Source organism: Candoia aspera, chromosome 5 (assembly GCF_035149785.1).
Source record: "Candoia aspera isolate rCanAsp1 chromosome 5, rCanAsp1.hap2, whole genome shotgun sequence".
NCBI lineage: Eukaryota > Metazoa > Chordata > Lepidosauria > Squamata > Boidae > Candoia > Candoia aspera.
This window is the reverse complement of record NC_086157.1, coordinates 92,381,132-92,483,481: the sequence shown is the minus strand read 5'-3', so window position 1 is coordinate 92,483,481 and position 102,350 is coordinate 92,381,132. Positions and strand designations below refer to the sequence as shown.

The following is a 102,350-nucleotide window of genomic DNA, read 5'->3' as shown; positions in this document are numbered from 1 at the left end:
CAAGCCTGTGAGGTGAGTTGGGTTGAGAGTGTACCGGCCCAAGGTCACCCAGCCAGCTTTCATGCCTAGGGCGGGACTAGAACTCTCAAGTCTCCTGGTTTCTAGCCCATTGCGTTAACTACTAGACCAAACTGGCTCTCAGTATGCATTTCTTCTAATATATCCCTGATTAGTCATTTTCCCAAATTAGTTTTGCAAGTAATTTTCCTCCCAGGACAAAAGTGCATTTTGTGTAAATAGTTTCCTAACATACTTGTTTCTGATGACTATGCCACAGAATTCAAATACATTTAATTTGCATATTAGTTTAGAAATCATTGTTTTACATTATTAATACAAAATACCTAAGTAAACGTCTCCATTATTATGTTCAAGTATTTGTTCCTGTTTAATTTCAACGAGAGAGACAGGCCATCTGATTACACAGGAAGACTATTGTGCTTTTTATTCCATTTAATGATTGTTACCTCTATCATACAAATCTATTACAATAGGGTACTCTATTTTCCTTCAAGCAATTTAAGACATCTTTTCACATGTCTTTACAGAACGCCATAGTAGATATGTAAGATACTGCTCAATCTTTAAGTTAACTTCAGTTGTATCCAACATCCTGAAAATGTATCGCTACAAAAAGATGGCAGAAAGATCATATTGTTTGTAAGATTTAATCTATGTAAAAATCCCTCTAAGTTTTCCACCTTTTTCTAGTTACAGTATCAGCTTTACTGTCTCTTTAATGCTCATCAAGAGGAATACAATTAAATTAGAATTTAAGTTTTATTAATTAGGCAGTACAGTGATAAATTACAAATATATCTTAGCATTACAAACATCTTTAGTCCATTATCCATTGCCAGGTCAGAATCCTAAAGTCAAATCCATGTCATGAAACAAAGTGCATAGTGCTAAATGCAACCTCAGCACACAAACTGTACAGATCAAACAATGTATTTGAAGCTGTAGGTGTTGTCACAGGACAATCTTTTGCCTTTACAGCGGCCACATAGCTCTTGCCGGTGGGGTCTCTTAAGGTCAATGTGCCTTTTTTTCTGGGGGCAGGAGCAACGAGACTTCGAACAGATCTTAGGATAACAAACTTTAATTAGTAGAATTAAAACAAGTGTATTAAAGTATAATCACAAGAAAAATAATCTCATAGAAACTTTAGAATATTGTTCATCTTTCACATTTCATTTATCTAAGGTACAAGCTAATCCTATTTTACCAATGTGCCATAGATTCCAAATGACACTAAACAAGCAAAGGTAGACTTGCATAAGGATAAGCACACTACACCCATATTAGACCAGGATTAAGGAAAGCTTTAAAAATGGCCAGACCCTACATTTTTCATAGTGTAGTAATAACCGTCTTCTGATGTTCTCTAACTGATCCCTGGGGTTGGTTGTATTAGGAACAAGGAAATGAAACATTTGAATTACCCATACTTACTGGTGAACAGTTAAGACTTGATCTAACACTCCATCAGAGGAAGTGCATTCATTAATTCTTCCCACATATCTATTAAGTCCAAAAGTATCATTTGCAAAAAGTCATTACATAAATACAAATGATATGATTTATCATAAATGTAAGTGCCTTATAGTTCAGATACAGCAAACTTCTGATTCCAACAGGCTGTCTGACCTGAAATTTTGTCTGTTGCATCCAAAGTCTGCTAAATGAAAGCCTTAAACTGAGGGTTTAGTGTGCTTTCCCATGAGAAGCTGCAAAGATCCACATTTATTGCAACTGTTTGTCGAGAGAAAGACAACTTATTGAAGTCAATTTGTCTTGGGGAATTGGGTTGCATATTAGCAGAATATTATTCAAATGGTTCCTTAATTTATGGTGAATTTCAAGCCAGCTTTAAAAGCAAACCAAAGGAAACAGAAGTTCTCCATTTTCTATATTCCTTCAATGTGTTAATATAAGTTGCTGAATGTCAAGTCTTACTTACATGGCACTGAATTGCTTCCACTTTATAGGGATTAAAGCTCTTCTGGCACTTGCGACAAAGCTGCTTAAAGTATACCTAAAAATGAAAGGGGTTACATTTGAGAGAAAAAGCCTCACATCAGAGGATCTTTAAAATCTATCACTGATTCATCATAAAGTTATACACTGCAGCCCAACTGAACCAAAACTCAGTGTGCCAAACAGACATTAAAAGTTCTAATCTATTTAGCTCATTTTAGGATTTCCCATTCATGAAACATGGCCTGATGTAACCCAAAACAAAAAATGTTTCATTCAATGTATCAAAATATAATTTGTGTTAAGAGACAGTGAACAAGAAAACCATGAACACCCTACTGCCTTCCACCATTTGCGGCTGATCACCACTCTAGTTAACAGGCAACGATTGTATTACAAAAACATCACCTCCAGTGCTGCTCTCAGTCAAAACTGACGCTAAAAGATTTTGCAAGTTTGAGAAGCACTTACACTCACTGATGTACAGTCCAGACATTCAATCCTTTTCTGAAATTTACAGTTTACTCCATAGAAGCAGTTTTTCTAATGTCCTTCTAAACGTACCTTATTGGTTCCAGAAATGCACCATACATAGGCACTTTCCCATCTGGTCTTGCAGTCATTGCAATGGAAATAGCCATATTTCTGTTCTAAGAACTGCAATGGAAAGTTGTTCATGAATAGTAGAGCAAAAGTTAAATTTGCTTTTCAGGATTATTCTTAAATCATACTAATTTACTTTAATCCATTAACATTAAAGACAACTGCTTTTTTCCTGCAGTCAGTTCAATTAAGCCTGCCCACCACTATGTCTACTTCGTGGCAGAGCTGTGCTAGTTTATGGTCACCAAAATCAGGAATTGGTAACTTCTAAAAAAAGATTAAAAGGCATACTTTTGAGCATATTAAATTACCTAGATCTATTTCTGAACAGATACAAGGTTCCACTCCAAGGTTTTTAGTCCAAACAGACAAAAAAAAAGGGGGGGCAAGCTTTAAAGTAGATCAAATGAATGAATCCAATGAAGTTTCACTTGTACCACTATGATATCTGTTTCTATCAAACTATGCTGGCCAATCTGCAAGGTCCTTTTCATGTTTACTACTGAATTATTTAAGACTACATACCTTGGATTAATATTTATAGAAGTTTAAGTGGGGTATGAAGAAGACCCTTAGCAACTCTTGAATTATTGGTGGCTAGAGTTCAATTTGTAATTTCCAAGAGCCTCCTCTGAAACTAGTGCCAAGGTTCCCACATCTTATTAACCATGGTTTACATAATCACAACTGAATAAACAAGTATTCACATAACATGGTAAGCCAAATCCAAGTAAAGCATATGATGTATACCACATGGACCAGGCCTTAGAATAACTAAGGTGAAACCAATTCTAATATTCATATTAAAAGAACTGATTCAGAACAAGTAAAAGTATGCAACTATCTTAGGCAGGAAACATTTAAGACCTGAACTATGAGTTCAGATAAAGTTTCTCCTTTTTACACCTATGTTATGGGTCACTCTTGGAGATCATAGCTAGTATTCCAGAAACAGGTAAGACCTCCGGAGGAAAGTTGGTGGTAACCTGGATCTTAGAAAGGGTTGCTAACATTTAGCTGAGGCTGGAAGCTGTTAGAAATAAGCTTCATAACAATGCCATTCACCATATATTTACCTTGTTCTACAAGCATGTATGCAAGAAAAAGGTATGTTTTCCAAGTTCTAAGACAGTTCATTTTTTACCGTTTTATGCTACTCCCACAACCAAAAATATCCATTACATTTTGCCACCTACAAGAAACCTTTTACACCTATTTCTCATCCAGCTGCCAAGTTATCACACATATCAATCACCACCCCACAGAAAAAGTTTACTAGCAGAATTCTTAGTACTAAACTCAAAAAAGTGAAGCCAGAAGAACATGGGTATAAAACAGGGTCTATATTTAACTAGACTCTGCAGCATCTTAATCGCAACAGCTTTTGTAAATACAAATACTACTAAATTCCACGCCTCTGTGGTCGTGGGAGGAGGGAGACAAACAAACACACGCTATATTCTAGCTATGTTCACATGTCCATCATACTCGTGACCGGTTAATTTAAATGCTAGGCCTTGCACAGCGTACTACTGCAGTGTTTCTCAACCTCAGCGACTTTAAGATATGTGGACTTGAACTCCCAGAATTCAACTCCAGTACTGGCTGGGGAATCCTGGGAGTTGAAGTCCACACATCTTAAAGGCGCTGAAGCTGAAAAAACACTGCAGTAGGCAGGTTTGGTCGCGAAGCGTCCCGCTAACAGCAAGTTCTTCCGCGGTGTTTCGAAAAAACGCCCTTCCCGTTTCTGCCTTTCACCGAGCCCCGCTGCCAGAGGCTGGAAAAATTCCCAACCAAGCGTAGCGTCGGCGGAAAACCACCGCGCAGCTCACCTGGAAGGTGGTTCTTTTGCCCTCTTCAGCGGCGCAGCCCCCGCCTTCTCCAGCCTCGCCTCCTTTTCCGACCTGCTGCTGGGCAAAGCCTGCGGCAGCGTCCTCCGGCAGCCCATTCTCAGGCGCAGCCTTCTCTTCGGGGCCGCGGTCCCCCTTCTCTAGGGTCACCCTCTTCGCCTCGGGCTCCTCAGTGAGCTGTGGCGAGTCCGACCCTTCGGCAGGCTCCTTCGGCTCCACCGCCGCTTCGGGCAAGGTGAAAAGGCGGCGACCGAGCACTGGCGAGTAGACGCCCGGGAGCGGCCGCTCCCGGCTGAGCCGGCCCGAGGGGCTTTGAGGTCGGACGGCTTGCAGCGGCCGGGATCCAAGCGAGCACTGCACAGCCGCGTCCACCCGCGGGTTCACCTGAATGCCCACTTCTTTGGTGTTGGCTTTGCGGAGCCGCGGGGTGAGGCCCGGGCTGACGTGCGAGAGCAGCGCCTTCAGCTGCGCCCGCTTGTACGTGTCTAAATAATCCGGCGAAGACGCCGGGGGAGCCGAGGAAGGGGCAGACAGCACCCCTCTGTAGGGATTGGAAATGCCGCCGGTCTTGCTTTGTTTCCAGTTCGGCTGCTTCTGCTTGGACGGTAGCCTCGTAGCTACGTTGTGGCTGGGGGTAAAGGTGCCCCCATAGCTTTGATAAACGCTGTAGGGCGGATAGACGAAACGCTCCATGCCCGGCGGGGGAGCCTGATTTTAAAGGGCCTCGCCGCCTGCCCTGGCTTTTATCCCCCCCGGGTGTAATTAGCGCTCATTACTAGTGGCGAAGAGCAATAAACGCTCTCCGTTAATTAACGGAACACTTGTACTGACTACGTCGCTCCTAAAATACGCTTGAAATTTACGCGCCGGAGTTGCAGGGAGTTAACAGGTCTTGGACCCGCAAGAGTGATGTGCATTAGCGACACAAAGCGCTTCCACTAGACGTTTGTAAGCTACGAACCGTTCATGCTGGAGCAGAAGCGTTCAAAAAGAACCGGGCAGGTTTTGGATTGAGTTGGTTGTAACCGGAAAGATGAAACTATGATTTAGCAGATCCTTTGAAACTAAAGGATGTCACTTTACCGAAAATTAACCCTTACCTAAATATTGGGAAGTGGAAGCATTTACTCCAAGGCAGAACATTGATGTCAACTGTTAACTGGATTTTGGAGGTGTAATCCAATAAACAGCTGGTTGATTTCACTCTTTTACATCTGATATTTGTCCAGTTGCCATATAAAGTCCTATTCTTTACAAACCTACAAAAGGTAGAGCATCAGTTCTATTGCTGAAAATGTGATTTTATGGGATGTGCAAATGCAGCCAATATAGTTAATTTATTATGTAATACGCTCTTTGAATTCAGGCGACTGAGTCAATCCAGTCAATCCACTGTTTGCTGAGTATAACCGGTCCCACATATGTCAGAAAACAACCTGGCCAGATTGTTCACTAACCTCTGGATGGTTCTGTTATTGTTCTAAGCAGGTGGGCATATTTTAAATAATACTGGATTGTTGCTTTTTTCATATGTATTTTTGAAGAATTTCTCTGGAATATATGTATGTTCTTGAAGCCTTCATGGAAATAAAATTATGCTTGAGTGGCACTTTGCTTAGCAGTATGTTAACTTTCCATTTAACTGTTTAAATTAAAACAAGCTTTAAAAACTTAAAATGATGGGGCATAGAGCGTGGAGGCCATCATGTTGAAGATTTAGGTCCCAACTCATGGTTTTACTGAAGAAATCACAATTAACTGTGTTAATACAGCATACTAAAACAAAATAAACCACTTAACGGCCACTGTTCACACAACACACAGTCATAATGTGATGTTTGGTTCTAGCTTAACCATTGCAATTTGTTAACAAGGTTTATGGTGCAGAATCTTAGTTTTAATATGCTGTGTGAGTAACAATTTTCTCAGTTTACACAGTATGTACAATCAAACCATGTTTGGCTTAGCATGATGTCTGTGAATCCGATTTCTGTCATATGAACATAAAGGAAAATATGTGTTTCTTTGTATCTTCATGTGCGTACTCATCCAGGTTCAAGTCCATCCTCAGCTACAGAAGCTTACCACTGACTTTGGACTAGTCATTCACAGTCCAACCAACTTCAGAGGGTTGCTGTGGAGAGAAACTGGAGAAGGGAGTACTACGTACAGTATGTCTCCTTGAACTGGAGGAAAGACGGATGTAAATCTAGCAAATCAGTTAAACCTAGAAAATATAAACTTTTTTTCATAAGAGATGGGGAATTCTGGGAATTGAAGTCCACATCTTAAAGTTCCAGAGGCTGAGAAACACTGATGTATGGTAACTAAAAGGAGTGAGTGCATTTCAGTGCACAATTTTCAGCTTTATGGAGAGGAGGAGAGGAGCTTAACTTCTCTTGAGAGAAAAATGAAACCATCATGTGTGCCTGTCCCTGAACTATCAGAATTCTCTGGTTTGAGGCATACTTCCAGTATTGCTTCTGCCTTGGAATGGAAAAACAAACAAAAATTATATTGCATTAAATTGCCCTTAGGCGTAATATACAGTTTACATTGAAATTTAGGAATCTTAGAGGTTTTTGCATTTTCGTACTGCCATCTTGCGGGTCGCCCAGACTTTCGCAGCCTCGATCTGATATTCCAGATAAGCATTCTTAAGAAAACGCAGCGTTATAGGCGTGCTTAAACTCATCTGCTAAAATGGGCCAGTCCTTAAAAAAAACCACAAGTTCCATGATCCTTTGAGCGCGGCAGGACTAAACCATTACAGTCTACCCACTGGTGGTTCTTTAAGTTTCGGGTGTTCATACAGTTTCCAGTAGGAAGCGGAGGCGAGAGCTGGACTCCGCCGTTCCCAGCAGGAGATCGTCTGATTCCGCTCGTGGGGCGAGGATTGCTCCCTAGGAAAGGCCTCCGGATTACGAGAGTGGATAAACTGTGACTGCCCCCTTCTGGAACTGCGCATGCGTTGGCGGGTTTTGGCGCCTTCGTTTGTCTTTCGGAGGAAGTTGTTGCTGAGGCGACTTGGGCGTTTCGCATCTTTTCCGCTTGGTTGCGAGGGACCTTCCTTCATCCGTTGATTTCTGCCCTGAGCTACTTTTCCGCGGGGCTGCTTTTCCGAAGGTTCCTCTTAGCGGGGTCCCTTGCTCAGAAACTTGCTGTTCCATGAAGAGAGGCGCCGAGGTGAAACATGCGAGGGAGGACAGGTCGGGTTTTCTTCCAGGGCTTGGGATAGAGAGACCCTGTAAAGCTTGGCTCTTTCTCCATACGCAGAGGTGGTGCGGTCTGAGGGAAAGGGACGCTGACGGTGGATTCTGTTGGATAAATCCTGTTTGGTCGTGGCGAGATCTTAACTAGGATGATGATGATGAAGATTTTGGTGCGGTTCAGTCAGTTTTTGACTCCTGGCGACTGCCTGGGCTAGTCCCTGCAGTTTTCTTGGCAAGATTTTTCAATAGTTTGCCATTTCCTTCCTCCTAGGGCTAAGAGAAGAGAGTGACTGGCCCAAGGTCACCCAGATGGCTTTGTGCCCAAGGCAGGACTAGAACTCATGGATGGTCTCCCACCTGATGCTTTAACCACTACACCAAACTGGCTTTAGGATGATTATGATTATATTTTTATCCCCCTTTTTTATATATCATTCAAGGTGGCAGACATACTTAATACTCTTGCCTACTACTCACATGTTACATTAAATTAGTATGTGAAGCCCTCTATGGGCTGGGTTTGCACAATTTAGGCTAAAATGCATTTGTGGCTGCATGTTATGCCAGCCGGTCAATGTAGTGAAGTTAGGGTTCAGTGTGTTGTGCAACCAGATGATTTCATCAAACTAGGGCTGAGTTAATCCTGGAAAACTTGTGTAATCATGGCAAGCCTAACTGGATGCTTGCTTATTTGTAGATATTATGTAAATAGAAGAGCTAATTTCTAGGCAAGTATATTAGGATAGCAGCCTAACAGAATGATAGGACTGAAATGGGCCAAATAGTCAATCAAGTCTAATTTCCTGCTTTATGTAGAAACCTGCATTAAAGCAGCAAAGACAGAGGCAAAGGCTGTTGAGTAGGTGCAAACTTGGCCTGCTGAATACAGGCCCCAGTTTTGTACAGGCTTATGTCCTTAGAACCTAGTTAGCATGTCTGGAGGTGGGAGAGGGAGAAAGAATCTGTCTTTTAGCTTCATTCTCCATAATAGTTTTGTACTGGGAATGACAAAATACAGTATTGGGCCATTGATGCTGATTTCAGAAAAGCAAATGAAGCTTACAGAGATACAGGGTTTTGGTAATCTTAGTTGGAATACAAGTGTCAGCAAATAAATATATATCAAAAAGCCTACATGAAACATTTTTCCAACTCCTAGCTTTTTCACCAATTGCCTTTGTTTCTCCCTCCCCCCTTGTAAGTTTCAGTGGCTATGAAGATAGCACAGATCCTTTCTTCAAAATTTAATTTGATATTGGACGTGATAATTTTAATGTCCTTTTCTCTATTTTTCTTTTAGCTATATCATACCCAATGCCAAGATTTCCAGTTCGAAGTCACAGCCAAGTTGTTTTTCATTGTTATTTTTAGAGTTTTGTCTCAATCTGCTGGGATTTATATTTATAGTACTGCTTAAAAGTTTGTGAATCCTTTTGAATTTTCAATATTTCTGCATAAATATGACTTAAAATGTGAGGAAAATGATCTGAAGTTGTATATTTGTATTTATTATCCAGCTTTTATTATTTTCATAAATAACTCAAGGCGGCGAACATACCTAATACTCCTTGCTCCTCCTATCTTCCCCATAACAGCAACCCTGTGAGGTGAGTTGGGCTGAGAGAGAGTGAATGGCCCAAGGTCACCCAGCCGGCTTTCATGCCTGAGGCAGGACTAGAACTCACAGACTGCTGGTTTCTAGCCCATTTCCTTAACCAGTAGATCAAACTGGCTAAAAGTATGTGAACTTTGCTTTCAGTAACTGGCGTGCCTCCCTTAGGCAGGAATAACTGCAAGCAAATGTTTCCAGTAACTGTTGATCAGTTCTGCACGTTAGCTTGGAGGAAGTTAGCCCATTCCTCCTTAGAAAACAACATCAGGGATGTTAGTGGGCTTCCTCACAAACTGCCTGCTTCAGGTCCTTCCATAACATTTCTATAGGATTAAGGTCAGGATTTTGATTTGGCCATTCCAAAACATTAACTTTCTTCTGCTTTAACCACTCTTTGGTTGTGTAAGTTGTGCGTTTGGGTTGCTGTCTTGCTGCATGACCCACTTTCTCTTGAGCTTCAGTTCACCTACAGATACCCTGACATTTTCCTGTAGAATTTGCTAGTACAATTCAGAATTCATAGTTCCATCAATGATGGCAAGTTGTATTGGTTGAGAGGCAGTAAAGCAGACCCAAACCATGATACTGCCACCACCATGTTTCACAGATTCTTTCTTATTCTGGAATGCAGTGTTTGCCTTTTGCCCAACATAACACTTTCTATTCAAGCCAAAAAGTTCTCTTTTGGTCCTATCTGTCGACAGAACATTTCTCCAGTAGCCTTCTGGGTTATCCATGTGGTCTTTCGCAAACTATAGATAGGCAGCAATGTTCTCTTTGGAGAGTAGTGGCTTTCTCCTTGCAACCCTGCCATGCACACCATTGTTGTTCAGTGTTCTCCTGATGGTAGTCTCATGAACCCTGATATTCCCCAATGCAGGAGAGGCCTTTGGTTCCTTAGATGTTACCCTGAGGTTCTTTGAGACCTCCCAGAGTATTACACACCATGCTCTTGGTGTGATCTTGGTTGGTTGAAAGGTAACAGTGGGGTTAAATTGCCTCCATTTGTACACAATCTGCTGGACTGATAGAATCCAAACTATATGGAAATAGTTCTATAACCCTTTCCAGCCTGGTGAGCATCAATAACTTTTTCAGAGGTCCTGAGAAATCTCCTTTGTTCAAGCCATGACACACTTCCACATACCTTTGTTGTTTATAAATATATATATATATCAGACTTTACTAGCAAATACCCAGAATTCTGTTCTTTAAATAAGGCAGGACCTCCCACACTCACACCTGATTATCATTCCATTGTTTGAAACACACTCTAATTTCCCCTTCAAATGAACTAATAATCTTAGAGGTTCACATACTTTTGCCACACACCAATATATAGCTTTGGATAATTTTCCTCAATAAATGAACAAGTATAATGTTTTTGACTCATTTGTTTAATTGGTTTCTCTCTATCTAGTTTTAAGAACTGTGTGGAGAACCAATCACATTATAGGTCATATTTATGTAGAAATACTGAACGTTCAAAAGGATTCACAAACTTTTAAGCAACACTGTATGTTAAATCTTGGCAATTTGTTACTAGTTTAATGAATATGAGGAAGTCCTTTTGGATCTCTATACTCATTACATTTGTCAGTCTGGTGGTACCTTTTCTGACAAACACATTTTATTAAAAGCTTTTCTGAGCACTTTATCAAATGTACAGAATTGCTAAACTGGAATAGGATTTAGATTGGCATGAGGTGAGAGGGGGAATGGGATGGAAGATAGGTTGGTTATCCAGATGCAGATCACATGTAGGACAGATAGAAGTATCATTAACAATTGTAATGTGTTAAAAACTCATTATGTTCGTTGAGACCTTTTATGATAGCCTGGTAACTTTTGATGTATGCAAATTCAGCAATCTCTTTCTCAATTGTGCTATTAAAGTTTTTGTTTTTCTAAAATGGCCACTTTGAGATCTGAGAGGTTGAACTGCTCTGATAATACTCTATTTTGAGTCCTGATGTCAAACTTGTGTCCTTTAATTCTTTTACAAAAAGTTTGCTCCATTTGACCTCACAGAATCCAGAGGAGCATTGCTAGTAGATAATAGCATATATTACATTAGAGGAAGAACATGTGAAGGCTCTTCTGACTTGTTTAGGTACTTGTTGGGGCCATTGACGGTGCTGTTGATGTAGATGCAGGAGCTGGTTTCCTTGTTAACATCATTGTCTAGTTTTTTTGTTGCTTGTGAGAATCTACTTCAGGTTGATTGACAAGTATGGTCCTGCCACTCAGTGTCTCAAAAATTGCAGTATTATGGTCCAGTGTGGGATGTAGCATATTCCTGTAATAACATTCCTTTCAGGCAGTTTGTTTCTATAAAACACATTTGCAGTTGCAGGATATTTTTTCCTATCTTTTTGGATTCATTGTGGCAACACTTATAGCTAGAAGTTACATCCTTAAAAACATGTTACAATTCTGCAAAGGAACAACAAGTCATATATACATACCATTTTGAGACAACGTAACAATTTAAATTGGAAGTGTGGTCTAATCTCCCTTAAAAATCACCTACTATAGTCATTACACAACAAAAACTGCCAGAAATTTTCATAGATTGATTACATTTTGTCTTGAATCTCTTGCTGTCCTAACTACCAGGAAACACACTGAGACAATGACTTGGTCTCTAATATTTATTACTAGTACTTAACAAGAATCCTAACAAACTGAGGAAGCGTGGGAAAAACCCAGCCATATAAACCCCAAAGGTTAAGGCGGTCCCGATCTGTGTCTCTTTGAATGGCTGAACAGTTCCTCAGTGCTACGCATGCGCTTGACAGTCTGGGTGGGAGCCCCCTGCTCTTCATCCTTACTCATGACACTTGCCTATCAACTAAGGGAATCAGTTTCAGAAAGTAAAAAATCCTGTAGTCTAGTTTCAGTCTTTTGATTCTAGTTAAGAGACTGTTAGATCTGTGTTTGAACCAACCCTCATAATTTGTCAAAACAAATTCACCTGGTATTTTCAGACTTAATTTTCTAGCTTAATGAACTATGATTTAAGAAGGGATGTTCTTAAACATCAAAATACTCATTGCACAAACTGTTCTGTATACATAACAGTTGGTTTTGAGTTGGTCTATACCCAGACTGAACTATGCATGTTTCATGTGTTTTGCTTCATGTGCAGAAAAAAAATGGAGCTTTTTTTTCACACATAAACCAAAGAACTGTTCAAGTTGAATAAATTTTGAAGGAGGGGGCTAGGAGGACACCAAGAAAAAACCAAGGACAGCAGCAGCTAAAAAGAAAGGAGCTGGAGGGGGGCAATTAGATTTGCTATAAGGAGGGAAACCAAGGGGCGATCAAGTGGGTTATATTCACTAGAATATCCATGGCAGTGGCTGAAGAGAAAAGAAAATGGGAAGGGAAAGCACTGGGAGATGTGGACTGGTGGGATATGCCATGCTGGGAGGTACTGAAGGGGAAGAGGGGATAATGCCCATTAACCTTGCCCTATACTTTTCATCTGGATTTTGTTTTGTCTAAAACAGGAAGCACCCAAAGCATACTGGGTTTCGGTTCTGGCTGATCTGATATGCACCTGCTCCTTTCCACCTTCCTTTAAATTCTTGTTTGGTCTTTGTATAAAAGCATGGTTATTAAATAAATGCTACAAACTTGCCAAGAACAGTGTAATTTTAAGAAAATTGTGAAATGAATCAAGACAAGAAAGGCAGGAAAAGGAGCAATAGGGTTATTATAAAGTTATTATACAGCTTTATATTATAAACTGGTTGGTTCATTCATGGTGTTAGTGCTGTGGACATAAATATTTGCATTTCTTGGGAGGGTATATGATGTCTGAACAGTCTAGAAGAAAAAGAAATAGAATTTCTATCAAATATGATAAATTAATGTAATTATGAGAACACTGAACATTATTTTGCAGACTTTCTTAATTGTACCAGCAGTGCGATGGATAAAAAAAATGTTGATACATCTGCGAAGAAACCATCTTTGTTTGAAATATTCAAAGCACAATTCAGTGAATCAGGTACTATTTCAAATTATAACATAGATATCTAAGAAGTCTATGTTGGACTGAATATTTTCAATTTTTCAATGTTCCTTTTCTAAAGTTATCTGGGCCTAAGCCTATTTTATTCCTATAGCACAAATGCATTTGATATCAGATTTTGTGGGAACTGCAGTTTAAGAAACAGTTAAGCCAAAATACTCTATGAAGCTTTTTCCTTGGAATGTAAGACTTAACTTTGTAAACAGTACACTGCAGGTCCATTTTCTACAGCAGATACAATGTATCATACAGTGGGTATTCCTTCCTACTTGCTCTGGAGTCAAGATTGAAATTATTGCTACTTCTGAGAGGGGATACCTGTTTCCCCAGTTTCAGAATGACAAGTCAGAAAAAGAGCTTAAAGAAAACTTAGGAAGATTGGTATACCATAAAGATGAAACTGTGCACAATTAACTGCAGGTATTGCCAGGGTTCCCATGTTTTATCACCTTTTTCTGATATTGCCTAGGTTGGCTGTGAGGTTTATCCCTCCTTCATGAAAGAGACAACTTTCTCTTTACAATGAAAAAGCACAGGAGCCAGACTCTTCATGCCTTGTGTGTGTGTGTGGGGGGTATAAAATTTTAATTTGAAAGTATTCACTGGAATTCCTATCTTATTTTAATCTTCTCAATAACATATTGTTAATCCCAAGACTTGTTCTTGGAATTAACCTCTTCCAGTCCAGGCTGCTACCAGAAGCCTGACATTCTCTTTTCTCTTCTGTGGGCTGTGCTAGCCAGAGAGTCCTTACACATGGCACTCCTGCCTTTTTCTTCCCTCTTGGGGCTGGTGGTCAAAGGGGCGGGCTTGTCCCAGAGAGGATACAGTCCAGTTGTGTATCCCATTATTCTCCCCAAAGGCCCCTAGCATGAAGTGGGGCCTTTGAGAGTGGGGGGAGGCTATATCTGTTAAAGATATTGGAGCAGGCCTAGAGCTACGGGCTGCAGTTCCCTCTGTGAAGGGTAGTATGTGGGATTGGACATCTAGCACCATCAATTCTCATTCACTTTGGTGCCTAGGCCATCAGATTCTGGAATTCCAGTGCCTGGAAGCTGCAAGTACTGTGTGGCTGGCAGCTCAGCAACATAGATTGGTCAAGGTCATTTGTGAGGATCACAGTAGGGAGAACAGATTGCATTGCTTGGTCCCAGCCATTGGGAAAGTCCTCCAAATGTCAATGGACAGCAAATTACTCTTCGAGAGTTTGCTGGCCATTGTTAGGCTGCTGGGTTGCTGCCTAAACCTGAAAATGATTCTTTCCAAGTAGGATTCTCACAGAGGTCTCATTAGCAAGATTACTGAGAAGAAAAGGATAGGATTACAAAAACCCCAGCAATTGAACTGTTTCCCAATTGGAAACAGCATATCCTTGTGTACATTAGCCTGGAGACTTTGATTCTCTTTCTAACAGCCTTCCAACGATCAGGCATGGAGGTGAATCTTTTTGCTGATAAAGACAAGCTTGCAGTTAATTGTTTACATAAGAGTCACTGGAGTCTTTATGTAGCTGAGAACTATGGAAAAAGAACTACAGGAAGAATTTCAGAACAGTTTAAGCCCTCTCTCTAAAGTAAATGGGAGGAGATATAGGATGCCCTGCCTTTTAGAAAAGCATTCTATGCATAGAAAGTAGTATTTGATGATAGTCCATATTTATCTGAGAATGCAGTATTATACAATAATATTTTTAAAAGATTAACCTACATCAGTTATAGGTATAGAAGAAAATATTTCTTCTAAAGCATTTTCCAATGAAAATAATGTATAGTAGGTTTAGTTGAAGCTATTGTTATCTGTAGTAATAATGACTTATCATGAAATCATTATAACTTATAACATGATATCCTAAATAATGTATTGACTATTTTTCTTAGACCTAGGACCTATAAGTCTCAATTGGTTTGAAGAACTCAGTTCAGAAGCTCCACCTTATGATGTGAAAAAAACAGAAGACCCCTTACATAAAACTAGGGATCAAAATACTTTTAAAACCCCAAAGGGGAAAATGTCTATAAATAACCCATCAGTATCAACTCCCATGATTTTTAAAGACCGGAATGAAAATTTAAAGATGTTTACTTCTCCTATAGAAGAATTGGCTCAGTTCAATGAAGAAACAGGTACGGTAGGAAGTGATACATAGGCTAACCAGAATTATAAACATTTTTGGATGTATAGCTTTTATAAAATGAATGTAGTATGAAAATAAAATGTTACAATGTAGATACCTCTTCTGTGGAGATTGTACTTTTCTGGCTACATAAATTAGAGCAATGACTAATTTTGGGGGTCAACTCAAGGACTGTGGTTTGTATAGAACGGACTTCCAGTAAATTATAAATATATTTGCTGGGATGCCCATTCTCTCTGCAGTGTTGGTGATTGTAAATAATAGCTTTTTTCCCATTGTCATAAAAGAATGATACAATGGAATAGAAGACAATTTCAGCCAGTTCTGGGTATAAACTGAAAGTGTGTAGACCAGATTTCATCTTGGCTATGTATTATCTGGTATGTATTAGACAACTTACTGTATTTCAACTTTTTGTGTACAACTTGAAGTCAAAATTCATTGATCCAGGAACAGAATGTTCTAGAGTACTCTTGAGCATTCTGTTTCCTCCCAAACCATTCTATTTCTAGAGTGATTCAACAGTTTCCAGAAGAAAATCCTTTGAACTGGAAAGGGTTTGAGGTGTTTCAGTGGTGGTCTGGCCATAAAATACATGTTTTATCCAGAATACCACATCTGGAACATTGGTTCAAAAGATTCACTTCTGGAAATTGCAGAACTGTCCTAGGAATGGCATAGCCAGGAGGAAATGGAATTTTCTGGAATTCATTCCTGAATCAGTAATTGTTCCATATCCCTAATTAGTATTTACATTTCATAATTATATTTCTGAGGCATTTTAGCATATTGGAATGCTTTGTTAAAATATTTAACATCAGTATCTTTAGAATATTCTTGGTGCTTCATACATTTTATTAATCATTAATATTCACTCTTCAAAATACAGATTTGCAAAATCTATGTAAATTGTGTTATATAGTTTTAATGTCTTACATTCTCTGAATATCATCCTTTATGTTGCCAAAATGGTAACACCCGCTGATAAGAAGGAATCGACAGCAAATTCAGGGTAACCAAGACAATGTGCAGCTAATGATTGGTATTGACTGGGGAGACTCATGTTTAAATCCCATTTCCACTGTGAAATTCACTAACTGATTCAATTACTATTCCTCAACTGAACCTATCCCATAAGAGTGGGTTTTGGAGGGTAAATAAACAGAGTAGAGATCCTAGTGTGTGCCATTTTGAGCTCTTGTAGGAAAAACAGAATCTAGATAGAGAGCTCTGTCATTAAATTTGTTGTAATCATCACTATCAAATCTTTAATTGCTTAGCAAGTTTTGTAACTTCAGTACCTTTCCTCATAAGCATTTGTCCATAAGTTTTAGTTAACCAAATGGTTTTTGTTATTTTCTGGTATATTTGTTGTAGTCTTTGACCATAAAATTAAATAAATAAAATCACTATGATGTACATATATATTAGTGGCAATGTCTCATTTCTATAAACAGTTTTAATTCTCAGAGTGCCATTATTTACATGGCTAAAATCCCAAAAGCCCTTAAGGGAAAAGGGAAGGGGATAACCCTTCATTGTTGGCTGAATATGCCCTGTACCCACAATAAGCTGATTAACTATTAAGAGGAGGAAAGTGAATATAAGCAAAGAGGGCAATGGAATTGTGGGGCTGGAAATGGTTTGCTAAGTAACAAACTCAATTCCTATAGCCCTCAAGATTTAATTAAGACAACTGTAGAAAGAAATATTGAACTATATCTAGTACTGAAAATGTTTTATTGTTTACGTTTCTTTGTTACAGGTAAAACTTTCAGTGAAATGTCTAGACTGAGAACACAAGTGGATCAATCAAATGAAGGAATGACTCCTCCTAGTTCCTGTGTCTTTGCAAGGTGCAGCTCCTTGATCTATATACAGATGCAGATGCAGATCTAGATCTTTGTCCACAATAGCACAAAAAAACAATTCCATTGGTACAGCTAAATTTGCCTTCTGAATCAAGCTATCATCACAATCAGGATATAAAATTGAGATGTTTCAGTCTTTACTAGTTGAGTACCATCCTAGCAGAAATTGCTACAAAACTGATGCCAAGATTTGCAACAATTGTGACTGTACAGAAGCTTATATGCTTTAAAAGTTGTAGCTTACTTAGAACTAGAAAATACAGTATTTTAATATGAAAAGTATATTTTCATTTACAAGTCTATTGCTTTACTGAAATCTTTTCTGGTGTAATATAGTCTCTTCACATGGCTTTTTTTCTGCCTTTGAATCAGTCTTGATTCCTGGCAAATGCCTGGACATGTACATGAAGATTTCTTGGCATCATTTTTGGAAGTGATTTACCACTGCTGCCTTCTTAGGGTTGAGAGAGAGTGACTGGCCCAAAGTCACTCAGCTGACTTTGCATCTCAGGCAGGACTAGAACTCTCAGTCTCCTGGTTTCTAGCCTGGTGTCTTTAACCACTACAGCAAACTGGCTCACCTCTACACCAGATTGGCTCTCCATGGCAATAAGTATCTCAAAATCTAGCTGTTTAATTATTTTGCATGGGTACATTTTCTGGAGATGTAAGAAATAATTAGCCAAACAAATTAAGGCACAATATATAAAAAAAATGATGTAACTACCGTATATCTAGTTAACATCTATGCCATTCATTATTTTTCTATGTACCTTTTTGCTGTTGTGAAATATCCTTGCTCTCGCCACCACTTCCATTTTGTTTTTCTTTTATGAGAATCTCATCAACTCCATCCAACCACAATTTTCTGCATTTTCCTCTTTTTCACTCAACAAAATGGACAGAAACACATTCTTATATTCTGCTATTTAGTTTCATTCCAAATCATTTTACTTTTGTTTTTAGTAGTATTCGCTCTGCTGGAGGATCTTGTTTAGTTCCTTTTCACCTATATCCAAAAAAAATTGTTGCCAGCAAAATTGTTCTGCATTTTTTCTGCTTATTTTAATTTTAACTATACCTTGCTGCAACTACCTTTTTCTCTTTATACAATATCTTTCCTAATTTTTTGTAGCATTCGTCTTCCTATATGCATTGGTTCTCATCTATAGCCTTTCACTTCATCATTCTACCAAGCATCTTTTTTTGTACTCTCCCTTAGTATACTCCATACATTTCTGAAGCACTTGTAGCATAATTCTTTTCATTCTGTTCCAAGCAGCTTCCATATCTTCTTTTCTCATGTCCACTTTCCATTCATTCTGTTGGAAGATTAATTTATCTTATGATACTAGTACAAAAGCCCATGCTTTGTTTTTCTGTAGTTGTTCAGTTTTCTCTCTGGTTTTGTTTACATCTTCCCTTTTCTTGTATGCCTGCATAAGATCCTCCTTGACAGTTCCAAATTGTGGTGTATCCCACATTCAGAACCTGTCATCTTTCTTGTATCCTTTATTAATTATCTTGATCTTTTATCATATAAGAACAAATCAGTTAAACATTTTGATTCAGCCTTTTTCCATTTGTGTGTGTGTTTGAATACATACACACGTACTTAAACCATACGTTTAAAACAGAACATTTTCCAAGCAGATATTCAAAGATACACATATTATTATTATTTTCATTAATTCTTGGATCTCTGAAAGGTCTGGTCACTTTTTCTTTATCCTTTCATTTTGTTCCCATCTATATTTCATTTATGTTACCGAACAGAGTTTTTTCCTCCTGTAGATCACATTCACTCAGAATGTTCCACAATTGTTCCCAAAACTCATCCCTGCTCATTTCTTTATCACAATTTGTTGAACAGTAACAGCTATCACTGTCTATGAATTTCTACTTTCATACACACCAACAACAATCTAGATGATATAAATTCATACCTTGTGACATACATTTTAGCTTTTTCATTCATAGTTAAATTTACATCTTCATTTCCCTACATGTATTTAACTTCACTCTACAAGATCAGCCTACCTTCATCATTCGGATCATCTCATTCATTCTTCCCTTTTCTCTTATTTTTCAACATATGAACAATTTATACTATACAGATGCCATATTATTTTTTTCTTGCATATGCTATGGCTGTCAACTGATGGGCCTGTGGATCTGAACAACTGAGGCTTTTAGCTAACACTTTTGGTAGAATGGGAAAGAAATAGACAAGGTAACCAATCTTAATCACAGCCATGCCACATGCACCATTACCTTTTAAGGACAGTATCAATCATTTTGGACACATTTTGACCAAAATACCCCAGTGCAATCAAAGCCTAGTTTTACCCCAAGTATTGTTGTTCTAGTCTAGGTGCTCCAGAGACTACTGTGCCAGGCAGTGTATTGTTGCCCATATCCCACCAACTAAGAAGTATTGTTGCCCATATCCCACCAACTAAGAAGGGGACGCGGTGGCGCTGCGGGTTAAACCGCTGAGCTGTCGATCGGAAGGTCGGCGGTTCGAAACCGCGCGGCGGGGTGAGCTCCCGTTGTTAATCCCAGCTCCTGCTCACCTAGCAGTTCGAAAACATGCAAATGTGAGTAGATCAATAGGTACCGCTTCGGCGGGAAGGTAACGGCGTTCCGAGTCGTCATGCTGGCCACATGACCCGGAAGTGTCTATGACAACGCCGGCTCCAAGGCTTAGAAACGGAGATGAGCACCGCCCCCTAGAGTCGGATTCGACTGGACTTTACGTCAAGGGAAACCTTTACCTTTACCTAAGAAGTATATATGGTGCAATGCCATACCTCTGGAACATTCAGGATAAGTAAATTTTCCTAAGGATAAATTCTGATAGGTGAATATATTTCTGAAGAGAGGTGAGAAAATAATTACCTTCAATTTGATGACATAAAATGTTATATTATTATATAATAGTTATTGTTGCCTTTTAGAGAAATTAAAGTGGCTAATCAAAGGACTGTGTACTTGGTTTCATTAGTACTATAGCATCAGGAGCTCCCAGATTATCCATTTTTACTTTAAGAAGGTATACCTTGTTTAGATCAGCTGGGTGTATGGACATCATTCATTATATTTTATGAAATTATAGTAATTGAAATTATTTTTAAGGATGCTTTTGATTTAAATAACTATTTTTCTTTATATTTCAGTCCAGTTGTTTTACAAGAAACAAAAACTAAATATGGTAAATATTAATGCCTTTTTATTGCATTGAAAGATGTATTAGTAAATATATGCTCGTTCTAAGAACTGATAGATATCTTCTTTCATATTTTCAGTACTAAGTGAAAGTTTACTACAAACACCCAAGGTTTTTGAGGTAATTTTATTCTAAGATATTTTAATTATAAGAATATCATCATATGTGTCTGTGTGTGTGTGTGTGTGTGTATAAACAATTGTTCACTATATTTTAGTTTCAGACACAAAAATGCATTTCTGAGAGCTTGGGAGCAGAAGCAGATCCTGATATGTCTTGGTCAAGTTCATTAGCAACACCCCCTACACTTTCTCCAACAGTCATAATAGGTAATGAAAGTGACATGGTTATCACTAAAATATGTGAGGATAAATAACAGTAAATACAGAGAATAGCTACAAGGGAAAGGCCTTTTGCAGTTGTAGCTAATATAATTTATAGACTGTTATTAAAATTATTGTTCTTTATTGTTGAAATCAGTTGATAATTTTTAGCCATATACTTGTTTAATTTTCTATATGGTTAAAGAAGTATAGATAGAATCAATGTGATATACCGATTACTGTGATGGACAAGGAGTGGGAAAATCCAGGTTTTAGCCAATCATCAGCCACTTAAGCTGACTGGATAACTTTGGGCTAGTTACTGTCTCTCAGTCCCACCTATCTCACAGAGCTATTGTTGTGGGGAAGAAATAGGAGAAATCACCTCGAGTTCCTGAATTAAAGGCTGGGTATAAATAAATGTGAAATCAAGTGTATTTTTAAAAATTTGGTTATAAGTTGAACAATTACAGGTCTATTAGAAAGGTAGCTAAAAGGGATAAATATGGTTGGATCCATATTTACTCATACTTAATTCATTGCAATCAAGGGCTTTGTTCAAGCTTAATATAAGTGCCCCTGGTTTTAATGGAATATTTCATTGTTGAGTTCATTTTATTAAATACATACAGTATGTTCTGTATTTTGGAATAAAATCTTCACAAAGCCTCACGAAATACAAGTTTGACACAAAACATTGACTTCCACTAATGAATCTCAAGTTAACTACAAATAATATATATTCTTATTTGAATTGCAGACAGAGGAAATGATTCAGTTCCTGGAACAAAGAACCATAATGAAAGAATTGATACTGTAAGTAAAGATTGTACGTTTTTTGGTATTAGAATTTTCAGCTAATATGTAAGTTGTATAAATTAATTTTGATTGCTTTGGTTTTTAGATCACATACGGTCTTTTTTCTAAATATGGGAAAAGTCTTAGGAGCAATAAAATTAATAGGCAATCTTCATCAGGAATTGAAACTGAATATGCAGTAATGGACAGCAAAATCCACAGTGAGCATTTGTTCTTTATTAGCAGTTTATTACTCTTGTTTGCTACTTGTTCTTTGTTTAAGATTTTTATTTATTAAACAAATATTACAATATTTGTTTAGGATACCGTATTTATTTGTTTGTTTATTTTTGTTTAGTAAATAAGTAAACAATTATTTATAATATTTTGGGTAGTGTCAGCCTTACTAGATAGACCAAACCGGAAAATTTATTGTAGATTACATTATCAGAAGTCTGAAAGTACTTCTCTCCCCTGCAGCCCCTTTACAGCCCCAAAAAACTAAGGAGGGTCTCTTCTGAGCTTCTTGCCCCACCCATATTCCTGCTACTGGCTAAGCTGCCTTTTATCTTGGCTGTGTCTCCTTGCCCTGTCTCCCAAGGTCATCCCCACATACCATTACAGATAGTTTCATATGGACATTAGATTTCCATGTACAAATAGTTACATTAATATTTACTAAGCTTTTACCTAGATTTTATGATTGCCTTGTCATATAACTTTTTGTTACCAAGTTTCTTTGTAGGTTATTGTTTCTGATGCTGTTGCTTTGCAATTATTTACAGATCTTGAAAGTTTTTTAAATGAGCCTTTTGGTAAGAATGCACTTCCTGGTGAGCTAGGTGGATACCAAAAGCCATCAAATGCACCAAAGGATGAAGATAATCATGATGGAACAGACAATAATTTTTCTCAATGTGTTCCCAGCAGTGAAGTTTTTCTTAAAAAAGTAAACTCAGTTGAGAACAAAAAAGCTGTTTTTTATGAAGAGAATCATGATGAATTTGATGGAGAATATGAAATGATTAAGGCTTCTAATGAAAGTAGTGTAGCAAAATGTGAAAGAAAGTTAAAATCTTCTAAGTGTAACTTGAATACAAATGTTCCAGAAATACAGAATGCAGTGAACAGAAAGGCGGATATGCCATCATCTTTGCTTTGTCCGTGGTCTCAGTTGGACTTGTCTGGTCTTGAAATAACGCAGCTTGAAAAAGAATCCTTGAAGGGTATTAGTTCATCTTTTACCTTAGAGGTCAAAAAAACTTCTCAGGGTAGGACATCATCTGTTGAAAAAGAATGTGCTAAAATATTAAAATCATGTATGTTAAACCCATCAAGTCCAATACAAGGTAATAAGATAAGTTCTCCTGAAAACTCACCATTGTTGATCAAGAATGATGCAATATTGTTGAAACATGCAGATGGTGAGCAGTCTTCTTTTGTAAATTTTCCAGAAAGTAATTATTTCTTAATGAAGAGCAGAACTTTAACAGAATTCTCAGAAGTCCAAAATAGTTGCTCTGATTTCTCAAGGAATTTTAAAACTCCTTCAGACCATCCTCTGGGTAATATTTCAAGTCAAACTTCTATTGATGGCAGACAACTCACAAGGTCAAGCTTGAAAAATACTAGTTCACTTTCCAGTTTGAGAAGGCGACCCAAAAAATTCATTTATGCTCTAAACAATTCTCTAGTTTGGGAGGAAGAAGGAACCACACAAAGAGATGGATCCCTTACTTCTTTTATGCCAATGTTAGAGTCTGGTGTCTCTGAATTTTCTGAAATCCCAGTCAAGAAAGAAGGTACAATATTTATATTCCTTTGTGCATCGACTTCTAAAACTTAAGCCTTAAAAGTTCCATATGTGTGCCAGGTCATTGCTGTGATTTCTGTTCACTGCATTGGAAAAAGTCTACTGGAAATATACTGGTTATATGTTTATTACATGTTGCTGAAGTCATTTTCTTTGATAGCCACATAAAATTTTCACACAAGTAATAAATATGAATATTATAAGCAAATGAGGAAGTAGAGTAAGGTAGATAAAGTAGGAAGATATGGTTAATACTGTAACAAAGAAAAGGTACTGTAATTTCAGATATTGACCACAAGGAGGCCTGTTTTGTTCTATTTGGTACTTATCAGGTATACACAGCCCCAGACCTTACTGTAGGTTCATGAAACGTGAAGAGTCCCCTGTGCAAGCACCGAGTCATGTCTGACCCTTTGGGGGGGATGCTGCTTCCGTGACATTTTCTTGGCAAACTATATCAGGATGGTTTGCCACTGCCTTCCCCAGTCATCACCTTCCCCAGCAACCTGGGTACTCATTTTACCGACCTCGGAAGGGTGGAAGGATGAGTCAACCTGAGCCGGCTACCCGAGAATCCAGCTTCCACTGGGATCGTACTCAGGTTGTGGGGAGAGTTTCAGTTGCAATACTGCTGCCTACCACTCTGCACCACACAAGGCTGTACTGTAGGTTCATAGTAATTGATAATTGACAAGTTTCAAATAGAATGAAACTGGTCATGTACTGCCTCCTGGTGGCCAATATAAGTAAAAATAACACTGTAAAAATAGAGGAATTCTCGCCCCTTACCCTTACCCCAGGATGGAGGAAGTCCTCCTAAGAGCTTATGAAAAGGAATGTGGACTGTATACAGTACACCATTCCAAAAATAGACTGTAATTTCAAATGTTACTAGAAATAAGTAGTAGTTTTTGCTAAGAACATGTGATTCCAATTCTTTATCATATGTTGAAAAGATATGTATATTATTTTAAAAATCAACTCTATTAGTATGTTCTGTTGAAATGGTTTTTCAGGGAAATCAAAGTAAAAAATGTGCACCTTGTTTAAATAGGCATGCATGAAAAAAGTTTAAAATCTTGAGGAAAACTTTCTTTGGTAAGGAAATATTACATGAGCACTGGGCTTTTTAAAAATTTCAGAGGCAAGCTTGTTCTGTTTAATTCTGTAAGAATTCAAATGCATAAAAATGCTTCAGTATCTGATGGTTTACAGATATATAATAAAAACCTATAATTCAGATATAAAGCAAAAGTTGTGGCTTTTCGGCTGACATCCTGAAAAAATGGTTTTAGAATGATAGAGAGTTTACTAAAGAAGGTTAGGATATGTTTATATTGATGTCATTCTAACTCACATCCCTGTTGTGATTCAATTTCTTACAGGGCAAATTGAAAATGCTAATAATCATACTATAAAAGAAAAAAAGCAAGTAGATCCTGAAAAATACTGTGCATCTGCTAACATGTTATATGAAACTCCATGTAGTGAAAAGTCAAATATTGAACATAATGTAACTGATAATTCAGCAGTACCTCTAGAAAATGATATGAAGAGAGAGGCCATAATGTTGCCTAGTAATATTGCTGCTAATTATGAAACAGAGTTAACTGAAAATGGAATCCATGAAATTTGTCATAGCAATACTTTGGATAGAGACAATGGTAAAAAATGTACCCATTTCACAAAACATAGTTCATCACAAGAAGCATTTCTTGAAGAATGTACAGTGCCAATGCAAGCATCAGAAACAGAAAATAAACAAGTAACCTTGGAATTAGCTGCACAATGTTTGGACAGTGATATTCACTCAACAAAAGCATCAAAATCTAAAATTATGGTATTGGAGAAAGGAATAGATACAAAACAGCCTCCATTATTAAGTTTAAAAGAAGATGCACGTGGTAATAAGCAGAGTTGTTTAGGGTATGTTTGTCACAGAAAAACCCAGAACTTCAACCATTTTAGAACTGGATCTGATAAACCGATAGTGCTATCTGCTGACAAAATCAGAAGAGGCAAATTACTGTTCAAAGTTGTAGAAGATCAACTCCCTGAAGACTTTCAGAATGAAGGAAAGGGTGCTATTTCAAGTCAAAATAAACAGGAAAATATTGAGATTTTTTCAGTTGGACAAAATGAAATAAACAAACATGAATGTAACTTTTTACAGGTTTCTGATTCTCTAGTAAACTTTATTCATTCAGATGATACCAAAATTGGTTTTCCTGAATACTGCAATAAGTCTCTTCAAAACGTGTTTAAAAGTCAGCAACCTGAAGAAAAACAAAATTTAACAGCAAGCCAAGTAGCTGAAATTACTGAACTTTCTAATATATTGGAAGAAACAGACAGTCAATTTGAATTTACTCAGTTTAGAAAACACAAGACTATGGTGTACAATAACACTTCTGAGTCTAAATGCTTTGATAAAATATATTTAAATTCTAAGGTTTGGAAAGATACAGGATTTGTGGACAACTTTGAGAAAAAGCATCCAGGTAATAATCGATCTTCCTATAAGCATATAGATACTGTGGAATGTAAGGTTGACAGACAAAGCAATGAGGAGATTATATTGCTGAAATCAAACAGAAAAGAAAATTTTGTCCCAGTTATTTCAGATCCCTTACACCCTGATCTGGGGAATCATAGTTCAGCTAAGAACAAAGATGAGGTTACGAGCAAAGGTGCAGAATTAGGCAGCAGTATGAATGGAATGGGTGACATATTAAACTCTTACAAAATAAGTGATGGTTCAAACAAATGCAGTAGTTGGCATATGCCTATGAAAGAAATAGATATTGACTGGCCTCAGAAAGCCATAAAAGGAAATGCTGGATATATAATGCAAGGTAGCACAAAAGATACAGTGGCTTTTGTGAAAGAAGATACAGAAGAGAAGACAAAAGATGTAGACTGCCATAAAGATAGTGTTGTCCAGATTACTAGCACCACAGAAGTTAACTTGAAAATTATTCAAAAATATTCTGTACACATATCAGAAAATGAATTGTCATCCACTAAAAATCAAAATGTTTTAGCTGTACATCATTTTGTAAATTGTGGAAAAACTCAGTGTAACAATGATTGCCCAGAAACTTTGTCTGATCTAACATGTTTAGCTGAAGTTGCTAAAACTGAAAAAAATACTACTTTGAATGATGCAGGTGGAAAAGAAAGCTTTATTTCAGAACAAGAGGAAAAAATAAATCCAGAGAATATTTATTTTCTACAGAGCATTCACACTGGTGCTGATGGGAACATATTTGCAGAAAAAAGTAAGAAACTTAATTTGTTGATAGGCTCCGATATACAGGAAGAGGTAAACAGTATGTCATACTGTAGAGGGAAGAAAGGTGCTAGACATAAAGAAGCTACCACTTCTGTGAAAAAGAGTACAGAATTAAATCAAACTGAAATCTTTCTTGGATGTAACCTTGAGAATATCACTGAAAACAGGGACAAGCAAACTAGTGGTTTTCATACAGCTAGTGGTAAGCAAATTACATTTACTGACAAATCTTTACTTAAAGCAAGGCAACTTCTTTCAGAAGAAGCTCTCTTTTTTGGAAATATGAACAATATGAGTAATCTTATAAAACCTAGTGTTAAAGATTCTGTTAAAAATTTTAATTTTGGAAAAGGAGCTGAAAAATGTAGAGAAGCCAGACATTCTAATGATAATTTTGAAGATTCTTTGGATGTGCTGTCAAACACAGTTGAACATGGTGAAAATATTTTCTCCAAAAGTATTTTTGGGGAAACATGTAAAAATGAAAATTGGATGACGTCAAAATGTGACTTACATTTACTGGATACAAGCACCTTACAGAAATATTCAGCTAATGAAGAGAAAGCCTCAACTTCAAAACCATTGAAAGCTAGACCAATTACATTCAGTTTCAAAACAGCAGGTGGTAAAACTGTTAAAGTTTCTCAGGAAGCATTTAAAAATGTTCAACAATTTCTTCATAATAACTGCAGTAATTTGGAATCTCACCCTGAAACAAATAAAGGTAATAGTTTAGGAAGTTCTTCTGATGCTTTTGGCCGTACAGACTATATTACTTCTAGTTACTTGAATGTAGAGAAGATTCCGGTGGGGTATTCAGGTGTATCCCAGTTTCCTATAACCAAAGAATTATGTAAAACTGCCCAAACGTTACCATGTGCTGTACCTATGTTAGTGGACACTGTTTCTGAATCAAATTGTGAAACTTCAGATGAATGTTTTGAAACAGTAAAGTGTTCTAATACCTGGTTTTCCACCAAATGGAACTGCAGATCAGATGCTTCTACCAATAAATGTATGTTTTTTAGCACAGCAAGTGGTAAGCCTGTTCAGTTATCTGAAGAATCACTGAAGAAAGCAAGACTACTTTTTTCTGAAATTGAAACTGATTCATCAGGTCAGAAGAATTTTGTCTCAGATTACAGTTACCCCTGTAATGAAATACGTTCAGTGAAGAACATAAATGCATCTGAGTCAGGTTTTAATGCGGAAAATAATTTCAACGTATCTGGGGAAACCTGTAAGAATGAAAATTGGATGACACCAAAATGTGGCTTGCATTTATTGGATATTAGCCCCTTAGAGAAATCCTCAACTAATGAAGAAAACATCTCAACTTCAAAACATTTGAAAGCTAGACCAGCTGCATTCAGTTTCAAAACAGCAGGTGGTAAAACTGTTAAAGTTTCTCAGGAAGCAATAAAAAATGCCCAGCAGTTTCTTCATAAAAACTACAGGAACTTAGAATCTCAGTCTGAAACAAATAGAGGTAATACCATTGGAAGTTCTGATGCTTTTGATAGTAGTGACTGTATTAGTTCTAGCTACCTGAATGTAGAGAAGGTTCCAACAGAATATTCAGGTGTATCCCAGTTTCCTGTAACCAAAGAATTCTGTGAAAGCGCCCAAATATTACCATGTGCTGTACCCAAATCAATGAAAACTCTGTCTGAATTAAATTGTAAAATTTCAGATGGCTTTTTTGAAATGCACATGTGTTCTGATACCCGGACTTCCAACAAAGAGAACTGCAAATCAGACTTTTCTACGGACAACTGTGGGTTTTTTAAGACAGCAAGCGGTAAGCCTGTTCAGTTAGCTAAAGAATCACTAAAGAAAGCAAGCCTACTTTTTTCTGAAATTGAATCTGATTTGTCAGGTTATCAGAGTTTTGTCCCGGATTGCAGTTACAATTATAACACAGTAAATTCTGTCAGGAAAAAAGTATCTCCCAGAGAAAACAGACTACTCATTTCCCAAAAGGGAAAAAATCCAAAAATAGGAGTATATTCAAGCATTCCTTGTGATTTTAACACAGCATGTGGAAAGCAACTACAGATTTCTCAGAAGGCTCTCCAAAATGTTATGGGACTTTTAGAAGAATTTGATGATATCAGTGCAAATGATTTCTTTGTTGATGAAAGTTTAAAGCAAGTTCATAACTCTCCAATAAAAACTCCTGTTACAAAAATTAAACAGGATCATGAAGCTAATTCATCATCTAAACCAGAGGAGAAATGTAAAACCAGAAAGAATTTGAATGAAAACAAGACTTCTAAAACACTGAATATTGAAATACCTATGTGCATCGGTTATACTGAGAAATACAAGCGACCAGCAGAATTCATAAGAAGCTTTTCATGTTCAAAAGAAGTAATTGAACCTTTGAAGATGACCCAAACCAGAATCAATACTAAATATGCAACAGAAGGAAATCTGGACTTTCTTTGTCCTGTTTATTCCCAAACTCCAGACAATTACTCAGAAGTAGAAGCCTCAGAAAGTGCAAAAGCTTTCATGGAAGATGATGATTTCACAGATTCAGAAGTACAAAAATGTATTCAAAAATCCACCCTGAGTTCTGCGAAAGCTAATAATTATCTATTATGTACAAGAAGTGGGAAAAGACATATGGAAAAAGAAAATACATTTGGTAGGTACTTAGGTTTTTGCTTTCTTCAACCTTAGAACTCGTTTACTTGATACTGTACACGGTCAATAACTCAGTTTAATGTTCTACAAAATACTTTAGGGAGGAAAAAACTTACCTCAAAAAACACATTATCTCAGGTTTATGTTGCCAAAGTGTTGGCGTTGGAATTGGCATGGGTTTTAGTAAAGATTGATGGAAGAATAGAGCACTTAAGCTGCTCTTGTAAATATTCTTATAAATATTCTACAGCTATTATCCCATTAGCAGGGTTCACCTTGAGAGGAAGAATATACAGAAAAGAATTGACAATTGTGGCATTCTCTCCTCCAGTTGTCCCCTACAGATAGCTCTAAACCCTATTTGTTTAGTCATTCTATATTTTTCTTGAAGATATAATGAGAAATGTTAATGGTGAAGAATTGTGGAAGTATAATGTGAAATTCCCACATTTCTCCATGATTCAGGTTCTGGTGACTACATCTATGCCATTTTTAGCAATAGTATGGAAATTGTTTACCACTATTGCTTCCTGGTTTTTTGACTTTCCAGACTGACCTATAGCCCTGGAATTTCTGGTGTCAAATACCAGGATTGTAGGGCAGGCTGGAAAATTGAAAAACATTCTTAAAAAAGACAGTAGCGAATCACTGTGTACTGGTCTAAGACCGTAATAAATTAAAGATAAATCACTGGTATATGCCTGTGAAAAATCTTGCCTGCTTGTATCAATGTAGTCATCAGAAGATGAGCTCAATTAGAGGTCGGGTTTACCTGTAAATATTTTATTACAAATACTTTGAAAAGTAGTGTTGAATGTATCTTTTTGGTATAGGAATACATAAGTTATCAATCCAAAATATTAGTAAAATAAGCCTAATGCTTTCAAAAGAAAGTACTGCTTACCTACATAAATTGCATTCTTATTTTAGAAGAGTTGGAGCTTGAAACTGAGCACCATCTTACTCAAGCTTTTTAAACCTAGTTACATAGATATTGGGTAGAAATGTGTGTTTATTGAATATGCATTTTTAAAATGTTCTATGACATATCTTTTTCAGGAGAACCTCCTATTAAAAGAAAGCTGCTGCCCGAATTTGATCAATCAGAAAAATCCAGTAGATCATTGTTCAAATCTTCAAGAAGCTCTCCATATGGTAATTTTTGTTTTTCAGTCTATATGAGTCATCTCAAAGGTGCATACATTTTGTCTTCACTGGCACTCCATTTCTTTCCTTTACTTGCCTCTTGGTTTGTAGTGCCTGCCTGTTTTTCTTGTGTTTTGGGTGATATGCCAGGGACCACAATGTAAAAAGGGAAGGGAATGATCCAGGGCTATTGTCACTTGCTCGTTCCAAGTGGTGACTAAAGCCTTAGTTGAACTGTCCATCAGAACCTTAAGAAACGCCAAACACACTCTGAAAACCAACTGAGTCCATCAGACATCTGGGGTAGACTAATCAGAGGTCCCACCTTCTTTCTGGGGGGAACAGTACCAGAAAGCTCCAGGCCAACCAGAGAGTGATCTTACTATAGCAGGTGACAGATGTTCAATGCCCCAAGATTTTTTTTTTTAAATTTTTTTTTTAAGATCCAGTGTGTGACCTCTAGAGTGAATTGAGCCCAGGGTTATGGTTGTCATGGTGGCTGTGAAATTCCAAGCCAGAGTTTGCAGTGAGCAATAACAGGTTGAAGTCTCCCAGTTCCAAGTCTGGGAAAATGTTGCCAGCTTGGCCACAAGCCTGGTAGGGAAACTGCTATGCTGTAAGGAAGTCACTACAATTGCAGCAATCCCAACTATTCCCCAAAGCCCAACTTCACAAACAGAATCTCACATCTGGTTAACAGTGGGGAACTGCTTCTAAAGGCTGTTAAAATCTCCCACATAACAGTAGCCACCCACCTCTCCACCCCCTCCCCAAGGCTTGGGGTTGAAGCTGATGCTTGATAATTAGATGTTCCTTAATCTACAGAAACAGGGACACCAATTCAATTTCTGTAGTAACAGTATAATATGGCAGCACTATTACTGCCTTATAACCACACTGATCACTCCATTTTGTACCAGTTGAAGTTTCTGAATGGTTTTCAAAGGCAATCCCATTGAAGGTCCCCTCTTTGAGAAAGTGTGGCATAATTTGCACTTCCTAGGTTCACCCACCTTACACCCCGATGTATGAGCTGCATTGTCTCCCAGTTTCTTTCAGGTGCAGTTCAAGGTGGTGGTTATTACAGTCATGCTAGATCGGATAGAGTAGGCATGCTCCAGGTCCCTTCCCTAAAATATTGCATCAAGTTGAACTTAGGAAGTGTCCCTTTTTCTGTGGCTGCCCCTACTTGTGGAACACCCTCCCCTCATCAGTCTGGCAGGCCCCCACCCTTTTAGTCTTCTGGAAGACCATCAAGCCCTGACTTTTTACCCAGACGCTGGGTAAGAGTAGTGGGAGCCTATGGCTGGTTGTTGGGCCATCCTGGGAGGATTGAGGTGCCAGCTTTTTATTCCTCACATTTATATAGCCACCCATCTCACAGAACATGACTCTGTGTGGCATACAGTAAAAGTAAACCATCAAACAAACATTAAAACACTCCATAATTTAAAAAAATCCACCAATTATTATTTTAAAAAGATTAGAAGAGAGCATCTTCAATGTTAAAAACAATATAGCCACCTCAGCAAATTACCATGTCCCTGAGATCCCCAAACCTGTTAGTTTCAGTTTTTGTAGTTTTATTGTTGTGAGCTGCCCAGAGTTGTGCTCTAAGATGGGCGGCCATACAAATCTAATAAATAAATAAATGGGCATGACAGCAAGCATTATTTCTGGGAGTTTGTCACCTTTGAAATAGCTTGTTCCCCAGAGGAAGGATGGGTTCCACTTTCAGAGCCTTACAGAAGCTTGTAAAAACTTGGCTATTCCAGAAAGTCTTTGGTGATTTATCAGTGTGTAGCTATTGTACAAATGTTGTGGGGTTTGACTTGTGTGTTATGATCATTATTATTCTGTAGTTGTTTTAACTTTACTACCTGATGACTTCACAGAGCTTTGGCAGATGAAAATTTTTCATGTATAGACAAGAGAGGAGGCATTTTCTTCTCCCTGGTGATCAACTATAGAAGGACTGTCCTTTGCATTTAAAAACAAGTTATATTCCAGAATTCTGAGAAAAGCCATATTCCCATAGCAGTAGGTACAATCTTTAATATAGGTATACAAACAGTATTTCAGATCAGTTTTAAAATTATGCCAGGGAGGGGCAGAATGGCAAAACCACCACGGTCCAAGTTCTGCTTGCTTTCACATGTCTGAAAGTGGGGCAGGTGGTTTTTTTGTTTCTTTCAATTATGTTAATCATCAAGTAATGTATCTTAGGGACTCCAAGGATCTTCCTGTTGCTTGCAGAAGAACAGCCCATAATTGTTTTCCATCTACCCTGTTCTACTCTTATCAGTAGGAGTTTTCATTCAACTAACAGCTTCTCTCAAAAAGTGGCAGCTGATGCAAAGTGATTCTACATCCTAATACCTTTCCAGTTATTTGCAACAGGCATAGGTGATTATTTAGGTGTACAGTTTGATAAATATTATTCAAATTAGTACAAACTTAGAAAACTTAACTAATTCTCCCAAAAATGTTCATGGGACTTTTTTTTTAAACTGAGAAGTAAAACTGATATTTTCTTATCATAAACATAGAAATCTATATTCTTTTAAATATCATTTGATTCATAGAACTTGTTTTTATTTAGGTACAATGAATGACAGAAAAACATTCAACAAGATCTCTTTAAAACCAGCAATCTGTGGCTCATTTAGGTAAGAGTAGACTGTAGTTTCAATTTAGGTGACTTTAATTTTTCCGTAACACAAGTTCTTTACACTTTGTCCATAACTTTGTCCAAAGGTCCAAGGCAGCCAAGTAAAATAGATGGTGGTTGTGAGTTTTGGGAGAAAGCTGACTAGACTGAATTTTCTGGATCATAATAGTAAAACCAGTGTATTAAGAAAAAGTGATTCAAGGAGGCATAGTTTGATTTATTGGATTCTATTCAAATTATATTACTGGTAATTTGTAAGGCATCAAAAGCATATAATGAAGCCAGATAAAAATATAAATAAGGTAGCCAAATATTTTTGGTTTTCATTTCATGTTAAAAATTGCATTAGATGTTTGTAACATTCTGGAAACTGGAAACTACTAGATTGTTATTAATTATTATTATAATTAAACTACTAGTAAAATGTGAATGTGTGTGCAATATCAATAATAATTCCATTAGCTTTATACGTATGTATTTCCTAGTCAAAGAAAAACAACATAAAAAATAATTCTTCTTAGTCTTTTCATTCAGATTCTTATGAAAATGTTTTTTCTTCAGTTCTACAAATGAACGACAAGAAATACTAAATCCAAATCTTAGTATTCCAGACCAAGTTATGAAAGGATCTAAATCTGGTGGTTCTTCAGAGCAGTCTTCAGTTAGATCATTGGCTCAGTTTGGAAAGATCTTAACTGAGGAAAACAAGAAAACAAAAAATTATCATTCAGCAAAAAAAACTACCAAGATCTTTGTGCCACCTTTCAAAATAAAATCAAGACCTTCAGAAGGTGATATAAGCAATGTCAAAGAACATCCCTCATTCAGTCGCAAAAGTATCAACAGAATGGAAGAATATAATGCAACAGAAATTGACAAAAGCATCATTGAATTAGAAAAAGATAATTGTGCACAAATATCAGCTTTGGATTCAGAAGGTAGTAAAATAGATCAAGGTACATTGGATACCTCATTCCTGTTTTTATTTTGGCATGTTTTGTAATGTTTATTATGATCATAACAATTTCTATAAAAACTCCTTTATCAGCAATACAGTTCCACATACTCTATATTGCAGGCCTTTAAAAATGAGATATGAGGCCCTGTTTTCATATACAATTAATGTAAGTTCAGTAGAACACCTCTACATGTGATCTGCACTAACTGAAATTCAGGGTTACTATCTTATGCAAGTTTGGAATTTCTGTTTGAAGTTAAAATAACTTTATGATTTGATTAATATTTTTGACAGACATAACAAAAATGATAACATATCTTCAGTATGCCAGAAATCTACGACAAATGAGAATTACAAAGAAACAAGATCAAATAATTCATCCACAGCCAGGCCGCCTGCACCTTGTAAAAATGTCTTCTGGTCCTTGCAGAACACCTTTAAAAATTGCAGTCAAAGAGAAATTGCCTGACTTTTATTCCAGTGAACAGGTAACTGCACGGTATGACTTAAGAGGCTTATTATGAAAAACTATCTTGCCTGTGCATGTACAACCTCTTCGGAATCTAAGAACCATTAATCATTAGATAATTTGTTAATTAACTGCCATATGTGGTAGATATCGATTGATTTCTGATGACTCTGGGCATATTTCTCATTCTTTATAAGCAAAGATACTAATTTTTGTGATGGTAAATTAAAGTTGAAATAGGTCAGATTTAGTGACAATATAAAAATACATTGTAATACAGATTTCTATCCATTTTTATAGTTTATTTTCCATCCCACCTTTATTATTTTTATCAATAACTCAAGGTGGCGAACATACCTAATACTCCTTTCCCCTCCTATTTTCCCCACAACAACAACCCTGTGAGGTGAGTTGGGCTGAGAGAGAGTGACTGGCCCAAAGTCACCCATCTGGCATTGTGCCTAAGGCGGGACTAGAACTCTCTGTCTCCTGGTTTCTAGCCTGTTGCCTTAACCACTAGACCACACTGGCTCTCTATAGTTCATCTATAAATGCTCCTCACAGAAGCTAAATTAGTGGATGATTTGCCTTGTGCTTGAATTGTAATTGCAATTACAATTGTAGTTAAGCAGTAATGTATAACAAGTTTATTTCTCATACTTAAAGCCTTTACAGGACTAGAGATACTTCAGAATTATATACCAGGGTCCAACAATATAATTAGTTATTGTTCTGTGCTCATTTTTAACTTACTTTTTTTGGTGCATTATGGTATCTTTGGCAACATCCTTATACATAGAATATTATACTTTTCCATTATTTTTCTCCCTTAATCTACGATTAGCATCTTTCTATTCCCTACTTTTTATGTTTTTGAAACACAAAGCTTATAAATGCATGTACCCAATTACCCTATCCCCATCATTCTTCCCCCCCCCTTTCCTTCTTCATTTTCTTTGGGCAGTTCTAACATATCCAGTGACATACTGGTCTGGTTTTGACATAGTATTAAACAACTATTTAATGTTACATGCCCAAGCTTCCAATTTGTATATTAGTTTTCCTTTCTTTTCTGCCCCAGTCCTGAGAAGATTAGTTTTTGCTTCTAATTTTGATTAATCTGGATTAATTGTTAATGGAAATAAGAGATCATCATATATTTTGTTCTGAACTTGGGTGATTTCAACTAATATTAACTACAGTTTTGTCCTGATTCAAATTTAACTGTTAACTTCAATTATTCTGCACTTGAATAACAATTTCTAAATTCCTTCTCCTCTTCCCAGGCTTGGCAGAGAAACAGAAGGGACAATGAATGAACTAAGGCTGGCTGCAGTTTGTTCCTATATGAATAATACATAATTTATCATCTCTCTCTCCCTCTCGTGCACTCTCTCTCCATGTTCTAAGCATGAAAATAAATGAATACTTCAGTACTATTTACCCTTTAATATAATGCCTGAAACTTGAGATGGAATTTTAGTCATTTTCTACTCCTTCATATGATGAGAATGACTACCATTAGGTTTCTGAGATGCAAAAATCCTCCAGGAGAACCTACTCAAAAGTCAAAACCACCTAATTCCAAGGATCTGATTATTTTGTATTTTTGCTTTCTGATTATTTTGTATTTTGCCTTTTTAATATGACTTTAAAGCAGCCAAACAGTTATAAATGTTTGGTCTCTAAAGATGAAATATTATGGTACTACAGATTCTAAATACATGGAACTTATTTGCCTTAGAATTCCTGGTTTTGAGAAATATGCTGATAAGTGTGATTAATAATCTTTTAGTAATATATATTGAGCATCTGTGCATTTAATAGCACTAAAATATTCTACCTGCCTTTTATTCTTGCAGTTGTATGCTTTTGGCGTTTCCAAGCAGTGCATAAAAATTAGTAGCACGAATGCAGAAGATTTTCAATTTCTCATCCAGGATTTTTTCGGTAGAAAATATTTTCTAGAAAACCATGAAATACAATTGGCTGATGGAGGATATATCATTCCTAATGATGAGGGAAAGGCAGGAAAAGAAGAATTCTATTGGTATGATGTTCAAGATATTTATCTTTGAAGTATGCAATATGTTATTAAATGTTAGAAATACTAATGTTTTTAATGCTAGAGTATGATCTGTATTTCAAGATACAAAGGCAGTGCAGAAACTGTTTTGCTTAAAACTCAGAATCTCTGTTTTTTGCTGTTCTGTCTGAAAAACTATAAGATCAAGACACTGTTTACATTTAATAATAAATCCAGAAACAACAGCCATTCATCTAACGTTTCTACAGAAAGTCCTGGTTGAAAACAAAGATCTTTATAAGGCATCTGAAAGATGTAACAGCAGGCACCTCACAAACTTAAGAGAGAGAATATTTCAAAGAATAGTCACCACCTGGAAGAAAAGCCTGTCTGGAAATGACTGCAAGATGGCATTCTGTGATTCTCATTGCACACAGCAGGACCTATTCTGATTATCTCAGTGATTGACCAGGTCGCTAATGGTGAAAGTAATCAATCAAGAACACTGGTCTTAAGTTGTTTAGGGCCTTATACATCATAAACAAAATCTTGATCCAGCTTGGTCTCTGATTGGAAGCTACCAGTTAATTACTTTATTCAGTAGAGCTATTGAGGTACTTTGGCTCAGTATAAAATAGGTTCTTATGCTTATTTACTTATTATTAGATTTATATTCTGCCTTTATTTTGTACAACTCAAGACTGGATGCATAATGCTCTCTCCTATTTTCCCCACAACATCTCTGTGAGGTGGATTGGGCTGAGCTGAGAGGAAGTGACTGGTCCAAAGTCACCTAGCTGGCTTTCATGTCTAAGTGAGGACTAGAACTCATCTCCTTTTGGAAAAAAGATATCCTTAAACTCCAAATAAATGTCTTTGTTGTTTACTAATTTGAGTAGATAATTAATTTTACTAGAACCAATTACAAGCTATTGCTGCGGGCCACTCTTTCTTACTAAAATAATTTTAAAAACTTATTTTTTCATTGAAATTTATGTAAAATGTGCTTTCGGTTTGTCTGCAAGAGGATATAATAAGTGCACTTCTTTGAGCATGTTTTTTCACATGCAGAACCCTTTTCTCCCCTAGCCTGCTTATGGATATGGATATGGATATACAGGTAGTCCTCGCTTAACAACCATTCATTTAGTGACAGTTCAAACATACAGTGGTGCTGAAAAAGCCGACTTGCGACTGGTTCTCGCACTTATGGCCATCGCCACGTCCCCATGGTCATGTGATCATGATTTGGGCGCTTGGAGGTTCACATTTATGACCATCGCTGCATCCCATGGTCACATGATCACCATTTTTGACCTTCCCAGCCAGCTTCTGGCAAGCAAAATCAATGGGGAACCACACGATCTACTTAGCAACCACATGGTTCATTTAATACCTGCTGTGATTCACTTAACGACCGCCACAAAAAGGTAATTAAAATCAGGTCTGATTCGCTTAGCAATCAAAATTCTGGTCCCAATTGTGGTCATTAAGGACTACCTGTAGATATTTTTGTTTATTCGTTTAGTCGCTTCCGACTCTTCATGACTTCATGCACCAGCCCACGCCAGAGCTTCCTGTTGGTTGACAACACCCCCAGCTCCCCCAGGGATGAGTCCGTCACCTCTAGAATATCATCCATCCATCTTGCCCTTGGTCGGCCCCTCTTCCTTTTGCCTTCCACTCTCCCTAGCATCAGCATCTTCTCCAGGGTATCCTGTCTTCTCATTATGTGGCCAAAGTATTTCAGTTTTGCCTTTAATATCATTCCCTTAAGTGAGCAGTCTGGCTTTATTTCCTGGAGGATGGACTGGTTTGATCTTCTTGCAGTCCAAGGCACTCTCAGAATTTTCCTCCAACACCACAGTTCAAAAGCATCGATCTTCCTTCTCTCAGCCTTCCTTATGGTCCAGCTTTCGCAGCCATGTGTTACTATGGGGAACACCATTGCTTTAACTATGCGGGCCTTTGTTGTCAGTGTGATGTCTCTGCTCTTAACTCTTTTATCGAGATTGGTCATTGCTCTTCTCCCAAGGATTACACGTCTTCTCATTTCCTGACTGCAGTCAGCATCTGCAGTAATCTTCGCACCTAGAAATACAAAGTCTTTCACTGCTTCTACATTTTCTCCCTCTATTTGCCAGTTATCAATCAAGCTGGTTGCCATAATCCTGGTTTTTTTGAGGTTTAGCTGCAAGCCAGCTTTTGCACTTTCTTCTTTCACCTTCATCCTAAGGCTCCTCAGTTCCTCTTCGCTTTCAGCCATCCAAGTGGTATCATCTGCATATCTGAGATTGCTAATGTTTCCTCCAGCAATTGTAACTCCAGCCTTGGATTCCTCAAGGCCAGCTTGTCGCATGATGTGTTCTGCGTACAAGTTGAATAGGTAGGGTGAGAGTATACAGCCCTGCCATACTCCTTTCCCAATCTTAAACCAGTCTGTTGTTCCGTGGTCTGTTCTTACTGTTGCTACTTGGTCGTTATACAAATTCTTCAGGAGACAGACAAGATGACTTGGTATCCCCATATCACTAAGAACTTGCCACAATTTGTTATGGTCCACACAGTCAAAGGCTTTAGAATAGTCAATAAAACAGAAATAGATGTTTTTCTGAAACTCCCTGGCTTTTTCCATTATCCATCGGATATTGGCAATTTGGTCCCTAGTTCCTCTGGCTTTTCTAAACCCAGCTTGTACATCTGGCAATTCTCGCTCCATGAATTGCTGAAGTCTACCTTGCAGGATCTTGAGCATTACCTTACTGGCATGTGAAATGAGTGCCACTGTTCGATAGTTTGAACATTCTTTAGTGTTTCCCTTTTTTGGTATGGGGATAAAAGTTGATTTTTTCCAATCTGATGGCCATTCTTGTGTTTTCCAAATTTGCTGGCATATAGCATGCATTACCTTGACAGCATCATCTTGCAAGATTTTGAACAGTTCAGCTGGGATGCCGTCGTCTCCTGCTGCCTTGTTATTAGCAATGCTTCTTAAGGCCCATTCAACCTCACTCTTCAGGATGTCTGGCTCTAGCTCCCTGACCACACTGTCAAAGCTATCCCCGATATTGTTATCCTTCCTATACAGGTCTTCTGTATATTCTTGCCACTTTTTCTTGATCTCTTCTTCTGTTAGGTCCTTGCCATCTTTGTTTTTGATCATACCCGTTTTTGCCTGGAATTTACCTCCGATGTTTCTAATTTTCTGGAAGAGGTCTCTTGTCCTTCCTATTGTATTGTCTTCTTCCACTTCTGCACATTGCTTGTTTAAAAATAATTCCTTATCTCTTCTGGCTAACCTCTGGAATTTTGCATTTAATTGGGCATATCTCCCCCTATCACTGTTGCCTTTTGCTTTCCTTCTTTCTTGGGCTACTTCTAGTGTCTCAGCAGACAGCCATTTTGCCTTCTTGGTTTTCTCTTTCTTTGGGATGTATTTTGTTGCCACCTCCTGGACAATGTTGCGAACTTCTGTCCATAGTTCTTCCGGGACCCTATCTACTAAGTCTTAAATCTATTAAATCTATTCTTAAATCTATTCTCCACCTCCACTGCATATTCCTTAGGAATATTAGTGAGCTCATATCTAGCTGATCTGTGGGTCTTCCCTAATCTCTTTAGTCTGATCCTAAATTGTGCAATAAGAAGTTCGTGATCGGAACTACAGTCAGCTCCAGGTCTTGTTTTTACCGACTGTATAGATGTCCGCCACCTTTGGCTGCAAAGGATGTAGTCGATCTGATTTCGGTGTTGTCCATCTGGTGAAGTCCATGTATAAAGCCGTCTCTTAGGTTGTTGGAAGAGAGTGTTTGTTACGCAGAGTGAGTTGTCTTGGCAAAATTCTATCAGCCTATGTCCTGCTTCATTTTGTTCTCCCAGGCCATGCTTACCTGTAATTCCAGGTGTCATTTGACTGCCCACCTTAGCATTCCAGTCTCCTGTGATGAAAATAACATCTCTTTTTGGCATATTGTCCAGTAGGTGCTGCAGATCCTCATAGAAGTGCTCTACTTCAGCTTCTTCAGCATCTGTGGTTGGGGCGTATATTTGGATCACTGTGATGTTAGATGGCTTGCCCTGAATTCAAATTGAGATCATTCTATCGTTTTTTGGATTGTATCCAAGCACTGCTTTAGCCACTTTACTATTAATTATGAAGGCTACTCCATTTCTTCTGTGGTCCTCTTGTCCACAGTAGTAGATCTGGTGGTCATCTGATGTGAAGTGGCCCATTCCAGTCCATTTCAGTTCACTGACACCCAAAATATCTATCTTTAATCTTGACATCTCACCAATAACCACATCCAATTTGCCCTGGGTCATAGATCTTACATTCCAGGTTCCAATGGTCTGTTGATGCTTAGAACATTGGATTCGCCATTCACCACCAGCACCGTTGGCTGCTAGCCGTCCTTTCGGCTTTGAGCTAGCTGCGTCACCACGTCTGGGGCTAGTTGAACTCATCCTCTGTTCCTCCCCAGTAGCATTTTGACCATCTTCCGACCTGGAGGTCTCATCTTCCGATGGTATACCGACATATCTCTGGCTGTACTGATCCATTTAGTTTTCACGGCAAGAATACTGGGGTGGGTTGCCATTACCTTCCCAAGGGATCGCATTTAGTCTGACCTGTCTGTCATGACCTTCCCGTCTTGGGTGGCCCTTCACGGTTTAGCTCATGGTATCATTGAGGTGCTCAAGCTCCAGCACCACGACAAGGTAACGATCCTTTGCTGAAGACCTGTAGATATAGAGATATATACATTTTCTAATGTATTAATCCTATTTTTTTCTTTTTGAAGTATATTTCCAGTGCAGGTTCTGTCATTCACAGAATTTACAGTTTACATCCAAAGCAGACTTCTACTTTCTTCCACATCCCCCATTTCACTTGGGTTAGAGTTCTCTCAAATACCTCTCATTGACCTTCATAGCCTTCTACATCCTAACTGTAGTTTTTCCACATCCTGTTCTCTCTTAATCTAATCACATCCAATTCTTTCTCAAGTCATTCCTCACTGTGTTTTGACTGAAATATGGACTTTCATAAACACAGATATGCCTAATTGTCTATAGTGATTTAGAATCTTATGTGTGGGAAGTATTAATGCAGGAGGTAATGCAGAAAGAAACTCCACATGAGTATACAGGACATTCCTTAGCTTATAATACAATAGGGAGACTAGGCTCTGTTTTTATTTATCATTCTCTTCAAAACAAGCATTTAAAAAGTTGAATTATGATAATCATCATTGGCTTTTTCATGTTGAAACTCAAGTTTTATCTTCTAACAGCTTGATAAATTTTCTGGTAATTTTGTTCAGGGCTTTGTGTGACACACCTGGTGTAGATCCCAATCTAATTTCAAAAGCCTGGGTGCATAACCATTATAAGTGGATTGTATGGAAATTGGCAGCTATGGAGGTTGCATTTCCACAAGAGTTTGCCAGTAAATGTTTGACACCAGAAGAAGTACTACTTCAGCTAAAGTACAGGTAGAGTAAAGATTAAAATTTGGGAAAATGGCTATTCTGAATTTTACTATATCTGTATAGCCTCAATGATCTCTGTACTTTCAAATGAGGCTGTTGTTTGGTCTTTAAGTGCTACTTTTTAGCAGAAAATTGCTTCTCAAGAACATCCAAATTCAGTTTGAAATATTTGTTCAATTTTTTAAAGGTATGATCTAGAAGTGGATAAATGTCAACGATCAGCCATCAAAAGAATAACAGAAAGAGATGATGTTGCTGGAAAAACAATCATACTGTGCATTTCTAAAATTATATCATTTAGCACAAATGTGCCTCACATTGCTGACACTAAAAGCACCACTGAGGACAACAAAAAAGAAGTGGCAGTCATTGAAGTTACAGATGGTTGGTATGGAATTAGGGCTGTCTTGGATCGTCCTCTTCAGTCACTGTTGTATAGACAGAAGCTGACTGTTGGCCAGAAGATTGTTGTACATGGAGCAGAACTTGTAGGATCTCAGGATGCATGCACTCCTTTAGAAGCACCAGAATCTCTGATGCTAAAGGTACATTGATAAAATGCGCTCAAGCGATATGATTGTATTTCAAGATGCTTTTTATATATTGCTGTAAGAATGGGTGGTGATATCATTCTGCATAGTTTGCTTTCCTTTTTGTACTTGCCTTTCAGAGTTTTGGGTCTCCAGGTCAGGTGTCTGTCTGTCTCTCTCTCTCTCTAAAGTGCAACATCTGTACGTGTCTATTGTTTGAGTTCCATACAAATCCTATTTTATTTTATTTTATAGATTTATAGGGCCACTCAACTCAAACAATGTGAACTGTGTAGAATAAAAACAAACAATAAACGGGGGGGAAAAAACCAAAGTGTTTTAAAAAAAAACCAATATATAAAATATAAAATGTCAACCGAACATGATAACTGAACAACCAAAATGGAACTCCACTCAACTAGACCCAAACACCTAGGGAAAAAAACAGATGTTAACAGCTTTTCTAAAGGCAAGTGGAGTTGAGGGCAGTTTTATATCGGGGGAAGATCATTCCAGAGAATAGAGACAGCCATTGAGAAGGCACACTTTCTAAGCGCTGTAAGATTGCAATATTTAAAAGAGGAAAACTGCAGGTTGCCTTCCCTATGGGAGCATATGGAGTAGGCTGATGTTTTTGGGAGAAAGTGGTCCAGAAAGTAACCAGGTCCTATGTCATGTAGGGCTTTAAAGGTGATAACCAGTACCTTGAATTGCACCCAGAAACCTATTAGGAGACAGTACCAGTTATGTCACATAAACATTATGAGCTGTGCCCGTAACAACCATGCCGCTGCATTCTGGACCAAAGAAAGATTCCAGACAGTCTTTAGGGGCAGCTCCACATAGAGCACATTGCAATAATCCAGTTGGGAGGTGACCAAGGCATCAATAACCATAAGCAAGCCCTCCTGGTCCAGGAATAGGTAAAGCTGGTGCACAAGGAACAGTTGTTTGAGCAGGAGCTGTGAGGCTTGACTGAATAGGCAGCACCAGATCCAAACATGGAAACACTCCAGTTCCCAGATCCAGGAGACCCAGCACACATAGTAATTCAGTCTTGGCAGGCTGAGCTGCAACCTGTTCTTCCCCATCTAGACCCTCTCAGCCTCTAGACACTAGGACAGAACCTTTGACAGCGTCACTTGGACAGCTGGGGGCAGAGATGTAAACTGAGTGTCATCAGCATATTGATGATACTTCACCCATACTGACAGATAACCTCACACAGCAGCTTCATATAGATATTAAAAAGGAGAGAATGAGTAGAGTCCTGAAGCACCCTGCAAAACAGGTCTAGGGCTCAACCATTCTTCTTCCCCCAACACTGGAACTGGCACCACACTCCCAGCCCCCTAAACTGGTCCATGGTCGATGGTATTGAAGACTTCTGAGACATCAAGGAGAGCCAAGATGGATGCACTACACCATCCTAAGTAGGTCATCGACAAGCATGACAAAAGCCACCTCTGTACTTTACCCTGGTTTAAATCCCAACTGAAAAGAGTCCAGATAATCTGCTTCTTCCAGGGTCCTCTGAAACTGGAGGTCAACCACCACCTCAGCAACCTTCCCTGAAGGTTGGAGACTAAATGAACATTGTCCAGATTGGCTGGACCCAAGGATGGTCTCTTGAATAGGGGGTGCACCACCATCTTTCAGAACTTGCAGAATCACCTCCTCAAAGAGGCATTTTTACCACCACTTGGATCCACCTACATGCACCCGGAGGGCTTAACCAACCAGGTGGCCTTGTTGAATCATGTATCAGAACCCTAGGGAGAAACCCAAGCTCCCTGAGAAAACAAATAGAGTCCAATAGATACCTGAGTCAGGCCGATCCAGTAAGGCCCATTTCCCTGCAAAGGACGGGGTCAACTGCAGGGTCACCAGGTAGAGATCTGTCCATGACAAGGGACAGATGGCAACATCCCCTCTCCAGGTCACATAGCTATTACCCTGAAACCAAACAAGTATCTTCAGCAAAACATACACAATTTCAAAATGAGTGTTATAGATTACCTTTATTGCATTTACAGTTGACAGATCTAATTTATTCACTTGTACACTTCATCTGAAGCTAACTTGCTCTATAATTAGGTTGTAGATCTTGTACTATGCATGTAAAAATCTACCTGGCTACTGGGCTACTTTACAGCAGCTGCATCTGAAATACATATTTGTTTTATTTTAGATTACAGCTAACAGTACTCGACGTGCTCGATGGTATGCCAAATTAGGATATTATCGGGATCCTCGGCCATTCTCTTTGCCTTTATGCTCATTGTTTAGTGATGGTGGGACTGTTGGTTGCATTGATATCATTGTTCAAAGAATTTACCCTATACAGGTAGAGTAATTTAGTATATTAGATAGCCTTCAATATATACACAATTACTAAGAGTTGAGAAGCAAATCTTAATTCAAATAGGTGGACTAATTTTCAACCAATATTTATTTCAGTGGATGGAAAAAGTATCAACAGGGTCCTGTGTGTTTCGTAACAATCGAGCAGAAGAAAGAGAAGCTGCAAAATTTGCTGAAAATCGACAAAAAACCTTAGAAGCATTGCTGGCAAAAATACAAGCTAAATTTGAAACGAATAATGGTAAAATATAACTCTATACTTTTAATTGTTTTTAGAATGTCATTTTTCATGTAATAAAACAAAAAAATGCCTATTTATGGAGAAATATGAAAGCTACTATAGAACCCATCTGTTCTTTATATAACCTTATGTATCACACAATTGTTCAGAAAACTGTACTGACAGCTATTTTTCTTTTCAATTATACTTGATTCAAGCCCTGTAAACAGAACTGAGTTCCTCTGAAGTTTTTAGGCTTTGCAAGATTTGTATGTTTTCCTAAGTAAAGAAATACCTTGGAATGTAGTTGTCTAGAACAATTACTTTGTATTTATCCTTAGTATATGCCTGAATATTATAAAGTGATAATGTTTACGTGTCTCATACCATATTAATGTTTAAATGACGCTAATAACAACTAAGTACAGTAGACTCTCAGTTAACCGGCACCCATGGGGATTGGTAGATGCTGGATAAATGTAGTTCCTGGTTGCTTGAAAGTTACTATTAAACCCTAATACCCACTAGATGGCAGCCGAGAGATACAGATTTTTTTTCTGGTTGCTTGAGAGTGCCAGGTTTTTTTTCCTCTGGTTGCTTGAGAGTGCCGTTTTTTTTCCGGTTCGATTTTTGTGCCAGTTGCTTGAGTTTCAGTTAACTGAGAGTCTACTGTTTCGAGTTTCAAGAAAGTAACTCTCTGGTTACATAAAGAGAACAATTGTTAAAATTTCTCCTTTAGAGATGGTTCCCTCTGGGTATTTCTTACTCCAAAATAATGTATTCTGTCCTAATTATAAATCAGACTTACAATTCATTGCATTAAGTAATGTATGCCTAGCTTAGAAACCCTGGCAGATCACATACTATGTACCTATTTAAATTTGATTCACCCCCACGTGCTCAATAAAGAACCTTATCTATGATAAAATATGAGGCAGTATCAGAAGGGTTCACTTATTTTCTATTTAATAAGGAGACAAGCCTACTCAAGCACATCTTTGTTCCTGCAGTGTGCAGTGTTCAAACCAAGCTTCCATAGATAAGAGTTCAATGCTGTGCTATAGTTTGTGAGCACAGTAATCTGCCACCATAATGACGTTATTGTTTGAAATTAGATTGAAAACTGCATCACTGAAGTTTTAAATTGATGTTGATGCAGAAATGTGTTTAGCAGCACTATGATTAGTGTGAGTTGAAGTACTACATGACACAGGTTTGTAGGATACAAATGAGGGGGTCAGAGTTTCTGCTTTTGCGGGGTGCAAGGGTGAGCCAGAGATGGAGTGAACACTGGAGTTTGGACTGGGCTGTCTGACTTCTTCCTTGTTTGAGCAGTGGCCATCCTGCCAAAGAAGGCAGCATGAACTGATATCTGTTTTGACTGAACTGATATCAAGAGTTACAGAGGATGGTTCCTGATGGCTAATGGAAGGTCTAAGATGATTTAGATCCAAAAGACAGTGGAGAGAATGTTCCAGTACTGCTGCTATATTCAAAATTGGAGCTCCTGCTCCCAATTCTTAATATTTAAAGAGTATTTTTAAAAAAAAAAAATCTGTGTCCCTGCAGTTTTCTTGGCAAGGTTTTTCAGAAGTTGTTTGCCATTGCCTTCTTCCTAGGGCTGAGAGAGAGTGACTGGCCCAAAGTCACCCAGCTGGCTTTGCCTAAGGCAGGACTAGAACTCACGGTCTCCTGGTTTCTAGCCTGATGCTTTAACCACTACACCAAAGTGGCTCTCTAGTATAAAAATAGAATGATCCCCCCAAAATAGAATGATTTGGATCTTCTCTGGGTATCTTTCAAAAATAGAATATAAACATAAGGCATTAAGTTACCTTTTTATTGTTTTCAGAAACAACAAAAATGCTATTCTGAATGTAAATTTTAAATTAGTTGCTGGCATCTCCTTTGTACCTATCATGATTTGTTACAATTTCCTTTCAAATGCTTACCATTCGGCTTAAGCTCAGTTGTTCAATTTGATTACTGTTAACTGAGTATTCACAGTGGTAGTTATTTGAGACATGTTAATTTTTAAAAACAGATAAAGGCAAAAGAATACTGCGATCTCATACATTAACAAGGCAACAGATACGTGGTCTACAAGATGGTGCAGAGCTTTATGAAGCAATTATTAATTCTGCTGATCCATCTTATATGGAGGTAAGTTTTTTTTTCTTGACAGTGCTAGAAATATTTAGTCATTCTATGAACTTCTGGTTTCTGAATCCAGAGGACTCCACTCTAAAAAGAAAGTAGGTAAAAGGGGTAAAACAAAGGAGGCAGAGGTAGAGGGAAGCAGGAAGATAGAACATCTAAAAAAAGAGATGATGAAAATCCTATGAGAGAAATTTCACTTAATATTTTAAAGGAGCTGCACTCCAACCATTCTCACAAGATTAGGAAATTGAATGAGGACAAGTGTATAACTGGGTTCATTGGCTACACCAAAATAATGGGGGGGGGGTTTTGGCTTAGATTCAGTTTGAAGCAGCCATTTAAGTTAAACCCCCTGCTCAGTGCAGGAATCCACACATCCCAGATAGATATTGGTATATCCTGTACATTGATGCCAAACTGACTGGTCTGTTTGCCAGATACTCCTTTTTCCAATTTTTGGACATAGGGACATTTTTTTTTCTCCTCCCCATCTGGCACTTTACCAGTTCACTGGGGTTTCTTAAAAGTAACCTGCAGTAATTTAGCGAGACCATTAGCTAGTTCCTTCAGTACCCTAGGATGCAATTCATCCAGTATTGAAAATTCACTACTTCAAAGTAAAGTCTTGTCTCTTCATCACGATGTCTCAATTTCCCGGTGGAACAAGCATGTTTTTGGAAAAGACTGAACTAAAACAGGAATTGAATGTTAGTATTTCTCCATTGAGCAGTTCATGCTCTGGTTATTCTCATTTCCTTTTCTCTTGAATATATTTAAAGAAGCCTGTTTTGTTATACTTACCATCCTTTGCTAACCTCAGATCAGTCTGATGTTTCAGTTTCCTAATATTAATTATACAGCTTGGAGTTATTTGTCTGTACTCTTCCTTGTGACTTACATGCTCCTGTTTTCATTTCTTGTATGCATCCTTTATTTTAAGATATCACTGGCTTCTTTTGCTGCTGGCCATTTTTTGCCTCATTGGAATGGTTTGTGATTTTGTTTTCAATATCCTCTTCTTTATGAAATCCCACTCATCTTGAACTCCTCCCAAGAGATCCTACTTTACATTGCTCTGAGTTTATTAGTATGTTTTTTAAGTCCAAGTCCAAAATATATCACTTTCCTTTAAAATCGAGAACCCCATTATTACATAGTCGTTTTCTCCCTAAACTTTTGCTGTATGACGTTTTTGTACTAATTCAATGCCCATGACAAATTTAAATCTGTGTTCTTGTAGCCATGATTGGATATAATGTCAGTACTTGATTTAAGAGTAAGGTCCATTAAATTCAATACAAAATATTGGTATCTTTAAACCCTTGTAGCCTTTGGGCCATATCTCACAGTGACTTGGGCTTTTTCTCTGTAACTAATCCAGGTTTTAGAATATACTACTTACTGAGTTAAGGTGATTTATCTCTCTGTCAGGTTTTTAAAATGCCCCCAAATTATGGCTTTTTAAACAGGGTGCTACGTTTTGATGATTTTGATTCCAGTATCTCTGGCTTTTATTCTGTTTGTATGGTTTGATAGTAAACCAATAAAAGACTTAAAACATTGTGTTCTCCTAGGCATCAGTAATTTAATTGCTCTCTAGGCAGTTTCTTTTTTAACAGCAGGAAAACAAGCTTTTTGGGGGTAGGACGACTTGGAAAAGGTAAAAGAGTAACTAGAAAGCCAGTTTGGACTAGTGGTTAAGGCAATGGGCTAGAAACCAGGAGACTGAGACTTCTAGTCCCACCTTAGACATGAAAGCCGGCTGGGTGACCCTGGGCCAGTCACTCTCACTCAGCACAGCTTACCTCACAGGGTTGCTGTTATGGGAAAAATAGGAGGAAGGAGTATTAGGTATGTTCACCGCCTTGAGTTATTTATAAAAATAATAAAGGTGGGCTAGAAAATTAAATAAATAAATAGGGGACAGAGTTAACCAATGTTGTTGCCTCCCAGCTCCATATGTCTCCAGCAAATTTCAGACCCATCTTTTAAGTAACTTGTCCAGTTTTGGCCTGAGTCCTTTGATAAGGATTTAGGGTAATGTGAATGCTCAGACTGGAAATTAAGTTCTGCATGAAGAGTTGATTTGCATATCCGGCCCTGCAAAAAGATGACATAAGTGGGGGACACAACTGTGCTTCTCACATCCTTGAAAAGATGTTAGGAGAAACTTCTTAATGGCAAGAGTGGTCTGACAGTGGAATCAACTACCCAGAGAAGTGGTGGGCTCCTGTTTGCAGTATACATGCAACCAAAGGCTCAACAGCAGTCTCTCAGGGATGCTTTAATGTGGATTCCTTCACTGAGTAGGAAGTTGAAACTGGTGGCTGAATAGCTGTTTCCGATTCTGATTCTACCTATATCTGAATAGAAATGTATAGGATTCAACTGAAAAAAATTACATTTGGTAGCCAAACATATTCATACATTTAATATTCCATTAAATAATGGAATTGGGGCTTATTTTATAAGTTTCCATTTTATTGTGATATATCGAGTTGTTCCAGTATTACCACTGTTTATTGCAGGGCTTTTTCAGTGAACAGCAGTTAAAAGCCTTGAATAGTCACAGACAGATGGTCAGTGATAAAAAGCAAGCACAGATAGAAGCAGAATTCAGGAAGGCTGTTGAATCTGCTGAGCAAGAGAAAAATAGCTCCTGCCGAAGGGATGTATCCACCATAATCAAACTACGAATTGTAGATTATGGAACAGAAGAAAGCACAAAAGGTAAGTACAATCCTAATCCCCTCTGAATGGCATATTGGCAGTAAATATGTGTAATAATAAAGTATCTAAGCAATACTTTATTCATATAGGCTGTTTATTTGAATTCACTATACATCACCCCCTGATGCATTGTTTAACTGTAGCACTATGCAAATACAGGTAGTCGTCAACTTACAACAAGTTGGGCTGGGGTGGGGTGGCTGAGGCTTCCAGGGACAGCTTTGCACTGCGCCGTGGTTCAGGGGCTCCTTGCAGCCCCAGAGCCACAGCATGGAAAGCAGCTCCAGAGCTGTGTGGTTCTGGGGCTGCTTGCCACCCAGCAAGGCAGGGTGCAGGGCAGCCAAAAGGGCAGAGATGGAGGGGAGATAGTCAGGTGGGGGGAGCTGAAGCGACCCTGTGGTTGTAAGCTGAATGAATGGTCATAAGTTGAGGACTACCTGTAGTAACATTTCTAAAAGAAAATGTAACTTAAGTTCTTCTATAATGCAGATATGAATGGATATTCTGTATTTTCTTTGTTAATAATTACTAATAATAAAATATGGTCAATGACCAGCAAAAATATGTTTTTTAAAGATGCCCATATTGTTGTCAAAATGTAATCTGTACTTTCAATTCTTAGAAGTTATACTGAACATCTGGCGTCCATCCTCACACGTCTGTAGCCTCTTAAAAGAAGGTCGTCGATATAGAATTTTACAGTTATCTGCATCTCACTCCAAAGGCAAGTTGAAGACCGCCAGTCTACAGTTAACAGCTACCAAGAAAACACAGTATCTACAACCGCCAGTGAGTGTTGTGACATAAATGTGATATTTAAACTAAAGGTTTTAAGTAACTTTCATAATGTTATTATCCATAATGCTCTTAGGTTTCTCAAGAGAGCTTATTACAAGTTTACCAACCAAGGGAATGTCTGGTGTATGGCAAGCTGCTGGAGCCCTCCTTCCGACCAGCTTGTTCTGAGGTGGATCTGGTGGGATATATAGTTTGTTTCACAAAAAGAACAGGTATGTTACATGTCATAATCACATTTATTACTTATGTAAAAATATTTATATGTAAGTTCCAAATCAGTATCTTTATTCGGGTGGATAAAAATTAAGTATACTTTTAAAATTAAAAATGAAACTTTATTAAAACAAACTCTATCCTTTAGTTATACTATCTGCTTTTGGTTTGCAATTAAATCTAAATTTAATATAAACTGCTCAAATCATATTTTTGTTCCCAGACTGAAATTTAGAACTTTCAAATTCCTCTGAAATTTCACATAAGTGATGGAGTAGCTCCTAAATTATATTTATTATTGTGGAATTTTATAGGCATCACAAAATACACCAATCTGTATACACCATGATTAGCTGGTAATCTCATTTAGATACTCTTTTGTATTTACTTGTCTTCTTCAAGTATACTTTTAGGGGGGAAAACAGATTTGATTGTCTGTGTGTGCGCGCATATGCATGTGTGTATTTTCCTGAAAAAGTATATTTGAGAGTTGTGGGTTGCAGGGCTTAACAAATTTAATGATTATGTATTTTAATATGGGAATTAAGTTCTTGATATTTTCATTTTTATTCTAGCAATTTTGCCTACCCATAAAAGTACTGCCATCAAAACATAAGCATTCAGTACAAACTGAAACGTATGTCATAATGCAAACCCAAGTGTTCATGCTTGCCTTCTGATACATGTTTGTCATTTGCACCCCACCCTATCATCTATATTTCTGGATAAAACAGATATTCTTTCTAGGTTTGTTTACATAATATATGGTAAAAAATCACTGGGCTTTTAACGTTTTAAATGAATTACAATATATATTTATTGTATATTAAAACTATCTAGATCTAGTTAAAAACAAGAATCTTAGTGGCACCATATAAACCAAGGATTTCCATCTACAAATCAAAGTATTTTAATGGTATATCAGGAAAGGATTGATTTTTAATATTTTCCCTTCTCCTTTTTTAGAACACACAACTCCATCTGACAAATTTGTGATATTTCATAGACCTGAATTTAATTCCTTTAAATTGGGTTGCATAATTTCTGAAAACTTAAGCCACAATAGGGTTACTGTGGGGTTACTTATAAATTTCTGGTATTTGTTATTTTATTGCTTTTCATAATTGTTTCTGCTTAAATTATATTAGCTTTTCATTAGTGGGAGTTGTAGTATTGAGCTTTTTTTCAGTTTTGTAGGTACCTCTAGAAATGAAAATACTAGTTTGGTGGATTTTGGGGGGAATAGGCAGAAGCAATTTGCTTCTTCAATTCATTCCTAAACGAACTAGGTGAGCCTTGGTGAACAGCTGAGTTAAAGGGCAGGTCAGTTGGAAAACTGGGTAGTGATGACAGGATGCATCGTAGGAGTAAGGGAGGAGTTGGCATCACAGACCTCATTGGTTACCCGTTTTTTCCTTGCATTCCTGCTGCAAATAACATTATAATTTTCTATTAGTGGTAGTTGGGAGTGGAAGAATTTTTTTTTATTTTGAACTTCAGACACGGCCAACATGTAAGGTTTAAATATTAAATTCAACACGTTGTTGTATGTTTCATTTTTTATGTAGGTTTTTCTACATTGGTATACCTGTCAGATAAACATCATAATATAATAGCAGTCCAGATCTATACAGATCTCAAGCAGCTTGCTATTGAAGATATAATCATTCCTTCTGCATTGATCTCTGCAACCAATCTTCAGTGGCGACCTGATTTCAAATCAGACATCCCCACCCTATTTGCTGGAGAACTTTCTGAATTCTCCTCAAACCCAAAGGAAAACCATCTCCAAGAAATATTTAAAGAACTTAAAAATACCGTTGAGGTAAAGTTACTTATTTCTCATAGAGCAATTAAGTACATTTAGTGGATACATGCACACAAGCATTACATTTTTTATGATGCAGATTAAAACAGGACATTCAACATTTGATTTAGCAAGTGTCCACATCAACACTGTTCAATATTTACGATAGATGGTTTAGTTCAGTATTTGTGAGAAATCCCAGGAAAAGGCATGGTTGCTTTAAGAAGCTGCTCCAGGTCCTATATCCACAACCTTGCACATTCCCAAAATACTTTTGCAGAAATGAATCCAAATGCTGTACAGTCCTACAGGTGGTCCTTGTTTAATGACCACTCACTCAGTGACCATTGAGGCTTATGATGGTGCTGAACAAGTGGTAGTTGCAACTGGTCCTTGAACTTACATCAGTTGCAGTGTCCCTGTGGTCATATGTACATGATCTGGGCGCTTAGTACCCAGCTCGCAATTACGTTGCAGCATCCCACAGTCCTGTGATTGCCATTTGTGACCTTCTTTGTTGGCTTTCCACAAGCAAAGTCAATGGAGAAGCTAGCAGGAGATCGCAAATGGCAACCACGTAAGATCCTCGTTTAAAGACTCACATTGATTTGCTTAACAATAGCAACTGGAAGTGCCGGAAGTTTTGTTGCTAAGCGGTGTGGTCACATGATGTCACGCTTTACAACCGTGTTGCTTAGCGATGGAAATTCCAGTCCCAATTGCTATCTTTAAGTGAGGACAACCTGTACTTATTTCATTATAAAAAATCAGTGAATAACATTATTATTATTATGTTCTCCTGGCAACTTCTCTGACATTCAGAAATAAGGTATTAGTTGCATACTTAAAATAATTTCTCAAACATTATTCATAAAACATACTATGCTTGAATTATGTTGTTTCAGTTTTTGTTTTGTTTTTAAGTTGCTGTTCACTCCCCAGAGTTGTATGTCAAGTGGATGCCCATATAAAATTAAGTAATAACAATTTTAATATATTATTATCCAACTTTTACCAGGACAGAGTTTTTATACTAATAAAAAAATATTGTTTTTGTTTTATAGAATGACAGCTGCTTTAGCAAAGATGCACAATACAAAGTCATGAATTTGCTAAAATCAGATCACTTACAATTACTTAATTTGTCCCGAGAACGTGGCTTGGATCCTTTTTCTTCTCTCTGGAAATCTGATGCAGGAAATAAGCAAGCAGTAAGTTTATTAAAAGAACAATTTTACTAAGAGCTGTTCAAAAGTAAATTATTCTATGTTCATTGGACTTCCTATCAAGAATTTCAATTAAAATGTTTAGGGTAACATTTCCTAACCTGTAGATAGTCACTGCTGTGAATTCTAGGAGTTGAGACACACATCTACAGGGCATACAGGCTGGGGAAGGCCGTCTTATAGCGATAAACTGTTTAAATATCTGGTAGAGACATTTCCTAAGACTGCTTTGAAGACACTTACTTTAAAAGCATACAGATATAAAGAGAAGGGCATTATTTAGTTCAGATGTTTTTACTGAGTAAAAGTAACTGAAGGAATCCAATTAGATTTTTTGTTGTCTTTTTAAGATCACAACTCCCAACAGGGAACTAAATCCTCAAAGTCCTCTGACCGTTGGAAAATCAGGCACAAAGCCATCATTTACTCTTGGATCTGCAAAAGTGACACCGGACTATCAAGAAACTCCAGAGAACTATAAGAAAAGAAAAGCAATGGACCTGCTCAGTCAAGTACCTTCCCCTCCACCCGTGAAACCAATCTGTACATTTATTTCACCATCTCTAAAAAAAGCCTTTCAGCCCCCTCGAAGCTCCCGTCCCCAGAGTGAAATATCAACGAAAAGAACAGAAAGCAGCATTCACAAACCTCCCCCAATGAAGCTGAACAGGTCTGGTTTTGCTCCTGAAAGCCATTTCGTTGCGGATGAGGAGCTTGCAATGATAAATACACAAACCCTCCTAAGTAATTTTCCGGGAGAGAAAGGAATGGGATCTACGGGTGAGACTGATCCCTCTGTCCAGTCCACCAGTAGAAAAGCCATGCATCAGGATAACACTAAGGGAAATGAATATCCTGCAAAGGAAAAACAGAACTAACCGTTCATTAGCTGCATAGGGAAAATTTCAGAGGCAAAGAAAACAAAGTAATAAATGTCACTGTTAATATAGTTTGTATTTTAATATTTAAATTACTTTTTGAAACTGAATGTTATAAATGTTTGTATAGGTTTGTTTATGATTACACATTTTAGTTCAAAACAAGCCCTTCAAGACATTTCAGTAAGAATAACTGTTGCAAATTCCTGAAATATAAGCCAGAGGTACATTTCTGGGTCAGAAGTTACTAGTTTCACATTTTTATCTCAAATTTCATAGTATTTATTTAATGTTTTCCAAATACTCAATGCAGCTTATATCAGAATTAGCTTTTGAACAAATGGCTAAACACAAAGAGTAGATAAAAAGGTTGCAGAAAAGGATTTTTCTTATTTTTCTCTCCATATTTAAAGATGCTGTCTAAAGTTCTGTTCTAAACACTGTAATATGTATCAGAGGTCGTTGAAGGGACAAGTGCCCAAAATTATACAAATAGGCCTATGGTTGTCTATTGAATTTGACTATTAAAATAGCATCAAATATCTTCCTTCCCTAACAAAGGAATTATCTCTTATCCTTTAATATTTGCAAATAAGGACAGTATCACCTGATCTATAACTTATTTCACAAGTATTATTTTCAGGGGTCCTTCCACCTGAACACTGGGAAAATAAATGCAGGTAAATAAATTCTTTGTTGTAAGGAATTGAATTTGGCAATGAGACACATTATTATTATTGCTGCTGCTGCTGCTGCTGTTGCAGTGATCTCTACTAGAAATCCTAATGAAGAATATGTCCCTGAACACTAAACTATCTTTAAACTAGTACAAAACTATTACAGTGAGCAGTGTCCAAGTATGAATACAGTGATCATTATATATATATACATTTATGTTTACTTAGGGTAGCCAAAATTTCAAAATAAAACTACATAGCATCTGTAATAAGACTTAAATGTATTGCAAACTATATGTTGAACTCCTGGGCATACTTAATTATATCATCTTAATAGTATGGTAGCTGATGCTGTGGCCCTTAAGCTTCACAAATTTCAGTGAGCTTAGGAGTGCCTAGAAGTGCAACCTGTTGCTAGGTTAATCTCCTTAAAATACAATGAACATTTAAAAAAAATTATAGAATATTCTGGCTGATTTTTGAAGAATTAATAGAAATTAGTTCAAGAGGAAAAAAATCCAGTTTATGCTAAAAACAGAAAGTAAAAAAGAAACTTTTCACAAGTAAAACACTCTTATTCTATGAACAGGAATGAAAATACTGTACAGTGGTTCAATCTGACAAATTAAAGAAAAATCCATAGAGTAAGACAACTGAAGTAAACAGCACTGAAAGAAAAGTTAAAACAAGATGTTGGTCTGTTTACATTTCTTGAAACTTCCACCACCTGAACGTTGAACTCAGGCAGCACAATCAGTTATCTAGGGTATGGGCACAAAAATATCTGGTGGGCTAATATATAGAAGCCACAACTGGGCATGTAAGGATAAGCAGGATAGCCTAAATGAGTAGAGAGGATGGCATAAACCTCATGTAAGCTGAGTACATATTACATTATGTCACAAAGTGGCTGGTTTTAGTTTGTTTGTTGGTCTAACCCAATCATTATGGTTAGTAAACTATGGAATGTTAACCCAACTGTAGTTGAACAAACCATTGTCTAGCATTGTATGTAAACCCAGTGTTGGCACTGAATATTAACAAAGCAGCTGTAACCATTTCAATATTTGTTTTTAATCAGTATCTAGTTTTTAACATTCATGGTGGTTTCTGACTCACATCTAAGTATTAATTGCTTAATAGGAAAGTTGAGATGCATCTTGCTTGTTTCATAGAGAGAAGACCATACAATTTTTGTGGAGAAAAAATAAAAATTGGAGGCTGTGCCTTTGCTCTGTACAGTTTATATGCTGGGAAATTATTCGCAGATTTATAAAATCATCAGAGCCAGGAATTCAAAAATAGGCTGAGCAAATAGGGATCTATTGGACTTAGGAAACAAGATCTTATCATTTGTACAATATTTAATAATTACAATTTACCTGTACTAGTTCTAGGGAATGTCACAAATCTACACTAGTTTTGGGGGCAGCAGCAGGTTGCCTGATTCTGTGTCAGCCCTCCCATGTAAACCAGACAGGAAACACGACCAGATATGCTACCTCTCCTTTATTGTTAGGCTACATTAACAGAATGTTGCAAGTCTGAAAGAAATCTCCCATCGTCCCTATTTACCACCTAACCAGTTAGGGCAGATCCTTTCTAAGTTTCTCTTCCTATTACTCAGTTGCAGACTCCTCCCTCTCTTATCAAAAGTTTCCCTAGGCAGCATCCCTGTCTTCCAAGGTTATTCTCACATTCCATTATATACTGCAGATCAAAAGCTTTGCCCCCACCCATCTGTAAAACGCCTAGTTCTGGTCCTCTTGAAGGCTCAGACTTCTGACGTGCTGAACACAGTCAGACTTGGATGCTGGTAAAAGGACAAGAAGAAAAAGTTTCTGTCACTGGATTGCATATTCCAGGACTGGAATGCTATCTCTGGCCTCGGTGAGAAATCCAACACATTTATGGCTGCTGCTGGAGAGTACCGCAGAATTGCTGTTCTTAAATGTATGACGATTTGGGAAATGCTGTCTCATGTACTATAGCTAGCATTTTAATGCTAACAGTTAATATGGTCCTTGGCATGCATATGTACTCTTAAACAGAGCCACCCTGTAAATTTTTTTTGTGAATTTAAGGCCTAGTATGAAAATGGCTGCAGAAAAGAATAAACTAGAATTGTGAAAAAGCAACAGTGAGATTATGGTTTATGCTTAAACCATTTCTCCTATAATTTTCTTAAAAGTCTTCAAGCATTGTGGGACATCAGCAAGTTTAAATGGCTTAAGACCTACTTTAGTTCAGTAGAAAAATAGAAAATTGCTAAGAATACAAAACAAAATATACAAATTTATAAAACCTCTATAAAATCGCACTAAAATCTCTTCAGTTTTTTGACCTATTAGTTCTGTTGTTGGGAAAAGTTGAATTCAGGTGAGAATAACGTCCAGAATTGCAGTATCTGGCTGGTTCTTCAGAATGAAGCACTGTATGGAAGGTAACATCATGCTCATACTGGTCTTTCATCCATTGTATCTTCTCACGTGGAACACCATGATGATTAAGTCTAAAAATGTAAAAATATGCCAAGAGTGTGAAAATATTAGTTCTCTGTCTCTGATCCATACATTACAGTTTTCCTTGTGCAAGCAAGGTACATATTTTTGGAAAAAAACAGTAATCCTAAAACTGGATACTCATAGATTCAAAAAGCAAGGTTTCCTATGTGTGCAGTCATAGGAATTAGTACATGTAAATGCATATAGGTATGGTTGAGATTGCATGATTATATACTGGATTAAGAGATCAACAGAATCACTCCCTCTAATATCGAACTCAAATGCACCCAACGCCGATGTAATCAAATTGTGCCCACTGAGAAGCAAGAGAACAGGGTCAGTTTGTGCAAAGGAATCCCAAGAACCAAAAAAGAAGAAATAAAAAGGCTTGTAAGTTAAAAACTCACATTGTATTTTTAGTAGCCATGGGATTGTGACTGGAGGGAAGGAAAAGGACTGGTTGTTGTAGCAGGTCCCTAGTCATTTTAATAATAGGTTCAATAGAACCAGGGACGCGGTGGCGCTGCGGGTTAAACCGCTGAGCTGTCGATCGGAAGGTCGGCGGTTCGAAACCGCGCGGCGGGGTGAGCTCCCGTTGCTCGTCCCAGCTTCTGCACACCAAGCAGTTCGAAAACATGCAAATGTGAGTAGATTAATTGGTACCGCTTCGGCGGGAAGGTAACGGCGTTCCGTGAGTCATGCTGGCCACATGACCCGGAAGTGTCCTATGGACAACTCCAAGGCTTTGAAACGGAGATGAGCACCGCCCCCTAGAGTCGGACACGACTGGACTTTACGTCAAGGGAAACCTTTACCTTTACCTATCAATAGAACCAGAACCAAAACTGATCTACTGAAGAAATGAAAAGATTTATCAGTCTATCTGTAGGGACTTTAAAGCTGGTTTTCAAAACAAAACATACATGAACACAAACAATCAAGTGATGATTGGCCGTACACAGTAAGTGCAGAGTACTAGAAAGAAAGAAACCAAAACAAGAATATTCCAGAAAAATAGGGTGCCCAGAGGAAGGAAGAGAATACATTGCAGAATTTTCTTTAAAAATTCTACTTTCTAAATCAGGGGAACTTCCACTATATTCTGATTTGTTCAGACCCCATATGTGTTGTGTCCAATTCAGGGCATCACATTATTAAGAAGGATTTATGGGAAGGCCCTTAGAGAAGAGCAACAAAGATGATTGTAAGACCAGAAACAGTTCTACGAACAGGGATTCAAAGAACTAGCAATACTTAACCTTGAGCATTTGCGGGGGGGGGGGGGAGATACACCTTTTTAAGTATTTCAAGAGTACTATCACACATAAAAAGGGCAAGACCTATTGTTCATTTCATAGGACAGAAGACAAAATAATGGGTTTAAATTACAGAAAGGCAATTCCAGATGAATCTTAGGCAAAAGTTCCTAGTAGTAAGAACTGTTCAGCAGTGGAACCAATTGCCCAAAGAAGTGATGGGCACTCCTTCACTAAATAGGAACCATCAGTCTATAATATTTTAATTTAGATTCCTGTCCTGAACGGGGTTGAACTCAATGGCCTAAATAGTCCCTTCCAATTCTATGATTATAAAGCTCCCAATATGCTTTGTGTGAGACAACAGTTGACATACAAGAGAAACAAAATTATTTCAACTATTTCAACTTTTGCTCCAAATTTTCTCAATTTTAGGTGATTAAAGTATATGAATGTCACATTTCATCAGAAAACATGCCAAATTATTAACAATTCAGTAATAAGAACATTTAGTTTTCCCCAGATTTGTTACCTTTCATATCTCATGTTATTTTCTATTAATTATTGCTGCAGGTTTAATTTATGTTTAAATACAAATCTTTGCTATTTGTATATTGCTATATTTGCAATATATTTTAAACAGTGAAAAATACATTATATTCAAATAGGGATGTATACTCAATTCATTTATTTCTGATCCATGAGATACTGACATAGTAATCTGTCTTCATCACAGCTCCAAGGCCACAATTTTTACAACATATCCAAGAATGTATAATACTAATGATCAAATGATACATGAGCAAGATAAAGATTTAAATACTTCCAACTAGACTAGTAGGAACCCAACTTTCCTACATGCTGTTTTTCAGGACAATCCTCCCAGCTCTTGTCTAAATTGGGATTCATATCAATGGTTACAATGGTCAGCCTGGTTTTCTAAACCTCGGTTGCAAAATGTACCTGGCTAGTTCGCGAACGTGGAACTTCCAACGTGTATCTGGCTCTCGAAATATAACTTCATATCTGTTTTCAAGTGCCTGATTAAAAAAAAAATCGTTATTATGCTACAATTTTAAAAAGTACTGTCAAGTTTAATCCATTATTAAACTTTATCAAGTGTTCCATATTTTTCTCCACCACAAAACCATAGGGGAAAAAAAATACCAAAGGTTGGATTTGTATAACATATTTAACTTGGTTCCTGAATCAACCCAATACACTGAATAATAAACTGCATATAACACACTAAGCCACACCAAAAAAAAAAAGTGAAAGTTAAAATAGTATGTTACGTGAATGTAGCTCACAGAGCTGCACCTGGCCTGGTTAAGTGGGTTATGCTTACTTCTCAAGCATGTTAACCTATGGCCTGCTCATTCATGCTGTAACTGTTCACTATCCAAAATTTAACCATTAAAGAAGAGTGAAGGTATGCTCCCCACATTTCAGGAGAGCCTAAAAAGATGCATTTTTATTTGGCATGAATTCAGAGCATACAGAAAGACTACCTAAGTCCTTTTTCAGGAATGATGGGTACAAGCTGAACTCCTACTCCCTAAGCCACAAAAATCCCTGGTGGTTTTTTGAAAACAACTAAAGACCTGGTTCTGCCATCTTGCCTGGTGGGAGGGAGGTAATCACTCTTGGAGATGGCTGGTGCCCTAAAATGGCCCTTTAGGTATACATGAGAGATTCTATATTATCGTCGTCTGGATTTTATACTATATTTGTTTTATATTATATTGTTATATTATATTGGATATGTGTTTATGGTATTTAATTTTTCATTGTTTTTATAAATGGCCCAGAGTCCCTCCTTCAGGGGGAGATGGACAGTGGCAAAATTTAATAAATAAATAAAATAAAATAAAATAAATAATAGTTTTGAGAGTACTAATTTCAAAATAAAATGGACATTCCCACAAAATTTCATAGTTTTAAGAGGCATTGCCTTACACATTATAGCTGTTCCAAGCAAAGAAACTAGATTTTGGTAGCTTATAAATCAGGATTTATTTTCAGGCTAGTAAGTCAGCAGGTCTACTAGCTGATCTAATCATATTCCTACTGCTATTGGCTTTGATTGGATGGAATGAGTACTGGAGCAAACCTGCAGTTACCTAAGCACATTGTTCAGGATTGCAGACCCTGGCAAACTCTGCTGCTGGAAGGACGGGAGAGGAATACCACAGCTGATCAGCTCCCAGAATTACTGGGAGCTGAAGCTGTAAATCATGGCTGGCTGGGGAATCCTTGGAATTGAAGTCCACATATCTTAAAGATGCCAAGGTTGAGAAACACTGCTGTAAATGGCAGAGATCACTACAAATGCTATATTGGGAGTTTGGGTAAATGTACTTCAAGGAATAGGGATATTCTGCGCCTTGTTGAAATTGAGCTTCAGAATACATTTTAAATGCAGGTTTTAATAAAGTTTTGTTGTTTATTTTTCCCATGTCAATGTTACTGTTCATGCAATAGTTAAGCAGAAGCATTTTTTGCAGCAACATAACAGACACAGAAGTCCAGCAGAAAGCAACCTGAATGGCAGACTGACCGTAAAATAAATAAATAAATATGCATACATACATACATACATACATACATATATATATATATATATATCCCCTTTTGCTTTAATTTGCTTAGCATTGGAATGGTAATCTACCAAAAATGTATACAAGGAATAATTCCTTCCATAGCCTCCTATAAGGCTTCTTTTAATGTTTTGAAAAATACAATAATCTGCCCAATTCTTTTTCTTTTGTACTTTGGGTATTTTTGTTTTTGTGGATTATTGTAGAGTAGCACCACATCTAATCTTGCAGCCCTGGAATGGAAAACAAGGGAGGTTCCCATTGTTTTCAGTGACCAGAATTCTTGAAATATTTTATTTGATCGTAATACAACAAATTATGTTCTGCCAGACAAAGTGGGATTGTTTTGTTGGAAGCTTAAGCAAAGTAAGTTTTGTAGTCCAAACATATCCCCTAAGATAACCACACTCAGAGTTATTTATACAAACATGACTATACTATTCATACTTTTCCTCATGTTTTTTTTCAGTAAATTTCAGAATGATTTTTCATGATTTTGCTAACTACTCACCATTAACTATATAAGACTTTTCACCATCAATACATTGTAAATAAGATAGCAAACAAAAAATCCAAAATTGCTACTGAGTTATATCAAGGACTTAAACATGTTGCTTCTCAAGAAAAGAAGCAAAGCTTGTTAGACATGCAGTAATCTGTAAATTGCTCTCAAAACAGAACACTGAGCTATGAATATTGAAACAGTTACCTGTTGATACTGTAGGTGCTGTCAAAACTATATTAAGAAAAATGAGTGGAAATTGGAATTAGCAGATTGATTGACCTTTTTTGAGAATCACATTCAATAAGTGATTTTTACAGGTAACAGGGGCGAAAGATAATATTTCACTGGTGTGCCAGGCAGCATCTAATTTTTAACAGTCACCAAGGGTCACCAATATAACTGATTGGAAAGAAATATAAAACAGACCAAAGGAAGAACTTCTTCACACAGAATAATTAAGAATTCATCACCACAAAACACAGTGATGGCTACTAATTTGGATGGCTTTAAAAGGAAAATTGATAAATCCATGGAGGACAGGTCTACTGAAGGCACACTTCCAAATACCAATGGCAAAGGAACATTGGCAGGCATCTGGTTGGCCACTGTGAGAAATCCTGGGCTAAGAGGGGCCTAGGCTATGCTGATGTTCTTAAGTACCTTCAACCATTAACTGGTATAAACATTTCACTCAAATTATCTAAGTGCTAGATTAGCAGCAGCGGTAAGGCAACCAGAAGGATAGCGTAACATTTCTCCCTTATAACTTGTTTTAAATTGAAAGATGGCCTGTAACACTATTGAAAAGACATACTTTTGCCTGCCTAAGGTCCTCGGCATCTCCCTTAAAAGAGATTAGAGTGCCAGAAAGACCTGTATTTTAAAAGAACAGCTGCCAATCATAAAGTATCTGATGAGCTAATGATCTGGCTCAATATAAGGCAATTTCATATTTTAATTTAAAAAGTGATTGTGCTGATTGCAAAGCCTATACTGGCCTAGATATAAATATCCCACAGGCTGGAACTCTGCTTCCATAGTCTCCATGTAACTACATTCCTTTAAAACTGTACATGATTATTGAGAATCTTCTCAATTAAAAAAAAACCAAATGTAACCTAAAAGAAAGAAGCTTGATTTATATTGGATGATATAAAAACCTATTGACCTCCAGATACCCATAATCCCATTATAGTTGCAATACTGCCAAGCTGGAGAATGTAGTTTGAGGACTTGGACAAGAACTTGGACAAAGAATTCAAGCAAAAGAAAAGTATTATTTGAAAACATTACTCACATTACAGATTCTTGCAAATTTTCTCCCTAATTTGATAAGTAATCAAGTTTGATAACACAATTATTAAATATTACAAACAGGTCACAATATTCCCTACCATTATCACATATGGCTTCATTTCCCAAGCGTGGATGTTGGTATTATCAATAATAACTGGCGATTTCCCATTCTTCATTGCTTTACGTGCTGTAACATAATAATGTACATGTTTTTAGTAGGTGGAACTAGTTATCGCCTATCTAGATAATTATATTAAATCCTTCAGGTAACTTCCAAAACAGACTAAGGAACTTGAGATTTCCAGGGCCTGTAGTACAATTGCAAATCACCAAGCTAGGAGGACCTATTTTGTGGATTTACTGCAACAGAAGTATTGGTGATTCATATTACAAATAAGTATGAGATAAAATTAGCAAAGGACTTTCAAGACACAGGCTTTTATTCCTTTCATATTTTGTCTGCATTATATTTTCAGATTGTTATTTCCCATATAATGCCATATATGGAGAAAAAAATACTGCAAAATTAGAGCAGAAAAGGAAGAACACATTAAGTCCGGATATAATTAATGTTACTGTAGTATAGAAAGCCAACTACTGTCATCTTACTAGTTACTCTACTGCGGAGCTGCAGGGACAGGAAGTATATTTGCAACTAAAAGATTCCCAACCTCTTAAGAGTGCCCTATGATGCGGGAAGACCAGTCTAATGAGCCAGGTCCCAGATACTTAGCAGTAGACCTGGCTTCTAATACACATAGCAAAGTGGGGTCACCAGGACTGGTTATATTGTAAGAAGTGCTGCCACTGAGTAGCAATTACGTTTCTAAATTATGGGGGCCTCTTCAGGGAAATAAAATTGGCACTGATTTTTTCCTGCTCTTTAAAACACTATTTGTCCATGTATTTTAAAACTTAAAATGTAGAAGGGTGAATTTGACAGATGAATTTGACCTCCACTAATTTCAGACTTTTTAATTATTATTAATACCTTTTATTTTTCTACCTGTTGTGATTTTGTTATGATATTTGTTTTAGTGCTAAGTATATTGGCTTGGAAACTCTTGTGGATGAAGGAACAGTTAAACTGTTGCTTTAAAACATATAAATATGCTTGGTCTTAATGCTTGTATATACAATTCAAAACATATGCAGTAGAAATATGCATTCCCATGTATGAAAATGTTAAAAGTAAATGTACTCTTCATATATTTTTTCTTCGTCCAGGAAGTTACAGGAAAGCCCAAACAATGCCACAGTTAAATTTATATAATTTATATATAAGCCAACAAACACAATACTAGCATTATGCCTCTATCTTCTATCCTCACGCTGCTCCTACTTTCCTCCCTTCTCAACTTGCCATAATTAATCCAGAAGCTTTTTCATTATCTACAGTTTCTCATTCATCTGAACCAGAAAACCAAAGTCATTGCATTTGAAATCAGCAAGTACATTAGTTGCTGATATAAGGTTATCAGCTAGTTCCAGTTCTGACAAGCTTCATGTATAGGGTATAATATGGAGATAGGCAGTCTTTTGTAGCTAGGGTGTCTGTATGTATTTTTCACCTTTCCATTTTTTGTTAGCTTAGACCAATTTTGAACAGGTAAGAGCATTTAAGCTACCAAAATAATATGTTACATCTTTTCACATTTTTTTGTATTTCAGTATGTGACAAATCTACCACTGAAAATCTATAGTTTCAGCACTGCAACCTGAGGACTATAAAAATAAGTCTAACGCTTGTCCCCATATGGATCACAGTTGCCTTCCCATGATGTAACAGAAAATGTCTGTATTGCTAACTATAAAGTACCAGGGTTAATTGTATTATGTTGAAAAGAAAAGAGTGTAATGTACACTGGTGGTCAAAGTACAAATGAATTGAACTGAACAAATTACAATCAAACAGGTCAGTAGACTCAGGCAAGCCTTCAAACCCTATATATAATAATTATTTTTCATATTGCTTCTAGGCTCAGGTTTCCAGATGGCCATTTCTGTCCTACAGTTTATGGAAATGATAGAGAAGGGGGATTTCCAAGTTATTTTTCACCTATTTCTATCCAACATTCCCTAATATCCACCTAGGAGCCAGCTGGAAGTTATCATAGAATTGGCAGAGCAGATCAATCTTCCAGAAATGCCAGAAAATGTTAAGTTCTTCCAAGAAATGATACAGAGAAGAAAACCCATGGGAGGATTCAGCATTAGAAAAGTAATATGCAAATAAACTGTTATTATTTTAAAAGCAATGGGCATGCTTATTTCCAGAGTAACATTTCCCTTCAGGGCATATATTTATCTTCCAGATTCCTAATAACAGCAGCAAAGAACAGACATGATACTGATGTTAGAAAACATCATAATGCAATGTAGTCTTCAGCGTCCGTATATCAGAAAGTCTTTAAACAGTAAGTATATCAACTTTCACTTGAGGATTAAAATTATTCTGTTCTTAATTCTATTAAATGAAGCTTTGTTCTAATCAATTTTTGAGAGCCACTTTGATACAGTAGATAAAGAGGAATGTTAAGAAGAGCCATACATGCCTCTTTCCTGGTTCCACTTATGTGCCTCTCCCAAACAATCAGGATTAAACTCATAGGTGCCATCCTCTGTGATGAAATACTCATCAGTGCTAAAAATGGCTGCATTAGGAAATTCACGTTTCAGTTGCCTGACAGACAAAAAAAAAGAACTAAGTGCATATTAGTTATCATTACTGAATCCAACAATGTGATGCCACAAGAGAAAAACTTCCACCACTTTGAAAATGCCATTTTGTGCAACTGTCAAATGCAATACTTTGATTTTTGCAAGCGCCTGAGACAAACATATGCATTTTTTTTAATTAACTATAGCTACATTATAGTAGGGCAGAGGTATACAGTCTGAGGCTCTGAGGCTCCTCTCCCCAGAGTCTTCTGTGCTGCCATCAGAGTTCATCCTATTTGCTGCATGATTTTAATGTTTAATGTGGCAAAGGGGGGAAATCATTCAGGTGGTTGAAATAACCATGTTAACAGTATTTATTTCAAATTAATCATTTGAATGGTTTTATTTATTTATTTGGTCAAAAGGGTAATACCAGCACTTTCAAACAATTTGTCAAATTTTATGGAGTTGCTTTTATGCTACAAATTTCCAGGCATTTTTCTTCTCCCTCTTTTTCTCTCCTTTTTTTATTTCAACTTATCATATATATGGATTCTTTTATACTGTTAGCTGTTGATTTAGGTTATATGATTTGTCAATGTTTGCATAACACTGAAAGATCAATTTGATATGTGCTTTTTGGTTTTGTTTGTAACCTTACTTTGTTATCAAAATTATAGATTTGTTTGATCAATAAAGCAAAATAATTTTTGAGGACTGGTTTTCTTAAATATAATAGAGCCAATACTAAGTTAAGCACAAATCACAATTCCCCAGATGCAGCTATTTATAGCACCCCCATTGCTGGTCTTTCAAAGCCTGCTGCTTGTTATGCTTCCTCAATTTAGTAAATAAGAATTAAAACTATGCATCAATTATGGAATTTTAATGTACACTGCTTTGAACAAAAATGGTGTGCTTCTGATATGCATTCAGTGTAAAACACTGAAGTAGCTGCTATGTGCATAAGGAGTGGCTCTAATTCACTCAGTTTAACCGCCAACCTAAAATTTAAGTTATGTGCAGAAAATATATTAACTAATTTCACCGGGTTCAGTGCTGACATATATAACAGAAGGAGCAAATATTCCATTTTCACTATGTACTTGTACAACCTGATTACTTCTCCAAACCATAGCAGGCAAAACCAGGCATAATTTCTCATGGAGACACAAGCGGGTGGGAAGTGTTCCTTCCAATAGCGTCAATAAGGCAGGAGTCTGGGCAAAAGTCACACACCACATTGGGGCAGCCCAAACACAGCAGTGCAAGGTCGCTAAGTAAGCGTCAGAGTTTGAAGAGTGGGTGGCATAAAAATACAGCTAAAAAGATGGCATTCTCATTGGCCAACCTAGCTATGGCTGCTTTTTTGTATTAATAGGCTCCTGATCCCATCACATTCAGGCTTTCTGGAGGGGCTTATCAGTGTGGACTTAAGAGCGCCTGAGAGTAACAGGGGCAAGGACACTCTTGTGCAATGTTTCTCAACCTCAGCAATTTTAAGATTTCGTGTGTCTGTACAAGGGACCGGTCTCCGAGGGCAAAGCACCCTTCCCACCCCTCTCCCAATTATTCTCTGGTTTCCCTGATTGGCTTTGGAGTACTCTCTTAACTACCTTTAATGGCACTCCCCACCCCCAGCATTCCTGTTCCTTTAAAACAATAAACTCCACCAGGTTAAGCTAGGAAAAACAAAACGAAACAAAACAAAAACCGGAGCAACAGCTTCTTCCTCCTCGCACCACCCGAACTGACCGACCGCCTGCCGTGTTATCAACACGGGCCAGGAAGGCTTCGGCTGAGGGGGCGCTCGCTGCAAAACCACGGCTGTCTTGAGCGCCTGGCAGCTCCTGGAGACCCCCTCGCCGCCCTCGCGGACAGAACCGGTGCGACCGATCAAAGGATGCGGGAATGACTGCGGCTGGGGGAGGTTTACCTGGCCAGAGTACTTTTCCCGGACCCGGGCAGGCCGCGGAGCAAGAAGAGGCGTTTGCTGAAATGGCGAGCGGTGGACCTGCCTTGGGCACGGCGGGGCTGCTGGAGGCTCAGGCCCCCGAGGGCGCGAACCAGGCTGTCTTCCATAGCGGCGCAGCAGCAGCAACAGCAACAGCCTCTGCCTCCTCGGAGCCTGCCTGAGTCACCGAGTGTTTACACTGCCCTCCCTCCGCGTGACTGAGGGGCAGCGCCAGCTCGCTCCGCCCCCCCCCCCCCGCAGGGCCTCCGGCCTGCCCATCTGAGGGCCGCGCGCGAGGAACTCGGCTGAAGGCGAAAGTGGCGCATTGGGCGTTCCCTCCGAGCACGGCTCTCCGGAGGAAGGGCGGAGCGTGGCACCTCTGTCGGAGAACCAGAGTCAGTCCCGCTAATAACGTGTAAACCCCCTGCTAAGGAAAGCGCTGCCTATGCTATCCTCTATCGGGCAGGAACGGTCCAATCGAACGAGGCTTATGCGAAAGTCAGCTCGGTCACGATCCGTGGGATCGCGCAGTTGAGCGGGCTTAGCGCTTCCCCAAGCCAATTATGCAGTGACCAGGCAGCAGTTGGCTTACCACAGGTTGGGCAAGGCGGGTGGATAGGATGGCAGCCTCCGATAGTCGGACGTTAGAGCCGCCCGCTCTGGCTGCGGAAATCTGGGCAACAATTACCTGGCAGAGAGAGTTTTCTATACGTTTGCTGCGTTAAGCCAGACGTAGTAGAGCCACTGACACGAAAACTTTTCTTCATGAGGAGTAAAGGCCCGCTCCGGAGCCTGGCGGAGGCAATAAGGTGAACTATTAAGTAGCCGCCGAAGAATGCAGCCCTACTGACAAGTGCGAACAATATCCCTAATACTCGCGTACATATTTGTTAAGTTCTCTGCCATCGGACGATTGCTGGCATGGTTCCCTGACTTAGCAATGCTAGTTTTGAATGTGTTGTTGGCAATTATTAATATGAAAAGTCACCCTGCTTGTTTCTGTATACCGTACTTTTCAGCTTGCACAACTAATCTGTAGTTTGTGTCATTTATTCCTAGGGTTTATGTTTTCCCCTGTAGATCAATTAGAGTCTTTATTTCCAAAAATTTTACAGTATTTAAAATAAGGCTCACCGCTGGTTATTTTGCAGTTGACCAGCGCAGTTACTTCTCTCTACCAAATATTTGGAACTGGGTAGTTTTGAGTGAATAGAAAACAAACAGAAAGGGTTTCCTGTTACCCTAAGGACTAATGAACTTACTAGCATTTAAGACATTTTGTTATTTTTGCTGTAATAGACAAATATAGTTGGTGTTGTAGCAAAACAATGTTCATTTAGCCAGAATTGGTAATTTATTCTAATTATTTTGGGGGTGGAAAATTCTTTAAAATATTATCCCACCTTAAAAAACTTAAGGAATTTTTATATAGTAGTTATATCCTCTCATATTGGTTCTTTTCTTGGTAGTGTAATATTTTAGACATGGGGGTGTATTATATTTTGCTTCTCATGTATTCAGAGGACTAGTTCATTATGAACAATTAAAAAAACAATTACAATATAAGAACAGTAGAATATACTGTACATCAACAAACTTCTGCATTTATAGAATAATTGTTTAGTTTGCCAATCTTTTATTTCTATGCTATATATTGTTGGTTTGTTGGTGTCTGTCTATCTGTCCGTCCACTTGTTAACAGCTACTACTATTACCTCTTCTCCTCCTCCCTACCTCCCTCTCTCTGTTCCCATAAACTTCTATTTCCTTTTCTTATAATGAAGTGGCCAGTTCTCTCTTTATGTACTTGTGCTGTAAAAGGTAAAGGTAAAGGTTTCCCTTGACGTTAAGTCCAGCCGAGTCCGACTCTAGGGGGCGGTGCTCATCTCCGTTTCTAAGCCTTGGAGCCGGCGTTGTCCGTAAGGACCCGTCCGTGGTCATGTGGCCAGCATGACTCACGGAACGCCGTTAGAACAATAAACTACTATTTAACCTGAAAGTAAACTACAACTAAATGCACATTGAATCAAGTTGCAGTTCTATTTGGATGTGGACATAGGTCTCACTTTTTATTGTAGGAGTTGGAATTTACCACTTTCATACTCGCAACCTAGACTAAATTAATGGAATATAGCTTTGAAATAGAAATAAAGAGTTCTGCTCTGTTCTACCTTCAGCATGAGGTCCAGTTCTGGATACCACACTTTAAGGATTCAGACAGACCAAAACAGATGGAAAGGAAGGCAGTAAGGATAATCAGAGGATTATATGCTAAGTTGTATGAGGATATGACTGTTTAGCTTTGTGAAATGCTTATTAATGGGCCTAGGGTAGCAGTCTTCTTGTACCTAAGGGGTATCACACAGAAGAATATCATAACTGGTTTTCTTGTCCCCGGAAGCAGGACATAGGATAATGGTCTTAATATACAGGCAAGCAGTTTCCAGTTGAACGTTAGCAGAAATTTTCAAGTGGTATGAGGAGTTCCACAGTAATTCCTAGGGAGGAGGTGGGCTCCCTTTCACTGGATGTGTTCAGGAAGAGGCTGGATAGACATCAGTCTGGGTATGGCTTTCATCTGGAGGACGGACTTGAGGGCCTACATGGCTCTTTCCAAATCTATGATATTATACCCTTAATTTTTTGGCATCATACATGCAGGACTTAAACAGCTGAAGCCACGATTATTTCACTTTGTCCCTTAAACTAACAATGACAATCACTCTTCAAAGTTTTATTTCAAAATGAATTCAAAAGCAGCAGATGACTAGGATATGGATTCAAAAACTTTGGTGTTTTGTATTTTTCCTCATTCTTATGGTTTACTTTTTTTATAGATGGTTGTTAATTTGAGTCCACCCATAGGAAAGCCGAAAAGTGAGCACATTCTGTAATATAATTATAAAAAAATCTAGTGAAAGATCAAACCTAAGTGTTAAAGTCTTACAACTATCTCATCTACCCAAAGTCTAATTCACATATTAACAATTAAAATTAGCTAAAATTGACATCTCTTTTTACTGGGACCTTTGTATAATTTTATGTTTCAGTTGGAAAGAAAAATGTTAGCTATTTTTAACCTACCAATTAATGCATTTCTCCACATTATTATAATGGTAGTTTTGTTAAATGACCTTTCACTCTGGGCAATTACCTTTCTCATATCTGTTTTGCACAGAACAGCTTACCTATAGCCAAATGTGATGCTCTGATCATAAATAAATATAAATATTTATATAGTGTTAATGAGACATTTTAAAGTTATGCAAGAATTTACAATTTAAAATTCAACACAAAATAGTCAGGAGACAGGGAGAAACAAAAATGTGGTTGTTTCAGTGTCACAAGTTGAGGTTTAGATACAGTATGGCATGAGAATTTAGGGCCTGTCCCAAGGGTTTAATGAAAAGGTTGGTTCCGAAGTAGAAAATAAAAGATGTATCATCATGGCAGTATTCAAAGAAGCAGTTCCAAACATACAGGATAACAAAAACAGAGTCTGAGGGAATGAGGTTCTGTCAGTGGAGGATAGTGGAAACAGAAGCAAAGAAAGCTAACCAATTTTGTCAGCAAAACTTTGCATGAATATGAAGGCTCAAAACAGCATAAGAAAGGAATTTGAAGTAGATGGCACAAACAATACCTTTTGTCCAGGAGAAAGATAAGATTTTTGTTATGCTTTAAACCAAAAATACACAACTTCAGGCCCATATTGCATATGGTCCCTGAAAGCTTTGGGGTATGCCTGCCCAAACCTCTCTAGTAGTTACTGCAAAATTGCATTTTTAAAATGGGATGGAAGAGAGAAATTATTAAATACATGGGGAATAATCATATTAACTGCATGTAATTAATTTAAATTACAATACAATGTAAATTAAATTAATCCAGTTTAGATTTCATCCCAGATTCATCTATTCTTTTTCACACTACCTACTTTTCGAGTACAGCCTCTGTTATGCCACTGATAAGTCAAAGGTGCCCTTGGCCTGGAAAAGGTTGCACACTGCTGTTGTAAAGGGAGTTATGGCACAATTTGGTTGCAGAGAGCCTACAGAGAACAAATGGGATGGAGGAGTCAAAGACTAGGGCAATACTATGTTCCTCTTTAACAGAGTGGTAAGATGCTTGAGGATTTTCACCCTCAACTATGGGTCATCAACTGAATAATAAACATCTTCAGCAATTAATGGCTTTTTAAAAATATATGGTAGTCTGCTGCTTCCATATTAAATAATAATCTACTCACGGTAGAGCCACTTTTTATTCTCACTAATATTCTAAAACAAACCATTCCATTCCTTTTCTTTTCTCTCTATCCCCTGTCATTTCTTCTACAGTGCAAAGTTCACCTCAACAACTGAAGATGAAGTAAAACCAGAAGCAACCATGTCCACTCTATGGGGTCCAGTCTATGGATTTCATATTCAGAATTGGTCAAAGCTTAGAGATAACCAAATCAAAATGTAGACAGGAAGAAATTCCATATTTATATTACCTTTCTGCAAAAAAAGGTTGATTGGTTTTTAAATAAAATTTCAGAAAGGCCAACATTGTTGCTTGGATTATGTATCTTGAAACAATCTGTCAAAGCAATGATGGTTCTTCCAAAGGCATTTCTGGGTTTATTTCTGAAGATTTTCTTTCTTGAGCATCCTTATTTGAACCCTGTAGAGCAGCTGCACCAGCTACAGATAAAGAGACAATATAAATAGCATAAGCAAGGGATGTTACCCAGCCTCTCTTTCCTGTGCTGGTTAGGATCTTTAACCAGAAGGAGCAGGATGGTGTTACTTGTTTCCAGTTCCCAAGCTTCCAGCATCAGCCTATGGTTTCATGTTTACTGTGCTATGTACACGTTGGTGCAGTATCTCCACTTTAACCTTATTACAACGATGTATTCTGACAAATATTTTGTTGCTGGTCATAAATCAGGTAAAGAGGCACAAAATTGTACTCACCGAGCAAGGAATTCTCTTTCAATGGGTTATTTTCCTGTTTCTTCTGAAATAAAATACAAAGGAGAATGTTATGTGTATTTTATATTTCTTCTGCCCATAGGAAAACAACCATTCTTCAACAAGGTAAGACCTGACAGAAGGAATAAGCAATGCATGTTCCAGCATCACATCAACTTTGTCTAATAACTGCTGTGTATCTATCACTGCATAAATTACTAGGTATAATTTACAGAGGACTAACATCCATCAATTATTTTGTATAACATACAAGGGAGTAATGCCCATACCTCCACAGATGTCTTCCACTGTAGATAGATCTCCTTTGATGTTGCCCAGTCAAGAGGAACTACATAATCATCTGGTAATAAAGTACCTACAAAAGAAAATTGCACAAAGTGTTTTTAATCTACACATAAGTTTGAAAGTTTACATTAAATAGGTGTGACAGTCACTTGATTGCAGGTAGCACAAGCCTGAATTTTTTGTTATTTAATTATGAGGCTAGAATGGTACAAACTGACTGTGCAAGATAACAGCTATTCAAACTTGATTCACACTTGCATGTATCACTTTATTACTAACACTTGCTAACTTATAATTGGGTCTGGTACTGAATGAAGTAAAAACTAAAGTTTTGAAAATTAAAAATGACTTGGGAGATTATATTTGAAGTGATGAAAATAAAATATGCAGAGTAACTTCATTTATAGTTTAATAAGTTGAAGTCATTAATTTATATACCAGGCTTGTTAGAGCAACTGCATAAATGAAGATATACTATACTTGCAGCAGTCAGAGATAAAATGAAATAATGTATAAAAGAGGAGAGGAGAAAATTCTCTATTCTTTATGAACATCTGGGATGCCTTTATCCTGAGGCATATCCTTACTCCATCAGCAGCAGCTCTCCAAACAGAAGAGTCCTTTCTATATAGCCAATGATCGAGATTCACTCAAAGTAGACTGAATCCAGCCTCTGAACTACTGCCTGTTTGTTCTTTACCACATCATTAACACACATTAAATTCACTGCAACAGATATGGCCATGATGTAAGGAGAAGGTGTAATTAAAGAAAAAAAATGAACAATTAGGAACCATAATATCTAAATGGACTTTACAAAACAGGGGAAAGACAATCTGGATGAGTAAACTAGATCTAAATTTAACAAGCAGTTCTTGGTAGATTTAGGCAGAGAGGGTAAAAAAAAAGATGCATTCTTCATGGGACTCCCCAAACTTGGGCTGGAACTTGTAGCTGGTACAGAATGCATCAGTGAAGACGATGAGTGGCCCCTCTCTAAGGTGCCACATCTCCCCCGTGTTTCAACTGGTTACTGCTTTTTCCTAAACCTAAAGGAAAACATTTGTTTAGTTCGCACAGCCTTACAAAATTCAGATCCCTGGTGGACTGCCTAATTCAGTACAGCCCACCCTGCATGTTCTGGTCTGACAGGGGCACCTTTTCCTTTTTCCATGGTGGGGCCTACATTGTGGAACAAATTGCTGTTGGCTCGCCTCTTTCCTTACTACACTTTTAGGAGAAAGTTGGAAATATTAAATTTTCCCAGGCCTTATCAAAGTTGTTTATGCTGTGTGGATTTTTAAAACAGGTTTCCTTTTGCGTGTGTGTATGTAAGCCACCAGAACCATTTAGAAGTGGGCAGCATATTTCATTCTAAAATAAATCATCAAAATAGTTGGGGTACCTCTGGCAGTTTCCTGTGGACAGAGATAATTGGTTTTTGAGGCTCAGTGAGCCCTTTCATCTCAGGCAATGGATTGGGAGGAGCAAACAAGCCTAATCCAAGCTTCCACAGTTGCTGCCACTGCCATTCCACTGTGGATGAAATGAGAAGCGTATTTGGGCACTGGTTTTTAAGGAGATTTAAAATGGGGATTGTCGTCAGAGAGAATTGCATGCATGCTCAGCTACAGCTTTGATGTTGCTGCTTGCTGGGCCAAGAAAACTGAGTTAGGCAACTGCAAGGTGGCATCACAGTGGCAGCACCAGGTTAGGGTGAGTTTGCACCCTCACCAATTATTCACACCCTCCCTCCATCCAAGTAGTAGTTGATTCTGCTGTGGTAACTTGAATTTTAAAGTAGAAGCCAAGTGTTGGTTCAATACAATGGGTTGGTTTTCACAGTCTACATCTTGTGGCAACATGCTATGAGGTAAATCATAGTATTTACCATGTTATTATAGAAAGACTAATAAACTACAGATGATATTGTGTAGTGTCCTTTGTAAGGCTATGTGGGAAAAAAATCTAAATGTACAGTCTCATTTAAAAGTCCTAGCATCACTAACTGGCAAAATTTACTGGTTGTCTGCATGGTGAGTACCCACCCAACAGTTTGAACTGTACAATCATATGGACAGAGTAATGAACACCTGTAAACATGACTGTGCAAACTATTTGTAGTAGTGTTTTGCTCAAATTGTTCCTATAAGCAAAACACTCCCAGAATGGTTTGAACAGTCCTACCTATAAAACAGTCCCCAAAGAGAAAAGGCATCAGGTTCAAGGCTGGAATACTTTTAAAATATCAAGCTTCTCACCTGAACTAATAGTTTGAAAACCAAAGCTATGGCATTCCTTAAGCAAATGTGGAACTGATGCACCTCATATACTGTATATGGTGAGACACCATACACAGAAAATAATTTAAATTGAAAATTGGCAGGCGTGAAATCCAAAAATTAAATTTACCACATGATTATTATGAGGTGACTCTTAGTTCATGAAGGTGTATCCTAATCATTTGCAACAAAAATGGGATTTTCATTTTTTTGAAATTGGCACTCTTACTCCAAAGCAAGCAGTAAGATTAAGCTTCTACATAAAAAAGACAATCCAAGCAATGAATGCTAAAAAATGCATAAATTTAAACTACTGTATTAATTTTTAAAATTCAATTGTATGATAGTCTATATTTTTCTCTATTTTAGTAATAATTACCTAATGGAACTCCTGGAAAACCAAAAAGTTCTACTAGTTGAAGTACAAATCCTAGTGATAAAGGAAGCTCCAAGTTATTGGATTTTGCACATGAGGAACCTTGAACATCTTTGATCTGAGAATACACAGTTCGTTCACTTTCATTAAACTGTTCTATATTTTCAAAATTTTCAGCCATGGTGTTTGTAAGGCATTCAGTAATTAGTTTAACTGAATGCAAAATATCTGGCTGGGTAGTTGAAACTTCTGGAGATATCTTTTTCTTTGCTTTAATTTCTACAGTTTCATCAAATTCAAAAAATGCTTTTTCACTTGGTAAGGAAGCTTTAGAAGAAGAAGCAGAAGCACATGCTTGAATTGGAATATTGGATTCTTTTGTTGAAATATTCACAGATTCCTCTGCAAGTTGATTGGAACCATTATGTAAGAGAAGTTCTACATCAAAATGAGAAGATTCAAGTACTACTTTATAATTAGATGCTAGACATTCACAGTATTTTTTGTTCTGTTCTCTAATCTCTTCATTTGAAGTATCTTCTTTCTCTGTTACTATGTCTGTCTTGTTTAGCACTTTCTGATTCTTTTTAGAAGGAATATGCCGTGGTAAATCAAAGTTTGGGGCCAATTTGAAGATCCTTTTGTATTTTTCTCTTTTCTTTGGTAAAGCTAATGTACATTCATCACTCGTGAAACTGGCTTTCCTTCCACCTTCTCTGGCAAATTCACCAGCATTATCACATATCTTATTTTCCATCAGCAATAATGATAAAGAACTACTTGTTGTATCATTATTTACATGCAACAGTACCCCGCTGCTTTCTTTCACTAATTCTTTATTAGAATTAGAATTAGTTATTTCTGTTGTTGCATCTGAAAGCATCTTCTTAGGCCTCATCTTCTTTGGTCTTTGCTCAAACATGACCTTAGATACATCCTCAGGCCAAGCCAAACAGGATTCTCTTTTATCTATCTTAGTCTGAAACTGTTCATCAGCCAAATCAAAGGCAAAGAAAGCCCAGGTATTAATTTCATTTCCTTCTGCAGTCCCATGTGGATGTGGAACAGTTTCCTCTTCATTGCTTAACGTTTGGTTTTCTTGGACCAAGTCATATGCAACTTCAACAGATGTATTTTTGTTTTCTTTATCAGTTAAAACAGTATTTTTTCCTGCATCATTTCGATCTGATTGTTGAGAGGAATTTTGATTGTTATGATCTAAGATGTTACTGTCACTTTCTACAAATGATAAGCTTTTGATCCGATTTGATAAATGACAACTGGATAATTGCTCAGCTATATTTTCATTTAGAGTAACTGATAGTGATGTATCTTCAGCAACATCTGCTTTTAGCGACTTCTCTAAAGACACTGGATTTACCACACCAGAAACAAGGAAACCTTTTTTGTGCAATTCAGAATGCTGTAAATAATTATAGTTCACTGAGCCATTCTCACTGTCAACTTTAGCTTCATTTAGATGGCTAGTCACTAATTCCAATTTTCCATTGCCTTCCGAATTTTCCTGCCCACTTTGTGATAAATCCCCATCACTTGGAATTAAGTGTCCATCTGATTTTATGTCCACTGATGTAATAACAACATTTTTCATTTTTCTGTTCTTCCTTCGTTTCTTTCTTTGTTTCGTCTTGTGCAATCTGTGTTTCTTCTTTACAACCAGTTCCCTAAATGGAATAAAGAACTAAATATGAACAAATTATTAAGAATGCTCTTAATACAGGCATAAATTTAATGACCCATTATATAACCCATATTTATACGGAGCATCCCCTTAAGACAGCTATAGAGTGCTTCAACTTTAGTCATGTTGAGTAACAGATCTACAGCATTTTTTTAAAATATTCAAAAGTTCCACAGAAAATATTTTGTACTTAAACCCCAGATAACAAGAACAGAATGTATTGACAACCAAGCTTAACACAGAACAGGATGTTGTGCTGGCATGATAACCAGAAAATAAAATTAGTGCAAGAAGATATATTCAGCTTGTAAAACTTGTAACTTAATTTTATAGAATTCATGACTTTTTTCTAGTTAGTTATGGAAGACATAAGAAACGAGCCCTTTCCATTTATGGTCTCATCATGGAACTCCCATAAGATGTGTGTCTGGATCCTTTTCAAAATAGGCATTGAAGGCCAAACTGCTCCAGTCTGCTTTTAACTGAAATATGATGCTCATCTGTATTTTTAGGCTGTAGTAATATCCATAGAATATCATTTAAATTTATGGTGGATTTCTGTCTGGAGGAAAATAAATTTGTTATTTTAGGTACATAGTTTAGTTCCTATTATAGTAGGATCTTGAAATGACATTTTGTGCCCTGAAGAGAGACATAAAATACATAAATATAAATTATTACTGGGAGGATATAATCAAGTTGGTTTTAAAACTGTAAGAGTTGTCATCATTTTCCTCCTCTATCTCATTAACATGAATGTACATATTATGAATATTATCCAAACATATCACAGTATTTTTTTAAATGTTATTTAACCTCACCTCATCTTATTCTCAAATTGTTTATGGATAATCCCTAAATGAAGAACAAAGCACATAAAATATGTTAGCTGACATCAACCTGCTAATTTATGCATCCATTTATATTGAATTCTGTAACTGAACTTATGCATGGACACTATGGGAACAGAATGCTGAAACAGATTAGGTCTCATCTAGCATGGTTCTTCTTACGTTCTTCGGTCCATAAAGTATACATTCCCTATTTATTCCCACTTTCACTTCTCTACATGATTTCCTGTGACAGATTTTTGATTGCAAGTATGTCAGAGTAGAAATTTCTTGTACATTGTAACAAGCTAGTGTATGTATGCTAAATTATCACACTGACACACACACACAGACACAGAGACAGTGTATGTGTGTATAGTCTTTCTCAGCAAAAGCAAAAGCAAGATTCTAACCAGCTCTTCAGCTCCCGCATATGAACAGAACCATTTGTCTATTTGCAGTCATATGAAAATATATACCAAGGATGGTTCTAAACATGCAATAGAAAAGAGGGTAGAACATTGGAAATAAAAGTTAAAAGCTCTTCTAGACCACTTCTTTGTTATCTGCCATTTTTCTCTTTATGTGTAGGGAGTCATTCAAAACTAGTGTTTGCGATTTATAATCTTAATGGTAGCCATTTTTTTTCCTAGCACCTTATTCTGCCACGTATGTTGACCTAGTTGCATTTTGTCTCACTCTGCTCAAAATCCAAAACAAAGCAAAGCCCCCCAAATTCAAATCTAGATTATAGCTGATTGAAATAGTCCCAGCACTATTTGATTATTAGCTTTTACAATGAATTATTGAATGCAACTAAATGGTGTAGAAATCCAAACTAAAACATCCACAAACACAACCCTGGGTGATTCACAAAATAGTAAAAACAGCAACCCCCCCATAACAATCAGAATAAAAACTGAACAAAAGCTCAGTAAAAACTCATGGTGACCCTAGGTAACACTCTCCCACACATCAACAGGAGATCTGGTTGGGATCCAGCCTCATGCTACCCCAATGCTTGTGGGAAGAGTCAGCTCTTCAAGGCCTTTCAGAAGGCAAGAGTGTGAATGAATGTGAGCAAGTGCAAGGCCTCCTGATCCACACATGGGCACAATTGGCACACAAGACGGATTTGTGCAAAGGCCCTCCCAGTCATGGCTGCCACCTGCTTCTCGAGCAGGAACCAAGTTGCACACCAGCTCTGTTTGGGTGAGGGCTACCCCAGCAAGAGTCGAAGAGGACCAAAAACATAGAGCTACTCTCTTGCTAGGGTTGAGGCAAGGCCAGTTCCTCCCAATCCAAACCCTAACAGCCTCCAGGCACTGGGTCAACACTGGATAATGTCACTTGGCCAGTCAGAAGTAGAGCTGTGTAGTTGGGTATATCAGCATATTGACACCGCACCCTCTGTCACTAGATGACCTCTCCTAGAAGTCTCATGTAGATATTAATGAGGGGTGAAAGCCTCAAGCCCTGAGGCACCCCATATTGCAGGGACCTAAGGCTCAATCTATCCTGTCCCACCAACACTGACAGGAACTGGCTACAGAGGAAGGAGAACAAAATGGTGTCTCCCACTCCCATCCCTTGGAACCAGTACAGAAGGGTACCATGGTCAATAGCATCAAAAGTCAGTGAGAGGTCCAGGACAGTCAGAATGGATGCACCACGCATCCCGAGCCCTCCACAGGCCATCCACTAGTGCCACCAATGCCTTCTCAGTGCTGTAACCCAGCCTGAACCCTGAATGAAAAAGGTCCAGATAATCTGCTTAATCCAGGGCCCTCTAAAGTTTAGTGCCTACCACCTTCTCAATAACCTTCCCTAAAAAGGAAAGGTTGGAGATTAGACAGAAGTTATCTAAGGGTTTCTTAAAGTGTGGTGCCCAGAACTGGACATAATACTCAAGGCAGGGTCTGACTGAAACAGAATAAACTGGAATTATTGTTCCTGAGATTTGGAAATTATGTTTCCTAAAATTACATTTACTCTATCCTTTTGCAGTCATATTTCACTGTTTTCTCACAGTCTGTAATAATCTTTTATTCCAATATATTTTTCACAGGTACTATTACCAAGCTGCATGCTAAACCTTTGCATTTGATTTCTGCTTCCTAAGTGAGTAACTTGGCATTGTCAGTTATTTTCAACTCCACAATCATGTTTTGCCACATTCCCCATGTCTTTTGGAAACTGACTCCCCGCGAAAGAAAGAAAGAAAGAAAGAAAGAAAGAGAGAAAGAAAGAAAGAGGCTTTTTCCTGCCTTAGGAGATCTGCCTGCAACTACACCATCCTTTTCAAAAAGATGTATTGATTCCAGCGGTTTGTTATTTTACCTATTGCTTTTTTTTACTTTTTAATGTTCCACTTTTAAAGTTTCTACACTATTTGATTTCTAAATTATACAACATATTTTAGATGGGCAGGGTTGAAATAAATTTAAAGTAAAATAAAATTTAACTTAAAAATATATCTTACTGTTACCTGTAGGATTTGGCTATAAATACTGGAAATAAATGAACTGCATATTATTAAAAATCTGTATAAACTGTTTTTCCTTACTGTAAATCTTAAAAGCAGTTTACAATAAAACAATCTGAATACCATAATACACTAAAACAAAATAAAACTAACATTAATTAAAAAGAGAAGGAAAACAAAAAAGAACCATTAATACAGAATTTATTCAGTGAACTCTTGGAAGAAAAGGTGAGTTATCAACAGGTATAAAAAAGATATAATAGTAGGTGCTTCACAAATTTGCAGGGAAGGCCCACCTGTAAAGTAACTGCAAGAGAACACTTCTTTGTTCTCAGCACATGCAGGAAGATCTTCCTGGACAACCTTAACAAACAACATAAGTCTGTCAGATATGTGGTTCCAAATAGCTTATGTCAGAAGCAAAACCTTTAACCTGGCTCAGTAACTAACTGAAGGCCACTGAAAATTCTTTAGAACCAGTGCATGGCCAGGTGTCCTGCTGAACAAACTAGCTAAACATTGCTTCTGGAACAAGATCAATGATAGCTCCATACATAGAACATTAATCTACCAGCATGTGAACAATTGTGGCCAAACTAACCTATCCAGGAAAGGGAGTAGTTGGCATATAACTAAAGTTACAGCTCCCCAGATCACAGAGGCTATTGTACCTCAACTGATGATGATGGCCCTAGAAAGACTTCCAAACGACGTGCCTGTTCTTCTTAAAGGAGGGCAACCCCACAGGTAAGTTCCTAATTCCCTTATTTGGGAATCACCAACAAGGTCTTATCAAGATTCAACCTCAATTTATTGGCCCTCATCTATTCCCTAAATGCACCCAGACACCAGTTTCAAATCATATCCAGTTTCTCCTGGTTCTGATGTTTTGGAGAAGGAGAACTCAAGTGTCATCAGCATATTGATGATACCCAGTCCCCAAGTACCTAATAACCACAGGTAGTATTGTTAAATAATATTGAGAACCAAATTGTGCCTTGTGAGTTTCCTCAGTCCAACTCCATGCACCAAGATATAAACATTTATGTATTCCTGATTTTTTTTTCCAGGTAAGAGCTGGAATCCAATCCATTCAAGCTGACATCACACCAACATGGTGCACACTTGCCTTGTTTGTTCATATGCAAGTATTTCTTGCTTGTGTCACCTTTTTGGGAGCAAGATGGAGCTCCTTGTCTGCTATAAGGAACAAGTAGAAATTAATTTGTGACAAATAATTTTATTTTTTATTTTTTTATTTTCTATCCTGCCTTTATTATTTTTATAAATAACTCAAGGAGGCGAACATACCTAATACTCCTTCCTCTTCCTATTTTCCCAACAACCCTGTGAGTTGGGCTGAGAGCGCACGACTGGCCCAAGTTCACCCAGCTGCCTTTCATGCCTAAGGCGGGACTAGAACTCTGTCTCCTGGTTTCTAGCCCAGCATCTTAACCACTAGACCAAACTGGCTCTCAAATAATGTCTACTTTTGAAAGGAAAAGCCACCCACATATCATAGCAGCCTTCTGAGGTAGACCAGATCAGGAAACCAACTCCACAGTAAGTCTATAACTATACTTTATTGAGATAGACTATAGCAACAGAATTTTGCAAGTGTGATAGTGTTTCTCTACCCTTCCCTCTTATACCCAGTGAGTCAGGGAAGAGGCAACCTAAGTCTCTTCCTAATATTACAGTACCTCCTTAAGGAATACTTCTGCCCTTTTTGTTTAGTTAACCATTTCTGAATATTTGCCTCAAGTTTATCTCCATAGCTCTCTATATATCATGACACAGCTACGTTATACTGAGTAAGATGAGCAAAGGCAATATTTTCATATTATTCTCTAATGACATACGTATTATTAATTTACAAAATACTGATGCACTGATTAACAGTTATAAGCACACACTGTTAAATGCAAAGTTTAATAAAGTTACTGAACTTTCACAGCAACCTCTGCTACTTAAAAAAAGAAAAAGGAAATTGCAATGGAGCAAACAAATTAAGCAATAAATTATCCAAAATGTCTATTTAATGAACTTTCTATTTAGTAGTATTTACATGCATATTTTACAATACATTAAAAGTTAGGACACACAAAAGTTAACAACAAATATCCAGAATTCAGTCTGGACTTTGGGCCTCATTTGTACGATGCTTTCAACCCCCTATATGTTTATCTTTTAAAAGAAAAAGAAACACATGAAACAGAAAGTCATGCTTGTACAAACTTCAAAGTTAGACAAAAGTAGAGTTGTAGGGAAAAAAACTAATCAAAACTGCACTTCAGTAGATAGTATTGCTAGATATTACCATATAGCCATGTTGAAGAGATTTGGGGTCTTAGAATATGACTATGTTGAAAAAAATCACCCTTAGCTATTCTGACCAGTAAATATCCCACCTACATTATGAGGTAACTTTCCTCAATCTGGGTGCCCTGCAGATGTGTTGATTTCAATTCCCTTCTCAGCCTCCATGGTCCTTGGTGACCATTTGAAAGTTTGAGCCCACATACCTGGGGTGAAGTTGTCCTAAGAGTTCTGTATGGGTAGAATGATCTACCCACCCTACACTTGAATTCACTGTTAAGGGGCAAAGAATAACGGAACAACCATTCCATCATGTGGACATCCAGGTCATTGCTGAAGGTTTAGCACAAAATCATACAATAAAAGTAAAGCTATCTATACATTGAATCAGTACATTCATAAATAGTATGTCAGCCTGGACATGAGAGATAAAGTGAATATTTCCATTAATAATTTGATTATCTGAGAAATATTCAGTATTATAGAAGGGCATTTTCTGAATAAGCATTTCAGGGTGCTGCTTTAACAAATGTCTTTAGTTTTTCAGATTTCATCACTGAGCATGGATATTAGCCACTGTATAAGCTTACTTTTTAAAAATCCAGTCATGTATGAGAGGCCAAATTATTTCTGATAATAGTTCTTAATACTTTATAGGAACTTTTTCTACAGGGCATGCTACTCTTTAATGAGAAAGCCAAAAGGCTCCCATGGAGAAGTGGAATCAGGTACAATACTAGTTATAGAAATTAAAATCTTATAATACAGTAGAAAAGTCTCCTGATTCTCAGATTCAATTTACATAAACTTTGAACCTGAAAAAAGAAGGAAAGAATAACAGAAAGGTGTTGTGCTTTGAAGCAGTTCTTCCCAATCATTTCTTAGTGTCCAAACATTTACTTTTAATATTAGTTTGAAAACAAGTATTTTATGAAATATTTTATTATCTATTTAAAACAGTGGACAAGTAAAGTTATTTAAAGTTACAAGTTGTTGACATGTATTCCCCACAGCTCTCTGTTAACCAAGAACAGAAGATCCCTAAAAAAGAATCACTTTGATATTTGTTAGATTTCATTGAGACTGGATTGCTGAAGCAGTAGTACAAGATCAAGCGAAAAGAAAAGAGGCATCCAGTGAGTTTACTACACAGCATTAGCACAAAGGTCTTTTGTGAGTTCAGCCACAAACATCTGATGAACTGGATATTGTATATATCATAATCCTACCCAAATGTAATATAGTGCAACTAATGTCAGTTCCAGCTTTTTCAACATATCTAAATGTATTAATTCTTTTGTAACACTATGTACCCATACCAAAGGCAAAACATTTAACATACCGTAATAGTGTGAATTCAGAATTTGACAATATAAGATGATTCCATGTAAGAACTGATTTCACACAAAACTACATGCTGCATGCTGATATGTCAGAGTCACAGATTTTAGTTGCAGAATTTTGCTACTGCTTTTCCAGCTCACTATTTGCACAGACAAACTTCTGTACAGATCAGAAAATGGAAATGTAAGAACTTGAACTGAATGTCAATGTTTGACTGATAAGCTTCATTATTAAATAACTGTTATCAACAGATTGGCACAACTTGAAATGCTACTAAAAGTAATAAAAAGAAATGGTTCAAATGCTAACTCTTATAGTAAAAGTGACTCTTCTGTTATTTCCTTATTAAAAATCCGTTATGTTCTATTGAGAAGAAGAAACTGCTCAGCAGTTTACAGTATAAGTAAAATGTCATATTAAAAACCAGTGACTAATGTATCTGCATTATCACAAGTTTCAGTAAAATCAAGATTAGTACAAATATAAAATGTGAAAATATTTAACATTTTAATATTAAACATTTACATTGTTATAAACAATCTCCAAGAGATTTAATTTGCATTAAATCTATTTTAGTCACAAAAGAAATTAGTTGAATATTTAAAACAGTTCAAAGAATTAAGTCTTTTCAATAGATTTAACTCTACTAATTGCGTAGTAAATTGCAACCTATCACTTGTAAAGAAAATTGACCTTAAATGTATCCTCAGTTATGTGATACACTAAAAGTATTCCGAGACCGAACAGCCTCCCCACCTCTGTCTTCTTTGTGAATATGGTCTTTGTGAAGTTTTGTGAAAAGGAAGCACTGAATTCATAACAATAGGTATTGAGATTTGATATTCATATCTTTCCAGCATTTGCACAATCTTCTCACGACTGACCCCATGTTTATTTCTCCTATAAAAAAAAAAATTAAACAGATTCAAGTCTGATCATCTTGAGGTACCTCCTAGAATGCCTTCAGACTGTGTCCTTCAAGAAACTTGCAAGGGCCAATATATACTTAAGTGGAAAAATGGCAATTGAGCAGTGATTTTGAACATAAATGATGTTCAAGAAGGAAGCAGCATTTCTTTTGCCTTAAATATACAGCTTATTTGTGGATGTTTTTCATTTAAAACAAATACATTAAAACCTCACAATTTCCTGCATATTTATAATTACCCTGAGGAAACAAATAGGCAGGTACCAACAAGGATTTTTTACACAATGAAGAGGTCAGGAGGGCACAAATTAGTATTTTTTGTTGGAAGCTGCTGCTCAATAGTTTCTTGAACAGTTTGACATACATATTTTTTAATTTACTGGTCTTCATTTCCTTTGCCTAACTGCTACCAAGTATCCTGGCACAGGGTACCACTTATGTATTGGACTTATATTATTTGAAACCACTGAGCAAGTACGTAGCCAAGTCCTAGGGAGTTAGTGGATCAGAACAACTGAATAACAAAGGGGGGGGTAGGTGTGAGTTTAATGGTGAACTTGAGGAATCAAGAAGATAGAACAGGCTTGTAAATGGAACCCTATGAGCATGAAAGGGAACCCTAATTACAAGATTGATTATGTGTCATGAAGTCAGTGTTGACCCTTAGATTTTCTTCATGATGATCTGTCCCTAACGTGGTCCTTCTGGTCTTCCCATTGCTACTATTGCCACTGTAACTGAGCCCACCCACCGTACCTACTTACAAGGCACCAGCATAATTAGGAATTAATTAAATAACTAAGCAGAACACAGATTAGCTCTCAAGATAGGCTGTGGTTCTATTTCACAAAACCTAGTAGTAGAATTAGTCTTGGAGCAGGGAGAAAGACAATTGTAAGTTGAAATAGGAATTTTCCAAATGTGCAAGTTGCCTATGTAAGGACAACAATGGATTTTTTCAAAAGAGTAAAGTATAATGTAAATCTTACTTCTCCAGTTCTTCAGGATTAAACTTCCACCATGTTTCTGGTTCATGGAATTCCACATGGTAGCCTTTTTCTAGAGCCTAAGCAAACAAGAACTACAGTTATAAAAAGAACATCAAATAGTAGCTTTTCTGATCTTGTCTGCAATCCTGTATACACTTACTTGGGAGTAACTCCTATTAAACTCAGTGGGATTTATTTTAAGAAGACATGTATAAGATTGTACTTCAATTTCAGCACATTTAACACAATAATTTTTTTATTCCAATGAAAGTTTTAAGATTTATTGAGATTTATATAGATCATAATAAGACAAAAGTAACACCAGATGTAACTTATGACAAAAATGACTAATACATTTACAGAAATTGGATTTATATATAATAAGAAAGAAAAGTGAATCTCCATTAAAAGTTTCTATTTTATTTACCGCTTTCACATAAGGCTTCATTTCCCAGGCTTGTGTATTTGTGTTGTCTATAATAATTGGGGATCTTCCTAGATCCATTGCTTCTTTTGCTGCAATACATATCATAGTAAGAATTATAGAAATAGCAACTAAAATAATTAATCTTTCAAAAACCTCCTGCTAGACAGCAAAAATTGAAGAGGTCTAACATCTGCCTGTTCAGCTCCTTGAATTTCTCTGGTTGATCATGCACTGGCACAGAATGCTTGGCTAGACTAGACTGGCCATTGGCCTAATCTAGCTCTTCTTTGGTTCTTAAGACTATGACTAATACTGTATAATAAACATTTTCTAATTTCGTTAAGATCTAGCAAAATGTTTTGATAATCATTACATTTTTCTGTATAATATCATCATCTATCTTGTCTCATCCTTCCCACTAATAGCCAAAGATGCCCCAAATCTGTATTAATATATAAATGGTCAGGTAATTTTTCATATAGAAAATTACAGATCAAGTGTTAAAAAAGCAGAATCTACAAGACAAAATAGTAAGCCTAAATTTGTTTATCTTTACCCTTAACATTCCGGAATTGTCTATTCTTATAGAGAAGACAGACATAAGTCAGTTTCCATTTACCAAAATTTCTTCCCTCACAACAAAACAGACAAAAAATAGGAACCATGCTCAAAATTCAATTTTAAATTTGCCTGATGTTTATGGGGATACCACTGCATATACTAATGAATCTATCATAAACTCTCATAGAGTTATATTAGCAATTTAAGGGCATATTTCATTGTAAATGTTTTTACATTAACATAGCTTAGTATTTTCACACCTCGATTTTGGTTCCACTCGTGAGCAGCACCAAGCTGAGAAACATTATAGGCCCAACATCCATTGATCTGATGGAAGTAATCATCAGTACTGAACACAATGCCATTACAACTCTGACCAAGGAGAATACTGTCAAAGGAATAGAAAGCAAGACTATTACCACATAGCCAAATGTTGTTTTTGAAAAACAGAAAATCTTATACTGAAATTTTAATAAAATATTTCCAATATATTTTTGGCAGACATATTAAGACCATGATAGTTCCTAAACCTAATTTCTCACTACCTTTCATATTTTTCCCTGAAGAATAAGCCGTTCATAAATAATATTTCACAAGAAGAATCTATTCACTTCCATATCAGATAGCTTACTAAGTTATTACTTGATTATATATTTGTTTTCTCACATATCTTTGTTTTCATGTAATGGAAATAAGCTGTCCCAAAGAATACTAATCAGTATTTTCTACCCTTGCTGAACCAACAGGTATCAGTCATATTTGATTTTTAGGGAAAAACTGCAAGATCTACCGATCAGCATTACTCTGAAAGACCCCTTTATCCATCCATCAGTAATTTTTTAAAATTCAGCCCCCATAAAGACAGCCAATAAACAACCAACGTATATACATTAATAGTTTAAATTCTGGTAAATATGAGAACATTCTGCATGAGACTTGCAAGTTAAAATGCGGTGATATTAAAAATTATACCCCAGATAGTATAATATAAACATTTCTAACAAGTCCTCAAAATTGCCCACTTGTTCTAGCTCAATTACTCATATTTCAACAAAAACGTTTTGACCTTTTCTCAATCCCCTAAAGCATACTACTAAAATAATGTATGTTAATTACATTAGAATATAAATATTTATGGCTATATTAATTCAAATTATCCCCCAAATCTTACAGAATATTTTTAATTAATGAAAGAAATACTCAAAATGTAGTCTAATAACAAGGGAACATGATTTACCCTTAAAAAGTGGGCTGGTTTCTAAAGATTCATACTGGCCTTTTGTCGAATCCAGTCACTGTATGTCCAAAGGCCTATTTTGTTGGTTGAAAGTTAAAGTAACGGAAAGCCTGATAATTATCTGAAAACTCAATAATTTCAACAGCTTTAAAGTTTGCTTTGTTGAAGATTTTGCCAGCCTTTAGGGCACCTTAAGTTGACTACTGTTGCACAGTCTTTACCTTTAACATTTTTGCACATATAAATATATTTATACAAACAAGTAGTTTGCTTGGCTAATTTGTTCATGCTCACATACAAATTTTTTCATTACTTAAAACAAGAAGGAAATACAAACAAGAACTAGCTGATCTGAAATTGTCCAGAGCTCACAAACTTCAGATAATTAAAAACAAGTTTATTTATTTATTATTCCCATTTCTATTACTGCCCATCTCTCCCCAAAAGGGGGACTCTGGCTATTTTTGTTTCTAAAATGTTAACACTTGGGTTAATATCTGAGCTTAAACAAGCAAGTTAAAGAGTACATTTGATTAGTAATTTAAGGCCATTTGCCAACTACTGGAAGAGTCTTGAGTGACTTGGATCTAGAGCAGATCTGGAGATAGGGAGAGGGAATAAGAATTAGAGGGGGAACAGAACAAGAGGAAGTAGCACTATAGAAGTGGAAACCTGCACATTACATTGGATCTAGCGCACTAAATTTAACTCTATACAAGACAGCCTATGACATAAAATATTTGTATTTTACTCTTAAAATAAATTTATGATTTACTTACTGAGATAAGGTTGTCTTTCCAGAGCCTGGAAGCCCTCTTAATATTAAAAGCCGCTTTTTAAACTCATATAATTTGTCCTGAGGATGCTGTTGGGGAACACTATTTGATTCCTCAAAATGGTGAGCTTTATTGTCTTTCCAATTTGCTTGGGTTTCACAGAAACCATTAACTATATGTCCATCAGATACACTGCATTCATTTCTGATTGTATGCATACTATGAATATTAGAATGATTACTGTATGCATTACTTCGATTACATGCTGAACTGTTCATGTTAATTTTTTTTTTAAGTTGTTCCACATTTGAAGAATTGAAACCATCTGAAAGAAGTGGTAAGGAACTAGAGTCCTGAAAATTAAAGTGAGCAGTAAATTGAGGTGGTGGGCTATAAGGTATTATAAATGGATGGGTCTGTTGCCAACTATGTCTAAACTGAGGCACAGGATCATTCCAGAATCTAGAATCTTCTTGTTTATTACATGGTTGTTCAGCTTCCCATACATCCCTTCCATGGTCATAACTTTGTCCCGTGCCAGTTCTGTGACCACTTGGGTCATTACAGATGTATTGTTCTTTGCCAGTTCTATAACCACTTGATTCATTATAAAAACATTGTCCCTCATTACCCTTAAGTAATGTCTTATGAGGCCATTCTTGAGAGCTCATATAAATAACTTGATTTGATTTACTACAGTCCAGAGGTTGATGAGGTGAATTTGCTTTTGTCCCCTGTAAATGAATATCCAGACAACTTTCATTACTTTCAAGCTGATCAATTTCTCTGTAGAACTGTGACAATTCATCTTCTATTTTTGGCATATCACAGGAGATAGCTTGCACTATTTCTTTCTGAGAATTTCTGCCAATAATAGTATTTGATCCCTTTAGGCAGTTGTTTTCAATATATTTTTTCTTTTGATTATGTTCACAATCACCTTCACTTTTATAAATGGGTCCAATAAATGCTTTGCTTGTGCTGTACACTTCCGTTTCCCCTTTATTCTTAGTTTCCCTAATGAAACTGTTCTTATCTCCATTATGAGCTACATTGCTGTTGTTAGTAACAGCAGAATATTTATTTCCTGTAATCTCAGCTTTGTTTACTAAATCTGAAGGTTCTTTTGAACTTGAGGTTTTACCAGGGGGTGCTTGGTTAAATGGATTTAACACTTCTGCATTTTTTTCCCTCTCTTTTTCTTCCTCCTCCTCCTCATCAGATAGTGACAATGGAATAAAGCCAGAATGGGTTTTTTTAATATGTATTTCCTCATGAAGTCTTTGTAATCCATCATAGGATTTACCATAAGGCTCTTCTGTAGATTTCATCCTTTTAGAAGAGGGCTCAGCTACTGAGGCATCCTGATTTTCAAAGTATCTTGGTTTACATACAGCATGAAGCATCTTAAAAACAATAAAATATTTTAAAGCATTATCCTAATTATGTTTCATGTTTGACGGCACATTACTCATGCAATGATTGAAGCTAAGCATGCTGAACAGAGAACATAGCCATTGAAACCAACAGATTTTTCTTCTGAGAAAATATATTTTGTGAATAATAAAAGTGCATTGTAAAGTTAGTAAGAGATTGTGAAAAGCAGCCTAAAGGTAAAACATATTCTTCAGTTTACAAAATGCTTTAGTATCAAGGAGGGTTTTTTTTAATGATAGTACATTATACATTTGCTATATATGTTAATTTTAAATTGCCTTGGGAAAAAAATATCAAAAAAGTTGTGAAGAAGCTGAGGTCAAACAACAACAAAGTGCCTCAAGCTTATTTTGGAAATACACAAAAGCAATCTTCAAAAGAAAAGCAAGCCCTTGCCACTTCAGAATTAAGATCCTAAGTCGTATGGTTTCACCTTTGCCCTTTTCTAAAAAGGTCCCATGTGCTACCTAAGACTCATGATCAGGATTTTGGGATGGCAGCCCCTCCAATGATCTGCCCACATGGTGCCTGTGTGTACACTATCTATTCTTCACCAAGGCCAAAGTACGCTCCCCCTTGTTTTTACACATCAGGTGTCCCAACATTCCTGGGCTTGTCAATCCTACACCTTCTCAATACCCTTATCCAGCGAGTGACAGGAGCTCACACAGAAAAAGCAGAGCCCCAAGGAAGGGCTTGCATCAACCTTCCCCCGCTCACAGGTTCTTGACTACAAGTCCCACCACCCGCAGCTAAGCGACTGCCCTTACAGCAGAGAGCGATGAGAGCTGTAGTCCAAGAGGGCCAGATTGGCGAAGGCCGGCGGATATAGCCTCCCGAAACACACGTCACACAGAAAACAACGGCCGCCTACCCCCGTTCTCCCACAGCCTGTGCGACTCAGAGGCTTCCTCGCAGTCCTTGCCTCATCAGTACCACTTAGCATCGCCCTCCCAAAACAAACTTTCTATCCGCATCTGTTGACTAACCTCAAAACAAATAGGCCGCTCGTTCTCCAAGCATTCCGGAGGTCAAGCGGGCACCGCCAAGCTGCCCCACATAGCCAATAAAACCCCCAATCGCCTCTTTCCAAAATGGTGGCCTTCCACAACTGCGCGCATGCGCGAATAACGCTTTCTGTAGTTCTTACTGCGTGCAAGGATGAAATACATTTCCCAACATTCCTAGAGAGTTAATGTGACATCATAGAAAAGGAAAAGCGAAGGCCGGAATCTGGGGAGAGCGGAGGATTGAATTGCTGGGAAGGGCGTTGTCGCGGGGCAAGTTTCCTAGAATACGTGAAACAATAAAAAATAAATTCTCGATTTTTACTTGACCTTGGTATAGCAGGTATAACTGTCGTAAATTCGAAAGATCTTTAAAATAATAAATCTCTGACTGCTATCCAGAATCCAATATACGAAGCCGTCCCCGCGAAAGTCCTTTCCGTGGGTTGGCATACCACCTAGTGCTACGTAACAATTATCTCTTGCAAAATTCGGATGATTGCTAAGTGGCAGCAACGAGATACAAAATGTCTACTTTTCGTCCTGACTTTTGCAGCCCACATAACGTAATCCGATTGCAACCGGCTTAATTCCCAGCCAGTTTCGGAACCCGCTTTAGAGGGTTCCACATACAGTTACATAGGAGTAAACGCCATGGAACTCAGTTAAGCTTAATCCTAACAAGTAGATACACTATACTATAGTTTTTTCTGTGCCACACATAAATTCGTTTATTTTAAACGTTTTATTTTTTACTGTGTTCCTGAAAGTGCCTTCTATAGGCTTTCTATACTAGCCTTCATGCCTGCAGCTCCCTCCATATGCAACAAGCAGAGATTCTTTTTCCATTGTTGCATTTCCACAATAGGCATAATTGAAAGCTGCCTGGAGCTTGAAAAATAAGTTGTCTTTTAATTTATTAGATGTAAATTCAGTGTGGCATAGTGGATGAGGCATTGAACTAGAACTGTTAACATCTGGGTTCAAGTCCACCTTCATCTATGAAAACTCAGAGTGACTTTAGGAAAATCACATGCTCCTCACCAACTACCTCACAGGAAATAGGGGATGCAGGTGGAAGTCGTGGCCAGGAGGGCCTTTGCACAGCTTTGGGTGGTGCGCCAGCTCTGCCCATTCCTGGATCGAAATGCCCTCCAAACAGTCACTCATGCCCTTGTCATCTCCCGTATAGACTATTGCAATGTGTTCTACATGGGGCTACCCTTGAAGAGTATCTGGAGGCTTCAGCTGGTCCAGAATGCAGCTGCGTGGACAGTTATTGGTGCTGTAAAATCAGCCCATGTGACACCACTGTTACATGAGCTGCATTGGGTACCAGTATTGGGTACCAGTTTGCTTCCAGATCCAATTCAAGGTGTTGGTTATCACCTTTAAAGCCCTGCATGGCATGGGACCAGGATACCTGAGGGACCATCTCATCCCCAGAACATCGACCCGCCCCACCCGGTCAGGCAGAGAGGGCAAGCTACGGACCGGACCGCATCAACAAAGGAATTTCTAGCGGGGTCCAGGAGGTAGGACTTCTTTGCAGCGGCGCCCACCCTTTGGAATATCATGCCCCCGGAGTTGAGACGGTTTCTGGAAGAAATTGAAGACCTGGTTCTGCCACCTTGCTTGGGATGGGTAGGGTAGTAGCTCCACCTGGGGGTGGTTGGTGCCATAGCACCCCTATGGATTGGGATTCCATCTCCCCTTGGATTTAATATTTATTATCTTATTTATGTTTTTAAAATTGTGACTTAGGTGTTTTTATTATCTTTTTTATTGTAAACGCCCAGAGTCCCCATTGGGGGAGCGGGGTGGTAATATAAATCAATCAATCAATCAATCAATCAATCAAATAAATAAATAAATAAATAAGAAAACAAATGAAAGGAATTATCCATGTAAGCTGCCTTGACTTCAAAAGAAAAAAGTGTAGATTTTGAAATAAAATTAGTTAACTTTTAATAATGCTCAGATTTAAGTTCATGTACTTTTCTTGTGTATAGGTTGACCTAAAATGTATGTACAGATCTTCAAATCTGCATTATCCATGGCTCTCCACTGACTAATTACTGTGGCAAGGCAGCCTCCTTTCAAAACATTTCTATAAAAACCTTGCTGTTATGTCAAACCAATGACTTCTGGAGTATTCGAATCTCCTCTGCTGGAAGTAATATGCAACTACATTTATCTGATCAGTATAATTCTGAGCTGTAGTTTGTTGAAAAGATTAGAAAGGAAAGCTTAACATTCCCATAGGGGTGAGATGGGCGGTGAATAAATTTGTAAATAAATAAATAAATATTCTAATAGTTTTGATCTTACCTTGGTTAGAGAAGTATATTTACTTTCCTTTTAAGATCATCTCCATTTGCTGCAATTAAATCAACCAAATACTTCAGAATATGGAATGGACTACAACAAAGATACATACTTTCATCATATCTATTTAATTTATACAGCAAATATAATAGGATTTGAAAAGATGACAGCTGGAATCAAAATTGGCAATCAAATCTGAGCTACGCTTCACTTCGTTAGCCAGAAGTTTAAAAAACATAAAAAGCCTTTCATGGTATGGGGCTGGGTTATCTGAGCGACAGCCTCTCCCGGATTGTATGTAGCAATCCCATCGGATCTAGTGGGAGAGGCATGCTATGGGTCCTGTCCATTACAGAGTGCCCTCTGGTGGGACCCCGGAAGAAAGCCTTTTCTGTTGGGGTGTCTGCCCTTTGGAACATCATCTCCCCAGAGATAAGACTACCCCTAACCCTGTTGGCCTTTCATAAGACATTGAAGATGTGGCTGTATCACTGGGTACGAGGGTCAGAATGTAGGGCAGAGTCCATGAGATGGTTATGTTGATGTTGGATTTTGGATGTTCATTTATAGTTTTATCCTGGCTGCTGACTATGTATTTACAGGTAGTCCTCACTGATGGTAATTGGGACTGGGAACTCCAATGCTAAGTGACGTGGTTGTAAGGCGTGATGTCATGTGATCACACCAACTTATGACAGCAGTTCTGGTAGTCCCTGTTGCTATAGTTAGGCAAATTCTGCTCAGTTGCAGCATCCTGCCATCACATGATCACCATTTGCGACCTCCTGCCGGCTTCCCATTGCTTGTCGGAAACCAGCAGTAAAGGTCATAAATGGTGATCACGTGACTGAGGGATGCTGGGATGTCATAATTGTGAGCCAGTTGCCAAGCACTTGAATTGTGATCATGTGACCATGGGAACGCTGCAATGGCCGTAACTATGAGGACCTGTTATAAGTACCCCTCATTCAGTGCCGTAACTTTGGTTGTTGAATGATTGGATGTTAAATGAGGACTACCTGTATGATTATGCTGTTGTTTGGTTGCATTTTTAAAGCCTTGTTAGCCACCCAGTGTCACAGTGATGAGATGGAGAGCCATATAAATATAAATAATAAATAATTTGGAATCTAATGAAAATCAGTCCCAAATAAACTTATTGGTAATGTATGCTTTGTATAGTTTTTATATATACTTGTATATTTTAAGTACATACAGGTACTCCTTGCTTGCTGATCACTCGTTCAGCAACGGTTTGAAGTTGCGACGGTGCTGAACAAGTGGTACTTAACGACTGGTCCTCAAAGTTTTGGATGTTGTACCACCCCTGCAGTCATGTGATTGTGATTCAGGTACTTGACAGCTGGCTTGCACTCAGGCCCACAACTAGGGTCTGTGTCACCGGGGCAAACATGGATTCCGCGCCCATTTTGGCACCCCCCAGCACTCACTTTGGCAGCCCCCAGCATGGCGCCTGGGGCACATGCCCCACTTGCTCCCCCCTAGTTGCGGACCTGCTTGCACTTATGGTTGCAGCATCCTATGGTCATGTGATTGCCATTTGCAACCTTCCCTGCTGGCTTGCCACAAGCAAATTTAATGGGGAAGCTGGCAAGGAAGACTACAAGTCCTTCTGGAAAGTCCCCCCGGCCTCCCTGCACTCACACAGCACCATGGCCTCCTTTCACTGACCTCCCTGTGCTCACACCAAGCTGCAGCCTCCTTCTCCCAATCTCCCTGTGCTCATGCACAGGCTGTGTCGGGCCTCCCAGGGCCTCCGCCATCCCACGGCAGCCCCGTGCTCCTTACCTGGGACCCCTACCATTTCCTGTTTGACCCATGTGTCTTGGGGTTATGATGGCAACTGGAACTGCTGGGATTGTCGCTAAGCAATGTGGTCACATGACATCGCATTTTACAACTGCATCGTTTAGCAATGGCAATTCTGGTCCCAATTGCCATCGTAACCCAAGGACTACCTGTATATATTTTTGTAGTTGTATGTTTACTTGTCATGTAAATATTTTGTAACCAGTTCAGGAAGCAACCAAGCAAATGTTTAAAAGCATTAGATGTTCAGGAATATGTATATTCTTAGTAGTATACTGAATATGTGATAGCTTGGTATATCTTTGAAATATATACTGTATCTTTGAATATATATCCTTGAAATTACATGAAAATACTTTAAAATTAGTATAGAAAAAATGCAGCAACACATGATGAAAGAACAATGAACTGAACTGTTTCATGCATAATTAAGATCATGAGTGTATGAACAGGCCAAAAGCCTCCCTAGTCTAGCATGTATTCAGGAAATTCATAAGCAGTGTGATGGTAAATATTCTTCCACTGTTGCTCACTAATGATTCATAGAGGCTGAACTTGCTATTTCCTTTTTGAAACCATTGAACTAGGTGGGAATCATAATCTCTGATGGCAGCAGATTCCATAGTTCAATTATGCATAGTCAAAATATATCTGTCCTGTCTCCATGGGTATACATGAGGGGGCTGGGAAGGGGAAAATAACAATATATTGTATGTATGATGATGTCATGACAAATACCATGTCAGATGTGGGGATGCAAGTACATAATGATGGCATCTGCAGAAAGGTGATATTGATATTATTTTGGCATCATTGTGATTTGCTGCACATTCCCTTGCCCAAATCTATCCATATTTAGTTTCAGGGGATTGTCTAAAATTTAATGCTGCAAGAGATGGAGACAAGTCTGTCAATAATTTCTTGCTAGTCATTTATCTGCAGATTTCAGTCTTTAGAGAAGCCATCCTATGTAGTTGTTTGATAGTTTAGTTCATCTCTTATTGGTAAAAATCAAGTTATTATTTCAGTGGCACCCCATTATTCAATTATTAGCCATCTTGTTACTGGTGTGCAATAGGGCTATAAATGTTCTTCAAAAGGAGTGCTTTGGAACCTACAGGAACAAATATGAAGCACTCCTTTTGGAATTGTTAAAGCAGGCATGTCCTTTTCCAGACTGGCTGCCTCAGCAACTGTTGCTGGCTATTTTCACACATGTGTGCAAGCATGGTCACTTTGCTTCACTGAGAAAATGTAGGATTTAAACCAAAAGGCAAGTATGGGACTGAACTCTCAGAAAGTTCTTTTAATAAAATAGGAAGGAATGGATGTTATATAAAAATAAGAGAAATAATATAGAGAGACCTCTATTTTTAGACTAGAAATGAATTGATTTATTTTCAAAATATCAAAATCTAAAGCAGAATGGCTGCTGATTATCAGGCAGTGATGATCTTCTATAAACTAACACTCCTATCCATTTTAAAAAAGTTTTAATTAGCGAGCAGCTGGAAGGAGGACTGAACTGTACTAGTGAAAGTTGATTTATTTTTATTCTCGAGAGGTTAATTTTCCACAAAGTAGAATGGATGCCTGTTTACTAATTACTGAAGGTAAGGTGTATTGTAATTAGTATCACAATTGCTGCACAGAAACATTAACTGAAGGTCTCATTATTCCACTGATGCTCATAGCTTTCTCATTTTTGTACTAGTTGCTTTAATAATCTTGAGAAATTTCATTGAAGTAGCTTTCCCCAACCTGGTATCCTCCAGATGTGCTGGGACTGTAATTACATGAATTTGCATGAAGTACAGTTCTATCATCTCCAGAAGGTGGCAGGTTTCAGGAGGGAATATCTGCCCCACATAATTTTATGCACATTTATTGGGGAATGTTTCATTAAACTCAGTAGATTTTATTTGGATTTAACTCACTTGGAATCAGACTTAACATTATTTTCAGGCATAAAAAAACCCAAGTGCTCGTGTAAAATGTCCTAAATTAAGCTATGGTACTTCATGGTACTTTCTTGGGAGCAACATCCCCAAATCAATGGCTTTTGCTCCCAAGGAAATATACTTATGTTTAGGGTCTAAGTTAGAATGAAATGTTGAGATGATTGTAATTATAAAGAATTACATTACAAATACAGCTGTAATATAAAACTTAAAAGTAATATAAAACTTTACAGCAAAATTAGGTATTCTGATCCCAAAGAACTACAATAATAAATTACATCTAGCAGAAGATATACACAAGTCATATTTATCCTGACCAAACCCTTGGTGCTTTCTTATTTGCTTAATATAGCAATTACCTGAAATATGATGATTCATGTACCTACAAAACTATAATACAAGTCTGTGAAAAAATATTCACCTTAATTTCGATTTTATGAATTCCACATATGTTTGGCGCAGAATGTTATCCAAGCTACGTGTGGGGCCTGCTAATATATACACTACAGAGTTTGAATAAACAAGTAACATACAGGATCCATGTGAAGCCCAGAAAACATTCAGTGGCCAAAATTTCAGAACAACTGAAAGTGACAGAATGCATCTTCACAAATTGTTATACAAAAATGTTGGAGACCACAGCTTATCACAAAAGGCTGAACTTATCACAAAATGTGAAATGTGGTTTCTGATGGAGGAATACAATTTATTATTATTTTGATCCCAAATGTTTTTAAAAGAGATCAAACAGCACACTGTCATTATATACTATATATCAAGTCATTTTGAAATATGAACTGCATTAAAATACTAATAGTCTGTTAATGTTAAAGTATATATTTCCCTCTTTTTATTATGCCTTTTCCTCATTTTACCATTCTTTTAAAGCTTAGTGTGCAGGATTTTTTTTTTTTTACATAATTAAATTCTTCCCATTCCTACCCTCTGCAGATTTAGACATGACCATGTCCATTGAATTCTCATTTTCATCATGACTATGTTGGTCTGGAGTAGCTACTTAAGGGCATTTTTAGATTGAAGGCTTCTACCTCTACCAATGAGAAAATCAAGTACAATCATGGCATGGATTTTTTTCCTGATAAGAAAATAATGTGAAGAAAGCAGAGAAAAACAGGAAAATGACAGAAAAGGAACAGCATCATTTAGACTCCTTGAAAAATCTGTAAATAAGACAAAAAGATTGCATTATAGAAACTTCATTGAACTTCATGGATAGATCAATATCTATCAGATATTCCCCATCTTCAAGCTGGTATGCAACATCAATACTACAGGTAGTCCTTGAGTTACGATGGCAATAGGGACCGGAATTTCCATCACTAAGTGATGTGGTTGTAAAGCGCGACATCACGTGACCACACTGCTTAGCAATGGCAATCCTGCAGTCTCCATTGCCATCTTTAAGTGAGGATCATGGGTCATTCAGTGACTACGTCGTCGCAACTTTCTGCTGGATTCTAACACCAAAGTCAGTGGGGAAGCTGGCAGGAAGTTGCAAATCTCAGGTGGCTCACAAGTAAGCTGGCAGGCAGGCAAGTGGCTGCTGCCAGGTGAGAGAGGGAGCAAGTGGGTGTGCGGGTGGCTGGGGAGGTGCAGTGTAAGCGCGGCGGGGCTTGGGGTGGCTGCTGCTGGCTAGGGGAGGGCACATGAGCACCAGGGAAATGCAACACTTGTGTAGCAAGGCTTGGGGAGGGTGCATGAGCCGTGCAGGTGGAGGGGAAATTCTGCATGAGTTTGGTAAGGCTTGGGGAGGTATGCAAGTGGCCAGGATGGCGTGAGTGCAGAGGGGCAGGGCACATGGGTGGGGGAGCCTTACTTGAGGACTTGTGACCTTCCCTGCAGGCTTCCCTATTGACTTTGCTTATGGAAAACTGGCAGGGAAAGTCACAAATGTTGATCATGTGACTGCAGGGTGCTGCAGCCATTGTAAATACAAGCCATAGCCAAGTGCCCAGATCACAATCACATGACCGTGGGGGTGCTGAGACAGCCGGAACTTCAAGGACCAGTTGTAACCACTTGTTTAGCGCTGTTGTAACTTTGAATGGTTGCTGAACAAATGGTTGTTAACCGAGGAGTACCTGTACTCTGATAGTTATTAGGGCTGAAAAACACTTCAGATTCAGTCTTCCAAATGAGCCCCACAGTGTGAGCATAACCCCTGAGGGCAATGCCTCAAAAGCATCCACCTCTTTTCCCAGATTAGGCAGCTGCTACTTTAAGATGTTGCTGACAGGTGTGTTTTCACTCCTGCACACTCCAAAGCAGCTTTTGCATATCAAATCTGCATAGCTCTTTTAATCATACCTATATGTTTTAGCAGAACAAAAAGTTATTTATTCTCCTGTTATTAATTTCCAAGAAGTAAACTGAAGTAGTTGAACTTGTTCATGGGATATCCAGGCAATCCCATGGTGCACAATTAGCCTAACCCAGCATCCTTCTTTTTGTGTATTTCTGGCAATTATTTTTATCCTGATGGTAAGCTACATAGAATATCTAGAAATTTATCATTACATACCTGTAGTGGAAGTAATAATAGAATGTCAGAGGCATGAGCCCATCACCTTTGCATATTAAAGTTTACAGAAACACAAGATACCAAAATCATCTCAGCTTACTTGTCTCCTTTTGGTTGGGCTGTGTTCTTTTCAAGTATTGTCCGTGTACAGGTAACCCGGCAAACAAACTGAGCTCTAGGGATGTGCAAAATGTTCTATTGTAGAACATTCCAGAAACCTGAGACAAGCCATTATGACCTCAGAATGGGCTCAGGCAATTTCCAGAACACTCAGAATGGTCTATGACTGAACATTTTATACTTGCCAGTTGGGCTTCTGCCATATGTGAGGATGTCTGGAGTTGGTTGTGAGGCATCCCAAGGGGATGATTGAGATGCTGGGTTTTGCTTTGATGTTTTATGATTTTTATAGTTCTGGATTTTGTTGTTGTTGTGAGCCGCCCAGAGTTGTGTTACTAGATGGGCAGCCATACGTACCTTTTAAATAAAAAAATAAATAACCCTCTATGTAGTCTTTTTCTAGGCCACATATAATCTTTAAGCACCTTGCCGTGATCTATATACCAAAACTGTTCATGGTTTTTAAGAAGAAAAAAATGGGTTGCAGTTAGGACAAAAATAGAACTGTATTTCAATTATTATATATGCAACAATGTGAAATCACAGCTGCCGGTTCTTTTGCTGATGTTGGCCTTCATTCACATCGAGTTCTTCCCAAGAACCTAGAACGCCATAATGTTTTGGCGTAGTATATGTGCAGATCCAAGTGGTGTAGCCTTTTGTAATTGACAGATGGAAATTTTGTCAATGCGAAGATTTTCTAAGTGCCCTCCAAGGTTTTTTGGTATGGCACCCAGTGTGCCAATAACCACTGGGACCACCGCTGCAGTTTTATGCCATAATCTTTCAATTTCAATTTTCAGATTTTGATACTTTATGATTTCTCAATTCTTCATCTTCTATTCTACTGTCCCCTGGTATTGCCACATCAATTATCCATACTTTCTTCTTTTCGACCACAAATATTTATATTTCAATTTTTGTCACTGCCCATCTCCCTCAAAAGAGGGACTCTGATGTGTTATGCACCAAAACTTCATTAGTTTGTATTTGGAAATCCCACAGTATCTTAACCTGCTCATTTTCAACTACTTTTTCAACTGTATGTTC

At 37.6% G+C, this 102,350-nt stretch overlaps 4 protein-coding genes across 6 annotated transcripts; 1 reads left to right on the top strand and 3 right to left on the bottom strand.

Annotated features, from left to right (window-relative positions):
* Positions 1-596: 596 nt before the first annotated feature.
* Positions 597-5,241, bottom strand: ZAR1L (zygote arrest 1 like). The gene is made up of 4 exons (XM_063304448.1): positions 4,416-5,241; positions 2,545-2,637; positions 1,964-2,038; positions 597-1,085 (listed from the first exon to the last, which is right to left on the bottom strand). Exons 1-4 carry the CDS (start codon positions 5,124-5,126, stop codon positions 942-944), a joined length of 1,023 nt encoding a protein of 340 aa, XP_063160518.1. The 5' UTR covers positions 5,127-5,241; the 3' UTR covers positions 597-941.
* Positions 5,242-13,183: 7,942 nt separating this feature from the next.
* BRCA2 (BRCA2 DNA repair associated) lies at positions 13,184-55,126 on the top strand. The gene is made up of 26 exons (XM_063304728.1): positions 13,184-13,275; positions 15,177-15,422; positions 17,199-17,289; positions 20,484-20,518; positions 20,613-20,653; positions 20,751-20,862; positions 21,617-21,672; positions 21,761-21,875; positions 22,440-23,456; positions 24,853-29,415; positions 30,474-30,569; positions 33,163-33,229; positions 33,793-34,187; positions 34,484-34,677; positions 36,521-36,708; positions 42,009-42,179; positions 42,364-42,721; positions 44,898-45,053; positions 45,167-45,311; positions 47,335-47,453; positions 49,979-50,180; positions 50,803-50,969; positions 51,052-51,190; positions 52,760-53,016; positions 54,063-54,209; positions 54,575-55,126. The coding sequence occupies exons 1-26, from the start codon at positions 13,197-13,199 to the stop codon at positions 55,100-55,102; spliced, it is 9,684 nt and encodes a 3,227-aa protein (XP_063160798.1). The 5' UTR covers positions 13,184-13,196; the 3' UTR covers positions 55,103-55,126.
* Positions 55,127-55,159: 33 nt separating this feature from the next.
* On the bottom strand, positions 55,160-68,732 carry N4BP2L1 (NEDD4 binding protein 2 like 1). Its single transcript, XM_063305706.1, has 5 exons — positions 68,538-68,732; positions 66,496-66,623; positions 64,039-64,127; positions 60,503-60,579; positions 55,160-58,291 (listed from the first exon to the last, which is right to left on the bottom strand). Exons 1-5 carry the CDS (start codon positions 68,681-68,683, stop codon positions 58,111-58,113), a joined length of 621 nt encoding a protein of 206 aa, XP_063161776.1. The 5' UTR covers positions 68,684-68,732; the 3' UTR covers positions 55,160-58,110.
* Positions 68,733-71,274: 2,542 nt separating this feature from the next.
* Positions 71,275-92,606, bottom strand: LOC134499134 (NEDD4-binding protein 2-like 2). Of its 3 annotated transcripts, XM_063305703.1 has the most exons (11): positions 92,502-92,606; positions 90,079-91,481; positions 88,323-88,450; positions 87,502-87,590; positions 87,075-87,151; positions 85,914-86,057; positions 76,481-78,162; positions 73,804-73,889; positions 73,517-73,559; positions 73,054-73,243; positions 71,275-71,443 (listed from the first exon to the last, which is right to left on the bottom strand). In XM_063305703.1, the coding sequence occupies exons 2-10, from the start codon at positions 91,479-91,481 to the stop codon at positions 73,143-73,145; spliced, it is 3,753 nt and encodes a 1,250-aa protein (XP_063161773.1). In that variant the 5' UTR covers positions 92,502-92,606; the 3' UTR covers positions 71,275-71,443; positions 73,054-73,142. The 3 variants fall into 3 exon arrangements, with proteins under 3 accessions (XP_063161773.1, XP_063161775.1, XP_063161774.1); XM_063305705.1 differs by lacking the exons at positions 85,914-86,057; positions 87,075-87,151; positions 87,502-87,590; ... (1 more) ...; positions 90,079-91,481; positions 92,502-92,606 and adding an exon at positions 81,791-82,723; XM_063305704.1 differs by lacking the exons at positions 71,275-71,443; positions 73,054-73,243; positions 73,517-73,559; positions 73,804-73,889; positions 76,481-78,162 and having other exon boundaries at positions 83,512-86,057.
* Between the last annotated feature and the right edge of the window lie 9,744 nt (positions 92,607-102,350).

What these genes read in the sequence shown, in the direction of transcription:
- BRCA2 (XM_063304728.1), top strand. Translation starts at nt 13,197, where the DNA reads ATGGATAAAAAAAATGTTGATACATCTGCGAAGAAACCATCTTTGTTT. An exon ending in TTCAAGAAGCTCTCCATATG is followed by an intron (nt 30,570 to 33,162) that starts GTAATTTTTGTT and finishes GTTTTTATTTAG; the next exon opens with GTACAATGAATGACAGAAAA. An exon ending in AGGTAGTAAAATAGATCAAG is followed by an intron (nt 34,188 to 34,483) that starts GTACATTGGATA and finishes TATTTTTGACAG; the next exon opens with ACATAACAAAAATGATAACA.
- LOC134499134 (XM_063305703.1), bottom strand. Translation starts at nt 91,481, where the DNA reads ATGCTTCATGCTGTATGTAAACCAAGATACTTTGAAAATCAGGATGCC. An exon ending in TATTCACAAAGAAGACAGAG is followed by an intron (nt 78,163 to 85,913) that starts GTGGGGAGGCTG and finishes TATTCCATTTAG; the next exon opens with GGAACTGGTTGTAAAGAAGA. An exon ending in GAAAGAGAATTCCTTGCTCG is followed by an intron (nt 73,244 to 73,516) that starts GTGAGTACAATT and finishes CTTTATCTGTAG; the next exon opens with CTGGTGCAGCTGCTCTACAG.
- N4BP2L1 (XM_063305706.1), bottom strand. Translation starts at nt 68,683, where the DNA reads ATGGAAGACAGCCTGGTTCGCGCCCTCGGGGGCCTGAGCCTCCAGCAG. An exon ending in GGGAAAAGTACTCTGGCCAG is followed by an intron (nt 66,624 to 68,537) that starts GTAAACCTCCCC and finishes TTTGTCTGTCAG; the next exon opens with GCAACTGAAACGTGAATTTC. An exon ending in TAAGTGGAACCAGGAAAGAG is followed by an intron (nt 64,128 to 66,495) that starts GCATGTATGGCT and finishes ATTATGTTACAG; the next exon opens with CACGTAAAGCAATGAAGAAT.
- ZAR1L (XM_063304448.1), bottom strand. Translation starts at nt 5,126, where the DNA reads ATGGAGCGTTTCGTCTATCCGCCCTACAGCGTTTATCAAAGCTATGGG. An exon ending in GCAAAAGAACCACCTTCCAG is followed by an intron (nt 2,638 to 4,415) that starts GTGAGCTGCGCG and finishes TTTCCATTGCAG; the next exon opens with TTCTTAGAACAGAAATATGG. An exon ending in GCATTTCTGGAACCAATAAG is followed by an intron (nt 2,039 to 2,544) that starts GTACGTTTAGAA and finishes TTTCATTTTTAG; the next exon opens with GTATACTTTAAGCAGCTTTG.